The sequence below is a fragment of the Meriones unguiculatus genome, chromosome 18 (assembly GCF_030254825.1).
Source record: "Meriones unguiculatus strain TT.TT164.6M chromosome 18, Bangor_MerUng_6.1, whole genome shotgun sequence".
NCBI classification, from domain to species: domain Eukaryota; kingdom Metazoa; phylum Chordata; class Mammalia; order Rodentia; family Muridae; genus Meriones; species Meriones unguiculatus.
Window position 1 is genome coordinate 31,944,538 of NC_083365.1, and position 144,179 is coordinate 32,088,716.

At 41.1% G+C, this 144,179-nt stretch overlaps 1 protein-coding gene across 1 annotated transcript; it reads right to left on the minus strand.

The window, feature by feature from the left end:
• Window positions 1-52,988: 52,988 nt before the first annotated feature.
• Window positions 52,989-86,860, minus strand: Bdnf (brain derived neurotrophic factor). Its single transcript, XM_021661625.2, is given in 2 exon segments — window positions 52,989-56,851; window positions 86,494-86,860. Coding segments are annotated over 2 exon segments (1,080 nt in total). The 5' UTR covers window positions 86,806-86,860; the 3' UTR covers window positions 52,989-56,083.
• Between the last annotated feature and the right edge of the window lie 57,319 nt (window positions 86,861-144,179).

Here is a 144,179-nt window from a genome sequence, read left to right on the forward strand (position 1 = left end):
TTTTAGAGGGAAACATTCTCCACTCGCCCTTTCCCTAGACTCATCCACAGTCAGACTGAGAGAGACGTAAGTTTTGCTTTTGATTGTAAATTCATTGCTTAATGGGGATACCAACAATAGGTGTACCTTTCTTATTTAGTCTGTCATTTTACTTTCTTCTTTTCCCTTACTGGATTCTTCAAGATTATGTCACCAACAATAAGAAATTTTTACTATTGATTTTTACCTCAAGAACTTGAAATTTTTCTCTACTAAAGGAACTGAAGTTTAAAATTCATGGCGTTCCTCTGTGTATTAAAACACATCTACAAATTTTAGGGCTGGTAATATAGCTTAGCAGGTAAAAACACTTGCTATCAGATTACATGGTGGAAGCTGAAAACTGACTATCATTGTCCTGACTTCTAGAAACACGTCGTGGTCTCTCTCTCTCTCTCTCTCTCTCTCTCTCTCTCTCTCTCTCTTTCACACACACACACACACACACACACACACACACCTCAGGTTGGTAAGTTTAGCAAAGATATCTTTAAAATTGTTGGAGAAATAAAACATTTCGAGGCAGCCACAAATTAAGACAGTTCATAAACACCAAACCAACAGTGCAAACAATCTTAAAAGAATACCATACGCAAAGAGGGAAGAAAATCTCATCAAAACAGTACAGGAAAAATAAATGTAATGAGAGGAATAGATGAACAAAAGACAACAAGAAAGGAACTGATCTTGTCCAACACAGTTATGAAAGAATTTAGAATTTAGAGTTCAGAATCATTTGGGAGATACGCCTCCAGGCAGAGTTGTGAGTGATTATCTTGGTTAGGTTAATTGGGATGAGGAGGCATACCCTAACTGTGGCCTAAACTCCTCCCTGTGCTTGGATCCCAACTGAAAATAAAAGAAAAAACCGAGCTGACCACGAATGTTCCTCGCTTTCTTCTTCCTCACTGCTAGTTTAATGTGATCAGCAGCAACCTTGAGTCCTCACCATGACAACCACATTCTGTAACTGTGAAACAAAGTAACCCTCTTTCCCCCTTAAGTTGTTTTTGTCAGTGTATTTTATCACAGCAGAGAAAATATACTAAAGCCAAGAGTAAACAAACAACAGCAAACACACTTAAAAAAAAAAAAAACAACATAGACTAATCCAACCCACCAGAATAAAATACCAAAAATCACATGAGTTATCTAACCTCTTTTACACATGGTAGGTGTAAATGGCTTCAACTAACCAGTGAAAGATGCAGACTAGTTTTTTGGACTAAAGAATGAGATATAACCATTTTCTCCAAGAAATATACCTCATTGGTAAAGGTACCCAAAGATTGAGAATTGGGGATGAAAGTCAAACTACGAATTGAACGGCACAGCAATTCTAACGTTTGATAAAATAGTCTTCCAACAAAAAAATATAAATATTTCTGTGCTCAATGCTTGTGTTCCCAACTGCATAAAACAACCTTTGATAATATAGAATCTGACAGGCCTCAATACAGGAACTGTGGATGACTTCAGTACTCCACTTTTGTCTTCTAAGAAGACTCTCAAACAAAAAAACTATACAAATCAATTAAGGCAAACTACAGCACAGATCAAATGGATTTAACAGATAACTAAAGATAATATGTCCAGTAGTTGTAGTAAGAATTCTTCTTAGCAGTCCATGGAATGTCTTCTTAAACAGAACACAGCGTAAGTAAAGACAGTCTCAACAGATATAAAGGAGCTCAACACTTTCTTGTATAAGTATATGGGAATAATGTTAAAAAAAATTCAGTGGCAAGATCTGTCACTGAAACTATACAAATACTCGAAATCTCTTAAATGGAGAAGTTGAGGAAATAAAAAAAGGAAGTAAAAGCTTCTGCAATGAAATAAAAATGAGAATACAACTTACAAGAATATCTGAAGTTTAACTTGAGGCATTTCTAAGAAGAAAGCTTAGAGATATGGAGGCTTACAATAAGAGGCTTATTAAAGGAGAAATAAGCAGATATCAAATAAATTATATAATCATGTACCTCAGGGTCTAAAGAAACAGCCAAATCCAAAAGCTGTAGGCAACATGGATGTAGAGCAGGATAGAAACTAAGGAAATGGAGACTAAAGGAATCATATGTAAATCAAGGGGGTTCTATGAAAAGATACAGCAGATTAAGAAACACCTGGATAATAGGAAAAAGAGAAGAGAGAGGACCCAAATTAATAAAATTAGAGGTGAGAAAGGAATTAGGGAATACTTTGAAAACTTACATTTCAATAAAACTTGGAAAAATCTAAAATAAATGGGTACATTCCTGAACACACATGATCTATCAAAATAAAACCAAAAAGATAGACACAGTTGAAACAGAAGCATAAACACGCAGGAAGATTAAAGTGGCAATAGCAAACCTCTCAGGTATCTGATCTTCTGTGTTAGTCATTGGTCCTGTTGCTGTGGCAACATCCCAGACAATAACAACTTCAGGAATGGCAGGTTTATTTTGGCTCAGTTCTAGGGTTTATCCATCACTGCAGGGATGTCATGGCAACTGGTCTTATTGCACTCACCCTTGCTGCTTAGCTAACTTTCCTCTTTTTACTTAGTCAAAGACTCCAGTCCACAGACTGTGCCGCCCATGTTGAGGGTGGGTATTCCTACCTCAATTAATCGAGAACTCTTTTACATACATGTCTAGAGCTTTGTTTCCATGGTGATTCTAATGTGTGTCAAGTTGACAATCAAGATTAACCATTCCAGTGTGAAAAACACACATTGCAAAAAGAACATCTCCCATAACAAATCATTTAGAGAAAACTGATTATCATCATAAAATGAAGTAGATCCATGTCTCCCACTCTGCATGAAAATCAATTCAAATTCCATCAAAGGCTAAAAACACCAAACTGCTAGATTAAAACATAGCCCAAAGTCCTCCCTCTTGATTAGTTTCTTTAGATGTACAGATTTTAGTAGGTTTATCCTATCTTATATGTCTATATGAGTGAGTATATACTGTGTGTGTCTTTCTGCTTCTGGGATAAGTCACTCAGGATGATCCTTTCCAGATCCCACCATTTACCTGCAAATTTCATGATTTCCTTGTTTTTCATTGCTGAGTAATATTCCATTGTGTAGATGTACCACAATTTCTGTATCCATTCTTCAGTTGAGGGGCATCTGGGTTGTTTCCAACTTCTGGCTATTACAAATAAGGCTGCTACAAACATGGTTGAGCAAATGTCCTTATTGTGTACTTGAGCCTCTTTTGGATATATGCCTAGGAGTGGTATAGCTGGATCTTGAGGAAGTGCTATTCCTTGTTGTCTGAGAAAGTGCCAGATTGATTTCCAGAGTGGTTGTACCAGTTTACATTCCCACCAGCAGTGGAGGAGGGTTCTCCTTTCTCCACAACCTCTCCAGCATGTGTTGTCACTTGAGGTTTTGATCTTGGCCATTCTGTTGGGTGTAAGGTGAAATCTCAGGGTCATTTTGATTTGCATTTCCCTGATAGCTAATGACGTTGAACATTTCTTTTTTTTTTTTCAATGCAGTTTATTCAGGAACCTTGAACAATCATTGGACCCTGGGGAAAGCCAGCTCACAGCTTAAATAGCCTCTGGGTAGCCAACCCCAGTGTGCCACGTGGGCAATGCAGATAGGTCCACATACATGGAAGCAAGCCAGATCCTCAGCCTTAGCCAAATGTGGAGTTGTTTGTGACAGAGAGCACTCACCATCGGGAAGGTGGAAGGCGGAAACCAGCTCCATCTTTAAAGCACGGCATTACGCAGCTCTCTACAGTTCCCCCTTTTTGTTTTAGACGCATCAGGCAAGAGTAGAGGTCTCATCTCTGAACATTTCTTTAAGTGTTTCTCTGCCATGATTGGCCTGCTCTTTGATCACTGGGGGGAGCAGCCTTACCAGGCCACAGAGGAAGAAAATGCATCCACTCTTGATGAGACCTGATAGACTAGGATCAGAAGGAAGAAAAAGAAACCATCCCCTACCAGTGGACTTGGGGAGGGGAGTGTGTGGAGAAGGGGGAGGAATGGGATTGGGAGGGGAGGAGGGAGGGTATCAGAGGGAGGATACAAAGTAAATAAAGTATAATTAAAAAAAAACATAGCCCAAATATTTTTAAGATATAGGCATAGGCAAGATCATTCTCTAAAGACCCTAATAGCATATTATATATTATTCCAAGATTAAAAAATGGGGTTACATGAAAATAAATGGCTTCTTCCGAAGAAAGGAAATAATCAGCAAAACAGAGACAGAATTTAGAATGGGAAAAATTCTGTGTCAGCTATACATCTGGATTAATATATAAAGAATCTATAAAGATCTCCATAAGAAGAAGTACAAGAAAACGAAATCATCCAGTCAATGCATGGAAAAAAATTAGCAAGAAAATCTGTGCACCTAAAGAAGCTAAACAAGAAGGAGGACCCAGGGTAAGATGTTCAATCCTCACTTAGGAAGACAAATGGGATGGACGTTGGAAGTAGGAGAAAACAAGTAACAGGACAGGAGCCTACTATAGACTCTACCTCTGAAAGACTCTACCTAGCAGTGTATCAAAGCAGATGCTGAGACTAATAACCAAACCTTGGGCAGAGTGCAGGGAATCATATGAAAGAAGGGGGAGTTAGTAAGACCTGGAGAGGACGGGAGCTCCACAAGGATCAGATACATCTGGGCACAGGGGTCTTTTCTGAGACTAATTCTCCAATCAAGGACCATGCATGGATATAACCTAGAACCCCTGCTCAGATGTAGCCCATGGCAGCTCAATATCTAAGTGGGTTCCCTAGTAAAGGGAACAGGGACTGTCTCTGACATGAACTTAGTGGCTGGCTCTTTGGGCTCCCCTACCAAGGGAGAGGCAGCCTTGCTAGGCCACAGAGGAGGACATTGTAGCCCAGTCCTAAAGAGTCCTGATAAGCTAGGTTCAGATGGAAGGGGTGGAGGACCGCCACTATCAGTGGACTTAGAGAGGGGCAGGGAGGAGATGAGGGAGGGAGGGAATGAGGGAGGAGGCTACAGCTGGGATACAAAGTAAAAAAACAAACAAACTGTACTTAATCCAAAAACAATCAGCCAGAATGGTAAGACAAAAGCAAAAAACAGCACCCCCAAAACCACACCAAATCAAATTAAACTAAACCAAACCAAAAAAACCCAAACAATCAAACAAAATACAAATTTGATGAGGATGTGAAGGAAGATGAAATTTTAGGCTCTTAGGTGGGAATATAAACTGGTCCCATCCACTATGGAAATTATATGGAGATTCCTCAGTAATACAAAAATAGAATTTCTATACAATTCATTCATATTAATCTTGAGGTTATAACTAAAAGATTCTGTCAGCCTCTCATGCACCCTTGCATATCTGTGCTTATTGCTGCACTATTTATAATAGCCAAGATATGGAACCAGCTTCAATGTTCATCAACAGCTCCATGGATTAAAGTGATACATATAAACAGTAAAATTTTATGCAGCGCTAAGGAAAATGAATGGAACTGAAATTCATTATGTTAGATGAAATAAATCAGATTTAGAAAAAATATTTTGTGATTTTTGGATATGCCAAATGCAGATGTGTGTGTGTGTGTGTGTGTGTGTGTGTGTTTGTGTTTTATGACATGGAACTTTGTAAGCAAAAAGGCTACCATGAGAAAGGAAAAAGAGGCTTAAAGAGAGAGGGAGGTGTGGAGCAAGGAGGAGTAATGGAATGTATGTCATGAAAGCAGAATGAAGTGTTTGAGAGGGAGGAAGGGAAGAGGGTTAGATGGGAAGTAGGCATTTTATATATATCCCATATATATATATATATATATATATATATATATATTCACATCCCATATATATATATGTGAAGGACACTATTGGTGTGCTGATACATGTGGGTGAAAATGTCACACTGAATCCTATTTCTTTGTATGCTAACCAAATTTAAAAAGATAACCAAGGGAGGAAAACACTCATACACAAAAAGGGCTTTAGAAATGAAAAACAAATGGGAAGAATTAATAATGACTCTCCAGTCATCCCTTTCTGCACACAGAAGCTCGCATTTACTAGGCATCTTAGCGCAGGAAGCACTTGCACCATTCAGATTCTTTTCCAATAGTGGATAAAAATATAACAAGACTGGAATTTTAAAAGAGAATCAATGTGTATTTTTATAAATGCAATTGTTGGCATACAGACATAAAGACATTTCTTAAGGATAGTTTACATGAATCAAATTTTCTACACAAGAAGCAACATTTTGGGTGAATTTTTTTTCCCCAAAAGCTAATTTTTAAGCTTCGTAGAGTAGGTGCCAAGTGGTATTTTAAAAACACACATTTAAAAAAAGAATGTGCATCTTTGCTTGGAATACAGATGGAGCCTTTGTCAATTGAAGGCATTTTGCCTAAGGACACAGAGAAAATCACTTCTTCATAAACATACAAACTCCACTTTGCTGCTTCTGTTCCTCTTAATTTCTAGACGATAAGGAGAAACAAAATAAGGGGCTCAAAATTGCAGTGATTTAGCAATGTCACCACTCTGATTTCGTATCAATCATTCCATAAAATTTATCATACCTTCAGATTAACATTATAACTTTTCTGTGAAGGAATGTGATAAATTTTGAAGAGTTTTTATTTGTGTGTGTGTGTGTGTGTGTGTGTACAGAAAGTGATATTGTATTCTACCTCAAACTCTAATAAGTGTTTTCCATATCTCTTCATTGTGGCCTCCTAAATCATATAATATATTAGGAATGGGGAGCACAGGATAATAATCAGCCTTTCATTGTGTTGTGTTAACACACAGCACTTGAAGTGTAAAGTAGCATCTGGAGACACAGACAGCAGCTAAGAGAATATTTTGCTCTTAAAGAATCCCTGTGTTCAGTTCTTGGCACCCACATGGTGGTTCATAACCATCTGTAACTCCAGTTCCAGGAGACCTGAGAATCTGGCCCTCTCTGTTCTTTTTGAACCCTGAATAACTGTGGTGCAATAAACATATGCAGGCAAATATCCAAACATACAATAAAAACAGATAAATCCTTGAAAACAAAGAAATGGAAAAATAGAAACATGAAAACAATTTGCCTGAATAGTAAATATCAGAGCTAAAATTTGAGCATGCCTTGTGGCTTTAAACCGCTTACCACCTACGAATATTCTTAAAACAAAACAAAACCAACTAACCAAGCAAACAAACAAACACCATGAAACCTTTAATTCTTGTTTATTGACAAGGAAATGTGTCTATTACATATTGTGATGTGTAAAACTCAAGATGCAATACATTCTTTGTTTTTTATTTTATTTTTTACATTTACTCATAAGTGAGTGTGCATATGTGTGTGCAAAAGTATGCCACACATGTAGGGATCAGAGAACAACTTATGCTAGTTGATTTTTTTCTTTCTACCATGTGTGAGTCAACTTAGGTCATTGGGCTTGATAGCAAGAACTCTTATCTGATAGACAATCTTACCATACCAGCAGCCCATTCTTGAGAGAATACAGTTGTATACAAGCAAAAATGATGGAAAGAATAAATCCCTAATGGCTTTTCAGCCTTTTGGCTAAAATCAGGTGTGGAATCGCCTGTAGATATTAACAGCAGGAAAGGATATCTCTGGTTACATGGCTGTGGGGCAGCCATTGAATCAGAAGGCCTTGTAGTCATGGGAAGACCAAATATGCTTTCCTGTGGGCCTCTTGCCTCTGCTCTGTCCTTTGAGATAGGCTTATGACATTTAGGATCCTTGTCCCTGTATAGTAAGGTTGCAGCTATTTGGGTCCTCATACTTACCATTGTCATCAAAGGGAGGAAGGCTGTCTACTTGGCTAGCTCCCTGGAATCTACACAAAAGCTTCTTTCCCAGAGAGGTCTCAGCAAGTGACTTCTTGCTTCTCAGTGGCCCAAATAGGAAAAAAACATCTGCATACGCTTGAATCTGCCACCAGTGTACCTACTGCCCAGCAAGCGTATTTGTTTTTCATCAAAATCCCAAATGTTCGGTTTTACCAGCAAAGACTCAGGAGCTAGATGTGGAGGTGAAAGCCTACTAGCTTAGAGAGTCAGCTGACCTTCCTATTACCTGAAGTCCCAGGGAAAAAAAAAGCCCCTTCTCCTTGTCCATGCTGTCTTAAAAAAATTATATATATATATATATATATATATATATATATATATATATCCTCAAACTGAATGTCCCTCCTTTCTATTTCCTGTGCATCTCTCTATCTGTCCTCTGGACTTCCTCTCACTTTTTATGTTTTTTTTCTTATGTTCAGTCCCTGTCAAAGGATTGCTTGCTCTGAATCTTCATGTATGGTTAACTTTATTTACTCCTGTTTACAGAAGTTCTTGGAATAAAGGGCTAGGACTGAGTCACACCACAATTAAACAGAAAGTTCTTGGATTAAAGGTGTGTGATAGGACGGAGCCACACTACAATTAGAAACAGGTTTTCCCAGTATACAATCTCAGGGCTCATACTGTGATCAAATATCCTGCAACATACCCACTTGCATTATCCTGTCACTTCAAAGTTCAACAATCTGGCCACATGTACAGTTTAACTTTTCCTTTGCCTTTCCCTTCACTTTTTCTAGAAAACTCCATTTTTTTCTTACCCCCACAACTTTGAAAGTGCTCCCTCCATTTCAGTTGGAGAACTTTTTTTTCCAAAGTCCTGGATAAGTAAAATTTTATGTTATGTATTTCTGCATGCTTATGCCTTTTTATGGGAGTTATAACTGTTCATTAAAACACTGACTAGGTCCACATGGAGAGTAACAGAACCAAAATATCTGGGCCCAGGGGTCTTTTCTGAGTCGGATACTCCAACCAAGGTCTATTCATGGAGATAACCCAGAACTCCTGCTCAGATTTAGCCCATGGCAGCTCAGTATCCAAGTTGGTACCTTAGTGAGGGGAACAGGGACTGTCTCTGACATGAACTGATTGGCCTGCTCTTTGATCACCTCCCCGCCTCGAGGGGGAACAGCCTTACCAAGCCACAGAGGAAGACAATGAAGCCAGTCCTGATGAGACCTGATAGGCTAGGGTCAGATGGGAGGGAAGGAGGACCTCCCCTATCAGTGGACTGGGGGAGGGGCACTGGAGGAGAAGAAGGAGGGAGGGTGGGATTGGGAAGGAATGAGGGAGGGGAGTACAGCTGGGATACAAAGTAACTAAAATGTGATTAATGTAAAAAATAAAAATTTAATTAAAAAACACTGACTAGGAATATTTACAGAAATGTATATTGCATTCATTAATTTATTCATTCATCATAGGGTCCTGATCAGCAGGGACTTGCCAACCTCTCCAGTCTCAGACCACACTTTCTTCTTCTCATATGCCATGCTTTGCCACACAACAAATACCCCATGTTGCTTCCTCTTTTAGGAGTGCTATATTCAGATCCTCCACCCAAAAGCCCATTCCCCATCTCGTCACTGGGATACACAATATTTGTCTTTACGTGTCCCCGTGAAAGTCACTTTTTAACGGAAAATTTCTCTCATTACCCCCAAAATATACTGTTTTCTACTTTTACAAGACCCTGTAACCTACCTCCTCTGTAATACTTACTTCAGTTATAACTATCTGCCTTTTTTATTAATTTTTATTTTTTATATTAGTCACAGGTTATTTCCTTTGTATCCCAGTCGTAGCCCCTTCCCCATTCCCTCCCAATCCCACCCTCCTTCCCTCATCTCCTCCTTGCCCCTTTCCAAGTCCACTGATAGGGGAGGTCCTCCCTCCCTTCCATATGACCCTACTTATCAGGTATCTTCAGGACTGGCTGCCATGTTCTTCTCTGTGCCTTAGCAAAGCTGTTTCTCCCTTGGTGGGGTGTGTGTGGGGGTGGAGATAATGGAGCCAGTCATTGAGTTCATAACTACCTGCCTTTATAATGACTATTTCTTCCAATAAATTCTAAGCGCCTAATATAGTTATAAGCGCTCATGGATTCTCCACTCTGCTTTGAATAAGTAATTGTGGATATTTCCTTCCACAGTGGTGCTTTTCTTGTCAATAATCTTTGCTTTTTTTTTTTTTTTTAAATCAGCACTAATTAATGATGAGCTCACGTTTGGAGGAAGGAGTGATATGATTATATCATTTCATTAGATTTAGAATTATTTCTTAAAAGTAACTTTGTCTTCTGTATTTCTGCCATCTTCTTCTCCAATCCTTGATCATTTTATCTGCCTACCAAGTTCCTGCCAATTTATGATTAAGGAAAAACTTCAGTTGCTAGCTTATGTCTTGTCCCATGGTTCTCTGTCTGGTTTTCCTCATGGACAAAGTGAGACAGAAAATAACATTGCAAACTATGTCTTCATCATTCTTAGGCCTTTTTAATCAGTAGTACAAATACACACATTTGTGCCATGTGACAACACTCTGATCTCTGGTGAATTACACATATCGCAGTGGTCCTGATGACGGTATTGTCTAGTGGCTCCAGACATGTATTAGGAAGTTTTTATTGCTATGTTAGTCAGCTTTTATTGTTTCAGCATACATGGAAAAAGAACTTTAAGGTTAATTCTGCAGTTGTCTCACTATTGCTGTGGACCTGAGGTGAGGCTGAACTCTTAGTGAGAAGTGTGTTGTGGAGTATATTAGCTCAACTTATAGAGACAAGGAATCAGAAAAGAGGCTTGGGGAGTCTGGAGAGAAGATACGCAAGATACATCATTTCTTTTTCTTCTTTTTAATTGATTTTAAGTTAGCATACAAAATAGTGGGTTTTATCATGATAAAAAGCATGATAAGCCTTTTAAAGGAACACTTAGCCACTTCCTTTCTATGACTATGTCCTACCTCCTAATAACCCATGAGTTTATTAATGGATTAAACTATTGGTGACTTCTCACTATCATGAACCAATAGTCAATAGTGCAACCAGCTGGGGAAGGTTAGTACTTCCTATCCAACTCATAACATGAGCTATTTTAACTTATTAAAATACACTAAAGCAGTTTACCAAATAGAGAAACTACCAAAGCATATCTCGGAATACATCTCCATTGTTAAGCTACTTACTGTAAGTATTTGAATTGGGCTGTAATTTCAAATAATAGTTAATAAATTGCCATGCTGAACTTACTATTTTGCTGCACCAAAAAATCCAATTACCTATTTAAGTAGACTCCAAAATTCATTTTGAGAATGACTTTTATTTGACAAGTTTATAAATGTCTATAAATTATTTTGATACTTTTCATCCAGCCTCCTACTTCTCCCCTCTTTCCCTCTGCTACATCTTCTGGAGTCCTTCCTCTCAACATCCTTCCCTCTTTAGACTCCAAGATTCTTGGTAATATTTTCTAAACATTTAAGACCTTTTTATTCAAACTCTTACACCGTTTAGATTGAGGCTACAGGATTTCAGAATAGCTGTTTTCAAAAACTAATTTTGAGTATATGCTGAAGGTTGCTATGATTTCTTTTTAGCAGAGACATAGTAAAAACAATGTTAAGTTGAAAAAAAAAAACATGGACAATGGGACTTTACTGACCCTCTTCTCCTTGAACAATGAAAGTGTCCAAACTCTAAGCTGTTCCATGTGGTAGCAAACTAATCCAATGGGGTTACACTGCACCAGGAATTCACTGATGCCACTGGGAAACCCCGTTGTTAATTTTGTCACACGTGGCTAGTACCTTTTGTATTTCACAGCACAAATGTGTAAATGCTCAAAGTGGTGGAAAGTAGAACGTATAAAAGAAGAGTCCAAAGGCTGGAGAGATGGCTCATGAATTGCTCTTGCAGAAGACCTTGAACCTCTGTTGATTGACTCACGGGTTCCTGTACCTCCTTTAACAGGGGGATATGAGAGTTCTGGCCTCTATGATCACCTGAACTTACATGCGCACACTCAGACATAGACCCTCTCATGCACATATACATAAGTAAAAACAAAATAAGTGTAAAATAAAAAGAAGAATAAGAAAATGACTTGATTTTGGTTCTCTTTCTTCTCATTTAGGCGACAGAACTATTCAAAGGCAGACACTGTTTCTAACATGATACCCTAACTATATGGGACATTTCACGTCCTAGAAGCCTCATCTACAATACTGAATGACAGACTTCCACAAAAACAATTCATTAAGCATGTTTAAACAGATATGTCAGGTTCCTTCTCTCTCCCAAGATGCAGGGATGTTTAAAGGCTCTGAATCATACAAATAATATGAGAATGTATCATAGCTGAGTGTTTATGGAAATACTGCATATCCATCTAACTCATCACCTGTTAAATCACAGCTTTGTTTAATTTTCAAGAATGAAGTGATTCATAGTCATTTCATTCATGGAAGCTGATGCCAGTTCATTTCTTGGAGTTTAATCACAAGCTTCTAGAATTGAGATGCAAATATTTTATGCAGAAACTTTCCATTTGGTTCTCTGTTGAAAGGTGTCAGTGACTTTGTATTTGGACTAATAAATCAATTCCTGGAGGAATATTTATTGATACTGATTTTAGATTCACTACAATTTTGATATGAAGAAGTGGTGAGATCATGTCCAAAGACATTAGCATTGGCAGTATCCCTTTGCCTGCTGGGGACCTTACTCTACCTTTTCTGTCCTAGCATAAATATGCCCCTGTGGAGGGCATGTTTAGAAGGTAGGGGTTAGCTAAGGAGTTAGAAGCAGCTCTCTTTAAAAGCCTGTAGTCCATCATGTCCATGCTAAGCTGTGGTCACTCAAGGCCAGTACTCAGCTCCCATTCAAAGCTACCCATAATCAAGAAAGTCAAATTTATAAACTATTCATAATCAAGAATAAACTGAAACTCAGTGCAAAGTTCCCTTCTCTCTTACATTTAAACTTTTTTGTAGAGGTGAATTTTAGTCACAACTGATGTGAAAGATAACCTTCAAGGCCAATGGAGAAAGAAAATATGTAGCATAGACTCTTGACAAAGAAAAGCTTCTTGTTTGCAGCCTCCTCTAATTGTGTGTTTAGGAGCTCAAAAGCATTTTCCACTCAGGCTCTAGCCATTTTCCATGCTCCAGCTTTGGACCTTAGCACATGCTTACTATGCACAAATACCTGGCCTCGTGGTACAGGAAGATCTATTTTCAGCACCGTTTGTTTCTCTAAAGCAATTTAAAATGAATCTCTCCTTTAAAAATACTCTGATCATTCACCCACTTTCTCAGGGAAGCTAAATCTATGATATTTGGTCCAACCAGAAAAGCTCACTGCATAGAGGGCTTACCCAGGTCCTTTATAACCACCAGGCCTAAAACAAGAACAGATTTGGGCTTGAGTTCTAGATAATTTCAGGGCGTGGAATCACCACTCCTGCCATTGTCCTGAGAGCCATGGTGATACGGACTTTGGTACCATGGAACTGCTGCATGGGGCTTATGTGGAGAGAGCCACAGTGGAGGCTGAGATGCAAGAGAAAGGATGAAATGTCAATGAGACCCATATGTTGACAATGACAGGAACCTTAAAGAGACTTCTGTCACATCAACTGTCACCAAGAAGCAGTCGGAACGGCCATCGCGCCAGCCCTACGGGACAACCCTAAGATAGTCAGGCGATAGCAGTACTCACAGAGGTAGACCTATATATACCCAGGGAATCCATAGACTAGGATGGACTGCAGAAAAATAAAACTCACATCAGCAAGGAGTCCTGAAAATGGTCCCAGCCCAGGCATGGTGCACAGCAAAAGCCCTCCAGAACAGAGGGCTGTCCCTCTAGAACAGAGCAAGAGTACCTCGCTTGGAGTTCCTCATACTGCACTGGGGCTGTGCCCTGTAGCAGGAAGAGCTCTGAAGTCTCTGCTCTGGAGATCATCGTTTCTTTTGTTTACCCTCTGCTGAAGGGCTTACAGTTTTAGAAAAACCTCTTTTCATATTTAACGATATGACCATAAAGTTGTTTTTTTCTTATGTCTTGGTAGAATCATCATGGTTTTAATTGAAGGTATACATGATGGTTAAAGACTTTTATTTAAAAAAAAAAAAAAGTCCGGCATACAGGAAAATGCTCCCAGTAAGATAAAGAAAGCAAATCTTTATATATCCATCATACAGATTCAAAAATTAACAAGAACTTGCCATCCTTTATCATTTAGTATTGTGGTTATTGGTGAAGATGTCTTTAAGTAAATGCTACACTTGGCTGTTATACGATATGTTAATGCCTAGCTTCAAAAATACCAATATTTTGAAAATATCACCAATTGTTGTACCATAATAATACACAAGGAAATTTAGAATATTTTCTTGACATCCTTCAATAACTAAAAAATTAAAAATTTCTCACCATTTAGGAATAGGAAATGGAAGACAGGATTAAAAGGGTTTTGAAATAGAATTGGTGGTGGGAATAGAATCAAAGCATGTTATATGCATCTGTAAAAACTTCGCAACAGATTAGTTTATACAATTAGTATACACTGATAAAAGTAATTTTATCATACTTTCTAATTTTTCTATTAATTAAAATCATTTAAATAAGTAATCAAACAGAGCTTAAACATTAAAATAAACAACTCAAACCTATATTCTATACAACTTACATATTTAACATGTTGAAAAAAGTCAAGAAGCTTGTCCCAAATTCTAAGTTTTGATTTACTTCTTTGTAGAATCACTCATTTTGACCTTTTATTCCATTCTTTTCATAAAGTTCACGCAAAAGATTTGAGTAGTTTCTTTTGTACTATTTGTTTATTTGTAGTTTCTAGAAGAGACAAAAACTTTGATTCTATTTTGTCTTTTCATCATAGCAATCTTTCAAAAAACTTGTTCATCATGAGGGAAACAGAATAAGTTTGATGTGGTCATACCAACGTCCAGGGTCTACTGCCTTCTTTGCAGTAAGCACACTTCCTAAATGGTGCCGTGTGCTACACATAATGCTCATGATGCCATCTTCCAAACCTCTCCACAGACTTAAGGGAGAGCTTGGGGAGTGCCCTGAAGAGCCTTGGTTTTCAGGTAGAGATGATGGAGATGGTAGTAACAGATGCTTCAAATGCCTTCTGTGAACATTGTACTGTATAATCCTTGTAAATAACACAAATAGGGCCTGGTGTATTCAAACACTAAATGCTAACTGTGATCACGAATAAGGTTTGCAACGTGCTTAGTATAGCTTACTGGTGGAAGGCACTCATATTAACTACTGTTGATACCTTTAGTAGTTGTTTTGGCTGATTAAAGACTGTGCATATCATTAGTAGACAGTACTGAGGGATGAGCACAAATGAAGTACAGGCCTTGACGCATTGATACTAACAGAATTCTCTGTGAAAAGTTTGAACTCAGGAATAAATTACAAGCTTCAAGGTGGGTGGGTGTCCATGTTATTTCTGCTGTGGTAAAATACCCCGACCAAAATCAACATGGGTGGGGGAGGGATATTTCAGGCCACAGTTAATTGTCCATCATAAAAGGAATTCAGGGTAGGAAGTCAAGGTGGGAACCTAGAGACAGGAATAGTAGCAAGGCTATGAAGGAATGCTGCTTACTAGGCTATTTACCTTGGATTGCACAATTCACTTTCTTTTTTAATTAATTAATTAATTAAATTTACAACTTGGTCATAGGCCCCTCTCTCTTCTCCTCCCACCTCCACCCTGCCTCTTACACTCCCTCTTCTCTATTCCTGAGAATAGGGGAGCCCCACAGGGGTATCAGATACCCCAGCTCATCTATTCACATGAGGACTAGGTTCATCTTCCTCTCCTGTGGCCTCGTAGGGAAGTGTCATCAGGAACTCAGGTTCTAAGATTTACAACTAATAAATGGGACCTCTTGAAACTGAAAAGCTTCTGTAAAAGCTAAGGACATGGTCAACAGAACAAAACAACAGCCTACACACTGGAAAAGGATCTTCACCAACCCTATATCTGACAGAGGGCTAATATCCAGAATATATAAAGAACTCAAGAAATTAAACACCAACAAACCAAATAATCCAATTAAAAATGGGACACAGAGCTAAACAGAGAATTCTCGAGAGAGGAATCTCAAATATTTTATAGTTTCCTATAAAAAGGCTTACTCACCTTTTTTTACGAACCATTTTGTAAAATGGTTTGAACCATGCACACAGATTTTCTCGAAATAAAACACTCTTGCCGGTTGCATATGTGAGTGGTGGTCTCCGTGTGGTGATTTCTGACTTAACAGCCAGAAACTGAAAACAACCTAGATGTCCCTCAACTGAAGAATGAATAAAGGAAACTTGTACATTTACACGGAAATTGTGAAATTTGCATGCAAATGGATAGACCTAGAAAATATCATCCTGAGTGAGGTAACACAAAGTCACACATGGTATATGCTTACTTATAAGTGGATTTTAGTAATATTGTACAAGATAGACATACTTCAATGCATAGACCCCAAGAAGATAAGTCCAATAGGCATCTTAGGCTTCAGGTAACCCAACTAGTTAGGGGAGTGCGGGATATCTCTGACATGAACTATGTTGCCTGCTTTTTGATCACTTCCCCCTATCAGTTTACTTTCTTATATAGCCTAAGACCAACTGCCAAAGCACGGCATGGCTCACAGTGGGGAGGGCCCCTCCATGTTAACTATAAATCAAGAAAATGCTCCCACAGACTTGTCTATTCCTCTCCTCAATAATAGTAGCTCATGTCAAATTGACAGAATCTAACCAGGACAGTAGGACTTTATTAATTCCTATGTTCAAAGTATGTAGATCAGTGCACAGCTCTCGATAAACAGTGAATAGAAGGCTTCGCACAAAATACATCTTTAAAATGGCTGCTCTCCTGATGCCGCTCTCCTGATCTTGTGTTACCACATAGCAAGCCGCTATTACCATGTCTAGACAACCATGTCATCTCCGCTCTTTCACGGACGTATGTCTTTCGCTTTTACCAATAAAAGTCAGACCAGCCCTTCTGGGTATTTTATCTTCCTGACCCCTAAGGGAGGACCTTTCAGCGTGTTTCAGTTTATGTCAGTCTTTTGCTCTTCCTAAGACTGACTTCAGTAAGCCACACCGTTCAATGCTTATACCTTCAACATTTGTAGGTTGTCTTCATCTCTGATGCTTTCATCTATTTTTTCCCATGTAAACTCTGATGACTGGGATGTGTCTTTTGTTTTGCTATTTTTAGTCCTCTTTCTCAAAAGTCATCCCCCAACTCAAGCACTTGGCACAAATGTTGACTAATATTAGAACCTAAGAGAAAAACCTTCCTGTAATCTAACATTTCTTTACTACATCTTTGAAGAACATATACTCACACTGCCAGGAAAGCTTGGTTGTGGCTTTGCATACAGTGACTGCCTGCCAGCCTGTATTGTGATTATCTGGGAAGATGCCTATGACCCCATTAAATGAAGAAAATGTTGGACTTTTGGCTCTTTCATCTCTGTCAACTAGTGTAAGGCTTGGCACATGACCAATGTTCAACCAATGATCCATGCTAAAATATAAAATAGAATGAAGAAATACTTACAATTTTTTATTACTATTTTGGACTGACTTAGTCAGCAAATTAATATAGTCATACGATTTGCATATGCAGGACCAATCTTCTATGAAACATATTTTGAGAAAGCAGAAAAAAACAAAGAGTCAAAGGAGTCACTGTCGATGGAAGATCTAATTATTTTATGTAGAAATGATATAGCGACTTCTAAGTTGTAAAGAAAAATCCTTCAGGTAGGTTTTCATCCAGAAGAGAGCTGTTTTGAGGTCAGGAGGCAGCTCTTTCTTGCTTCTGGAAATTACATTATGACTTCTACTTCCCCGCCCAGCAATCAAAACAGGGCAACTTCAAACATGTGGGACATAGGACAGAAATCCTCTCTGCTTATGATGCAGACATTTGTTTCTTGAAGTCGTTGGAGTGGCGCTCATTAAGACCAGGTTGAGGCTTGTCCGAGCTGTGTCCCACACACCTTTCCTATAATCCTGAGCCCAGACACCTCCATGTTGGCATTCAAAAAACCTGACAGTTTAGTATTTTAAACATTGACATCTTGTTCTTTGATGCCCAGTCGTATAAAGGTAACCATTCGACTATCTTCAACAAAACAAAGCAAAACTAAACAAACTCAGCATGTTTCTTAAAAATTAATTGACCATGGGCCAGCTTGTAAGAGAAAAATAAAAGTCTCTCTTAAGGGTTGGGAAAAATTGACACCAATGAATTAACATTGTTTTGTTAAACATTAACTACCATGAGGCATAGCTAATTAATTTAGAGACCCATTATTATCCATTGTTCATTGAGTTTTATCTTTCTGAATTTTCACTGGTGTAGCATGATGTGTTACTAGGAACAATATTATGATTTTAATTACATTTTGGCATCCCAAAAAGAAAATCTCACACTGCTTAACATCTGTAGTCAACAGATGTTCAAGCTACTCTCTCAATGACTAGAATTTGGCAAAATGTGTGATTGTTGGAACAGCTTAAAATTATAAATATACTTCTAGGAACATGATACAGGCATATGGATTACTGGTTGTTTGTGTTTTATATTAAATATTCAAGTATTGTATATAGTGTCCTTCTTTGAGATGACAAGTTTCAGGAAAAGAACAGGAACAGCCAAGAGGCATTTAAATTACCCCAGCCACCAGATAGACTCCGTAAGTGTCACAGTGCGCTGCAGAAGAGACCAGTGTCATTATCTGGGGTGATTAACCACAGAGGTTAGCAGAAGTGAAGCAGTGAGGAAATAAGTTTCTGATTTGGGTTCCTCTTCTCATATCCTTTCTTGAACTCAGATCCTCAGCATCTGGATGAAGGGAGGTTTCTAATGTGAATAGATTAATTCTGACTTCAAAATAATGAATCATAGACTTCTGTTAACTCAGGCAAAGATCAACTTACCTCTCTGTTGTGTGTGCTGGGGGAGGTGTGCACACATGTGTCTATGCCTGTCTGCCTATTTATGAGGCAATGGTCAGAGAGTGAAGATGGATGACTAATGGATTTTTGATTATTTATAATGGTTCAAATGACTTTAAATCTATAGCAACAAGAATTAACTTCAGTCAGAACAATTTATCCTCACCGATACTTTGTGACAGTTGATATGATCATTAGCAAAGAGTCGTTCTCAAGTTACTTTCCTAGTAAGAACTCTTATGTATTTTCTCATCATAAAAAGCAAAAGTAAATTTTGTTTTTCACAGTTTCATATACATTCATTATGTGCTCTGCTCACTCCCCAAACCACTGCCATCTCCGATTTTCTCCCCACTCCTGCCATCTTGTCTTAGTTAGGTTGAACTTGGAAAGGCTTGTTTGGCTTATAGTCACAGTCCACCATTGAAGAAAACTAAGGCAGAAACCCAAGGCATGAATCTGGAGACAGGAACTGAAACAGAGGCCATGAAGGAAAGCTGCTTATTGGCTTCCTTCTCATGGTTTGCTCAGCCTTCTTTTCTATATAACAACCAAGGACCACCTTGCCAGGAACACCAGCACTCACAGCAAGCTTGGCCCTTTCACATCTATTATTAATCAAGAAACCATACCCCAGGCATGCCTACAGGTCAGCTCAATTTTCTCAATTAAGCTTCTTTTATCCCAGATGACCCAACTTGTGTCAGTTGAAAAAAAAGATATCTGGAACACCGTGCTTGTAAGAATTCAATCCCTGCTGTCCTCGTGTCCTACCAATTTTAGACTCAACAATGACCGCAATGATCAACTGTTGTACAAATTTCCAGCCCACCAGTTTACCCTGCAGATTTGGACTTACTAGCTCTTATAAATGCATGAGCTAATTCATTAACACCTCATATTTGCTTTCTCCCTCCCTCTCTTACTTTCTATTCCATACACCCACTCACACAGAAATATATACATAAGCTTCACCTCTCCTGAGAACCCCCAAAACATACAAGTGTATATTATTTGGTTTCAGAGCAGTTAACTAGTTAGATGGTGCAAGGCTATACATCATGGAGGGATAAGTAGGGTAAGGCTTGGAAAAGGACAATGGTGTGGTTCATGAAGAAGGAGCAGAAGCTTGTCCAAGGACCAAGACGTGTGCTTATGCTGTGGAGCAGACTATTGGCCATATGCTAATATCTGTGATGGAGAGAAATAGGTACAAGATTGGATGGATATATGGGACATCAGGACCAATGTAAGAAGTCATTCTTTTTCTCCTTTATGTGGGATGCATGTGTGTATCTATGTGTACACAGTGGAGACCTCTTTTTTTGTATCACTCTGAGAACAGAAGCACTTCATATTATCGGTACTTATCTCTGGGAATGACCATATCCTTGGCTATTCCTTTTAATCTCTAGGGACTTATTCTCTCTTGTTAGCTAAGTTCAATATCTACTGAAGAAACCTAATAAAATTTCATAAAGGGCTGGAGAGATAGCTCAGTTGTCAAAAATATGTACTGCTCTTTCAGAGGTACTGAGTTCAATTCCCAGCACCCACATCAGAAGGTTCACAGCCACCTGTATATTCCACTTTCAATGCTCCTCTTGTCCTCTGGACTCTGAGGGCACATGCATGTGTGTGGTACACAGAAACTGATGCAGGAACACACTCTCTTCAGACAGAAAAGGGATCTTGGAACTACAGCCACCATTGTTACTGCCATCTCATTGGCGGCTGTTGGAGCTACCACCGGGGCATTAGCCATGAGTCATACTGGGCAGACTGCTCAGACCCTGAATAATCATTTAGCCAATGTAGCTCATGCCGTAGATGTACAAAAAGGAATTAATGCTCAACTAAAAGGAAGCTTGATGGTGTTCAATCAGAGGATTGACCTCGTGCAGGAGCAAATTGATACCCTTTGGCAAATCCCTCAACTTGGCTGTCAATGGAAGTATGCAGGACTTTGTTTTTTTTTTATTTTTTATTTTTTATTTTTTTTATCAGTTACATTTTATTAACTCTGTATCCCAGCCATGTCCCGCTCCCTCATTCCCTCCCATTCCCTCCCTCATCTCCACCATGCCCCTTTCCAAGTCCACTGATAGGGGAGGACCTCCTCCCCATTCATCTGATCCTGTTTTATCAGGTATCTTCAGGACTGGCTTTTTTTTTTTTTTTCCAAGTTAGAACCTTAGTTTACTAAACATTTTCTTTTTTTTAATTTTTTTTATTTTTATTTATTTATTTTTTTTATCAGTTACATTTTATTAACTCTGTATCCCAGCCGTGTCCGGATCCCTCATTCCCTCCCAGTCCCTCCCTCCCTCCCTCATCTCCACCGTGCCCCTTTCCAAGTCCACTGATAGGGGGGACCTCCTCCCCATTCATCTGATCCTGTTTTATCAGGTATCTTCAGGACTGGCTGCAAAGCCCTCCTCTGTGGCCTAACAGGACTGCTCCTCCCTTCAGGGGTGGGGAGACCAAAGAGCCAGTCATTGAGTTCCTGTTAGAAATAGTCCCTGTTCCCCTCACTTTGGGAAACCAATTGGTTACTGAGCTACCACAGGCTACATCTGAGTGGAGGTTCTAGGTTATATCCATACATGGTCCTTGGTTGAATGTCAGTCTCAGAAAAGACCCTGTGCCCAGATATATTTGGTCCTTGTGGAGCTCCTATCCTTTCCCCATCAGACTAACTCCCCTTCTTTCTTATGATTCCCTGCACTCTGCCAAAGGTTTGGTCATGAGTCTTTGCTTTGAAAACACTGCTAGTTAGAGTCTTTCAGATGCGCTCAGTAGACTTTGAGTCACTAGCATATAACATGGTAATTTTTCCTGTGTTGCAAATCTGTCTAAACAATTGTCGAGCTATATTTTAGGTAATTGGACTGGAGAATTCGATACTACGATGGAGCAGCTGAGAGTGGCCATTGTCACAGTAAATTCTACCAGAGTGGACGCAGGACTAGCCACAGGATTATCATCATGGATTGCTGCAGCCATGAATCATCTGAAGGAATGGGCAGGCATGGGAGCGTTAGCAGGCCTTCTGGCGTTGGTGTCCTTGGTTTGCCTGTGGTATATATGCAAGATTAGAGTCTCACAACAGCGTAATGCAGCCATGACCATTCAGGCCTTTACAGCCATTGAAGCAGGACAGTCTCCTCAAGCATGGTTGGCTACCATAAAAAGCTAAAATGTTATGCTCAGGATGCGAGGCTAAGCACTGCACTCAGGGTCAGCCGCTTTGGACCCAGAGAAGAGCATGTCTGATTGCATGCGGGTTGATGCCCCAGGTCCCGCCTCTGAGAAAAAGGTATCAGACGGGTCTGATGCTCTTTGGGTGGATGACACCTAAATGAACATCAGTACAAAGTCCCAATTTATTTCTAATATCAGAGATCAGACCTCTACTCTTGCCTGATGCGTCTAAAACAAAAAGGGGGAACTGTAGAGAGCTGCGGAATGCCGGGCCTGAAAGATGGAGCTGGTTTCCGCCTTCCACCTTCCCGATGGTGAGTGCTCTCTGTCACGAACAACTCTACATTTGGCTAAGGCTGAGGATCTGGCTTGCTTCCATGTATGTGGACCTATCTGCATTGCCCACGTGGCACGCCGGGGTTGGCTACCCAGAGGCTATTTAAGCTGTGGGCTGGCTTTCCCCAGGGTCAGATGATTGTTCAAGGTTCCTGAATAAACTGCATTGAAAAAAAAAAAGTGTTCATAAAAAAAAAAGAAAAGTCACCTTGGTGCATAATACCACTTCCCAGTGTTGCTGTTGAGTCATCTGAGTTAAAAATAAATAAATAAATAAAAATATTGAAATAAATATTTTTAAAAAATCTTATCAAAGGGGGCTGGAAGGATGGCTCAGAGGTTAAGAGCACTACTGGCTGTTCTTCCAAAGATCCTGAGTTCAATTCCCAGCAACCACATGGTGGCTCATAACTATCTATAATGAGATCTGGTGCCTTCTTCTGGTGTGCAGGCGTGCATGCAGGCAGGGCACTACATACATAAATAAATTAAAGACATTAATTAATTAATTAATCAATTGAAATCTCATCAAAGAGACCTTGAAGAATGAGTGAGTGTGACAGTAAAGAAACAATATAGAGGGGAATGAGAAGGGTTCTTTTCTGAAAGAGCACATAGGTGACCATTCCTGTCATGCAAGCCACTAATCACTGGGCTCTTTCTAGGAATGTTTAAAAGCACAAGCCAAATCCATGTCTCAAGGTTAGAAATGGCTTGTTTGTTTACAGAAGATCCTGTCCTTCTGGAGAGGTAACCATTAGGCTGAGAGGGTGGGATAAAAAAAAAATGGATGCTAACACTGGTACAATCTGATAAACACTAGCAAGGGTAGCAAAATCCAGCAAAACAATCACCAAAAGAATGCATCATTTTACCCTACACTATGTAGGTTTTCTTCTCTCAGCCTCCTTTCTCATTACTTGTAGCAAATCTGAATCCTTGGTTTTTCTTCTCAAATGCTTTTAATGTGTGTTTGATGGTGAGAGTTGCTGCATGATGGTGCCATGCTGTATTGTAGGCCAAGAACGCTGCAAGATTGAACCTTCCCTTTCTTTGGGACTTACTTATAAAATACTATGCCCCTTGAAATGTCATCTTATGAGGTCAAGTGTCATCTCCAGTGTGGCTCTGCCTCTTTCTCTCTGCAAAATCTTCTTTAAGCCCAGAGGGAAGAATCTTTGGTGTCATGAGGAGCTGACGGTTTACTAAGAGACCATCTGATTTTTACACAAAATCATGTTTTTTACAGTATTTTTTACATAATTTTTACATGATTTTTACATAAAATTATGTTTATCCATGATCCTGTAGCTAGCTGCTTTCTTCATTCTGTAAGGTGATTAGGAATTGAGTGTCAAATCATCATATCATCACCCCCAGAGCCTGAGGCTTTTTGTAGCATGTTGCTCAAGTCACATTTCCTCAGCCATTGGACTTGTCTGTAGTCTTTACTGCTTAGATCTCCATGTCCTCGGATGACATGACATGGCTTCTTCCATTTCTGACTTTCTGTCAGGAACGTCACTGACAAGGCTCTTGAGGCCAGCCTACCCGAAGTCCTCCCCTGGTGAAGAGTGCTTCAGAACTCTAGCTTCATTGCACACCCTGCCTTCTCTTGCCAGCATCTCCAGGATGCTGAGTACCTCCCCCTCAATTGGGTTAGGTTTTATGGAACTCAGGACTGCAGTCAGAAATGTTTTATAGACAACTTTGGCTTCTGGACCATGACAAGCATTTGCATTGAGGCGAGGAGCCACACAAAAGCCTAACCATCTGCTTACAATAGAAAGGAGGAAAGACTACGGAGTACAAACACAAGTTACTTCCCAAAATTATACCAGCACATACTGTTGACAGGTTCACAAGTATCTTTCTAGAATTTTCTTGTGCTTACAATGCAACATATCTATCTATACATAAGCTACCTTTTTAGGCAAAAGAGGATCATACTATGCAACCGTATTTGCAATTTATTTTTGTTCTTCCACTTAGTTTAGCATGGATGGCTTTCTAGATTATTGTTATTTTATTCAGTGACATTGCATATTGATCCCTTAATGAATACCCTGTTTGTTTCTGTTGTTTTGTCCTCACAAACAATGCCATATTGTGTACATATAAACATATGCTTATCCATATCATTGTATATTTTCTATTATTGCTTCTTAGTAGAACAGGTTGATGATATGGATAATATTTTTGTGTTGATCACTGTTGGGTCTCAAACAGGGCTTTGTGCATTTAAAAGAAGTGTCCTACTGCTAAACTGCATTCTCACGCCATTGCTATTTTGTCTTTGTTGTTTTTACTGTTTTGTTTGCGATAGAGTCTCATTTTGTAACTCAGCCTGGCCTCGAACTTCTGGTCCTTTTTTCTATGCCTCCACAGAGAGAGGATTACAAGTATGTGCCACCATACCTCCCACTAATAGATGATGAATTACAAACACTCAGTACTAGTAGCTGAGAAACAATGAAAATAGTTGTTTTAGGAAGCTGAATCTATACTATAACACTAGGTAGCTAGAGGAGCATGTAATTAAAGCAGACAAAAAAGACAATATTTTTAATATTTCACACATGGGAGAATAAAGAAAATAACCAAAAGATGAAAAAGATAATTTCAAGGAATTGGCTATTAAAAAATAATTGATAAGATTTTTGAGAACAGGAGCCAAACTGATAATTCTGAAGTATTTACTATAACAATTGAATCTGGTGGAGATAAGGAACCGTAAAGTATGAAATCACAGAGACTCCGGTAATTCCCTTTACCCAATGCCTGGTTAGAAAAGATGTGGGTATTGGAAAACAGGCCATACTTTTAAATCACTTCTCACGTATCCTGAACTTTCTGCCTCCCTTCACTCTCCACTCTGAGAGTAAAATTTAAACAACAAAAATTTTAAGCATTCGGAAGAATTCTCAACATTAAACTGCAAAAGGGTTCCCCATTTCTTAACCTTGGTGGCCTTGGGTTGGTTAACACATGCTTGTTTTCAGGAGAGATGGAGTCCAGAGATGAGTTTCTCAAGGTCCTAAGTTTCACACATTTAATAAATATCATGGAGCTGATGCAGAGATTTCCCAATCCTCTCTGCAGTATGCCTCAGTGAGTAGGACTGTCAGTGTTGAGGCATCAAGAGCCTGAGCTACCCAACCATCACCTAAGGGACCACAGTCATTTTCCATGCTAGGTCTCAAATCGTTCATTACAACACAATGGAGATGGAAAGACAAATGCTCTCCCAGGAACTTCCTGCAGTGATGTAAGGGTGGTTGGCCAAGGGAGTCAGATCCCTTTCTGTTCAGGTTCTTAGATTCCTCGACAGATACAGCAGCCCAATACGCAAATGTGTTTTGGTCAGGAAAGAACAGACCTCAACTAGCATCTCAACCTAGCAGTGAGGACCCTGCTGGAGAAGGTTTGAGTAGTGTTTTGTGGTGAAGCATCATTCACTGAGGGTGGACCTAAACAGCTATTATTTTACTGTAAGCTAGGTCTAGAGATTGCGTCAAGTCTGTGTCAGGCAAAATCACATGCAGCTGGTGGTTGAATTCAATTGTCATACTCAGTGGAATAATATTTCTTTTAAACTGATCCTGACTGCTCAAGCACCATCGGTAGAAGCTGATAGAGGAGTCATGTGGGGAAGGTTTGAAGGGATGAATATGTTTAGGGGTTTTGAACTTGTAGAAACTTGAAGATCCAGGGAAGTATCATGAAAAAAAAAATACTTTCCCTTTTTATCAAACAACTAGAACTTGCAATTAATTGAGAATCAATGAGAATCAAACAAGGAGGGAGAGTTTTGCTAAAGGTAATGTCTAGTGGCCCCACATTCTGTTTGCCTATTGAGTGGCTTTTACATAACCAGGTTTAAAGTTATATACTTTCTCTGAGCCTATAAATAGGCCATGCGCCAGGCTGGTAAATCGCATCTGTCTGTGGGCACATGACAAACGTAGGGATACATTGACCCTGTTAGGTATTTTTAGCCTCCTACTTTTCATTTTACTAGGACCGGACCTTGGGACAAACATTCAAATTTAAGAGGCTTCACTATAGAGAGCGCAGGAGCAGTACAGAACAAGGAAGTGGCACAGTACAAAGTGGTGGCCTATATAAGACGTATCACCCAGCCAGCTGTCAGTGAGCTTAATCCCCAAGGGCAATGCTAGGAAACACATGCCCCAACCTGAAGAGCAAGGGAGATGAGGTGTTTATGCTCCAACTCCCATCAACACACCCAAGTGCTCTAATGTGCTAATTGCCAGCATATCTAGGCTACCATGAAAAAGCAAAGTTATCCCTACTGGCTTAGAGAGAAGCTTCAGGTCAACTGCATGAGAAGAGGTCTCCAGACATGACACAGCACCAATAGTGACTGTTGTGACCAGATGTGACTGTTCACATCTGTCTTGGTTTACTCTTCAGTATCTTCGCTCCCCCTGCCCTTTTACCTTAAGCCATGGCTTCATAGATATGTGTTCTGCCTCTGTTGCTTGCTAGCTAATTGCCTTTGGGCTAATGAACATTATTTAAGCTTTCTGTGCCCCAGTTTCCTCATTTTAAAAGACACACACATGATGTATCTAACAGAATGGCTTTTCTATTACCATTCTCATTCAGACCACTGCACATGCTGATCACTGTCTTGCGAAACAGTTTTCAGGATTGTAACAGTGCCCCACACTTAGTGAGGCTTCAGTCGAAGTCTTCAATACCATGACCCAGGTGACTCATAAAAGAAAATACAGCATTGGGCTTGTGAGTCCTGAATCTATGATGGCAGAGAGAAGACATCGTAGAGACAGCAGGGAGCTCATGTTTCAAAGGAGGTAGAGAGCATGACAGAGTCTTTTGAAACCTTAAAACATGTGGCCAGCACAGAGGAAAACAATGCAGCTAGTCCTGATGAGACCTGATAGGCTGGGGTCAGAGGGAAGAGGAGGGGGATCTCCCCTATCAGTGGACTTGGGAAGGGGGATGGGAGGAGGAGACGGAAGGAAGGTGAGATTAGGAAGGATTAAGGCGGGGGCTACAGTGGGGATATAAAGTGAATAAATTGTAATTATATATATATATATAAAGACAACCTGTGCTCAGTGACATACAAGCTCCATCAATGCCATACTTCCTATACCTTCCAAACAGTTCCACCAACTCAGACCCAAAATAAAAAAATGAAAAAGTTATGAGCTTATGGGGTATTATTATTCAAACCATCACCATAATAATAATGATGATGATTGTCTCACGAAACAGTTGTCAGGATTATAGCACTTAGTAAGACTTCAATATCTGTTATAACAGTTATTATGTTACTATGCTTCAGTTGCCATTGAGTGACAACTCTTTGATGAGTTCATCCCCAAGACTTCAATCTTGGTAAAGGGCTCAGGCCTTTAAAAAAATATTTACAGTAGAGTCTTTCAGAGGTCATCTGTGGTAGGCTCTTGTCCTGTTCCCTGTATTCTCCTGTTTCTGATATCTATTGCGTTTGCCTTTCTGAATGAGGATTGAGCATCTTTCCTAGGGTCTTCCTTAGGAGTATAGATTTTGGTATGTTTATCCTATATTATATGGCTAATATCCAGTTATGAGTGAGCATATATCATGTGTATCTTTTTGCTTCTGGGATACCTCACTCAAGATGATCTTTTCTAGTTCCCACCATTTGCCCGCAAATTTCATGATTTCCTTGTTTTTAATAGCTGAGTAGTATTCCATTGTGTAAATGTACCACAATTTGTGTATCCATTCCTCCGTTGATGGACATCTGGGTTGTTTCCAGCTTCTGGTTATTATGAATAGAGATCAAGATATCAAAGCAGAGGCTGAGACTCATAAGCCAAACTTTGGGCAGAGTGCAGGGAATCTTATGAAATCAGGGAGCGATAGAAAGACCTGGAGGGGACAGGAACTTCAAAAGGAGACCAACAGAGCCAAAATAAAAACAACTGAGCCCTAGGGTCCCTGAAGAGAATGATACCCCAACCAAGAACAATGCATGGAGAGGACCTAAAACCCCTGCTCAAATGTAGGCCATAGAATCAGTCTCCAAATGGGGTCCCTATTAAGGGGAGCAGGGGCTTTCTCTGGCATGAACTCAGCGGCTGGCTCTCTGATCACCTCCCCCTGGGAGGGGGCAGCCATGTCAGGCCACAGAGGAAGGCAATGAAGCCAGTCCTGATGAGACCTGATAGGTTACGGTCAGATAGAAGGGGAGGAGGACCTCCCCTATCAGAGGACTAGGGGAGGGACATAGGGGGAGAAAAGGGAGGGAATGTGGGATTGGGAAGGGACGAGGGAGGGGCCCACATCTGGGATACAAACTGAATAAATTGTAACAAATGGTAACAAAAAAGAAAAAATATATATGGTAAGTTTCCATATGCAGGTTTGTTTTCCATGGAGGGTGAGATCTCCAGGGTCATTGTGGCTCACCCAGGCCAAGAGTCCCTGGGTTAATACTTGGCCTGTCATTCTGTGGTCCGCTGACAAACCATCACCCTGATATTACTCATTCTCAGATGAATTCTTTTGTTTTAAAACTTATCCTGAGTAAGATGTAAGTGCTGCCAACTAAAGTGTTAACACACCTGTATGTGCATGGGTGTATGCAGCTACTCATGTGTGTGGGCTACACATACATGTAGAAGACAGAGGACAGCTCCAAGTGTTCCTACCATACCATTCTGATTTTGGTTTGTTTGTTTGTTTGTTTGTTTGTTTGTTTTTTGAGACGAGGTTTCTTTGTGTAAGTGTGGTTGTTCCGGTACTCTGTAGACCTGGCTGGCCCTCGACTCACAGAGATGCACTTGCCTCTGCCTCTTGAGTGCTGAGAATAAAGGCCACCACTGCCTGGCTCCATTCTGTTTTTTCAGATAGTGTGTCTCGTTGGCTTGTAACACGCCAAGTGGCTAGGATGACTGGCCAGTGTTGCACACCGGGCTGGCCTAGAAGAGGCAAAGTTTGGCTGGGGCAGATTAGTCCAAGCGGTATCTTGGTCAGTGTGGTGAGTGGGAGGACACACGACTGAGAACAACTTCGGAGAACTGGTTGGTTTACTAGGGGCAGAAAATGGGTATTTATGTCCCTGAGAAAGTGGGCAGGGTCTCTGGGCCAAGGTTTGTGTGAGTGTGCATAATTGGCCAGCACTGGGGTGTTTGTTAGAAGATACTTCATCTGCAAACTGAGGGTTACAGAGGCCTTATAAGTCAAACAAGGATTGAAGTCTGACAACCCTCAGAATAATAAATTCTCACTAGGGTTAATGGTGGGGCAGCCGACTTCATGGAGTCAGGTCTGGAAGCAGAGGAAGCCAACTCTTGTCATCTGGAGTTGAAGCTCTTCTTTTCCCTTCCTGCATAACCTTGAACCATTACAATTGCACAGCAACCAGGGAGCCAATTGCCGCCACATCTCCAGCCCTTGTACTATATCTGACTTCTTTGTACACCGTGTCTATTGATCAAACTTAGGTCCTCATGCTTGCAAATAAAGCCTTTCACCGACTGAGCCACCTCCTTACATCCCTAAGTATCCTTTATTTGGCTAATCACTCTGTCCTTTTTGAAGTCTGTACACATACCGCTCTGTGATGTTTTTGAAATCAGTTTGAAGCTGCCATGACACCATTTATGTTTCATCTTCTCTACTTGCATTTTTAAAAGGGAGCTACTAATAAGTAGTGAACTCTACTATTAAAATTGACAACGTGCGGTTTAGATCTCAGAGTATAGGGGAACTGGAAAATATTTCTCAGTTCCTCTTCAAGGAGAAAGCATTCTTGAGATGCTTTGACCATGCTTCTGATCTCATTTCCCTTCTGTCATAGTCCCATAGTGAGCTCTGCTCACTCTACAGAAGATCTGTGTCCCCCCCCATCCATCTATAACAGTACCAGGAACAGATGCTTCTCTGTTTTGCTGAGACCAGTTTCATTGGAATAAGATCAAACAAATGCTGGCAGACTGGTGGGGTCCCAAATGCACAGGGGAAAAAAGAATACTGTTGAACATAAGTGGAACAGCATTCACAGGTGCAAGGCAAAGTAGTCAAATCAGATGTTAGAAGACGCAATGTCAAACAACAAAAAGAAAACAATGGGCAAAGTTCAAGAATGGAGTAAGAAGGAAGTGGAGTGTAAGAATCTAGGGCAGAGGTGTAATCACATTCAGGATTTTGTCTTTTTCTAGATGACAGCTCTGTGATGTGAAATGGCCAGGGATGGACATCTACAAATCAACATACAGGACAAGAGGATACTGAGAGAAACAAGCCCAGACCTGGATGTCACAATTGGCTGCTGTGATGGTAAAGGTAAAGGCATTGACCACAAATCAAGGCCTGAAGAAGGGTTTAGCCAGGTATAAACATTGCCTTTTTAAATTTTAATTAAAGATAGTTGGAAATTTTTATATTAGCTTGTTAATATCATTAATCCAGAGAAAACATTAAAGATTGTCCTTTAAAAATATTTAAAAAAGTGAATCTCAGGTTCCTTGACTTTGCTAATTGGAAGCATTGGGACAATTTACACAGGCAACCTGCTGTGGAACTCCCCTGTGAGGATGGCATGACAGTTGCCACCTTGAGATCCAAACAGCTGTAATCACCCACATTGGACCCTCACAAGACTGGACCCATCAACATTCTTTCATGGAAGCTTGGAGAACTTAGGAGACCTTTCTCTCTCTGAGGATATGTAAGTGATGGAGTGAAAGGTATAGCATTGGTGGCATAGCTGCCTGTAAATTGCCTATGCTCTTGTATGTAACCACAAGCAGACTTCGGTGAAATAATTTCCTTTGGGTTTGTCATTGGTCCTTTACTTGGGAGTGAATAGACATTTGTTCATGTCTTTCCGGGAAAAGTCATGCGGTACAACTTTCCTCCATGGAAGTTTTCATTGTGCAATATAAATTACATGCCAGAGCTATTGTGAGAATTGTTCCATCGATAGGGTGTCAGGCATAACACTAGGTACTTTCATATGTTCTGTCTTATTTTGTATAGTCACAGTACAGAGTAAGTATGGTTCTCATTTTACAGAGATACATTGAATAACTTATCCATGCCCCCACAATTTGAGAACGTATATAAGGAATCACCCATGGGCTACAGTGGGTGTTTAATATATATGGGCTTTGTCCTTCTCTATGTGCAAAGCTGACCATAGATGACTTTTTTTCAATTGTCTGATTATTGAAGATAAAATTCTTAGAAGAGTGATTCCTCTCTACTGAGCTGGGATTCATTTAACTCTCATAATGATCCTTGTGAATTTGATAGCCTCCTACTCCATCGAGGCTATTACCTTACCGTAATGTTCTGACTTCCTCTGCTACCAGTGATTCCCAGGGGACTTCCTTCTGCATTTGTTTGCAGCTGCTTCTGGTGACATTTCCTCTTTACCTGATTCTCAAGATAATTTGTTTCTCTTTTGAACTTGAGCAGGCCGAGAGATAATGTCAAAAAATGAATCAATACCTTGACAAGCACCACAAATAAAACCCCTCGGCTTTTGCAGGAGAGATATTTCTATTATCCAGTTGTCATGGAAGTAGAGGGGCCTTGAAGAAAAGAACCAGGAGGTTACGGTGAACACCTTCTGGTATGTAAGATCCTGTGCATAGGTGAGGTGGGAGGAGCTTCGGCCTTGTAAGGTCCAGTATGGGAATAATACAGGTAGAGGGATGTCATCCTGTGGCACCACTGGGAACTCCAGGTGGAACATGGGAGCTTTTGATTCAATGTACAGTGGAGCCCCTTCAGAGAGCAGCTGCAGAAACCCATCCCTCCATCATTACAGCCTTCCGTGTAAAGGGAGTCAATGATGCCTTACAGTTAGGAAGGTTCTCAACCTTGCTAACACGGCGACGCTTTATTGTAGTTTCTTGTGTTGTGATAAGCCCCAAACACAAAATCATTTTCATTGCTACTTCATAACTGTTTTTGCTACTGTTATAAGTTGATATGCAGGGTATCTGATATGTGACCCTGTGAAAAGGTCTTTTGACCCCCAAAGGAGTCTTGACCTATAGGTTGAGAGCCGCTGAATCTCAGACGACTTGAGCTGGGTTTTTTTTTTTTTTTTTTTTTTTTTTTTGAGGAGATGTTAAAGCTGGAATCATGTTATTTCCTCTTCCCTCAAAATACATCCAGCATCTATGGACTGAATACAGCTTGTTTGAGATTTGCCTTAAATGTGTTTGTAGTGGTTTGAATGACAAATACTTCATATAGTTGCACGTGTATGAATACTTGGTTTCCTGTCTCCTGCTTCTCGGAGAGGTTTCTAAACCTTCAGGTAGTACAGCCCTGGGGAGAAAGAACAGCACTATGGACTTAAAAGTTTGCAATTTTTCCCCCGTTCCAGTTCACTCTCTTGGCTTCCTATATACAACCGAGATGCGATCTTTCAGTTTCCTGCTCTGGCCACCTGCAGTCATGCTGCCCTCTCCAGTATGGACTCTCCCTCTGGAAATCTAAACCCTTCATAGAGTTTTATCTGAGTCACAGAATGTAACTATTACAGTATTTATAAAATAATAATAATAATAATAAATGTTTGAATTATTCGTAACATTTTAGATGAGACTTGCCAGAAATTCCAGATTTCTGTCTCCTCTTAAAATTAATATTTGATAAGCCAGGGCCAGTATTTCCATAGGCTAAAAGAGACTGAATTTAAAGATCATCTTCTGACGGGACAGGTGGTATCCTGTGTGCCGAGGTCTGCCATGTGATACCGTGCTCACTTAAGCTTCTGTCCAGTCTCCTGGGAAAAGAACAATAGGACAAAGGCTTATAAGCTAGCATGGTTTATAACAGAAAAAGTAAATCACATCTTTAAAAAAGCTATTGTGTTTTTACATTATTATTCCAGTTTCATAGTAAGAAAAACTGGAAGTCGGAGAGGTTAATTTATAATAGACACATGGTTGGTAGGGGGTAGCACCACACTTTGAAACTGAGTCTCTCTGGTCCCAAGTTGTATAGGACCATGGAGTCCAAATCTATTTTTCTACACTCTGGCCTCACCTGGCTTCTCCATCTGCTGGTGGCCGACACCCACATATTTCTGTATCCTTAGGGAACTTGATAACCTGTCAGCTATCTCAAACTTAATATCATATCAGACACCATTGTGACACCAGGAAAATCCAAGCAGAGTCTTATTCTTAGCCTTATTTGTTGGCAGCCCTTCTGATCTCCGAATCTCTAATCAGAATGTAGGCAGTGATATTCAAGCAGAATAGGAGAAACTTCTTTGTATATCACCAAGGTTACCATTTGCATGAAGGGAAGAGAGGTTGGATGACTTTCAGTCCGGCAATTCAGCAGCCATCTGCACTTCACATCACTGGCCTGAATTTTCAGCTTCATTAAATTCTTTCAGGTCATCTGGTCCCAATCTTCGTGGTTGCCTGAGTGCATATTTATGTCCCATGAGTTATTGCCATTTCTAACCTGTGCTTTACTGCTCCTACTTCCTCCTCACCTTTAATTGCTCTTGCAGCACTTTTTGTTATTATTTTAAAAGTTTTCCCTTTCCCAATTATTTCTGAGAGCCCACAGCGGTTGCTCCATGGATCCCAGATATTTTGCCCTCTGGGTTTTTATATGGCACCCGCCTCATTCTGCCAAGACTCCTTGGCAACTTTTGCTAGGACTACAGTGCTCTACATGAAACCGCTGCCAAGTGGTATTAAGGTCATATGGGTTCCACATAGTAGAGGTTTGGTGCTTATCACAGCACCTCTTTGCCAGTGAGTATCCTTTTCTCTTCCCCTGTGGGATCCAGAGGCAATGCCGTGGGGAACATGGCTGAAAGGTAAAATGCTGAGTTAGGGGTTCCTTCCCTCCTTTGATGATTAAGGCTATGTTGCCACATGCAGACTGAATGAAGTGGCCCTGCTTTGTAGAAAGCTTTCTCCCAGATGGCTCCTTACTCCCCTGTCCACATCCCTTCCTATCATACCTGCACTGAATGTGAGTGAGCTCAGTGCCAGATCTCAGGGATTAACACTGTTAGAGTTAAGTTAGAAGCCCTGGAATCTGAGGATGCAGCACTTTGTGTGGCCTTAAAGCCCAGATCATCTGACATAGGTTGACCACACAGGTGTGTACCCTAGATACAGAACGGCTTCAGTGTGCCTTCGGGCGCTTGCTATGCAGCTTCTGTAAAGAAGCAAGAACTCCAGTGTAACACAGGTACACAACCTCATAGGCACAGCTCCAGGAAGTCCGTGGGCCAGCCTCAGCAACCATCGGGAAAGAGAAGTAAAATCCGAAAACAGGGATATAGATACATGTAGAAAAAAGACCAAGATGGTAAGCTTTGTCTTGTTTCTGCTTTCCTCTGCAGACTGCCTCTACCACCTTATTTAAAGTGACATGCACCTATCCCATTGTTCTTTGGTTTAAATGCAATAGTTTCAAAAATATGCAAGACTTGTCATATTTGTTCCCATCTCAAGTTCAAGTTCCCAGCAGGGAGAACCTTATAAGTGTTGCTTGTGTTTAAGTGTTCCAGAGCTCACCCCTCATCTAGTCAACTCTGTCCTTCCACCAAATCTGAAGTAATGGATTAGAAACAGTCTACAGAGAAGACTAATGTGTTCTCACATCCATTCTATCACATCATTGGTTCTCTTCAACTATACCTTTTGGGGAGCAAAGGAACAAAACTCGGGATGGTCATTGAAGTGAAGCAAAGAGTAGCTGATTCTTTTTTTTTTTTTTTTCTTTTTTTTTTCTTATTTTTTTTTTTTTCAATGCAGTTTATTCAGGAACATTGAACAATCCTCGGACCCCGGGGAAAGCCAGCCCATAGCTTAAATAGCCTCTGGGTAGCCAACCCAGGCGTGCCACGGGGGCAATGCAGATAGGTCCACATACATGGAAGCAAGCCAGATCCTCAGCCTTAGCCAAATGTGGAATTGTTCATGACAGAGAGCACTCACCATCGGGAAGGTGGAAGGCGGAAACCAGCTCCATCTTTAAGGCATAGCATTCCGCAGCTCTCTACAGTTCCCCCTTTTTGTTTTAGACGCATCAGGCAAGAGTAGAGGTCTGATCTCTGATATTAGAAATAAATTGGGACTTTGTACAGATGTTCATTTAGGTGTCATCCACCCAAAGAGCATCAGACCGTCCGATACCTTTTTCTCAGAGGCGGGACCTGGGGCATCAACCCGCATGCAATCAGACATGCTCTTCTCTGGGTCCAAAGCGGCTGACCCTGAGTGCAGTGCTTAGCCTCGCATCCTGAGCGTATCATTTTAGCTTTTTATGGTATCCAACCATGCTTGGGGAGAATGTCCTGTTTCAATGGCTGTAAAGGCCTGAATGATCATGGCTGCATCACACTGTTGTGAGACTCTAATCTTGCATATATACCACAGGCAAACCAAGGAGACCAACACCAGAAGGCCTGCTAACACTCCCATGCCCGCCCATTCCTTCAGACGATTCATGGCTGCAGCAATCCATGTTGATAATCCTGTGGCTAGTCCTGCGTCCACTCCGGTAGAATTTACTGTGACAATGGCCACTCTCAGCTGCTCCATCGTAGTATCGAATTCTCCAGTCCAATTACCTAAAATATAGCTCGACAATTGTTTAGACAGATTTTCAGCACAGGAAAAATTCTCATGTTGTATGCTAGTGACACAAAGTCCAGCATACTTTCATTGACAGCCAGGTTGGAGTAGCTGATTCTTTATGGTGCATGATCTTTGCTCCAAATACTGTGATAAACATCAAGGAATGAATTCACCTATTATACACAGCAAGATCATACCAGTGTGTACTGTTATTATTAGTCTCATATCACAGTGAATACTGATATCAGTCTTGAGCAGCTGGCTGGACCATCCTTAATGTAGAGATGAGTTCTAATCAAAATGAATGCTTTTAATCACTAGAGCCAGGCACACCTGACTTTAGATTTGAAGTTTCCACTGGCTATATGCTTTTAAACTAATCATGTTTCCTCATCTATGACTGGAAATGAAAGTCTCTATCCTATTTAAAATGTTTAAGCTTAGAACATGTACCTGAACCTCCCTACATTAGCCAAGCACTTTTGCTCTTCTTACTCCTCCAATCTTTAACAAAAACCTTCAGAGATCCTCTGATTTCCTCTGAGCTTAGGTCAACAGTTTTGAAAAAGCTAGAGGAAGCAGGGTTTGACGTCACCAAACCTGGATTTGAATATTGCTTCTGTATTAAGCCAATTCCTTGAAATAAGAACAACTATCTTTATAATTCTGAATCAGTTTCCCCATCTATACTGATGGTGATGCAAGCATGTTCTGAAGATTAAAATTAATGCATGTTAAATGTTCTGGAAACACCAAGGCACCAGAAACTTGGAAGAGATTAATACTACGGCAGAAAGTCCCGGGATGAACTCTTGGCCTGTGCCTGGCTCTCTGGGTTGTTTTAGAAAGTTTGTTGTTTGCTCAGTGTTTTCAAGCTCTTAGTTTGTAGCAGCAAGTGTTTACCTTTCTTACCTTCTAGGTGGAAGGAGTTCTGAGCTTAAGGTGTGTTTTTTTTAAGCTTCTTTACAGAGCTAAAAGATAATGGATGTCTACTAAATGCCAGATATACAGATAGAGTCAGCTTGTCTATGGATCTGTTTTTCAAGTGTTTTTGTTAAAGCTTTTATTTCAGTGTTCTAGAGACTTCCCAACAATGGTGCTAAAGCCTTTGAAAAACCTTGAAAACTCCTCTGTAGGTGCTCCTACTACTAATGCCATGCAAATTCATGAGTACTAATGTAAATAAGAATGGGTTAAACAAATATTCTTTTATTTCTGTTTTGTTCTTTACATTTGGTAACTATATCCTCTATAGATCATGTTACTACATTTCTGTATTCTGCAGAGCCTCAAGGCATGTCTTGAGATATCAAAGAGGAAGAAAAAAAAACCATAACAACATGGAATCACGAACTGTTAGAGCTTAAAGATCATTATGTTCAGCCCTGTCATGTTACGGATGAGGAGATGTCTAAGGGACATGAGGTGGCTTGCCTAAGGTCACACAGCAAAACAGTAATCTTTTCCTAATGAGAACTTTCCCTCTGAAATATTTTGATGTCTTCAGTGTTGTTGACATTTCCTTGGAAAGAAAACAAGCTTTGAAATGAAATATTTTCTTCCAAGAGCCAAAGGGCTTGAGGATGGATGGGGCTTGTAGAAATAAACCAGCAGAAAGGCACTAACCAAAGCCTTCCTACCTGGTGGTGGCTTCATAGTTCTGAACAAGTACACCCTCTGGAAAGCAGCAAAGATATGCTAAGGCAGGAGGATTCCTTCAAATGAAATTATCAGATCAGTGTGTTCAATAATTATTTCTCAAGGATCTGCTTCATGACAAAAGTGTGCCCAATTCTATGAGAATTTAATGTGCAGATAAAAATAATTAACATTTATACAATGGAGGCAGCAAAGCACAGTGGTCAAGAACTGTGACTGCAGAGTCAGCATAAGCAACTTCTAGCTGTAAGGTTTTGAGCAAATGTTGTTTATTATTTTTTTAATGTATTAGTTTATGTGTCTGTGTGTGTCTGAGCACATGTATTTGCATCTTGTGCATGCAGGTGCCTGAAGAGTCCAGAGGAGAGCATCAAATTCCCTGCAACAAGAGTCACAGGAGATTGTGAGCTGGCTGGGGTGGGTGCTCTTTACTGCTTATCTTCCTTTCCAGGTTCTTGAGTAAAGCTCTTTTGCAGTTCAGCTTCCTTAAGGATCAAGTGGGAGCTTACTAATAGTTGGGAAGGTCAGGAGTTTAATAAATATCAGGGTCTGATACACATAATCTTACAGGGTACATAATGCTACCTAATCTTCTGCTACGTAAGATTATGTGTACACAATCTTAGAGGGTCTGTCAGAACCTAGTCCTGTGATATAGGTACCATTGTCATCTGAAGGTCAGAAATGAAAGATTGCTTCTAGATTAGGACATCAGAGAGGCTCCTAAGGGAAGACAGCAAGGGGTCTGAGTCTTGAACATTTTATTTATGTAGGACTGTGAAAGGCAGTGTGTTGATGAGAAGCAGTCAGGGGTTGGTTCAGTAACTGGGGCCCCTAGTGCATGTGCAGGACTGCAGTGGCTGGTGATGTCCGAAGACCTACGTGAACACATCAGATTGGGCCTGACATACAAGACAGAGTGTGCAAATCAAAGATCAGTTGCCCGGAATGGCTCATAAGACAATCAAATGGCAAAAGAAATAGAGTAAAAATTAAGGTCTAAGACTTTGAGACTATTTTTCAGTAAGAATTAGTAAAATAATCCTTTTATTTACCTGCTTGGTTTTCTTTCAACAAAAGTCACATCAATATGCAGAAGGAAAAAAGTATCCTTTTGTTTAAATTCACATTGGAGGAGGGTTGTTTTGCAAGTATTGTGATTATGTGAAGAGTGCAAGCATTCTTTAAGAAATGTGATGCACTTTACATATTTAAACTAAAATCTAATTGTATAGATTTTTCTTTGATTGAATATGTTCAGAATTTGAACTGTGAATTTTTTCCACTGGTTTCTCCTCTCCTTCATTGGTTCATTCTTCCTTCCTAGGCAAATGATGTTTGCTGTGCTTTAATTCTGACTTCTTTATGTTTTAAAGTTTGGTTTGTGTTTAAAGGTCACATTTAGCTACTCATGCTCCTAATATCCCTTTGTCAGGGTTAAAAGAGGTAGTAGAGTTGACTTAATACAACATTCACATCATGGTTGAGAATGGTGAAGTTCAGAGGGAATGTGACTGCTTTCAAGAATGTAGCACCAGTTAAAGATAGAACATATGATTTGGGTTTTTAAGGCATTATCTGAATGCACAAATAGTCCATTGCTTTGGAGAAGAGCTTAGCTTCTAAGAAATGGCGCCTACATCTTCAACCTAACTCTCATGTACTGTTTCAAATCCGTGAGGCGTTTAGATGCCGAAGGGAACCTGAAGATGTTGAAATCTAGCAACTTTCTTGCTGTGGCATGAATGAGTCTCCCTGAAATATAAGCTCTAAGACAGCAGTCTTAAGAGGTATGACTTTGGTGAGAGTTTGGGTTCCTGGGGGCTCTGAATTAATGAATGCATTAATGCTGTCATACAGGGGTTTGGCTGGGGAAGTTTGGTCCCTTTTTTTACCTTCTGTCTTTGACACGTGAAGCTGCAATGCTCCTTCCTTCTGGGAGATGCAGCATTAATGCACTGTCTTAGATCTGCAGAACAGCCCTCAGCAGAGAGTGGAACCTACTGGTGCCTTGATCTTATATCTCTCTGTCTCCAGAACTGTTCGAAATACATTTCTGTAGCTTATCAATTTTCATCTTGGTCCTTCTGTTATGGCAGCAAAAATGTACCACAATATTCCTTGTGCAGAGGCCAAGGTTGAAAGAATTGAAGGGACTTGCCCAGTTTAGATGATTGGAGAGGGTCAGAGCAAGGTCAAGGATTCCAGTGGACTGACTCCTAGGACCATGTTCTCCCCCTGCACATGTTTATCCTTATTTCCCAGAGTCTTCATTTCAAGAAGCCATCTCTTTACAGTCACATATACGGAAAGGAATTCTACTTCACAATGCCTGGAAGAACATCAAGTGGAGTGTATCCAAGCCAAGAAGAAACCAACTGCTTCATTTTCTTATGTTCAGGTCGGTGTGTAGTAGGGGTGTGGATGGGCAAGATAGAGCAATTCAGCAAGTTCTTCATTGCTTTATTCCCACAAAGTACTCTCATTATTCTGGTGAAACCAGAGCCCCAAATAGTGAACGTAGAGTTGAAATCCTGGTGAAGCAAACCCAATCCCACTAAATCCCAGGTCACCTATTTGCACAGCACTTTAGAACTATTGTGTTCTTCCTAGTTATAAAGAGTAAATACATCTGAAACCTCAATGGCAAGATTGTGTGATGGTTATGTGTAAGTGTATACATTTGTGTGAAAGCATGGTTCAAACTATTAAAAAATACCAAAAGACATCTACAGGGCTTTTCCCTGTTGCCTCATTCTTTCTCATCTGTCACGGACTGGACTCAGAGAATAATATTAATCCAAATCTCCATAACATTTCTGTATTTTTCAATCTTAGTTGCCTGGTAAAATCACTTGGGAGCTTTCAAAATAATATTAAGCTTCACTCTAAGAGGCTCTTCTTCATTTGATTTAGGTAGGGTCTAGACATCATGTTTTTGTGTTCTTTTAAATACTCAGATGCCCAAAATACAACCAGAGTAGAGAATTACTTGCTTAGACTTCTAAGTAGATATTTTTTTCTTTTTGCATTTATTATTATTTATTTATTACAATTTTTTCACTTTGTATCCCTACTGTGGCACCCTCCCTGGTCTCCTCCCAATTCAACCCTCCCTCCCTCTTCTCCCCCTAGTCCACTAATAGGGGAGGACCTCCTCCCTTTCTGTCTGACCCTAGCCTATGAGGTCTCATCAGAACTGGCTGCATTGTCTTCCTCTGTGCCGTGGCAAGGCTGATCAGAGAGTCTGCCACTGAGTTCATGCCAGAGAAAGTTCCTGCTCCTCTTACTAGGGAATCCACTTGGAGACTGAACCTATAAGCTACATCTGAGCAGGGGTTTTAGGTCCTCTCCATGTGCTGTCCTTGGTTGGGTATCAATCTCTGCAGGGCCCCCAGGGCCGAGTTTTTTGGCTGTGTTGGTCTCCTTTTGGAGCTCCTGATCCCTCCAGTCTTTCTATCTCCATCTTTTTTTATAAAATTCCCTGCACTCTGACCAAAGTTTGGCTATGAGTCTCAGTCTCTGCTTCGACACCTCAATCAGTAGAGTCTTTTAGAGGCCATCTTTGGTAGGCTCCTGTCCTGTTCCCTGTCTTCTCCTGCTTCCAATATCTATCGCATTTGCCCCTCTGAATGAGGATTGAACATCTTTCCTAGGGTCTTCCTTGTTGTTTAGCTACTTTAGGGGTATAGATTTTAGGATGTTTATCCTATATTATATGGCTAATATCCACTTATGAGTGAATATACACCATGTGTGTCTTTCTGCTTCTAGGATCCCTCACTCAGGATGATCTTTTCTAGTTCCCACCATTTACCTGCAAATTTAATGATTTCCTTGTTTTTAATAGCTGAGTAGTATTCCATTGTGCAGATGTACCACAATTTCTGTATCCATTCTTCGGTTGAGGGGCATCTGGGTTGTTTCCTGCTTCTGTATAATATAAATAAACATGGTTAAGGCAAATGTCCTTGTTGTATAGTTGAGCATACTTTGGATATATGCTTACCAGTGGTATAGCTGGATCTTGAGGTAGCACTACTAATTTTCTGAGAAAATGCCAGATTGATTTTCAAGTGGTTATACAAGTTTACATTCCCACTAGCAATGGAGGAGGGTTCCCGTTTCTCCACATCTTCTCCAGCATATGTTGTCACTTGAGGTTTTAAACTTAGCCATAGGTGTAAGGTGAAATCTCAGGGTTGTTTTGATTTGCATCTCCCTGATGACTAAGGATGTTGAACATTTCTTTAAGTGTTTCTCTACCATTTGCTATTCCTCTATTGAGAATTCTGTTTAGCTCTGTACTCTATTTTTTAATTAGATTACTTGGTTTGTTGCTTTTTAACTTCTCTATGTATTCTGGATATCAGCCGTCTGTCAGATAAAGGGTTAGTGAAGATCCTTTCCCAATCTTTAGGCTGTCATTTTGTTCTAACAACAGTGTCTTTTGCTTTACAGAAGCTTTCCAGTTTCATGAGGTCCCATTTATTGATTGTTTATCTTAGAGCCTATGCTGTTGGTGTTCTGTTCAGGAAGTTGTCTCCTGTGCCAATTGGGTTCCAAGCTCTTTCCCTCTTTTTCTTCTAACAAGTTTTGTGTGTCTGGTTTTATGTTGAAGTAAGTAGATTTTTCTTATTGCTGAGATCTACTGTTATTTTATAGCTGTTTGGGAGTAGATAGACTTGAAATGTGGTGTCCATTCAATTATCCATTGACCACTTAATTTAAAACACTCATATTGATAGCTTTCTGACAGGTGCATGGATGGATTGTGGTAGGCAAAAAGATAAACTGAAATGTTTAGTACACAAGAAAGGCATATGGTAAAACAGTGAAACTGACCAGAAGTAGAAATAATTACTGCCTAGTAAGTTACTGTTTCAGAGGAGAAATCCTAAAGGTTTTGTGGAGTCTTCGAAGATTGTGTAGCATGTAGTAACATTTAAAAAAATGAGGGTAGGGGAGGTGATCCCTTTGCAAGAGATACATAATTAATTGAAAATTTGCTTTTGATAAGTTCACAATGGTGCATCATGTTCCTGGGTTTGGAACCCAGGAGCCCTATGTCTGGGTTTGGAAGATGGAATCATCTTCTAGTGTAAAGTAGAGGCAGAAAGCAAAGCTGAGAGCTAAAGCTTAAAAGAGTCAAAAGAACACTTTTTTTTTTCCTGATCAAGAACAATGGCTTATCCGGCTATTCTAAAACTTCTGAAAATGAAATGCTGGGCATTCTGAAAAATAATCCCATTATTTCAGATACCTAAGATGTGTTGTGCATTGCTCATGAATGATTTGGTGAGACTGAAATATAAATAAGCACCAAGCCTCACTTTGAGAAGATGCTCAAAAAGTTCAGCACATCTAATCTACTGGAATTTAAATTTAAATGAACACAAACGATAAATGTCCATATTAGTGTCTCATCATTATGCCATATACCTAGAATATTAGGTACTGTTCTCATTGCTGTCGTCAAACACCTGACAAAAGTAACTTAAAGGTACATAGGAGAGCATGGGCAGGCAGAAGCATCATGTCTTGAGGGAAGAAGTAAGGACTTCCAGGTAGAGCTAGTCTCTGGCTTTTGTAACAATTTTCTTTGTAGAACTAATGAAAGTCTCATGAAAAACAACCTTTTTCAAGGGCACGACCTCAGTTTCTTTTAGGATGTTGGAATCAGCTCCATTTTCTAAAGGCTGCAGGACCTGGGGACCACTCTTCCCAACACATGAAGCTTTGTATAAAAACTTTGTAAGCAATGTTGAGGTAAGCCTATTGGAGGCCCATGGGGAATGCTGAGTGAAGCGTCAGAGGCTTCTGCGACTCAAGAGATCCTGATCCTCTGTCCACAGTGTTGATTCACTAGAGCATCCCAGAACACTAGTGAAGTCTCAAAATGGATTTGAAGCCAGGGCAGTGACTGCTTCCCCCTTCTTTATGGAAGTCTCCTAAGGTGACCTTGCCCCCTCCCTCACCCCATCTCCCACATTTCCTCATATTTGCACCAACCTGGTTGATGGTTACTAGTGTTTGAGGCTAGCATGGTTTTGTCTGATTCTACTTGGGCTCCGTCGCCACTCATCCCCTTTCTCTCACTTCCTGATCCCCACAAAACTTACTCACAGCATTTCATAGTCAGTGATTAGATCTACTTATATGAAAAAAAAATATTCACCTGGAACTCCGACTTTATTGAGCATTGTGCATTTTACCTGGCATTCCTGCTGTGGGTTATGGCTGGCTAGGGTTTTTTTGGTGAAGGAAGGAAGGGCGTAGATTAAATAGAGATCCCACATAGGGAAAAGGGAGCCGTAGAGGCCGGAGGGCAGTATAAGGTGTGCTGCAAGTTGTCCGAATAACCTGAAGCCCCATCACAAAAGTCTTGAATGTCGCTATGACTGGTGTGTGCTCTGTCAGGAATTATAAGCCATTCTGTGTGTTATATGGGAAAGTGTACATAATCCTTCCATCCATCAGCAAGATGTATTAGTGAGCATGTGTCCTCTGAATTTATCTCTTGGTTTTACCAGTAATTGCCTCCAACTCACAGCCTCTCTCAGCCTTAGTTCCATGATAAATGATCATAATTAGAGCTATGTTCTACATTTCATACAACCAGAAAGCAGACTAGGGCACCATGAATGCTTGTGAGGTACTCTTTTGAAGCTACACACACACACACACACACACACACACACACACACAGCCTTAAAAGATCGTTGCCTTAAAACATTCATCTCGCTCTATTTCACCCCTTGCAAAGGCACTGGACTTTACTCCTGTGTAGGCACCCTCAAGCAAGGATGCACCCATGTCTCTAAATGAGTACATTAGTGTATAAGCGGGTGCTGTGTCTTGCATGATGTGACTGATACAAAGTATTTTCACATTCCATCGAACCCTCATGCCATAAAAGGCCAGCAGGAAGCCGTCGACAGCAGGTGGCGGGTAAGGGGACCACAGGAAGGCTGCTATATTCCAGGTGAGGTGTAATGAACACCTTAGCTGAAGTAATGGAAAGGAGAGCTGAAAATGGAAGGAAGAGATAAAAAAGAACCCAGAAATACAAACAAAGGGAAATTCTGACACCTGCATTTTGATCTCCTTGACATTGCTCCCATTTCCTCTGGGGACATGTCCTGGATAAGGGTGAAATCAGATGCTCCTTGGCAGTTTCAAATGACACCGCCCCTAACTTTCCATTGGATAATAGATGGCCCAAAATAGCCTCTGGTCCCACAGTTGGGTGATTACTGAGACTCAGATTCCTATTCTGAAAACACGGGGAAGAAGCTAGGCATTTGCCCACTTACCCCCTCAAGCAGCTGACCCGGGGCATTAGCACCCTGGTGCCTGCTGACGCAGTGCCTCTGCCAAATTCGATTAGTCCTGTGGCCTGGCTAAGCCAGGCATGTCCTGCATTGCTGCTAAAAGAAGCCCTCCAGGAAGGGGTTATAAGATTCATAGATTTTTTTTCTTTTAAGTGTCAATCACTACTGCCTGTGGAAGTTTATGTTAGGGGTGGGGGACAGACAAAAATATCCGAAGGAGCAGAAGACAAAGACAAATAGTATTTTAATGGTCTAAACAGTCATGATAGATTGTTTTTGTCCTTCCAGTTGAACTTTTTAAAGCCTTTCATAGTTCAACAGAGTAAGCCAGGCATTAGTGAAATGACACTGGGGTGTGTTGCTCGGTGAGAGCAGCTGATGAGAGCCTGTGTGAGAAACCATGCAGCTGCATTCTCTATACCCCTAGGCCAGAGAACCTCATCTGCAGACTCATCTGTAGGCTTCCTGCAGCTTTTGTGCCTGCATTGTTCGTGTTCAAGGCACCTGCAGGAGCTGATATACCTTGGCCCCAAAATACCATGTTAGAGTGAACTTCCAGTGCCCCATTATGACTGCAAAGGTTGATTTTAGATTCTAGAATGGCTGTTTCTTGTTATGGCTGTGCATCTGCTTGCATTTTAGTTTACTCTAGGGCTGGGGCCCTTCTTAGCTAATTCTCAGTCATTAGAATCTCTTGATTAGAATTTATTAATTCCCTGAGGCAAAGGAATCCTGGGTAACACTTCTTCCCCTGGGTGGCCAAGCACAGGGAAGGATTTGGGAAAACACAGTTGCCTGGGTTCCACTGTCAGGGTTCTAATTTAACTTACCTGTGTTTGAGGTTAGCCTAAGAACTTTTAAAGCATCTCTGTGTGATTTGTATGTATAGGTCAAAATTGAGAACTGTAGGTCCAGTTAAGATTGAAGCCTTGGGAAAATAGAGATGCAAGCCGAAACCTGACTATATTACATATTAACCGTGATACCTCAGACACCTTATCTAGGTTCTTGTTTTGTCAGGTTCCGTGTTTATAAAATTACACTGCCATGTGGTTGGCATAGCATGGTTACCCAGCATGTGGCTACATAGCATGGTGTCTTGTGCAAATTAAGAATGTGCTATGAGAGTGTGTTGTCAATTTCTTCTCCTTGTAGCTGGTCCCCCAGCATAACACTCAGGATGTCCATCCTTTACTGGCTTCTCACTGGATTGTCTATCTGAAGTGCACAATGTCACTCTTAGCTGGGTGTCTTCTAGAACATGCATGACCCTTTATGCTTGACATCTGCTCAATCCCTGAGAAGTATACAGACCTCCCCACCTTGACTTTGGTGTCAGAACGACTCTACCACCTGGAGGACCTGTTCTCAAAACACTGGGAAGCTACAAGAGCAAACCTTTTGGGTCATTTCTAGTCGATTGGCAGCGATTACACAGGACATAATCAGGTGAAACATCCTGAGGCTAAATCTGAGCTCAGGTAGAACGTTCCAGTGATGGTATGACATGTATGGAAGAGTGAGGAGAGACATGGTAGGTCATGATGTCCAAGCCTGTTGCAGACCTATCAGGGCTTGCACCACTGTCCCTTTTCTTCTCCACCAACCATAAATACAAAATAACTTTGTCAAGTATTGCCCTGGGAGGACTGGAGTTGTAGCTAGGTGGTAGAGTACTTGCCTATCATATAGGATGCCAATACTTAGTACCACTCAAAGAACACTGACCTAGGGGGGACTGAACATTCCTGAGTTTAGCAAGTGTTTCTGAAACACTCATCTAGCCAATCCCAGAAACCCACAGGAAGGGTTCAGATCTGTTACAAAGCTGAAGGGATGACAGCTGTCCCATTTCTAGGTATTGAAAACAGCTGGTGCAAAGTACACAGAACCCTGCCCTAGAGTTGCTCAGCACAGAGCCAGATGAATCACATGCACTTTGGGAGGGGCCTTCATGCAACATGAACCTATTTGCATGTTAACCCTTAAAAGAGCCAGCCAGTGCTCTCTTGAAAGGTAAAAAGAACAAGCATTGCTGATGTTCTTTCTTTCTAATGGAAGCTCAAAACCCTCTGTGTCCCTCTCTCCCTCTCTCCTTCTGTTGCTCCTCTTCCCTTCTCCCCACCTATTTTCTCTCTTCCTCCCTCTTCTCTCTCTTTCCCCTCTCTCCCTCTCCCTTGCATTTTCCCAGTTTCTTTTCATTTTGACGGTGGTTAGCATGGTGACTGCAGGCAGGCTACATGAAGTCCAAGGCCTGCTGCACTACTCCCAAGCACTGAGAATTTTGGCAGAAATTAGCCTTATGTCTTGGTTTCTATGTCCCTAAAGCAGAAATACTGCTACCAGCGACTCTTCACGGACTTTTGTAAAGTGAGTTACTCTGCACAGGTGCCCAGGGATGCTGCCCACACATGGTGTTTATGAGTTCCTGCCATCATGGCATGGGATGGATGCTTAAGATGAGGCAGGAGACTGCGGCAGGCCCTTCTCATAGTCTATGGCCACTTTCAAGGATGTGACTGTGATTTTGTTTCTCTTTCATGAGTAGATAAACAGGAGTTTATTTTCTAGAAGACAAAGTACCCTTGAACACTACCTAGCCAACATGAGATCATTCTCAGGAACCAGAGAACACCAGAAAAGGATCTCTGAAGTCTATGCTAAGTAAGCCCTGCTTTCCAAAATGTCCCCCTACGAGTCTGTGGTGCTTTTCCAGGTTTTCTGTGGGCTCATTTTCTTTTCTAAGTTTTATGTGTATTGCCTCATTTGATATGCACAAAATCCTAAGGCGTGCAAACATCTTTTTTACCTGTTTTATTTATAGGCAGAGAAACAGTCACAGAGAAAGTGAGTGACTTTCCGTTAGTCACAGAGCTGTAGCAGCAGGGCTAAAAGTCAGACACATGAGCCAGACTCCAAAATCTGTAACCTTAATGGCCATAGTATGTGCCTTCTGACAGGTGAGAAGATGGGACCCAGAGGAAGCAGATGGGCATCAAGAGGGAAGCCAGATATAAAATAGCATCAGGAAAAGGTAGACCCAGAAAGGAAACAAATTCCTGACATATTCAGGCTTGAAGGACTCTGGGCCAAGAAGAAGCCAAAGCTTGGAGGCTGTAATGAAGATTCCAGGCTGTGGCATGCCAATGAGCTTGCTTCCCTATGCTGACCAAAGCTTTATTCAGAACAGTATCCCCACAACTAGTTATGAGAAGACACCTTGCTCTCAGTAGACAGGAGAGAATCTACTTAGTGCTCAGAAGTGGCAGTGAGGCAAGCTGAGACATGCACATCCTTGGCAAAGGTGGGATGCTCACCAGAAACAAAATGAAAGCCCATTTTGTTAGAAAGACTTCCAGAAACGGTGACAATGGGGGTTTAACTTGGCATCTCCTCACCACAATTTAGTCACATGCTGGATCTTTCTTTGCCAGGCACCACATAATAGGGCATGTGAGAAAGAAAGAAATAAAACACAGGTAAACAGCATTACCTAGCTTCAAAAGCAAGTTTAGAACCCGCCAGAAAAAGTTGACGCCTTGTAGTTGGTCAGCTTTGCCAATGCATTTTTTTTACCTTGTTACATATTTGGTAAAAAAAAAAATTATAAGCTGCATTTAAAGTGAAAAGTCTCCTGGGGGGCCTACCCACTTCATTCTGACTTGAGGTACCACAGTTTTGTGGCATCTGCCAAGTAAGAAGAGCATCAAGAATGGAGTGAGGCAGGAGTTAGAACATCTCAAGATGTACTCCATCCTGGAAGGCCTTCAGAAATCTCTTTGGTAATCTGTTGTTACTGCAAATAATGGAGTAGGCAGAATGCCTTTGAGCTAAAATCTTACTCCAACACAGTTCAGCTTGGCCTTCTTTTATGAGTGACAAGGGCTTAATAAAGTCTCAAAGAACCAAAATGGCTTGGCCAGCCTAGTTGTGGCTGAATTAAGCAGACTCCTTGGCTTTGAAGCCAAGTTTGCCATAGTTCAGTCCTCCATATTGCCAAAAGGGAAATAGTTCTGGACGGCCTCCCCTCCATTCAATGAACAGAAAAGTCTTCAAATGCAGCTTGAAATCTGGAATATGCAAAAATATGCGCACACACACACACAGACACCCATACGTGCGCGTGCACACACACACAGTGATGACATGGGCAAGGGCCCTCATTTCCAAAAGCCAATCCCCACAAGGAAAATGTAAGCTACCAACACTGGGGAAGTCGGTTGCTCATTCTGGAGTGTCAGCCTAGGACTCCTCAATATTGTTGATGACTAATTAAGCCAAGGTGCATATTTACCTTACGAACAGTATTTCATAGAGTCAGGACTGTTGGCATGTGCACAGACCACCACCTCAGCATAAAGGTGCCGAGTGCTGCCTCTTACTTCTCACTCATTCCAAATGTGTTACAAATGATTGCAGGCTCTGGGTCCTGACCCCCACTACTCCCATGGCTTCGAAAAAGAAAGAAGACAAAATGTCAACTGTAAACTGAGTGAGCTTTTCTTTGCATACCTTTCCATGCTGGCTTTTAAAGCATTATCCCACTTTTAAGAACCCTCTGCTCTTGAACTTCGGAATTGAAGGTGGAGGAGCCTGGAGTCTTGGAAAGAGAGAGTGTCCTGGAAAGAGCAGAGGCCACAGTTCAAAACCCCTGGGCTGTGATAACACCCTGTTACCCAGACAAAGACACAGGAGACTGGATGCTGGCATCCTTTTCTCGTGATACTCAACGACTCACTCCATCTGAGTGCTTGTTAACTAGATTGGGATGTAGCCTCAAAGCCTCCCCAGTCTGCCAGTCTAGAGTGGGGCCAGAGAGGGTACATTTCTAAAGAGTCTACAAATGCTGCTGCAGCTGCTGGTGGAGACTGGAGATCAGTCTGGGACTCACTGTCCTAGTGCAATAGGAAAGAATATGGACACTGGCCACCAACTGAACACCGTTTAATAGGTTTTAGAGAAGGGCTCTGCTGTTTAAGTTTGCCTATTTTTAGACCTTTGCCATTTTCCCCTTCTGACTTGCACCGGATTCCAATTCAGAAACCATTTTTTTAAATATTGGGGTGTGGTTGAATAGATACAACTTTACCAAATAGATTGAATGTATACTATGGTGCTTGATAAGGAATTTTACAAATTGTGAGCATATAAGCTAAACAAAATTATCTCCTCTTACTTCATATATTATATGCAAAGCAGCTCCTGGTTTCTAAGGAATGCTTTGAAAGGATACAAAGCAGCAGAGTGCAGGGCTGCAGAAGGATCCCTATGTCCTTCTGAAACGTAGACACCTCAAGCTGTTTCAACTCATTCTTTGGTTATTTACATGCTGCAGACACATCCTGTCATTAACTACAACAGTTGGTGTGAAATTGTTCTTAGGATAAAGGAAACATTTTTTTCTTTCTGAAGGAAACTGCTTTCTTTATATTTTATGATTAAAAACAAATAGCAGCTCACACTTACGTATAGAAAAAAATGTAAAGGCTGCTTTTAGTGTGTGTGTGTGTGTGTGTGTGTGTGTTGACATATTAATTGAAAAACTAGATTTTACAGTGTTTAGTAGCTTTAAGTGGTTTGATGCTACCGCCATTCCCAGGCATGCAGAATTGTTTTTCAAAGGCAAATGCCAGATTAGGAGCTTTTGACGTGGTGGCTTACCAAGTTATAAAAAGAACTGATGTAAAGGCTTATGGAAATTCTATGTCATGCCACATAAATAAGTTTTTGTTAACGAGTGACAGAATGTGTAAGATGCCACAGTATTTGCACCATTGATGTGTAAACATATTCTTCAAATAATTTACTGTATTTAATCATTTGTTTAGAAGGAACTTGCATTTTCCCTAGAAAGAATACTTGCCAAAATTAAAAAAAAAAAGAAAAAGAAAAGAAAAGATGATGCTCAAAAGACTGGTGATAGAGATGCCATTGGGGTGTCACTAGCTGGACTGTCTAAGCATTGTGGGTGCTTTACAGTAACCATGACCAATTCAAGAGACTATCCTTTTCTCTCGGGTAGAATTCCTCAGCTATAGGAAGGTCAAAGTAACTAAAAGGAGCCAGAAGCTCAGCTACTCCCCTTCTGCCTCCCAAACCACACAGCTCCAAGGATGGTCCAGATCCCATTAGCTACTAATCTTTCTGATCAGCATGTTAGTTAACCATGTGCATGATAGTTCTTTCCAGGCTAAATACTCCATCTGCTTACCTATGTATGTATGTATATGTACGCATGTATGCATGCATGAATGCATGTGTGTATGTATGTGGTTTTCCTTTAAACTTCAGTTAGGTTTGTTGACAATAGCTTACTAAAATATGGCCATTTCATTCTGACGGACTTAACACTCTTGATATTAGAGCCGGAAAAACTAAAAGTAATGCTCGCAAGAGTGCCGAACTGAGGTGAGGCCTGAAGTCTGCTGTTGTGGTTCCAAGGTGTTCTGACCTGTTTTCTAGAGCCTGTTAGTCACTTCAAGGAACATGGGACAATTACAAGACCCACTTCCAATTTTCCCTAAGAGTTGCGGTATTGTTGATAAAATGGTATAGATGATAAAACAACTTCATAGACACGTTGAATGACCACAGAGGCTCACTAATGTGACGAAAGCATTAGATCAAATCATGCAACTTATTTCCAAGGTTCTTAATGATCAAACAGGTTTAATCTAGTGCTAATTGGTTACTCCTGTTAAACTCTAACTTGAGTAATTTAGCAATGTTCTTCTGACCACCTGTTTTCTCTCATTTTGTGGAGGAGGGGGAGGTCATAGCTACAGTCTCAACATAGGTGACGTTTTATGTTGGCTAAGTAAGCTATACATTTTGATCTGACCTTTGGTACTAATGAAAACTTCATCCTATTTGCCAAACCCCTTTAATGTCACAAATATGGATGTCCTATTTAATTTCCACCTCTTGTTACTCAGTCCTTTCAAAAACATTTTGGTCTTTGACAACTATGAAAATTGGGTAAACCTTAAGTATTGCAAAGTTCTAATTTCATGACTGGGCTGCCATGGCTGGCTGTGGTGGAGGGGCACGGGGTGGGGGCTGTTCTCAGAGTTTAGAGAGCTCTGCAAATGCACTGGGCAGATTAGAGTCATTTGTCTCATTTGATTTGCTCCTGCATATACACAACACAAGTCAGTGTTTGTTATGACTTTCCTGATCCTTATTTATAAGACAATACAGGGGGAAACCATGTGTGTATGTTTGAAATAGAAATGATACATTGTACAGATATAGTTCACCACTCTCTGGGATGGGCTGTCAGTGCTCGAACAGGGAGCCTTAGGAGTCAGAACAGATGCTTTCTTCCTTAATGGCTCTTTCTATAATTTAAAATCCTTCCATTTATTTCCCTAAGATTTAGTGATAACTTTAAACACTTTAACTAAATTACCCAGCGGCTTGGCAGCCATCACGGAGGCAAATCTTTTTAGAGATTGTAGCAATCTGTTAGATCATGGGTACTATGATATAAAATCTGCATGTTCCACATACAAAAATTAAATCAGTGCAATGGATACAAGCACATGCTGCAAATGGCATTGCTTCCAAACCGAGGGGACATGACCTGTCTCTAAATATTGAATTTCTACAGGTTTTTCAGTCATTGACTTTCTAAATTTGAGCCAATTTATTCTCATTATCCCTAAGTAAACCTACTTTGATTTAAAAAAAAAAAACGCACACACACAAAAAAAAACCCCAGTTATTTTATAATCAAATAGAGCCTGCCAGCCCTGGTTCATGGATCCTGATGTTGCTAGGATGCATGATTTGGTATCTGATGAAAGTATATCACTTCAAAGGGGAAAAGTTTCAAGTGTCCTAGAAAATGACACTCCTGTCTTCTACCACAGAAGACAGGCCCAATCCCAGGGCTTCTCTGAAGCTTACATACTGCAGGATTGGCCTCCCCATGCTTTGAAATCAGCTTCCTGTGTGGAGGACTGTTCAATTGCTACCACTAGTCAGGTTGGTCTTAAAGCAAGGAACACATATATTTATAGTAAAACACATTTTCATATTTTACAGTGAAGAGAAAAAACCCAGAACCCCCAGATTTTATGTACTTTGAAAATATATTTAAAAACATTAAAAATTCTATATTTAAAACATATATTATATGTTAATTGGTACACTTAAATAGAACCTGTATTTACAATAGGCTTCTGATGTGGTTAAATTTTAATGCCAATTTTTAATAACATAATTATATAAATATACTAAAATACAATAAATATTTTTCTTGTTTTACATGGTGAATAATATCTTTACCATAGAGAGAACAAGGCCACAGACATTTACTTACAGTTTCAATGAGAATCACTATAAAAAAGCAACAGGCCTGCTGCCATGCATGAAACATTTCTGCCAAAAAGAGACCACAGCAAGACTTTAAAAACAAAACAAAACAAAACACAACGGAACAGAACAGAACAAGAACCAGAACGAACAGAAATGAAGAAGAGATTTTAACAAATAAATTTCAGGTCAACATAAACCACCAACATGAAACTATGATGCGTCTTAGTGGGTAAGAGACAGAGCCACTGACCACACAATTGCTGAGTGTCTCCTAGGAAGCCAGTTAACAGGCCTGACCCTTGCAATACTGTAAGACTGTGATGGGGCTCCTTTTGTTTGTTTGACTAATGTCTTTCAGAAGGAAGCTGCAAAAAGTTAACGTACAGCAGATATTCCAAGCATTCCTTAATAGGATAAAAAAAAAAAGATGACAAAGATTAATGTTGTCAAACGGCACAAAACAATCTACACTACATAAAGTCTTTCTTTCAAAGACAGGGTATTTAGTGGTACTCCAAAAGACAGGCTAATCCTAAAGGAAAGATTGGACAAAAAGAAATTGTTTGCTGATGGTATCTTCACTCCCTGAGACACAGTGGGCATCCACTTTCGTTCATCCTTTCCCCTCCTCAGAAGAAGCAATTCTTAGCAATTCTTTACCTCTTTTTCAGGTGCTCAGGAATCCAGGTAGGTCACCACTAACGCATTCACACTCGGAAAAAACCTGAAGAGGGAAATGGGCTTAGCACTAATTCTCGTTGGGTCCATTTATTTTATGCTGCCAACCTGGCTTCTCCTAACCCCAAAGGGTGGAGTACAGAAAGGACCCTTGCTATGAATAGGCAGAATTGGCAGGAAGTTTCTGTGCTCTTCCCTGAAGCAAAATTTCCTCCTGTGCTGTTGCCTCTGGCAGAGCGAAAGCACCTTCCTACGTATTGTCTCTGCACAGGATGTCTAGCCTTTACGGACACTGGTTATTCAGCTTTTTCCTGATTTTTCTTTTCCTTTTTTTTTTTTCTTTCTACCAAAAAAGTCTCGAAAAATAAAACCTAGGCTTCCTCAAGTCTAGGTTCAAAGCAAATTAAGAGTCTTCATAGCAAACATTTTCTATGCATTGCATTAATTTCCTTATCACCAATGCCACATTTGGATCCAAAACCAGCTCCAGGTCAATCCAACTTTATACACAATTATTTAGGAATGGGATGGAGGCTATAAACGGACTTGAGTGTGGTTCTCCAATTGAGAACCTCTTGAGCATTGTTAGGTAATATAGGCACTTAAAGTAGGAGGTCTAAGCAACTTGACACATCATTCCGGAGCCTGCTCTGAAGAGTGCTTCTGAGCCATCCTTTAGGAATGTCTCAAGTACCGTTCTCCACCTCTACCTGGACCTCAGATGTCCACTCAGAAATTCCTCCTGTACTGCCAGGAAATGGTACGTCAGCTCTGCTTAGCCTCCACAGGGCCATTCAGTCGCATTTCAGTGGCAGTGTCCACTCCTGCTCTAGCCTAAGTGTCTGACTGTATACAGCAAATTTTATCTGCGAAACATTGTTAGGCCTTATGATTTACCCAGTGTTTATGCATTATTTTAAAATAGAATTATTTCTTCTTATTTGTTTTCTCTTTAGGGGGGAAAGAAACCCAAAACATAACAAAATCACTCTTTTTGTTTTCCGTGAGTGCCATGAAATGACACACTTTGTTCATCTGTTGATAGCAGTGATAAAATACTTCAGAGCGCGCAACTTAATTTTCTCTCTTAAGATAAGACAAAACAAAAAGAGGGGAGTAAGGGGGGGGAGAAGGGAGGGAAAGAATGTGCTTTGAACAAATGTGGGTCTTTCCCATAAAAGCGGGTTTCCCTGACCCCTGCTGAACGGGTGAGCTAGGGGACCAGGGAGGTAGCATCATGTGCAGTGGAGTATGAACATTTTGTTCAGTTGCCGTAAGTTTTATTCATCTTTTTTTCCAGTCATCTGATTGGATTTTGCAAACATCTTTACAACATACAAATGTAACGTTTTATCAACCAGAATGGATACTGAAGAAATTTTCTCCATTCCTACTCCTGGCGAAACTAAAACAAAACAAAACAAAACAAAAAACAAAAAACAAAACAAACAAACAAAACGAAATAAAACACAAAACAAACAGAAATAGACCCCTCCCATCCCCCATCCCCTAAGCCAGTAAAGCGAAGAGAACAGCACCTTGACATGGTTTTAATTCCAACGCTATCAGAAGTGTAAAGCGGTAAAACTAACAAGGGCGAAGGTACTTAGTGTCTAAAATGTAAACGGAATATTTTGGTTCAAATTTTTTGTTTTTGTTGTTTTTTTGTTTTTTTGTCTGTTTTCTGAAAGAGGGACAGTTTGTTATCAATTCACAATTAAAGCAGCATGCAATTTATTATTATTATTTTTTTTAACTTTTTGTTTTCAATTCTTGGCAACAAACCACAACATTATCGAGGAATGGAATGCAGACTTTTAAAGTTGTGCGCAAATGACTGTTTCCTTTCTGGTCATGGATATGTCCAATAAATAGATTGTAGAACCACTGTACTGTATAAACTTCATTTATACATGCAGTTCATAAAATTATTTTTTTCTTAACTGAATAATTTACCCTGTTATGTATATATACAAATAGATAATTTTTGTCTCCATATAATCTATACAACACAAATCCACTATCTTCCCCTTTTAATGGTCAGTGTACATACACAGGAAGTGTCTATCCTTATGAATCGCCAGCCAATTCTCTTTTTGCTATCCATAGTGAGGGCCCGAACATACGACTGCGTAGTTCGGCATTGCGAGTTCCAGTGCCTTTTGTCTATGCCCCTGCAGCCTTCCTTCGTGTAACCCATGGGATTACACTTGGTCTCGTAGAAATATTGCTTCAGTTGGCCTTTTGATACGGGGACTTTCTCCAGGACCGTGACTGTCCCGCCCGACATGTCCACTGCAGTCTTTTTATCTGCTGCCGTGACCCACTCGCTAATACTGTCACACACGCTCAGCTCCCCGCGGCGGGCAGGGTCGGAGTGGCGCCGAACCCTCATCGACATGTTTGCGGCATCCAGGTAATTTTTGTATTCCTCCAGCAGAAAGAGCAGAGGAGGCTCCAAAGGCACTTGACTGCTGAGCATCACCCGGGAAGTGTACAAGTCCGCATCCTTAGGGTTTTCTTCGTTGGGCCGAACCTTCTGGTCCTCATCCAGCAGCTCTTCAATCACTTGTTCGAAAGTGTCAGCTAGAGACGTCGTCATACCTCTCGAACCTGCCCTGGGCCCATTCACGCTCTCCAGAGTCCCATGGGTCCGCACACCTGGGTAGGCCAAGTTTCCTTGTCCGTGGACGTTTGCTTCTTTCATGGGCGCAGCCTTCATGCAACCGAAGTATGAAATAACCATAGTAAGGAAAAGGATGGTCATCACTCTTCTCACCTGGTGGAACTGTGGGAAGGAAGCAGAGACAGACACAGGACAGGTTAGAGCTTGTTTTCTCGGGGACGCCGTGTGGCCCATCTGATTGTAATTCCAGCCCCTTCTGCAGGGTCGCTTTCTTTCTTTTTTTTTTTTTTTTCTTTTAAATAAATGTCTTAGTGATCCACTCCAGCTGCACCGGACACAAATCAATGTCAGTCAGTTTGCTATATGTGCCTTAATATAAACCAGAGATGTGCAATGTTTTCCCCAAGATTTACATGTAAGCCTGAGAGTAAACGGTTCCTAAGCAAGTGAACACAACGGTGGCCTCACGGCTCCCACTTCCTCCCGCTTTAGCGGCTTCGGGAGTTTAATTTTTAATGATCTCTGCTCCCGCTGTCACCAGAAACACAATCACAAATGTTACTAAGCAACAACTGCAAGCGGAATAGTAATCTTCCTTTCAAGTCAGCGATCCAGTCCTTGGTAGGAATGTGGGGTGGGAGCCGTGGTGGCTTGAGGGCGGGATGGGTCTCCGTAGCTCTGAGGAGTCTGAGCAGGAACAGTACAGTAAAAGAGCAGTCAGAGAGCTGGCAGGGGCCTTTTCCTCCTTGAGGCAATGTTATGGCACGGTTGGACCACCTTGTTTTGCAGATAATGGAGCTAAAGGCCACACAGGACTTGCCTGGTGTCCTGAAGAAACTTTAGGTTAGGGACTGCAGATTCCCATCTCTAAGGTTCCACTACATCTGAAAAGGTTTTGCTTGTTTCCAAACAATTCATTTTCAATAGGCTCTTTCTAATGGTGTGCCTGAGGCAGGTATGAAAACAATGTGTCTCTTAAGAGAAAGCTGGAAGCCTGTGCTGAAAGGCATTCAAGCCAGCACCAATGTGTCTCACATACAGACTGCACTCATGCCTCCCAACTCTCTGAAGGCACTTAATCTGATGGCTTGTTTTGGCTAACCAAAGAAAACTCAGATTCTCTTAATCAGAATTCCACCCCCTTGTCATGCACGTGTGTGCATGTATGTGTGTGTGTGTGTGTGTGTGTGTGTGTGTGTGCGTGTATGTAATGCTGAGTTGTCATGCCTTTGCCTTTACAGGCCGAATAGTACTTTACACACTTTAGCATTGGCAGCTAGAGCTTTTCTGTGCATTTGAAGTTTCCTATGAAGTCTCTTAACAGCATACCATACAGTTAAATAACTTCCTGTTTGCCAGCAATTTGGCTTTGCGTCTATAAGCATGTTTTGCAAACCCGATTAAAATGGAATAACAAGCAAAATTAAAACATACCTACGGACCAAACCAAGGTTACGTCAGGTGGTGGAAGACTTCAGAATTACTTACCGGAAGCATTGTGTCCCTTAGTAGTAACGAGGAGTGCCCCCTAACTCTAACATTCTAACCTTACTTCTACTTATCAGCCATGGAACATGGACTTGTAAAGACGTACACATACACCAATCAGTGTGCTGGGCGAATCCACAGGCAAGGAACTGAGCTTCTGCCCATGATGTGTTGCTGAACACAGAAACAACATACCTCCAGTGAACAGAGCACAGTGGAGAAACGGCCCCAAACTCTAGTCCTGAAAAATCAAAGTTTCTATCGTCCACTTTTGAAAGAGATAGCGTACTCTACTGCCAAGGGGCTTTTTATCATCCCCTGATGCAAATTTCCTCATATATTCACCTTTGGTTTGCATAAACGGTAAACATACTCAGAACTGCTTGGATGGCAGGGGCTGCCGAGCGATGAGAAGAGGGCAGCAATCCTATGTCAGACCCTGAACAGGGAGCAGAGAGCGCCTAAGCAGCACAGGCTGTGGGGATTCTTACCAAAGTGGGACATAAAGGCTCTCCCCAAATCTACTGTAGTATGAATGTTATCTTGAGGCTCTTTTTCTCCAGAGAAATGCACACAACCGTTGCAGATTTCATATATGTACACAACCTCCACACCAAGAGAAAATTGTCCACGGAGCCAGTTACCAAAGCACAGTCAGATACGAAGGCAAGTCGGGAGACAGCACTTCATGCTCACAGTCCAGGCAATGCTTTGAAACTAGTGGAGCATCCCTCTTAGGGAAGCTCGCATTTTCCTTCCAAGGAGATTGGACACTTGGCCTGAAGCCTTTTCCCCCTGTTCTGCACAGCATCTCTGCTACTGGTAGCCACCACACTCTCAGCCAAGGGTCTTGAGCCATTTGCCCCTCTGTGTCCTGGGTGTTTGTGTTGTTGCTGTTTTCTAGACTATCATTGCAGCCTTTAGCCTAGACACGATAGGCCAGTGCCTGTTTTTAAATTACTCAGAGGAGAGGAAGAACTATTTGTTTGCTTGCTTGTTTGCTTTGTGCAACTGACCTAGCAGAAGTTCAATATGAATAATTAGGTTGTCATTATTAAGAAGATCTACAAATTCTCAGAGAGAGAGAGAGAGAGAGAGAGGGAGGGATGGAGGGAGGGAGGGAGAGAGAGGGAGAGAGGGAGGGAGGGAGGGAGGGAGGGAGGGAGAGAGAGAGAGAGAGAGAGAGAGAGAGAGAGAGAGAGTTTGTGCTTGGACCACATAGTGATTTAAAGTTAGAAAGGCAAATTGGTTTGAGAAAAAAAACAACTGTTAACCCTGCTAGTATCTAAATTTTTGAAGTATTTTATATCCAGCACCATTACAGAAATGGATCCTGCATGGAGGTTTCTGATCTTGGCAGGTGGTACTTATATCACTGAGGGAACCCTTTCTCCTAATATCCCAAGTCCTCATTTAAAGAACTCAAGGGGCTTTTCAAATTTAGGCCAATGAAATAATACACACTTAAACTAACTTATATTAGTGCATGCTTTTAATCCCAGAACTCTGAAGACAAAAACAAGTGGATCTTTGTGAGCCTGAGGTGGGTTCTAGGCCAACCAGAAATACGCAGTGACTCTATTTCATAAATAAATAAAACAAAAATTTTAATTATCTATGTCACATTGATGAATATTTACATTACCACATATTTTTATGCCACATTTCATCAAATCTAATTTACTTTCATTTAAAAACACACAAGTTTGAGAGTGCAGAGATAGTTCAGCAGTGAAAACCACTTGCTAATTCTCACAGGAGAGAGCAGCTCATTTCCTAGAACCCACATGACAACTCATAACTGTAACTCCAGTTCCAGCAGATCCAATGCCCTCTTCTGGCCTCTATGGGCACTGCACACATACGGTGCACAAACGCATAGACACACATAATGTCCACATATACAAAAAAAAAAAAAAAATTTATGTCCCACTGAGAAAGAAACTATGCCTCTCAAACTTGGCTTTTTCGCTCACTTCTGACATTGAATTTTTTGAACTAACAGAGTTATTTGGGTATAATCTATCTTATATAATTTGGTGCATATACAAAATAGAAAAACCAAAGGAAATGGATGAAGGCAATGGTAGGTATGCAATGGCTGGCTAGCCAGAACAACAAGATGATATCTACAGGAGGATACAATCCGATTTGAAATGTTAAAATACAAACAAAACAACAACAACAAAAAAACAACTACACAACAAAACAGTGAATTTTAGAAGTAATGAGATGCAGATTTAGGCAGCATTTACTAAATGACAGTATGATTTTAAATGGCTGAAAGTACTGAGGCATCTTAGCTACGTAGTTAGAAATGTGTTTTATTACTAATCACTGACGAGTCTTTGAATGATACCTTTTTCTATACTTGGAGAAGTTTCCTCAGCCTTTCATGTGTCTCATTTATCATTTTTATTTTGAACATTTTTTGATAAGTAATTAATGCCTTGTGTGTCATCCTCTCATCAATTCCATAGGCAAATTCCAAGCCAACTGTCTTCTGAGTGAATATGACTTGGCTCTCACTCTGAGTCTACACATAGGCACTGCTCCACACTGAGCATCTAATTGACTAGGTGTCTATTAGCTAGGTGGTAATGCCTCCAGCCCCGCTTCTCTGACACCCTCTGAGTGGTACTTCAGCAACACTTTTGGCCTATTTGCTACAAGGCTTTAGAAAATGTCTTGAAGAGTAACTCAATGCTTCTTGTGAGCACAATGGCATGACCTACTTGGCATGTTTAGTGTATGTTTCCTGCTATGTATCCTAGGATGGCCTTGGCTCCCATCTCAATCCTTCTGCCCCAGCTTCCGAAGTGTTGGGAATATCAACATGTACCATTGTGCCAAGCTCTACTTTGTTTTTTATCCATGACTTCCTGTATTATGGGTAGTCCTGGAGTTGACTAAAACATTAAGAACAAAGTTTCATATAAAGTTTGACGACACATTTCCTGTATAGCCTCCAAATTAAACTTACCCTACTGATACTTCTCTCTTCTCCACACTGCCATCATACTGGCTCAGCCTTTATTATCTCATTTTTTTTTTTACCATTATATCATCTTGCTGTGTGGGACACCCTTTCTGTCCTATTAAACTCCTGGCAAAACACTCTCCTATTTTCTCTTACACAAAAACTTACAATAGCTTCACTTCTGTTCTGATCGGGCCAGGGACTCTGGGGTCCTTTGTCATCACTGTTAATTATTTGGTTTTCCCTGCAAACAGAGCGCTCTCCTCTTTATCTCTAGGAAACTAAGTATTGGTCATCTTTCACGACTATGTTTGGGCAATAAAATTTATCATACCTGCCACCTTCTCTAATTACTCCAGCACACATTGTTTTCTTTTTTCTCTTTGATTCTACATTATTATCACATTTGCTACTTCATGCCCTCATGTGTCATCAACAGAATTTACTAGTTATGGCCAGTATATATAGAAAAATTGTTCTCTGAGGAAAAGGTTCATGTCATATTTTTCATAATGTTCACACAGAAAAATTAACAGTAATAATCTATAAACACTCATGTATTAAGCCATGAGAGAGAAGGGTTCTGATGTCATTTTTCATAAGAAGACATCTGAATGCACTAAAATTTTTAGGTAAATTATTAGTAAATTTAATATATATTATATGTGTATATATATTAGGCAAGTTACAAACACAAGTTACATAATCTAAGGAATTTAACAGTTGATGTTTATCAGCAGCTAAAAAGTTCTTGTGTTTTAATGGAGTCAAACTCTGGGTGACTAAAAAGCAAACAACACTAAAACACACTACACAGAGCTGTTTCCGGTGGACCAGTGACTGTGCAATTTGGGTAGTAGTCAGAGATAACAGTAATAATAATGAGAGCAAAATTTGGAATCTCTATCATCTAGCTTCCCTTTTTGCATTCTAAGTTCTTCACTGTGTGATTTTATACACTATATCATAAGACTAATAAGGATTCCTATTGTACTTTGAATATGAAATGTTCCCCACAGACTCTTATGTTTAGTGTGTCATCCTTGGCTGGTGTTGTTATTTTGGGAAGTGGTGAGAACTTTAGGATGTCGGGTCTTGTTACAGAAAGCAGTCAGCGGGGAACACCTGAGGAAGGTATTTTGGCCTTGGTCTCTTTCTCTTTGCTCTCTGGTTGCCACGAGGTAAGATGGATCCTTCCACCATGCTGAGGACCTCCATGGCAGCCACTGGTTAGAACCTCCAGTAAATCTTTCTTCCTTTCAACTTTTACCCTTTGATACCACTGATGTCAACAAAAGCCAATACAGCTCAAGGTAAATCACATCATCCAAAGATGCAGGGATGATGTGCTGCTTAAGTAGATTTACTTCACTGATACTAGCTTTTCGCCAAGGCTTAAAGCAATCAGCTCTACCATACATATACTAGGAAGACATTCTTAGCCTCGTCTCAGTAAAGTCAATGTATTATTGTATGCTACATTTAAAAAATAATCAGCAAGGTTAAAAGAAAGCTGAGCTAGAAGCATGACTTGGAAGACCTAAATATCTGACCAGAAAAATATGCATAATAGCTTACTCCTCTAATGCAGTACCACAGTAACTTGCGTTGTGTAAAAGATTACAGCACATTTGTAATGTTCATCAAATTGTACTGTCACAAAGAGAGGACAGTTAATATCATCATGATCACACAACATGGATACAGCAATTATGCTTCTGGGAAGCACTCTGTCAAATGTCACAAAACTAATAGATCATTGTCTCCTCACACAAGCATTTACCACCAGAACATAATGCCAGTTTTTACCACTGGAACATAATGCCAGCTTTACATCATCAATCAAAGGGAAAAGAAAGGCTACAACAAAGAGGGAGCTTATAAAACTTGGGCACCTTTTTCAAACTTATACATATAACAGAGGCCAACTTTCTAAAGCCAGCACAATAAAGATATTTACCACTAGAACTGTTTTTAATCTGTGTCATGATTTAGATCTTCCCCTTGTGGGTTGAAGATTTGGTCCTCACTGCAGCTGTGTGTAGAGGTGGGGCTTTTAGATAGAGAATATATCATGAGGGCTCTGATCTCATCAATGGTATATCCATTAATAGATTAATTAATTGTCAATGGGGCAAGGTAGAAGCCATAGGAGGTAGGGACTCTATGTGATGTTCTGCCTTATAAAGGCCTAGAAGCAGTGGGGCCAGCTGAGCATAGAGTGAAACTTAAGTGTGAGCCAAAACATTTTTTTTTCTTTAAGTTAGTCATGTTAGAATGAAATTTCCATGGTCAAAATTGAGAAGAACTATATAGACAAATCATGAAAATGGGGCCATAACAGCTTTGTCTACTCTTAATCCTTTTGGCTTTTGTATGTAAGTGTGTAGCTACACACTTACAAAGTAAACACAGCTAAGATTGGGTGACTCATTTTAGATAGTCCTATATCTAGCAAGGATGACAATAATGGTAAAGAAAGATCAGTTAATGTTTAATTCTGTTACACAGGGTACAAACCTATTAAAACCACGTTAATGAAAATCTACAAAATAACGTTTAAAATGTATAACTTGTATCTGATTTCACCACATCCGTATATCAACCTTTATTCTCTTTGTTCAATTAGAAGACTAGGGATATATTTTCTACTTCCATAGTCTAAGAAGGAGGTAAGACCAATGTGTAACTTGAAAAAAAAAAAAAGACAAATGATCCAGTGAAAGAGCAAATGAGATTTTAGAAGAAGAAAAATGCTATTTCCAGATAAGAAATGAAGAAATGCTTTGTAGAGATTTCATAGGATCCACAGATCTCATAATAAGACAGTAGTCGATGATGACTGAAGGATTAATGGGTGAGAGGTGAGAGAAGGATTGGAGTGAGTATATGAAGAGAAGAGCTCTGGACTAGAAATCATATCAAACAAGACCAAATAGTTGCCCAACTTCATAAGGTTCTAGGGATGATGACAACCAGATTAGATTCTGCATTATGAGCACTGAAGAGCCAGTATGGAACTTCTGGGCAGAGGGGCTGTTTAACACTGCATACAGAAGATGGCAAGGAGCAGTAGACTAGAAGAAATTAGTCCAACGATTGTATTCTTACTGAATAGTGAGCTCTGAAAATAAATATTAAGTGGTGGCTTACACATAGAATTATGGTTTGAATCAATCTATGTACTGAAACATGTTTCAAAAGGGAAGGTGGTTAGAGCAGTAGGCAGAGTGAAATAGCAACCATCAGTAATGTCTTCATTGGAAAAAAAAAAAAAAACAGGACATGGAAAGATGGAGATGAGAAGAAACTATAAACTTTCATTCCAATTATAATTGTACTGAACTTTGGTTCTCTGGCTCAGCACTTTTAATTCAAAGATCTTGAAGTGCTTTGCAAATATTAAGTAATTAAGACTCATAGGACCCAAGAGGTGCAGGTAACTATAATTATCCCCATTTTTGTGCTGAAGAAAAGAGGATCAGAGTTTTTAATCAACTCATCCACTCGGTGTGGTTCCCTTGATAGAACAAGGTCAGAACCTAGATTCAGAACCTAGATTCTAGAAGAAGTTTAAGGTTTCCGCTAAAGGTACTAGCTTGTTTCATGCATCTACATTATTCCCATGTTATTCTCTCTTGTACTGCTAAACCAATAATAACCAAACAAAATGAGACAACACTAAACACACTCATACATTCCTCAGGAAAAAAAAATGAAAGTTGAAATTCATAATTCAAATGAAAAAAATAGTGATCATTACATCATAACCCCTACTTAGCTGGTTGGCCACTTTATTGAAGCTAATAAATGTTTTTGAAAATAATATCAGATAAAGCAAATGTTTCAAAACTTTTAGAAATACCTTTAAGATGTAATGTTTAAACCATATGTGTCTCACGATATTCAAATACATTTGAGCGAAGATTAAATTTAGGTCTTAATTTGATTAAAGAATGTTGTTTTGAGGCGTGATTGTGTTTCCAGAGGATATTGTCAGATATTTTTGTGGACTGAGTGGAAAAATCTGTCCTTAATTGTAGGTGGACACGATCCATATCACTAGTAGGTTCACAGACAGAACAATAAGGGAGGAAGAGCAATTGAATCACTTTTTCCCCTGTAACTGTTTTATACTCTTCTTTTCCAAGGTTCATTGTCACATAGACACAAACTCTAATGTTAGACAAGCTCTTTGAACTTACATGAGAGGAACCTCAGGTTCTCAGGCCTTCAGACATAGACCAAGTCATGCTACAGCACAAGTCTACAGCTTTCAGACAACCTCTCATGGTACCTCTTACCCTTCATAATCATAAGTGCCAACTCCGTAAAATGCCTGTATTCAAACATCTATATCTACATTGGTTCTGACTCTCTGAAAACCCTAATACAACTTTCTATAAAACATAGTCTTTTATATCAGAGTATTATAACTCATGGGCTTTGCATGGCAACATTTGGCACAAATTGTATATAATGATACCAAAATAACTGAAGAATTTGATGAGTCTATAGTAAGAAGTACAGGTTATTACCGAGGAAAATCTATATTTTCCTGAATCATTAATTTGACAGACAAATTTACAAGTATCTTTGATAGAATACCAGTCTTCTGTTACCTCCTTTTACTTCCTTCCCCTGAAGTAAGCAAACAAATAAATAAACAAATAAAGAAACCATGCTTTTTTTTTCTATTGGCAGAAGACTTACCTTCTTTGTGAAGCAAAGAACACCTGTTTCATAAGGACAGTCACAGACCATTCTCCCTGGAATCCTTACCCAGAGTAAGTTGTACGGTATCTTACTAGCTACTGAGTGGATCCAATAATTTTTATGTTGGCACTATTGGCACATTATTTGGGGGAAGGTTTGGTTAAAGTATGAGCCATAAGTCTTAGTACCAGCTGAAATGATGCATTGGATTTGGGAGGAAGGAATAAAAACTGATCTTATACAGAGACCTGATCTGGGCAGGGAAGTCTCTACTCTGACACCTTAACCTTAGGCACAGATGCCACCCTTCTAGAGTGTGGCCATTAACGCTGCCTCAGACAACCTCATGTTTCTCAGGACCAGTGGAGGCTCCTGAATGCCAGAGTCCCCTAGAGAGACCTGTTTCTACCTGCCCTTCTCCTTTGCCTAGGCAGCACATGACTCTAACAAGCCTCAGCACCAAGCACCCCTAACTCACTTGCATATCAAATATGCATTTCTAGATATCCTGCAGAACAGCTATTTTTAATTATAAGACCCAACTGGCAGCTGACAGTCGAGAAGTAAAATCTTTTAAAATGAGTGCTTTATTATTTTTTTCAGAAGTCTATGAAAATGTTACCATTCACCAAAGTCATATTTAACAATGAATTATTTACCACATCTTCCTACATGGTAGACAAATATTATTAATTTCAATTAGAATCGTTAAGCTTTACCAACTCACTCTGTAATGCACTACCTATAATCTTATCGCTTGAATACCATATTTAGAGACAGATGTTCATCAATTACTATGTAATTATGGGTGGTTTTTTCAAATTAATGAATTCATTTATTCACTGTATATCCCAATTGTAGCTGTGCCTTCCTCTCCTCCTAGTCTCATCTCTCTCCCCCTTCCCTACCCTGAAGAAAAGGGGAGTTCCACCCCCCAATCTACCCCAGCACATCAACTCACGTGAGTACTGAGTACATCCTCTGCCTCAGTGGTCTGGCAAAGCATCCCTGTTAGAGGGAAGCGACTAAAAAACATGCCCTTGTGAGACACAGCCCCTGCTTTTCTTACTAAGGAACCCACATGAAGACCAAGCTTCCCATTGGGTACATATGTGTAGGGGGCCCAGGTTCAGTCAATGCATGGTCCTTAGTTGGTGCTTCAGTTTCTACAAGCCCCCCTGGGCCCAGGTTAGTTGGCATTGTTGGTCTTCTTGTGGAGCTCCTGTCCCCTCCAGGTCCTTCTATACACACATCACACACACACACACACACACACACACACACACACACACACACACACACACTTTCACAAGGCTCCTTGCGAGTCTCAGCATTTGTTTCAATCCATTGCTGGGTGAAGCCTCTCAGAGAAGAGCTATGCTAGGCTCCATTCTGCAAACACAGCAGAGTGTTGTTAATAGCTGGCTCTCAGGGGTTGGCTGTCTCTCCCTTGGTGTGAGTCTCAGGTTGGGCCAGGCATTGGTTGGATACTCCCTCAGTCTCTGCACTATCTTTACCCCTGCACATTTTGTAGGCAGGGTAAATTTTGGGTTGAAGTTTTTGTGTGTGGGTTGGTGTTCCCCTCCCCTCCACTAGGAATCCTATCTGGTTAGAGGGTGGCCTGTTCAGCATCCAAGACCCTGGCTACTTGGGGTCTCAGCTAAAAGTCACCCCCATATCCTCCCAGGATCCTACCCTGTTGCGGATCTCTAGATTGTCTCAGAGATGACCTCACCTGTGGCTTCTCTTCTCTCTGCAAGCCCTCAGTCCTCATGCCCTTGCTATCCCCACATCTGATGTATAGGTGGGATATTTTTAAATTATTTTATCTTATATGAGTGGGTGTTTGCTTGCATGTACCTCTCTGCACCAGTGCATGCCTGGTACTTACGAAGTTCAGAACAGGGCCTCTGATTCTCTTAGAATTGGGAAGTTCGAGGTTGTGAGTGACCATGTGGGTGCTGGGAATTGAACCCTGTTTCTCCAGAAAAGTATCTAGTGCTCTTAACTTCTGAGCCACATGTATAGCCCTTCATGTGGGACTTTCATGGAAGAAAAATGATGGCTATGGAAGTGATGAGCACAAACATGAAAACATCTTCAGCATCACATAGGTGGAAGAGAATTACAAACTGTACTTAAATATACACCTTTGTTGTTCCAATTAATTTTATGCAGCCTAAAGACTCAGCTATCAAGTAATGTTTTCAAGGAACATTTATAAATTGCTCCTTGGTGCAATTTATAAATGACAGTAAAGGGCTGAGGAGACGGCTTAGTGAATAAAACAATTGTTGCACAAACTGGAGGAATTGAGTCCGAATATTCCAAGACCCATGTAAAAGCCATATGCTTTGTGTGAGCATTGGCAAATTCAGCACTTTCTATGGGGAGATGCTAGACATAGACAAGAAACCCTCAGAAGCTTTTGAACCAGCTAGCCTGGCATATGCCGCGGTTATGAGATCTCAGCTCAAACAAGGGAGAATCAGCCCTCGGGGCTGTCCTATGAACTCCACATGCACACAGTGACGCCCATGTACTCACACTCACATACTTGGATGTGAAGGCATGCACACACATTGTGCATTCGAACAATGATGCAGTCATAATAAAAACTTGCTAAGAAAAATCTTTCAACAAAGTGAGTGATTTGAAGGACCGGAAATTAGGGTTTTAGGACATGCAGGTATAGGGCAAGAGTCAATGTACTCCAACTAAATGCGCCCTTACTTCTTTCTCAAAGCGCGGTCAGTGACCAAGCTACGTAGGCACCGTCAAGAGCTCGTAAGAAACGCAGCATCGCAACGTTCCCTCTCATCCTCTTTATCTTGCTCGCTGTCAGAACTTGCCTTTCAACTAGCTTCACATACTTCAAGTAGATCCATAAGCTCATCAAAGCTGAGGTGTATAAGACCGAATAACAAGGAGAAAAGCAGCCAAGGAAGATAAGGAAGAAGTGGACAACTTCCAACAGAACACGAGGAGACTTTCTCCGTATGCCGTGAGGTTACGTATCATCTCTCCTCACCGACTCCACACTCGGCAAAATATAGCTGCTTTGGTAATGGTGTTCATGAAAACCTTGCCTCTCTTTTTGCCAACTGGCTTTTCTACTCTGTCTGTACCATAAGGTATAGGATACCTATAAATGAGAATTGTTAAGTGAGCATTTGTAGAATACCACTGATATAAATCTGTACTGCTGTTCAATTACTAATTTTTCCCAAGTGCTATGAGGCAAATGCAAACACATTTAGCTCTCCTAATCAGTTCACACAGCCTGATATCACCCACTCAATGAGAACCGTACTGGAGATGACATGACTAACTAGATCTGAGAGTAGATTTCCAAACACTCAGCCAGATGTCAAATTGCTTTCAGCCAGATGTCTCTGGTCCTTTGTGTTCTGAAGTGGTAAAGGAGAATCAGAGGCAGAGAGAACTCACCCACTTAGGCAGAGTTCTTATTTTTAGAGTTGGTCCTGATGCCAACAGATCTCCAGCTTTTTCCTACCCTGTGTACATTTCATGTACCATGAAATTCAAAATATGATTAAGGTCTCACTATACAGTGCTGGCAACAAAATCAGAATATACATAGTACATAATACACACACATATGTATCAAGGATCAGAATCCTTCCAACCTAAGCTAGACACCAAATGTCCAGTAGGTAGCACAGTTTCTCAGTAAGTACCTAATATTTGAAATTGGTTGCTTCAAGACAAGTAAATTAAATGGCTTTTTAAAAGTTAAAAATGAAAGAAATGCTTACAATTTTTGGAATTGAACAGAAATATGAGGGAGTTGTCGGAAACAATTTTGTTAAGCAGACTGGAGACTGGTCCACTGTTGAACTCTTGACAAAAGATTGTGAGAATTGCTAGATTCCAACACCAAGAACTCATCAGGTTCACCAGTCCACATGTAAATGCTCTGCCCTGGGAATCCCACCAGTGCAGCAAACCGTGTGCAAATGTATGGGGCTGGCGTGACAGGGCCTCACTTTCTCACGTGGGATCTCAGATGCTGAGGAGTTCTACCTTGCACAGCAGGTTAAAAGGCACGGGTGCCAACACGCTAAAGGACTGCCTTCTCCAGATTATGGGCGAGCGTACAAGCAGAGGGCCGCGTGAAAGAAAAGCGCCGTGTTCCTGCCTCCCAAAAGTCAGTGATGCTGTGCACCGAAAGCAGAATGCAAGATGGATGCAGTCACATTCTCTGTCCCTAAGGGGAGAATTTGATGTGGTAACTCTCAGATCTGAGGGTGAAGGGAATCCCCTTTAAGCAGCGTTGTTTACTGTTATGTGTCGATTGGAAACATTCCCAGGACCAGCGAGATTCAAAACAAGAGAGACAGAAAAAGGAGGTGAAGGCAGTCTGTCTTATTTAATTTTTTTTATAATTAGCTAGTTTAATCAAATTCTGTTTATAGAGTGATGTTTGACACCAGTCTTCCTGCCATTATATGTTATCAGGATTCTTACTGCTGAGAGCCAGCACCTCACTAGAGACCACTCCTATATAACCACACACCTAGTGGAACCTGGAGCTGTGGAAAAGACATATCCTTTCCGGCTTTTTACAGATGATGCTTCTGAAATTTTCCACGGCCCAATAGATTCCTGTGGCCACCAGCACAATTTCCAATATAGAAAGAATATTTGTATACCATTAAACCCATCTTAGGACCAAACATGTAGGCTTGAACATCATCATTTCAAAAGGATGGCTACGTTTTATCTAAACAGGGGACCACTTACGGTTAGACCTATCTCCTGAAGACATAGAATGCCAAACTTTCAAATGTGAGATTTAAAAAAAAAAGTATGTGGAGGAAGAAACTGGGAAGATATGCGGGCCCTGGCAAGAGAAGAACAACATTCCTTTTCAAATTACCATCACTATATCCTGGGGAAAAGATGAAATTAGCAAGAGAAGGTTACTAGCTCTCTGTTGCTCACCTTTACGACATTTTCAGCAGTCAGTTTGTTCTACTCCACTGAGGCGCAGAGGCACACACCACAGCCTTTCTCCTGGGATGCACAGTCATACCACACAGAAAATGTGTGGGTAGATGCCGGAACATGTATGGACATGCAACCCATTCTGTAGAACCTCAACGCTCTGAGTATTAAGGAGGATTAGCGTGTGCACGTGGAGAAAACTGGTGGTTCCACACATCCAGTTGTCCTTCGGGTTATGCTTGTATCCAACTCTATAATTTCTTTTAATTGCCTACTGCATTGCACAGGAAAGCGCTCATTACTTGAAGCTTAATGTGGGAGGAAAAATAAAATATGTTTCCCTGCCCACTGCCTTACTCCAGCTCTTAACTCTTCTAAGTGTTACTGTAAGGAAGTTTCTGTGCGTAACAAGCCATGTGGACATATTTAAGACACTGACTGTGTCTTGAACTGCTGAAAAATATAAGGAAAACAGTAACGTCTCAGATAACAAATGAAATATATGTCTGGTCAGGAAATGCCACCACCATTTAAGCACTGGTGTGGAGATATTAAAACCTGTAGTGCCATGAGTAGCAAGGCAGTGAGAGCTCGATCCTTCCCTCTCTTCACCAAACGCAAGTTTGTAGAGGTGATGTGAAAACTCACATCAATATATTTCATCTAAGCAGTGGGAAAGAGACTCTATTTCTACCTACTGCCTATTAAAAAAACATTGTTGGTAGCAGTCATGTGGGTAGAAGATGGACTTTAGAAGATGCTCTGGGAAGCCGTAGACCTACTAAGGATTACTAAGCTGCTTTTTGTATTAAAAATGACCACTAGACAGTTAACTCTCATTAACTGTAAGGAGCCATATAGTAAAATCAACCACAGTTTACTACTGTGGTATCTAAGACACAGGAAGAGCCATCCAATTTCCCTATGCCCAACATAATGGAGATGGAGTTTGTCTCTTCTGTGTAGATTCAGATGTGAATATGGTGTCTTTGATTTTGAAAGTCTGCATAGGGAAGACATTCTGTAGTCTCTGCATTCCACATTTGTAATTTACTTCAGCAGTTAATCCCATATGAGAGTTTTTGATACATGGTATGCTTAAAGTCTAATTCCGTGGAGTCTGAATATAACCCTGAAGTTTCTTTGTTACTACCCTGTCCCTAACATGGGTTGTTCCCTTGAGTTACCAATCATACGTAGATATGTGACAGGCCAGAGTTGTCTTGAAGGTATTTCATTAGAGGTGTCAGACATTTTTCCCCTGGGAACTCTGTGGACATTGGAACAGAACCTTGTATGTTACAGACCACCATTGCTCTTACCACATGCTAACTCTGCTGGAGCATGACTGATTTCAGTCAAGACCCAAGTGTGAAGTGCCTGTTAAAAACACACCTGTAACATAACATGTTTGTAACACCCTAACTTAATACTTCCCCTATCTGGATGTCTAATACTACACACCACCTTATTTGTGACCTTTGCCTTACTTTTTGAGATTGTAGCTCGGGGAATCAGATGTGCACAAAGAGAAAATTACGCTAAGACCATCTCAAATGTGTTCTCAAGAAGTCGTGAAAACTACCCAGGTGGCAGGAGAGATGGTCTAGCCTAGAACAAGCAGCCCTCTCGGGGCTCAGGGTTGGGGATGGGGGCGCGGGCTGACATCCTAAATGTGTTTGTTGAGTTACGTCACAAATAGAACATCTTGCTTCCAACCATTATCAGCCCTTGAGAGAGAGGAGACTTTGAGAGAAGAAGCTTCAAGGAGCCTGAGAAGAAAACTGGAAATGCCTGTTGAGAAAGCCTTCGCAAGCGTCATGCAACAATATCAAGTGTGTCACTGTCACTGTGCATCAGGCACCATTTGGAAGTTCACTGACACCTCCAGGGATGGTCTCTTGCGCAGACCATCATGAGCGCAACTCTCCAAGTTCAACTGTTCAGTGGAGGGGAACAGAGTTATTTTCTCCTTTGCCGTAGCCCTATTTTAGAAAATCTTGTTTGGCCCGGCATGCTGGCTCACCTGCAATCCAAGCAGCGAGGAGGCAGAAGCAGAAAGACTGCCACAAGTTCAGAGCTAGTCTGGGTTACATAGTGAGTCCAGGCCAGTCAGGGCTCCAGTGAGGCCCTGTCTCGTACGCATACAAACAAGTAAGCAGATAAATACGCGAGCGCATATTTGGACTGGATAACCACGCTCCATTTGCCACATTCTCCTAAGGCAGTGGGACTGACAGAGCGTGTTTTGCTAAATAAGGCACACCATCCTTAAAGGAAAATGAGACCAAGGATCGATCCAACGAGGACTGTAAGAGCTATGGGAGGATGACCTAGAATACATGTCATTCACAGTGTGGAGATGTTATCTAGGTCATAAATCATGCTGCTTTCATATGATTCCCTATTTGCATAATGCAGGCTGCCTGGCAACACTGAGGACTGAGTGTTCTGACAGGGCACCATGGCTCAGTGTTTATATTGTGCTCTGGAATTTTAATGTATCATATAAGATACTAATTATTTAATTATGAACCTTGGGGGAAGCATAGAATCATTCCTCAAAAGACCATCCCTTGGGTATGAATGCTCTAAGCAAGACTTGCCTGTGCCTTGAGGTGTGTATCTTGAAGTCAGTCCTGGAAATGAGGTTGGTAACAGAAAAGGGAGCATTGAAATTCTGGCATACAGAGCATTCATGGTGGAAAATTTTTTCTTTTCTGTTCCAATAAACACTTGAGCTGTTCAGAACTACCTTGCTAGTTAGGTAAATGATGAATGTATGCCTAAATTTCCATTACTGGGAATTCTGCAAGTGGTAACATGGGCCCATTCCATGTGTGTCACTCGAGTTGGCAAAGGCCCATGCCCACAGTGAGATATTATCTCCACCGTGTCATAGTCCCACCAAAAATCAAGGACAAGACAACAGACTGAGCGCTCTCGTGCAAGTGTCTCTCTATTTCTCATCTCACCACAGCATACAGGAGGAGAGATGAGTGTTCTCCACACTCTCTGCAGAGATGGGTGTTCTCACACACCGTTAGTGGGAGAAGAAGTTCTAGCTGCCTGAGTTAGGACGTCATAAGGAGTAACTATCAAAACTGTAGCAGCTCCACTGCTAGGAACAAACGCGCAGACAAATGAGCTGGTACAAGTACGCATACACACACATGCATGTGTGCTCATCTATGTTACATATGTGGTCACTAATTACAACAAGGTGTATAATGGAACAAGCCCAGTTTTCCACTATGGGAAAATAGGACCACAGAAACTCCTCAAAGTCGAATTCAGACAGCCAGGAAGAACACGCTCTGTTCCCTGTAAGCTGGATAGAAAGGTCTCTGAAATATAGCTCTAAGTGACTAAAATCAAAGGCACAACAGTGTGCCCCTCTTCCTTTAGAAAAATGGGGGGGGGAATAATCACAGTCACATTTGCCTATATTTCGAAAAAGCAGACAATAATGGTTTTAAAAGAAATAATTGTACAATAATATCATTTACAGGTGTTGTGTACTGGGTAGGTAGATGCAAGGGGAGGCAGACTTCTCGGAATGGACTGCTTTTTAACATTGTAAACTATTTTGATATTTGAATTATGTAAATAAATTAAGCATACATTTTAAAATTAACCCCAGGCCAAGATGGTACACGATGGTAATTTTTGTTCTTGGGAGGTAGAGGCAGGAACAAGAATTCAAGGCCACTCTGAGTACAAAGTGAGTTCAAGTCCAGCCTAAGCTACACAGAACATTAATTAAGTAACTAATTAACTCGCCAAATAAAAAGTTTTTTTTAAAGAAAACATTTAATCTGGGGGTTTCATTTTTTTAGACCAATATCCCCACTGCTATGGTCTGAGTTTTTTATTTCATCTTTTGGTACATTTCCCTGGAAGAAATTAGTAGAAGGTCAGGGCTGAAACGAAACTGAAGACATTAAGTCTGATCTTTCTTCTTGCATTTCATATAAAATTAACCCTATTAAATAGCTATTTGACTATTTTTTTTAACCAGCAAATTGAACAAACTATAGGTAGATGAATTTAAGGTCCCGTGTCTCAACTCTGCTTTATACTGAGATTAAGAGTATTAACCCTTCTGAATTCTGTATACCTTTGAAAAATAACTGGTATATGGGCAAGGGATTCGTGACCTATGAAAGGCAACTCTAGAAACAACTGTATGACATGCAGCAGAAGACTGAGAGGTCACAATGAGCAAACAGAGGAGGGGATTACAACCTGTTTCTCAAAGTATCTAAGGCAATGAAATAGTGAATAAGAAAGTAAGCTTCCTGAAAAAAGAATATAAACACAAACAGAAAACAAGAACAAGCTGACATAGAGATACTTCAAGAGGAAGACTTGTGCTTAAGAGAGTCCATATGTGGTTATCTTCAGGGTTTTGAATTCTGTAAAGTCTAGAAGGGGAACTGGGGAGGCAGCTAAAAAAGGAACTCTAAGGACAGGCTTGAATATAAACATAAGATACACCCAGTAGGATGGCCCTTACTCTGTGAACAGTATAGTTGTTGAACTAAGTGCCTGCTACACACAGGTGGCTTCTGACTTACTTCCAAAATCAGATGGAAACTTCAAACATTTCTGAAAATGTTCCCCAGAGGACCATTTACCCCAAATTAGAGACTGAATGAAAAACCATCCTTTTAAAAAAGCACCTCTCTTCCAAAAAAAAAAAAAAAAAAACCCTTCTCATCTCCATATGCGCAGTCATCTGGAAAGCAGATTTACCATTAAACCGACGGTCAAAGCTGTCCCACAATGTTAAACTAATCACGGAAATCTAAGCATTGTTTTCTTCACCTTCCGGGAGTGAAACATTCCAAGAGGCTGGAAATAACCACATGTTGGTGCTGTAACCCGGGGTTCACTGGCAGTGCTCTAACTTCAGACCAACATCCAGATGCTGGGACGGGAAAGCAGCTACTTGGAACCCAGTAAAAGGGGGTAGAGCCCTCCATTCTACTTTGATTAGTGAGGGCCCCTGTGTTCCAGCAGGGTCTAATTCTGCTTCCAGCTACGTCTAAAGTGACTAACTCATACAATGTACTTGTGGACCTCCCATTAGTGAAATGAAGGACCTGCACACGTGACCCAACTTAGAAGGTAGATTTTAGTGTGGCCCACCAGTCATATTAAAGTGATGCGGACGATGGTATGTCAGGATGGTATGGTAGGCAGCGCTTGCTTAGAGAGAGCCCTCTTGAGCAACCTAGGATGGGGAAATTATTTTCCTAAACATACTTGTAGACCTCAGAACTTACACAACCTTCTCAAGATCAACGAGCAAGTAAGAGGCAAGTTGGAACCAAATTTAATCACTACATCCAGGAAAGGTACTAGTATTGGGCTACCTCATGCAAGTTCTATTTCAGAAATATTTTTGTGATATGAAGAAAATGGGCTGCCCTAAGATGCTCTAAATCATGTTTTCAGACTAGGCACCGCCTCCAAAGCGCCTAACATCTAATCTGAAACAGACACGATACACAATGATTTAATAGTTATACCATTAATCACTGCTCTGAGATGCAGAAAACAACTCAGACAGGGCAAGTTTATCATAGACAGGAGTCTTTTTAGTGGAAACAGAATGCCTGCTGCGCCTTGAAGAAGTGGTATAATTGTATGCTGAGGAAGTAATAAATACACAAATTAGACTCAGAGAATTGTAGCAGAACACATTTCTGATCTTGTCACTTTTGCCATAAAATAAAGCTCATTCAGGCGTGAACTGTGCCAGTGAGGCATTTTGCTGTTTTGATGATAATGTATTAAAATGTCTTCTTTTGGAATTGGGAAGTGGTAAGAATAGAGCACAGTGATAACGAAAAGTGCTGGTCTAAACTTTACACATATTAACACATCTAACCCCCATTTCTATGTCATGAGGTTGAGGCACAGCTTCAGTAGATGCTGGACCAATTCCACTATTGGGGTCAGGAATATAGACTTTGGTTTTTGTTTTGTTTTGTTTTTGTTTGTCTTCTTTGGACGTTTCTGATAGAAAAGTCCTTCCAAGTCAGAACAATATTTATATCTGATTATTCGGAAAGTTGCAAATCTCTTGTAGCCGTGTTCTAATCTTGGTGTTTGGGCAGTGAAGGAAATGATAAGTCCCTGGAAATCACAGACTATTCTGTTTATGTGGCTTCTATTCAGGAGATTGCAAATGTTTCTCTATGGTTGAGACAATCATGTAAACTGCTAAGTTACAGCACATTTCTGGGCTTGGGCTTGGATTCTAGGACCTCGCATTATATTCTTAAAAGTTTGAACAGCATTTCTGATGGCTACCAGGTTTGGGAATCAGTGCTCCTTATGTTTCATTTTACATGGAAGTTCAATAGTTTGCTTATCCTGACCCCCAGCTTCATGAAATATATGCTGCAAATTCTATATCCATTTTCCTTTTTCTTCTTTTGTTTACCCAAAGCTAAGGTAAAATGCAACCAAATCTCCCTTAGAATACCTGTTCCTTCCTAGATTTATGGTTTTTGGTTTGCTTTGTGACCCACTGAGTTTAACCAGGGCCATCTGTGTGACCACTGGAGTAACAGTGAGGAGGTGTGGGAGGGGCAGAGAGGGAGAATAGGGATGGGGAAAACAGTAGAAAAAAAAGAAAGCATGTGGGAAAGAAAGTAGTCAAAATACATAGATAAATATATCAGTATATATGATTGTCACATAACAAAGTTAATCAATAAAAATCCCTTGGAATAAAAAAGTCCTTAAAATAAATCTTTTCCCTCCCCATCACTACTTTCTTCCCTAAATGAGAAGGGTGCTGGTCTGAATATAATAGGGGAACATGACAGATACTAGACCAGGATGATAATGATTAGCAGGCACTGGCTCCAGAGCCTCATATTAATGCAATGTATGGTTTCTTACTTGAATGTCATGGGCCAGAGTTTGAAGAAATCACTGCATCATAGCCAATATTCTTGTGAGCTAAGGTACGTAAACCATGTTAGAATTGTGTTGACAATAAACCAGTCAAGACCAGCTGAACTTTGGTCCTGATGCCAATACCTGCCCGGAGCACTGAACTAAGGCAAGTCTTCTTACTGCTTGGCCAGAGACAAGGAGGTTCTTCTCCTGGGTTTTCTAAGATAGTGACTGTGAAGAAAAACCAGAGGGTCTTGAATAATCAGTACCACTGTACTATAAGGAAATCATAGGCTGTATGTGAGACCCTGTGGAAACATTTACTTAGCAAGCAAAGCACAAGACAAGACTTTAATCTTTAGGAAGGACAAAAAAAAAATCGGTAAATGCAAGGAGAACATTTTGAAATAAATATTAATGCTAATTATGGTGCATTTTAATGATGAATAAATGTCTTCTTGGTGCTTCTCTTCCATTATAAACAGTTTCCAGAGTTCTCCAGTTGGGAAGCTTTCCATGTTTTTAAAGGAAATCTACCTTTCAGGCTACTGTTTTCTGCAAAGTCTGAACGGAGAGGCAGACACAACTGTCAACACAAGAAACTGACCCAGAAACATGCTGGGGAAATGACACGACAGAGAGGAGAGGCAAGCAGGGCCCCATGAATACCCTGCTATGGACCTCTCTGTATACTGACTTCTGACGGAGACCAATTTGCTTTCCAAGGAGGTTTTATGGAGCAGAAGGTCAATCTCTAGAAGTTGAGATTGAGGGCCAGAGACAGCGTGCTGCTTGCCTGTTCTCCATCTAGACCGGAGCTGCTTGGAGTTATTAGGTCTCTATGTATGATTTTATTAGGGAAAATTTTCTGTATGGTACAGTATAGTGCTTTCTAGGTTTTACAGTATGAACTTAAAAGACTAATAGACACGTTTGTCTTTCGGATTTTGTTTCAAAGAGCAGGTTAAGAAGTAACCAACAGAAACTAGACAATAGGTCTGATATCACATGGAAGGCCAGGCCATTTTCCATTTATTAACTATATGGGTGCCTCCCTGTTTCTTCCTTCTTTCTTTTACTTTTGGAAATTCTTGTGAAAGTTTGCCTACGTGCATGATGGGAAATGAAATATTTCTGAGTCGGTGCTGCCAATTATGCTTTACTTATATGATTACAAAGGCAAGGCCCAGGAGCACAACATACATATTAATATCACAGATATTTGAGCAAAATCACCTCCTGAGTTCAAAATTAGGCAAACAAATTATTGGTCTCTTTATTTGTGCCTTATGCATCTAAATAGCTTGGCCCAAAATTGCAGTAGCTCTATAAACAGCTCCTGGTTATACCCCAAGCTTATACTGAATTATGCAATTATTCAAAACACCCTAGTCTCCCCTTCCTGAGATCTGTTGATAAGTCATTCTCCAAGTTCATACCCCTATCTCCTTATTCTGTCCTGTTGAGTTAAAAAAAAAAAAAAAACAATCAATCAGGGCTGGAGTGATAGCTCAGTTGTAAAGCCCTTGTCTCAAAATCACAAGGGTCAAAATTCTGTCTTCAGGTCCCACACGAAAAGTAAACTGGTATCTATCTATGTTTAATCCCAGCACTGGGGCAGTTAGGTTGGAGGGAGAACTGGAGTTCACTGGCCAGCAAGGGTAGTGTGCTCTATGTCCTCAGATCAAGGTGACACCTATCTCGGATAACAAGGCAGACGACATCCCTAAGGAATAACACCCAAAGTTTTCCTCTGGTCTCTATATACAAACATGTGCACATGCATCCATGCACATAAACATATATTTCACATGAACATACAACACGCAAGTTAGCCAGAGTATTTTACATTAAATAAATATATATAATCCAACTTCTCTCTAGCAGCAGAATGTCTGCAGTGCCTGTTGGCTTTATGTTTTGATGTGATAAGCACATCGTCTGTGCCTTCAGACAGATCATCAGCCAACACTTCGTGCTGGGTGTACTTTCCCAACGTTGCATAAGAGAGAACACCTTGGAGCCTTTGGTCTAGGAATGTGGCCTGGGACTCTGCCAAGCATCTCTTTCCAGCATCGTAACCGTAGATTTCTCGACCTTTAGATTCTACGTAATGTAAGAGAAAGTAGCGTGTGTTTAAAAATGCATCCAAGAAATAAGTGCACATGTGAAAACATAGAGAAACTTGTTTCAATTTGGGCCTAGTTTCAGGTTTCAAAGGCAGAGGAGTCCACAGAAAATGTAATTGCTGAGACAGAAGCTCCAAATCCAAGACTGATTAGACTCAATGCCAAGTGGCAGAAACTACTGAATGAGATTCCCTTTTACTTTTCATACATCCTTCTCTCTCTCTGGAAGAGTGGGTGAGGGTCAGAATTGAGGCATGTGCAAGTGTCCTTTCTTTTTTCTTTTTCCCAAATAAAAATGACTGTTTGGGAAAACGTGGAAACGTATTCAGTACTTGTCATTATGCTAAAATGCTACTGCTTGTAAAACAAATATAGAGATTAAAAAAAAAAAAAGAATGTTTTCTGATTGCTCCTATGGATGACACCAAGCACTTAAGAGTAGAGTTACTTTCGGTGCTTGTAATGCTGTTTGTTCTTTCTTACCAGACACTGGCACACATTTCTACATACTATATTTGGTCCCTGAAACACACAGGGACAGCACCTCTGCTGTCACCCTAAAACTTGAAGGCATTAAAAAATTCCACCAGTAAGTTTGCAGCTCCCATCTCAATCAACTTTAAAGTGTCAATGTTACTGAACATAATTTCATGAGTGAATGTCTTAGAACTAAGTTAACTAAACGACTTTTATAATAGGTGCCGGGAAAAAGAAATATTATTAAACATTTCCTCCAGTTTCTAACTTTTTGCCAGCAAAACAAACATTTTTTTTTTCTAAAACCATTAAATTCGTTCATCGACTTCTGTATTAACAATACAGAATCTCAGACAGCTAAATCTGTTCCTTTAATAGCTCTATCCAATGTGCCTCTAACTAGGACTAACTAGTTAACCAACTAACTAATTAACTACCTAACACCGTTCTGGGTGCTGATGTGGGATGATGAGAGGTACACTAACTAAACATCAAGTTTTGTCACTGGGGAGAAGTTTAAGTCGACACTGGTTCCTGTTCTCATCACTTTTTGGCGCTATTTATTCCTAGGTTGAGATCATCTTTATCATTTCTTTCTACTTTTTATATTTTCCTCTTTTGTAGGGGAGGGGTGTGCAATGGGTGAAGTGGTGTTTAAAAATCCCACCCTACTTGTTACTGTTTATTTTATTCTTAAATCTTCTCAAATCATTAGAGTTAAAGTTAGACCAGAGATGAAAGACATTCCTTAAGACCTTTCTACTTCATTTATTTAATGTTATTATATCCCAGAAAGTGGAATGAAGTGCCTGTGGCTGCAGAGTGAAATCAAAACCTTTGTATTTTTGAAAACAATAAATAACTTAGGTACACACACACACACACACATACACACACACACACACACACAGAGCAGACATTGATTCCTGGTACCCAATTTTACATTGACTAGCATGTTAAAATTCTTAAAGGACTTGGTATGTAAGTTGAGTTGTGGAGCTGCTTACTTTAAAATCCACCTGCAGTGATAAATGCTCCCCCTTCCTCCCTGATGCCTCACCCCTTCACACACACTCCCCAAGCCTGCAGAGGGTGACGTGGAAAGTTATTCAGGAAAGTGGTTTGTGTGGCAATAAGCTGACTTACTGGTAAGGCTGGGGAAATTCTTTAGTAGGATTCAGTGTTTGATGGATTGCTTAAATTAATTTGAAACTTTTTTCTGATGTTCTATCACATACTTATTAAATTTCATATAGACTAGTTGAAATTAGAAAACAGACTGCTGTTTTGGGCTTAAAAATCAATCTGAAGTACAGAGATTTAAAAAAAAGCATGTATTTTTTTATTTCCTGGTTATATTGAAATTAAGATAACCTCCTTTGTCTGCTCTCCTCCTTCCAAAAATGCAGAGGCATATCAAAAAACACAGAAGGGTCATCATAAAATCCCAGTCAGACCAAAGCAACCAAGATGAAAGCATATTTAAAAGCTCCAAGGTTCTGTAAGCTTTCAAAATCAGGACATTACGATCATGACAACCAATGAAAAGTTCTTTCAAGTGAACCTTTGGGGAAAACTATATAACATTCGTTACTCTCTGGGAACTTTGGAAATAAACTTTTACTTTATTATGCCTGCCACTGAAGCTTGTAAATTTATGTTACCTCCCTTAGCCACTCTCCCATTCTGTCCCCTGACCCCTCACTCACCTAATGCAACCATCCTTAGACTTCAGGCCATCTATAAATGAAACCTCAGGGCAATGAGCAACTTCACAGCCATCCACTGTATTTGGTCAGCTTCGCCTCACCAAGAGTGTGCCTCAAAGTTTGTATTTGCACTTGACTACTTACATAAATGAAAGTTGTCATACTGCTTGTAATTCTCTCTCTCTCTCTCTCTCTCTCTCTCTCTCTCTCTCTCTCTCTCTGTGTGTGTGTATGTACGTATATATGATAACATTCCCTTCCCTCAATTTTCAAATGCTAATGCAACTACTGAGTTTCATTATTTTTCATCTGTCAACAATGACTCCATACATTCAATAATTGGGTCCACAACTTTCTGAAGCTCTCAGTATCCTTGTGATGGAGTGATGGAAGCCCAGTGATTCTATGAATGTATAAAATCATTTAGGATTCAATAATCTCACGTCCTAAGAGGAAGTTGGAGGAACTTTAACGGCATACATCCCTAAGTTTAAAAGTGCTAAAGCCTTACTAATATTTTCAAGGGTTAATCCCCCAATGCTAGTGACAGATGGATTTCATTTGTCAACATCATTTATTGCTTAGCGTTACTCCATACTAGACAGAATAAATGGAGGCAGAGTGTAAGCAGTATGTCTTCTCCTTCACTTCTAATGCCCATCTGTGCATGTTATCCACCCTAATAAAGAAAATTTATCATAATGCAACTTAATGTGATTATCCTTCAAATGGCTTCTGCCTCCATTGAACAACAGCCAGCATTTTCAACTTGGAATTCTGCAAAACTCTCTTCTGATTCCTCTTTAAAATGCAATTCACAGCTTGATATCACAGAGCCTGCCAGTGGCTGAAAGGCTGCACTAGGCAGCTGAGAGTCCTTCAATTAAGCAGCAATTTTGCAATTAGTGGAAACGGAGTGCTCCATAACAATTGTTTGAAAACAAGTTGAGACAAGTGAGCAATTACCTTATTAAAGAGATATATTCACTTTCATGGGACTAAAAGAGCCCCTGCACACAAACTGAAACCATCCCCACAAGGAGGCAAACAAAGGCTGGAAATTATGTTTTGGCCATTAGAATGAAATCAGTAGATTATAACTGCTACAGCAGGAGTGCCTTTCATACAAGACAGTCAGAGGGCCAGCTGTCCTTCCACCTCTGTGTTCTGTTTTCATTCAGGAAATCCACAACTGCTCTTCGCTCTACTCTAGGACTAAATTCCTACGTCTTATGTTCTTAATGAACTTCTTGTGTGTGAACTTTCTGTCCATGAATACGTCTTATTCTCTTGATGATTAGAAGGTAATGTCAGTGGGACCCAAATATGCCGGCCGTGCTACATTTTACAGAGTATAGGAATGTAGAGTTCTGTGGGGGAGGGGTGGAGGATGGATTTTACTAAAGGCTTCAAAGATGAATGTAGAAAATAAAAATAAAAACAAAAACAAGCTTGATGCTATACTATCAGGTGGGTGAGCTCAATCTGCTTGGAGTGCCATACTACAATCCAGAGCTATTTATATTTGGAAGAAATGATATTACCAATCATTTGCATTTTGACTATTAAAAAATTGGACTCTTAAAACATTACAGGAAGCAGGGAACAGCTTACATTTTAATGGTGCACCTTAAAAAAAATATCCAAGGCTTTGTGCTAGGATATTAGAAATTTGCATTTACATTTAATATGATTTGTCCTTTCCTGCAAGTCAAAATGAGCTAGAAATAGCTCAGCTCCTTTTCTCTCTTGGGACCTTCAGGAGACTCAGGCAACCAATTTACATAGCATGAAAGTATTCTGAAGTGGGGATGGCAGCACTCTAGGCAAAGGGTCACTTTCTAGGTTTCTCTTATTTGCAATTAAAAGTTGCATACTTTCAGGACGTCCTAAAACAGATTTCCTAAATGCTTTAATTTCTAGATACATAAAGGCTTCCAATCCTTTTGAATGACCTTAAATAGCACCATAAAATAAACATGCTTTCTAATTACCAATTTAGCTCTGAACCGGCTGTGAGAGACTCTAAAAGTATGTGAAAAATTACTGTTACTCTGTTTTGAAAAATGTTATGTCTAAGTGTGTCTGCAATGGTCTAATGCTTCAAGATGTGTACGTCATGTTCAACAGTCTTGTTTATCTAGAAATTATTTCTTTCTTCCTAAATCATTCATAAACAGGAAAATGTTAATGACTTAAAATAGTTCTTTACACAGCACACTTTCTGTGTCATAGAATTTACTATTAATATTTCCCAGTATGCATCCCACTTTACAAAATAACATAGAAGAAAAACAGAAAACAACTTTATTATTCTGGAATTCGAATAATGGTAACTACCATATTTCAAATTCCAGTAAAGATTACATTTCAACAAGTGTCTCTTTCCCTTTTCTTACCTCCAGAAGGAAATTTGAAAAATACAAAACAAAAACTCCAGACCTTAAGCAAAATCAGGGAACTGCAGTAATTATGTTTAAAGTTCCTTAGTGTTATTTCAGCCCCCTGTTCACCGGATTAAGTCTGTTACAGCTTGAGGCGCTCTTGTTCTAACCTCAGACACCTCCGACCTGAAAAGAGTGTCGCCTGTCGCAAATTTAGAGGGGCTGGGATGCTTAGCGGAATCAAACCCGTAAATAAATAATAAATAGATAGATAGATAGATAAGTAAAGCAAAAAGAAAACAAAAACAAAAATCAATCATAGGATCAAGATGGCTTTTGACCTTATAACTAATGTATTTGAGAAATCGATTTTGGAGAAGAATTAAAAGAGGGGTATATTTTCAGTAAGTTGATCCAATTGTTGGGAAAGGGGACTCATTTAACCTTTCGTATGCAATTAGATAACAATGATCATTCCACGTCGCTTTCTCTAGAAAGGTAACTTTTAAAAGCCGTAATAAACTGGCAGAAACGTGGCTCTAGCCAAGAACATCCTCCATTCTTGTGTGAGAGAGAGTGAGAGTGAGAGAAAAAAAATGTTGATTGGTTGCTGCTGACATCGAGGAGACTAGTGTTGCTGGACACCGGGAGGACCCTGAAGATATTGACCTAAGATCCATCACATCGTCCAAGGTGGCTCATCAAAGCATCCCGGTAACTCGACGAAAGAAGCGTACCAAGTCAAAATTCCCACCCCGAGCAACACATCTCAGACAGCTGATCGGAAAGACCGTTCAACAAGTTTTCCCTCACACCCCACTGACCATCAGCCCAACGGCCCCTAAGCCCTTCCCCACCCCCATTCGACCGCCCCCAGGAGCTGCTTTTGGCAGTGTGGCCGGCAGAGGGCACCCTCTACCTTCCTAGCTCAGCTCTCCTGCCCCTCCTCTCCCTCCTCTGAATCCTCCCTCTCCACCTCCTGTGCCCCTCCCCCCACCTCCACCCCCAGTCCCTATACCCGGTTTCCTAGCCCAGGCTCCACCCCCAACCCACGAACTGTTTTCAGTAAAACACCAGTTTACCCCCGCAGCCTGTGGCTCACCTCCCTCCAAGCAGCTCCCGGGGAGACCCCCGGGCAGCAATTTTCCCTTCTCCCTTGTCATCAAACACAAAATCCCCATCCTCAGCTATTTTTTTTTTTTCCAGGCTTAGATCTCTCATCCATTCCTCTTCCTGTTTCAGCATCCCCCCACCTCCACCCCCCAAAAAAAGCCAAAACCGTCCTCATTACTCTCCACAGACACCCAACCTACTCCCCGATGAAAATTAAAACTTTTACTTCCGCGGGAGGATGCCCAAAGGGAGGTAGGCGTGCAGAATGGGCAGAGGGTCGGATGCAGGCTGTCCCGGAGTTCCGCACACCCTTTCAGGCTCCCGCGGCAAGAATGGTCCCAAGTTTTCCCAGTTCCACTGGCCTTGGACCCGTAAGTAAGCTTTAGTATAACTCCCTAGAGAGCAGGTGACAGTGTACAGCCTGTTGTGATACCCACGGAAGGAGATGAGGGCAGAGGACGCACAGACCCACACTCCCTGACCGCACACCACCCAGGTCCAAACCCGCGTGGCCAGAGATCCCATCCCAACCCTGACTCGGCTGCCCTCCTTCCCGAGCCCCCGACAGCTGTCGCCCTGTCTCTCTCACCACCCTTCCTCGTCTGCGGGAGGACTTCGGGGATCCCCAGGACGCAGGCTTAGCTCCCATGGCGCAAGTCGTCCTCTCCCCTTGGCCTTTTCTTTCGCACTGAAGGGATTCCCGGGGTCCCTCTCTCTCCTTTCTCTCTCTCTCTCTCCGGATGTCCCGGGCTCCTAGGAGAACGCTCCTCGGGAGCAACCCCGCCCCTCCGCTGTCCCGGGACCAAGGTGAAGCCGGAGTTCTGCGGTCCTACAACTTCTCGGTCCCCTTAGCCAACTTTCCCGGGCGCACGCGCCTCCGGCTCCCGCGCAGAGCCCCACACGCCCCGCAGTCGCCTACCTCGGGGTCCACACAAAGCTCTCGGATCCCCGGCAGCGGAGTCACATCGTTGTCACGCTCCTGTCCCCTGCGCCCTGCTCCCGGCCCCGTGCGCTTTCCGGTCCTCCCCGCAGCAGCGGTGACTCCGGGAGTGACCCAGTCTCACCAAAGCCTCTCCAGGAGGAGGTGGCGCGTCGCCCCGGGCGGCCTCTTTCTCCGGGCCCGGGAGTCCCGGGAGCGGTGGGGACCGTGCGACAGCCAGCTAGCGGGTGCGCCCCGGCGCAGCAGCGGGCACCCTGAGCTCAGCCAGCGCCAGGAGCTGGGGTCAGACATTATTTAGCTCTTCGGTTGAGCTTCGATTGGTCAGACAGCGCCGCCCCTATCCCCTCCCTGCTCCGCCGCGCCACCGACACCCAGTCGGGGCGGCTGCTTAAAGGGGACGCCGCGCCTTTTCCTCGGGGGGGGCTCAACCCTCGGGAGCCCTCCGGGAGCCTCTGATCGCCCTGCGCCGGCCTCTTTCCATTTCCCCGGAGCTCGTCGCTTAACCCCAAAGCCCCGAGCCTGCCCTCCGCGGCCTCCGCAGGGTGCCCCCTGGGCTAGGAGGGGTGGTCGAATCCCAGTTCCCAGGAACCCTGCTCCCCGCAATGTGCCCTAGAGCAGGAGGAAGCGCCTGTGAAACCCACGCTCCCAAACCTTTCTCCCCTGCTTTGCAAACTCTCCCCATCTTTCCCATCCCAGCACCCAAGTTCTGTGGGAGAAGGCGTGCATTTCCCCCACCCCAGACACACCTTCCCGCACCTCCCCGCACCAGAGCTAGGCAAAATGAGTACACAATGAAACTGCACAGAGTGTACGTGTGAGTGTGTGGGGTTAAGATTTACTCTGCTACCTTAAACACACCGGCTTTAACCAGAGTTCGCGCCCTGACCTCTCCGGAGTTTGCCTAATAGAATTCAATCAAGATAATAACATTATTTTTTATTAATGAATAACCCCGGATAGCATTACACCAAGTTACTGTTTCTAGCCGGGAAGCCTAGGCAATAACAGACCTCACTGAAGCCATATGCTTCCCAGCAGACCAAACAGAAAAAAAAATAAATAATAAATCAAAAAAGGAAAGAGAAAGAAAAGAAACCCACCTTTTTCAGTCACTACTTGTCAAAGTAAACATCAAGGCAGCTGCTCTGGGGAAGACCGGTCCCCAAGGTCCTAGACTCTTACTATATATTTCCCCTTCTCTTCGGTTAAAAGGGGGGAGGGGGACGAGTCTTTGGTGGCCGGTATGTACTCCTGTTCTGCAGCAAAGAAGTTAAATTATTGATAGTGGAAATTGCATGGCGGAGGTAATACTCGCACGCCTTCAGCGAGAAGCTCCATTTGATCTAGGCAGAGGCTGGGAGATTTCATGCTAGCTCGCTGGGGGGGTGGGGGGAGCGGTGGCGCGAGCAGTCCTCTGCTCGGTGAATGGGAAAGTGGGTGGGAGTCCACGAGAGGGCTCCACGCTGCCTTGACGTGAGCTGTCATATGATACCTCCTCTGCCTCGAAATAGACACTCTAGTGCACGAATTACCAGAATCAGAATTCCGCGCATTTAAAATGATACATCTTTTATTAGAAGAATTCCGTTCCAGAGCATTGCATGCCTTGTAGACGTTTTCACTTCCAGTCCTAGCGAATTCACACACACACAAGCCAAACCTTTCATTATCTGGGCAGCAACAACACATTAAAAAAAACTAAAACAAAAAAATCTTTAACCAGAGTTTAGGGCGAGGTGGTGGGATGAGGTGAGTACCTCACTAAACCCTCTCCCTCTGGAGTAGTGGTCTCTGGACTTCCGTTCTTGCCTGTAGTGGGGAGAACAATTACATGGCTAGGGACTGGAGGGCTGTCTTCCTTTAGCTATATGACAAACTGCCAAGCATCTACCTAGATGCCTGCTTTGTTAAACGTTGCCCCTCTTTAATACAGCCAATAAGTAAATGCTAGGGCAGACCTTAATTTGTGTGTGTGTGTGGGGTGGGGGAGATCACCTGCCTGAGCATTAGAAGGGAAAAGGGAGGTTCCTTCTTCTGAAGCTGGCCTTTTAGTATGGCTGAGGCAGGGCCAGGGATTAGGGTTTTAATAAGCAATTCCTTTACAGACGGTATCAACTGATATCACAAAAATCTGTCATATGTGACTCAAAGGGGAGGCAAAAAAATGTGTATCAGAGACTCACACACCAAGTTCTGTGGGTCCTTTTATGTGAATGTGCATGTTTGTGGAATCTAAATGACTTCATCATTGTTAAGGCATTGCTGTATGTCTCTAAATGCTTAAACATTAAATTTGCCAGAGGAAAACGACGTATGAACAGCCCCCAATCCCAGATGTCTTGTGGTTATAATGTATACTGAGATTCATTTACCTCAGGCTGGTGTTTAACAAAGTGAACTTACTAATATTTGCTATTTGAGAGCTTCCAGAAGCTGCTGACAGAAAGTATTGTTTCTGTTTTATAAGTGAAGAACCAGAGGTTTAAAACCTCATAGTAATTTACCCACGTGCACAGAGATACACTTTCAAAGACCTCTAGAGCTCCAGCTAGAATCGCCCCCTGCTTCTACTCTCTGCCTTTCAGAAAAAGGAAGTCATCAGAATTCAAGATCCTCTAGAGTCTGTTTGCAAACTGTTGGTCTGAATAGTCAAGCTATTCAAATACATGCACATTCTTAGAGTGTCACTTACAGTTAGCTTTGCAACTCTGTCAATTTGACGGACCACTTGATCAATACAAAGGATCCTACAACACAGATGGTGTGGTTTATTGTGAAATACCTAATGTATATGAAATGTTCAGGGGAAACAGAAAGTAGAGGACATGAAGCTGGGCATGGGCCACCTTAAAGACCCTCCATTTCTTCCTAAGGTATAGGCTGAATGCAACTATGATTTTTTTTCTATTGCTATGACTTAAGTGGCCATATTATAATCTTTAAAGCTACCTGTGTATCTTTAAAAAGGACTAGAGGAATCCTACTCTCAATTTTAAAAAGAAAATAACTTTAAGTCAGCTTCAAACTGATGCCTACTTTCCAACCCTTACATTAATTAGGAATGAGTTCTGACCCTAGGTTCTGAAACCTGCTATAATTTACTTCTTTTCTGAAAACTACCTTGCAAGCAAAGCATTGCCATTGCTGCTCAGATAGATATTATGTCAAACCTTTTTTTTTCAGCCACACTCACATTTTCATGCTTACATTTCTACTGAAGGAAACCATGCTCTCATTCTGAGGCTCTGATTATATGGCTGATCTTGTTATTCTCACTCTCCCTTGAACATATAGAAATAAATGTTTGTGGCTTCCTTTTCCAGTGGGTGGTGCATTTTTACTGAGAAAAAGGCAAAGGAGTCAGAAAGGCAGAAGTATTTGGGGAGAGAAGATCAAAAGCCAGTTTAGTAAAGCTGAAAAAGTAGACTTTTCCCCACTTCTGAGTATTGTTCAATGTCCCGATCTGTGATTATGGCAATACCTGAACAGTGAGAGACCAGACATCTGACACTTATCTATTATCCAACACTGAATAACAACAAAGCCAAGATGGACCAAGTGCCATCATTTTGCAGAAAGTTATAATTTCTTTAAAAAAATTATTCTGGCAGCATATTCAATTAGCTTTAGGGGCTTATGATCAAACTTTTTACAGAAATATTTTTCTTTTCCTTATTTTTGGACAGGTCTCACCATTTAACTTAAGCTCCCTTAGGAGCTGGATTCCTGAGTATCCTGTGCTACAGGTGCATGCTAAAGCACTAACATCATTTTCATTTTATGCTCAAAGGCAACAATAAAGAAATATTAATTAGTAAAATGAACCATGTACTTTTTTATTTTTCTTAAAGATTAGTTTCTGACATAAAGGATTGTTATAGGGAGCAAAAAATTCTTCTTTTTGGTGCCAACGTTTCCTGTACTACTAAAAGGAAAAAAAAAAAAACTATGAGGAAAAGAAATTTCATTATGGTGCAGCTTAAAAGTTAATTTTGAGTGAGTCTGCATATTAATTCCTCTGATTTATTGCCTAATACTGTCCTAACTCAATGTTTCAAGAGGACAAAAGTGAGGCAGAAATGAGACTTCCCATCTATTCTTGTCAGGAAATACAAACTAATCCTCATTACCCAAGTGGGAACAGAGGCAGTAGGATCAGATTTGATACTGACATGTTTTTCTATTAATAATTTTAATTGGATGAGGTCAATTCTACTATCTCTATAAGCATTTCATGCTTAATTGTATTTATTGAAGTTTCTTGGTTACTCTTGCCTTCACTCTTCTTTGGGGAAAAAAAAAGGTCTAGTATGAAATGAATTGACCCCAAACACTGCTGAAAAATTAGAGAAAATAATTAACATAGAGAAAATATTAAGTAAACAGAAACCTTCCCTGAAGATCAGAGAGTCACAAAGATGTTTTCAAAACCATGCTGCATGGCTTCCAAGGTCTAGTTTGGCCTTGAACTGTGTCATTCACAGTCTCTGAAATTACTGAATAAGGCCTGTTCTGAGAAAACCACCTTAAGGAAAAAATTGTTTCCTTATTCATTGGGTAATACTTCTCTGTAAGATTCTTATAAAGCATAAAAATAACTCTATGCCATACTTAGATGTGGCCAAATTGGCCAACACCTGTTATAGGAATTACGTGTCTTGGCAGGCACAGTATTGACAGATAAAAACAAGGGAACACAGTAGAAAAAATTACAAAGGCCTAGGAATTGAGTGTTGAAAAGGAGGGTACAAAAAAAAAAAGATTCCATCTGGAAATACTTGTGTAGTTCAAGGAAAACACTATGAAAACCATTATGAAATTGCTGAAACTAACCCCCCAGACATTCAAGAATCATCTACTTGTAAACCCTCCTCTAAGGTACCGGATCTTCCTTGAGAACATAGGAAGATTAACAGTGAAAGGGACATTGATTTACTCAGTATAACATAGTTATGAACAAAGTCACCAAGGACACAGAACTGTGGATTTGGAGAATAAGAGCTGAAGTTACTAGCCATGGTGCATGTTGGTTGTGCTGGGAAGGAGAGCCATGGAAAGCATGAACAAACTTAAATTACTGGGTTTCAGGACTTTGAGTCACATATCCAGAAGAGGTCGCCTTAATTTTGAGATACAACTAATTTTTTTTTTTTTTAATGTGTAATGGTTGGAGTGAGATTTTTCTGCTGTTAAACTTCATGTTATTCATGGACAAATGAAGAAAGACAAGTCATAAAACACAGGTCATAATTGTAATGATTCCCAAAGTCATATTGAGAAGGTACACAAGGCTGTATTTTTTTTTCCTGTGAATTTGATACGTGTGCCTTTGTTAAGTGAACTTTGTGTTGAAAGATCTGAGCAGGTTGTGCAACTTTCTTGACCTGGTCCTGCATAGGCACATGGAGGAGGCGAGAGGGGGGAGGCCTCCACAGCACATGCATGCAACAGGGTTAAGCTTTGGCTCTGTCTATCACATAGAGTTATCTGGAAGCAACCAAAAGCCACCACCGCATGAGTTTCGGGTTCCCTTCACTTCACAATTAAATTCGCTCAACTGGTTATAACTTGTTGAGCACCAAGATGTGCGAGCCACTATTCTTAGACACAAACAGGTAAATAAAACACATCTCCGTGCTTTAGGAGTTTATGGTCTTGGCTATGAGTTACAGTGGAGGTCAAGGGCCATTTGGTATTTGCCGAAAGTGAGAACTTAAGTTGTTTTGTCTTGCCGTAGGTTTGTTTTACCGTATAGACTGATGACCATCTGCTTGCCCCATGTAGCAGTGATGAGCAGAAACCTCCCTAAGAAACCTCCTTTTGAGGCCTCGGAGGTACGTGAGAGTTAGCGAGGGCACACCATAGTTAACTTTAACTATTGCTCCAGTTACTGTTATTCATGGTTCGCTGTGTTTTCATAAGGCAGGCAAATAGGAGTGAAGAAAAGTGGCTGAGAAGGAATGGGGCAAGTGATAATTTATTGGAGGTAAATAATTTTTCAACATATGATTAGGCAAACTCTTTTCTAAGACGATTCCTTGTTCTTTTTCATGTGTATGTTTGCGTACCATCATGAGCTGATGAGCACCCCATGTGTGCAGGTGCCTGAAACTGGGCTTTTCGGTAGCTGTGAACTACCTGACGCAGGTTCTAAAAAAACCAAACATGGGTCCTCTGCGAGAGAAGTATGTGTTCTTAACTACAGAAACATCAGTCCATTCCCTAGGTAGATTTTTCTAAAAAGATAAGTTGGAAATGGTGTGTGCACATGCGTGTGTGTGTGCGTGTGTCTATGTGTGTATGTGTACATGAGCACACATTTGTCTGTGTGTTCATGTGGGTTTAAAGACATATGTATATGCATGTTGAGGTCAGATGTCAACTGTGGGCACTGTTCCTTGAAACCTTGCCTTCCTGAAGTGCCAAATACCTTGGTTTGCTTGTTTGTTTTTTGAGAAAGGGTCTCTCACTGGCCTGGAGGTCACTGGTAGGTTAGGTTGCCTGGCCAGCAAACCCCAGGGGATCTGCCTGTCTGAACCTCTTTCAGGCCACCACACTTGGCATTTCAAGTGAGCCACAGAGGTCAAAGACAGGCCTTCCTACATTACAGACTGAACTATCTCCTAGTGCCTGCAAGGGCTGTTATAGGGCGATCCTGTCTTCTTCCCTACTCACAGGCCTATCGCTGTAGACCAGGGAAGTAAATTAAGCCTCCTTCTCAGAACTTCCAGAATCTAGCATTGCTAGCTCTTGGAATCTCCTCCTTGGAGCATATTTTCATTGTTGTCACAATCAGTATCTTCTACCATTTCATCCAGCCTTCCTGAAGATGAAGGACAGCTGCTTATTAACTTTCTGGTGCTGCTAAATCGCCACTCAGACTGTTCTTGCCACATGTCAAAGCTCACAACCTTCTTCATAAACTCCAACTTCCAGTGCATTCATCACTTGCCTTGCTCTACCTTGGACATCCTCCAAGGCCTCCATATTCTTCGGAAAGTGTGGAGCCCTGTACTCAACATGTGTATGAAATTATCCAGGACTCGGGAACCACGGGAATCATGAGTTATCTGAATACAGCTGTTGGGATAAACTAAGGGAGAAGATTCAATCAGACAGACAAATCATCCCTTACAGGTTGGAGACAGGCTTGGTTGTTTTTATAAAAGAGCAAGTCTTTGCAGCAAAGCTGAATCTTTATCCTTAGCATAAACGTGCTGCACTTTTTTTTTTTTTTTTCAAAAGAAACAGATCCTGAACAGGATATTCAGTCGCTTACCCTCAACAGGGCCGCAAACAATATTGTCTAAGATTAAATGTTCGGTACCCTACTTAATATCTCAAGTCGTGGACTTTTGACTGTGGAGGGTTACAACTTTTGTACAATCTCTTAAAAGAATAAGATTTATGAAACACTACACTACCTCTGAAGCTTTTACTTCCTGAAAAAAAACATTATTCTTTTTCTTCCATTTTGTTAACACATAAAACCTAATTAGAACAAAGGTAACAAAATAAGCCCAGTCACATAAGAATCACACTAAACAGCCTGATCCTAGAATTAAACTTTCCTGGATGTTTCATCCATCAGGTATATGTCTATCATGATTTTACAGTCCTTCTCAAATGTATGATGGATTCAGTGTCCTTTCTTGCCCAAAGTGGAATAGGGTGTTTTCATAGACATCAGCAGCTTTAATGCCTCATGTGACTTCAGCATTTCTGAAAACACCACTGACTTGTGCTAAGATTTATCAACATGTCCTCGATCAATCATTTAAAACGACTTTGTTTTTGTAAGTTGCCTTTTAGGAGAAGGATGTATGAAATTTATCAAGAAGATGTCCAAAGAGATGTTTGACTCCCTTTCCTATGCTGTCTTTCTATGCAGTTTTTGTAGAGCTGCTGTTTTCACATCTGAGGTGGTGCAAAAACACAAAGGACCCAGATACCATTCCTGGCGTTCTCCCAAATGAGATGTATTTCCAGGGAGGTTTCAAGTTTGGAGTGGAGCCCTTAGAGGAAGAACACTGAATTGCACAAGGAAAGCCAATAAACATCTTAGTCCCCAGCAGGAACTATAAGCCTGCAATTACGTTCCAGGCTCTGCTTGTCCATTTTCTTCTTCTCCATATCTGTAAACAACATGTTAGCTTTGGAGGTTTGTCATCGGCTGTGTATCTGCGGAGAGGGTGTTCCTCCTCAGAGCATCTGCAGCACCACAGCCAGTAACAGTCAGAAAAGGCAAACTTATGAAATGGCTTTTAAACACACTAAATCCCAACCTAAACAATTTATAACGTTTCTTACTCAATAACTCTTAGAAGTCAACTCACTTGGAACTGTTCTAAACAAGTTAAGAAAAGAGTGAGACATCCTCCATGGGGTAATAAACCAAAGTGAGTGCAAGAGTGTGCAGGTAAAGAGCTTCAGACTTCTCCCGGGGCTAGATACTTATTTCTGGAAAATTCTGTATTGTCATATCTGAGACATGACAAAGAACCATAACAGCTAAAATCATATGAAGATTTGTGGTTTAGGGTAATAATTAAAAGAAAGCTTTGGCGTTAGAAAGACACAGGGCAGGGCCCAGCTTCCACACATTGGCTGAGCCAATTTAGCGTAATTACCCAGCTAAAGGATTAATCAGTTTCTTTACATTAAGCTGCAAATATTGATAACTCTTGCACAGAGAGGCAGTTGTGAAAGGAACTCATTGAGATGCGGAAATAAGGAATGTTCACTGTACTAAATGAGACAAAATCAGGTTTGACTATTCTTTCATTTGACCCTAACAAGCCGTTTAAGTACTGTTGTGCTCCGTTTTTATGACTGTGAAAACGGGGCTCCAAAATGAAAAGTAACAATAAGTCACTTGAAGTCTTCCATCAGTCAGAAAATAGTAAAAGTCATCCTAAAACAGTGTTTGTGGTCACTAATTTTGAAGCTATCAACTATATATGTAAAGAGGTGTGTTTGAGGGCTGCTTAAGAAAATACATGTGCAAACCACCTGCAATCCCTGTGTCACTGATTACACAGGAAATCCGGACTTCCCTCCCTCCACCTCCTTTGTTTCCTCTTTCCTTCCTCTGTGCCGGGAATTGAACCCAGGGCCTCACACAAACTAGGCAAGTATTTCAGCACTGAGTCATGTACTCAGCTTTATGTTTGTGTGTGTTTATTTATGTATTTACTTATTTAGTATTTTAAGATAGACTCTCCCCAAGTTACCTTAGCTGGCCTTGAACTTGTGTCTTCCCACCACAAACACCAGAAAAAGTGGGATTGTAGCCTGTACTAAACAGGTCAGGTTTAGAAAGTAGGATTTTAAAATGAACTTGTAAGTCAGAAAACTTTAGGTCTGAAGTTCAAGTTCTCCACTTAAGATTTACTGTGTTTGTTTGGGCAAATTACTTAAACTCCCTGAGCTCTAGTTTCCTTGTTTATATAATTGGAAGATAATCTGTCTCCAAGAGTTCCTTTGAGGGTTAAATAATATATGTCAAATACAAAGCAAAGAGCTTCATTCAGGGTAAATGCAAAACAGATGTTCCCTCACCTCACAATTTTTATAAATGTTCCTACAGTGTAACAATGACAAAAGAGAGAGAAGAGTTTCAGATTATTGAGTTGATGGAGGTTGAGCTAGTTTTCTGGGGGGGGGGCAGTATCCCCCTAATTTAATAACCAAAGCTTAAACTTTCAAGAGCTGTTTCAAAGGAGTGGCCACCTTGGCGGTTAAACCCTGGACTTCATTCATACCAAGTGAGTCCTCTACCGCTGACCTGTCTAACTTCCTATCTTTTAGTTGGAGGGATAGGTCTCTGGAGCTGTGGAGTCGTGCTGCTGCTGACTAACACTATGCATTAGGGTAACAGAGAGCTCAGAGGACGCCCACCTGCCACACAATGGCCATCTTATCGCTTGGTCACTTACACAATGTGTAGCTTGTCAAATGGCAAGAGTGAATTTAATTTTTTTTTCTTCTAATGCCATTTCCTTTGCCAGAAAGGAAACCCAAATGGTTAATGTTGACACTGGCTGAATTCACATTTCTGAATCAATGCTATGTTAATAAGTGTCTCCACATGTCCTGTTGTCAAATGTGTAGGGGCTCTTCCAGTTAGGCACTTAGAAGTTAGGCATTTTTGTATTGCATGCCAGTTGTAGGTTATTTCAAAACACGTCAATGACTAAGTACAAAATTATAATAATCATTTTGCTGCTAGATCTTATTCAATGTATAAAATTATATTTACATATCACATAATATATTGCTTTATGTTATTATAGCTATATATAAAATAATTGTCTTCCCTTGTAACCATGAACATTTTATTATATTCATTGAGGAGTAGTATTCTTAGGTGAGACTACAAAGGGTTTATCAGAAAGCCAGGAGCCTATGCCACAAAAATGGCTACAAATCCCATGTTAGTCCAACATGCCATAAAGAATAAGAGCTTAATTCTTAAATATTGATATGAAAGTTGTCGGAGAGGAAGAAGTTCTCAGAAGAGGATGAAGTTGTGAAAGTCAAGGAAATCATTGTTTCCTCCTAAAGTAATTAGAACAATAATGAGCATGGAAGGTAGAGAACAGTCCCTGAGGAGAAACGGCCTGGAGGAATACCCACAGAGAACTTCTGAATAATCCCAACTCGTCTTGGCTTCCCTGATTATTTCTCTACTCAGTTAGCTATACATTTCCTCTCTCTTCTCCATTTATCCATCCAGACATGTTACACGATATTGGCTTCATACTTGGGCAAATATTCATGCACAAACTTCATCTGGATTTCATCTTACAAAGGTCTTAAAACGTAAAGATTGTACATGTGATATGTTTCCTTGAACCTGAAGAGGTCTGAACTTTAACTCCTCCTGGCACTGATACAGACTCTGAAGGGATTTCTAGGTATTCCAACACTTAACACACGGTCTGGCACTAAGATCCCAGCACTTTCTTCTGCTCTTGGGCCTACTTTTTGTTTGCAAAGGGTATGCATTCACTTAAGAGTTAAAAATGTTGGAAAAGTCATTCCTATTTCCCATAGTAACCATAGTAATCCAGAGAAATGACCTTATCTGTTTAAAATAACTCATACAAGCTCCTTTTTTTCTACCAGCTTCAGGTTGAATTGTTAACTTTGGGATTCAAAATTGTCCAGTGGTTAGTTTGTACAAAGTTTCCTTGGGGCTTTTTTTTTTTAAAGTTAATACTTTGAAGAGTATTTTGCCATTTGTCTAAAATAGAATTCAAGAGTGATGTCTGTCATCCCTAGTGCATCAGAAGTTATTTTAAATACAGCATCTTTATAAAAGTCAATAGCTGTCTCATCAAAGGGCAATCATGTCCAGTGTGGGTGGCTGTGCCAATTGTTTTTGAACTACTGCAGCAATCTAGCCAATCCCAGGGAATGGCTTGCAGTCTCTCTACACCCACATTTTTTTTTAATTATCTCCACCAGGCTGAGTTAGCTAAGGACAGATCTATAGCATTTCTTGGATGTCCAAATGCCCACACGCCTTCTGCAGGCCTCGAGTTACTAGTTCTCTTTCATGTTTCTCCTGGCTGGTCCATCTAATTATCTATTATCATGTACATATAATGCATTATTTATAAGAACAAGACACTTCTGGCATGCAATATTTTTAATTTTAAAAAGAAATGACATTAAAAAATAGAACATTGATGTCATGGAGAAAATGCCATCAGATTTGATAGTGGGAATTCTGCCACATCACTCCTTTAAAAATAAATCTGATGAAATTTAAGGTCATTTTTTAATTTAAACTATCATAGTGGTCATTTTTGAGAAAACTGGTAAATACCCAGATTTCCCCTAATGTCAGTCTCAAATATGTTGCATTTAAGTTTTTATAGTCTTGTCATTATACCCACTCTAAAGTCAGAGGGGGAGAGAACATTTTATTGTTTAAAAAGAAAAAGAAAATTAATAGTATCTAAAATGAAAAACCATCGAAGGTTAAGATAACTTAAACTCTACTTCTTGTAAAGAAATGGGAAATAGTTATAGCGCATATAATTCTCCAATAATGCATACCAGGCAAATGTTCTACCTTTCAACTATCCCTGCTGTCTGTTCTACATGATTCTTCTAAGTTGCATGAACTGACTTTGAATTCACTCTGCAGACTAGGAAGGCCTTGAACTGTGTTCCTTCTACCTCACCCTCCTGAGTGTCCATTTACCCAGTATATGTTGTATCTTGTACACTGAAAAGGGACTTTAGAATTTATCCTGAGAATATCCTTTCTGTTCTATGTGTATGGAAACAGAAACCAAGTTGATTGACCTTTTGGCTATTGATAATGAGTTGAGGATAAAGCTTGAACTCTGGCTTTGAAGCTGAGTCACTACATTTTATTGAAGAAAAGTACAAATCTGTACTCTTTAAGGGAGCAGACTTTGTTACCAGGCTACAAGTTCCAAAAAGATAGAGATCATTCAGCCTTGCTCATGAATGAATCTTCAAATTCTGACACAGTTTGGGAATCATAATTGATTGATATTTAATACATATGGAGTAAAATTATGATTGTTCATTTTCTGCAGAAGGTATTCGGGAGCAGATGTCATCATGACCCACTTAAGATATGCAAACACTATCTACCAAGGTAAACAATTATCCAGGAATCCAAGACTGGGATGAAATTCCAGAGGGTTGAAAGAGAGCAAGGCAGCATGAACTCATGCATCGGATATGGGCTGGGCTAAGTGACCTCTAACAAATGTCTGGCCGTTAGATTCTATGACTCATGAGTAAAAGTAATGTACTTCTTGGCTTTGGCCTATCTTCTGTGTTTGTTTTTCAGGAGAATTAGTGACTGTGACTTAGCTAATGTGTCAGCCCCAGGAAGATTCCTGCTTCCTTTGAGCCTCCAACTTTGAGAAAGGGAAAGAAGAATTTAGGAAGGTCGTGTGCTGGTTAAAACTTTCCACTTAGCTTGGCCAAAATTTGGAAATATCTGTAGGGCCTTTGAAAAAAAAAAACATTAAATAAATCAAAAAAGGAGGAAATGATTCCTCAAATCCCCTCAGAGGACTCAGTTAGGTCTGAGGGGGCATGATGGGCACTAAGCAAGTACCATCCTTGAGATTTGAAGGGACAGATTCCAAGTCACCGGACTGCCCACGGTAGAATTTCTCTGCAGCTTAGTACCGAAATTTCCTCTGTAAGAGGCCATGGTGGTCCCCACCAACATAGCCCATCTGAAAGTTAAATGAAGAAGCCTGTAATGAGTTGTCAACATACTTTGTGAAATGTTCTTACTAGGAAATACAAATAAACTGTGCACTTTAGGAAAAAAAAAAAACTCCTTACAGGATTCTTTTACAGTGTTTGAATGACGGAGAAAAGGAAGGGAGGAAAAAAGAGAGAAAAGAGAGATCAAGATCTGGCAAACAACAACAAAACAAAAAAACAACCTCTCCCCCCCCAAGAAAACTCCCAAGTGAGAATGGAGGCAGATAATAATTCAATATTTTGGTCCACTGTGTCAAATTGGGGTGGGGGTGGGGTGCGTGGAGCATTACTATTTATAGAACTTGTGTTTTTTTTTTTCTCAAGAGACACTTGTGAAAGTAACAGCTCTACATTCACAAATAAAAGAGGAAAGACTTTATAGTCTTGACATTATACTCACTCTGAAGTCAGAAGGGGAGAGATCATTTTATTGTTTAAAAATTTAATCTTCTCCACTTAGGGCAACCCCCTCCACTTCCAACAGCACTCAGCAGTGGTAAGCATTCACTGAATGCTAATGTTTATTTTATTATTAACTACTACACAGTGTTCTTTATGGGGATTACAGTATGTAATTTTAAGAGATTCGCTGCTTGTTAAACTCCCACTAGAAACACAAACACACACACACACACACACACACACACACACTGCACTGACAGATCAACAGAGAAAGACACCAGCAAAAGAAAGATAATTTGAGATACTTCTGAGGTAGCAGTTGTAAAATTAAAATAGGCAACTCATTAAATTATCCATAGAGTGAAAAGAAAGCTATAAAAATAGATATTTTTCTGGCAAGTCAGTGCTGTTCAGAACAAATATAGTTTTCCTCAGAGTTTTTATATCAGATGATAGCAGTTCATATTTGCTAGAATCATTTGTATGGTTGGACTAGTTTGCTCTAATTAAAAGCAAAAAATTACGTAGAAGAATGTATTTAGTGAGAAAAACCAATTCTGCAATAAGACATCATTTTAACTGACAGACTGTAAGCAATATGACCAAATGAATGCTGTCTGAGCAGTTTGGAGCATGGTCCACAAGATGAGAGAAATTAAAAAAACAAAACAAAACCCCTTTTGTAAGTCACGTTTTAGTTTGAACTGCCTCAGTTCAACTTGCTGACTTTTGTGGTTGCTTATCTCTTTTGTGGTCACCCGGGCTCTTTTCTTCTTTTTCCCCATTGCTGGTGTTGATACATTGTTTCTTATTAAAGTTTTCCCCTAGAGGACAGGCCAGGAAAAGGAAAGACCTAAATTCACCAGCTTTTCTTATTAAGAATTGAAAGAGTTGGAAAGTGCAAATGAAAGCAGCAGCTTACACAGGGTGATCCAATGTCCTTTCAAAGCTTCTTTCCAATTTACACTGATAGATAACTGACAGTCTTTAGCAAGCCAATTAATCGCTTGCTTTTAAAAAAAGCTTCGTTTGCTGCCTTAGCCATACAGACAAGATGATCTCTTCAATTAGTGAGGACTCTGGTTCAATCAAGTACAAATGCTACATGCAAAGGGGATGGTAGAGAGATGTAGCCCATTTCTGGAGTGGCAGTTTGCAAAGCCTATTCAGACATTCTTCTCTGTCCTCCAAAATTTGCTGTGTCGTGGGTCCTAATGTCAAGGATACTGGAAAAGGTAATGGCAAGGTGCATATATTTTCATCTGAATCAGTACTTATATATTCCACTGAGGGAGCTCGACCAGGTAAAAATCTCACCTACAGAAACGTTAATGTGCAAGAACAGGGGCTACAAAAGTACGCTAGATTTCTCTTAAAATTATAAGGTTAAAAATTTCTCTCTGCTCCCTTTGCCCCTCCCTCCCTCTCCTATCATTTTTAATCTTCTGACTCCAAAATGGGCAATTGAAATTGCTTTGCTTTTATGTTAAAGAGATCTATGCTAATACATAAAAATAGTGACTAGCAGGGGCACCAGCATTCTTAAAGTGACAGTCGAAACCTTCTCTTACGAGTCAAGGATGTTTGGGTGTAAGAGGATGACGTGACACTTTTGAGGCTTATTTAAGTTGTTTTAAAAAAAAGAGAGAGAAAGAGAGAGGTTAAAATAATTAGACTTGTAAGTATTTTCCCTCCTTGTCGCCCACGGACATGATACCTACAATTTCCTCCAACTACTGTAGGACAAATTGGCAAGTGAACTAAAAACATAATATTCCCTTAACGAAGCGTTCGTCTAAAGCCCTAGCAACTGTATTAGGCGGCCCCAAGTATTCACAAGCAAGGCATGGCGAAGAAGGGAAACTCTGCAATTTAGAAGGACAGATGATTTTTTTTTCCCTATCCATTAAGCCTTCTCAAAATGTCACAATATTTACACCTCTTCCTCGGTGAATTAGTTCCAGAGACAGGCAGACAGACAGACAGAAAGAAAGAAAGAAGGATAAAACAAAACAAAACAAAACAAAACTCCAACCGGTTGCCGCTGGTTGGGGAAAAGCAGGCGTTGCACCTTTAAATTCTGTCCCTTGTTTCCCGGTCCCCGGCCCCCCTTCTCAGGATTTTGCAATAAATCTCCCAGTTCTGCGTTCAGCCCTGCAGATCCGTATTTAAAACAGCACCATCTGGGAAGGGTGGGTGGGGACCGTGATGCGGGCGCCTTGGAGTTCCTTTGCAGCACGCTTGGAATTGCATCAGACTGATCCCGAAATCCCCCCGCCCCCAAGCCAGGCCCCTCCCGCCACGCTTCCCTCCGGGCCCCTCCCCTCCGCTCCCTTCACGTAGATCTGACTGAGAAAACGCCTGGATCCCGGAACTGTCTGTGCCCCATTCGCTGCAGGCTTGATCCGTAAACCCTGCCCTACGCTCCCTTTGTGTGGCGAACAGCCTATGGGCGGTCATCTGATCCAACTGCCTGTTTTTCTTTCCTCCTCCCCCCCCCCCCCAAATTTCCACAATATCCTCGCATCGCCTATGAATCCATCATTTCCACCTGCGCAGAGTTGGGGGACTCTTTCGTTCATTAAAATGATCTGGAGTCTTGAGTTTCGGGAAATGTTTTTTCTCTCTCCCTGTCTCCCTAGAACGCCCCTCACCCGCATCCCAAACCTTATCCGGGGAGGGGTCTGGGGACACCAAGCCTTACGGGGAGAGCCGCGGCAGGGCAAAGCTCCTTGGCCTGAACAAAGGGCTTTGGAAGCGGTGGGGAAGAGGGTTGTGGGAGTATGGAGAGGTGTCCCCCGCCCCCCGCCCAGGGGAGCGCAAGTCCCTGAACTCCCGGAAGAGAGGCTGGAGGACAGCGCAGCGGCACGCTCCGGGCGCTCCGGGTCCCCGGGGGCGCGGGCGGGGGCAGGGGAGTTGGTGGAGAAGGCTGGGCGGCTCCCAGCCCGCGCCTAGCTTACCCCCAATCCCTCCATCTCCACTCCCTGCTTAGGCTACCAGCCCACCCAGGTGGTGGCGGCAGCTCGGCGGGGAGCCGGGGGGCCCTCCACCCGCGCCAGCGGACGCAACCTCGCCCGGCTGGGCGGGCTGCGCGCCCAGCTGATTGGTGGCTCTGTCCAGCCGCCTCACGGAGCTACGAGTGTTCTTCTCCACCTCCATCAGCCAGCCAGGCCCCCTCCCCGGGCCGCTCCCGGGCTCTTCGATCCAGAAAAGACCTTCCACTCCCGAACGGAGCAATTTCCTCCCCCCTCCCCCTTTTCCTGAGTTACCCTAACTGACTCGGACCTGGGCTCAGTGAGGCATCCGGTCCGGCAGGGAGTGGAGCGCAGTCTCAGCGGCTCCCCTTCCCTTGAGAAAGCGGGAGCCTTCCAAGCCAGCGCCCGAAACTCTCGGGGAGGGAAGATAGAAAGGGGTAAAAAATTAAAAAAAGAAAATAAAAATTAAAAAATTCACCCAAAACATAAAGAACTATCCAGCGAGGAATGCGAGGGCGATGGAGAGGTAGAGAGAAAATGAGGGAGGGATGGAGGCAGGAGGAGGGGGCGGGGTGGAAGAAGGGGGGCGGGAAGGAGGGAGGGAGGGAGGGAGGGGGAAAGGGAGGGAGGTAGGGATACTGAGAGAATGAATCCTCACTAGAGGAGCTGAAATTACCTTGATTCATTTTGTGGGTATTTAGCTAACCTCCTTCCCTCCTCTCAGTTTCCACCTCCTCTTTCCCCACTGCACACTCCCTCCATCGTCTGATTCTAAATGGTACAAAGTCAAATTTTAGGAAATCGAATGCTATGTAAATCTTCACAATTAGTAATGAATCTACTGTACGCGCACACCACACACACACACACACCACACACAAGCAAAAAGAACGGAAAAGAGGGAGGGAAAGGGGGGATGAGAGAAATCATACATTTGAATCAGATATTTGCAACCCCAAGTTAACTAAACTCATTATATCCGCAGGAAGGTTGAGCTTCCCCCACCACCTCGATTTGCCCCAGGTTCTCACCTAGGGCAATTTAAACTGGGCAAATACCAAGAAACAACCCTTTCTCGTGCTCTCCCTCCACTTCCTCGGCTCCACTACGCATCCTTTCCGGAAGATCGAGTATCAAAATAGCTCAAGAATTGGGGATGCAGGGTCCCCGCCCCAGAGCTTACCTTCTTTGCCGCTTACACCACCCCGGTGGCTAGATCCTGGAGATAAACACTTGCATTTCCCAAAGTTAACCCAGTATACCAACCCGGAGCTTGCCAAGAGTCTATTCCAGCCTACACCGCTAGGAAGCCAACTTCAGCGAGCTCAATGAGGGGACCAAACTGGGGCTCGCTCTCCAAATGCTCCGCTCCAAAATATGACTCTCTCTCCAGCCCCGATCTCAGTGTGAGCCAAACCTCGCAAAAGACGCTTTTTAAGGGCGACACGGGGTTGGCTTGACAGCGAGGAAAATACCTGGATGAAGGGCTACCACCTCGGACAAATCCGCTGGCTCTGTCCAAGGTGCTGAATGGACTCTGCTCGCCCGGATCACACACCCGGCGCAGCAGGAGGAAAAGGCTTTAAAAAAATCTCTAATTAAGTGGTACTTGATATTGCTCTAGACGGTTTCTTCCACTTCCTTACGTTTTGTCACGTGCGGATGGCTTTGCCAGAGCCATCCTGTTAATAGTTGATCACATGTTGATGAGACCCTTTTCATGTGTAAGAACATTACCCATTTCATTACCGATGACAGGCACTCCTGACTTATCCCTCTCTCCCCCCAACTCCACCCCTATCCTCACCTAAACTCTTAGTTTCTGCCCCACTCTTACCCTCTCCACCCCCTAGCCCCAACCTCCAACAACATTATTGTTTTTAAAGATGGAAATTAAACCCCTTGCGGATGTCAATTATATATGCCCACATACAAATCATACGATATGCTCCCACACCGTACAGTAAAGCAAAGAATGGAACAGAAGACCGCTGGCAGACAAGCATCAGCTTTGAAAAGACAGGATAACAACCCCCCCCCCCCGGGCTCCAAGTTTCTTCCACGCAGTTAGTTCCACAATGCTGTGTTAAATCTCAAATGATTCCAATTAAAGTTGCAGTGGGTAAACCCGATTCCCCTGGCCTGAATAGCTGCTGTTCTTTGGCGTGTGAAGTGCTAAGAAGAGCCCTGATATGCCTGTTGTTAGGCAACACGTCAAGATTTTTTTTTCAATTATAATGCAGGGTTTATTGCTACTCACCATTGTGGCTTTGCTGTCCTGGATACTCAGTGTCTTAAAATCTCGTCTCCCCAACAGATGCTGGAAGGTAATGTGTCTTGTTTGAAGTCATCATGTGAGAAGTTCGGCTTTGCTCAGTGGATCGCCCACCACTTGGTGTGACTTATGAATCTAATAACCCTTTGCAATATCCGCAGGCTTCAACTCTCATCCACCTTGGCGACTACAGAAGACAAAGCAACTGGCATCGATGTTGGAAAACCTATAGATTTACGCAAACGCCCTCATTCTGAGAGACACGTTTCCCTCTGAGTTCTTACGTGATCCTAATGAATGAGCGAGGTTACCAATGACTGTCCAACTGCCCCTGCCATATAGCCGGTGTTTCCTGAAGCAGCCTTCTCAACGCCTGTCACTGTGTCCTGGCACAAAAAAAAAAGTTCCCAGAAAAAGTGAGGGAGTTTTAGAGTACCCCCCCCCCCAAATAATCCAGTCCGCACAGCGCTTCTTTGTCCACTGCTCAGGTCACACCTGGGGCTCTGGCAAAGATGAGCTCGGCTCAAGAGATTTCCCTGTCGCCAGGTAAGAAAACCTTCGCCTTGTCAGGCTAGGGCGGGAAGGCCGCTGGGAACTTGTTGCTTTTCTGCACCAGCCGGCTACCGCTTTAATAAGAATACCAGAAAAGCGCAGCGGGGAGGGGGCCCGGGGGAGGGGGCAAGGGCAAGGGCAGCCAGTTACGTGACCGACTCGCTGTGACTCCCTCGGTAGAAAGGAAAACTTCTTAGAAAAGTTCGCGCCCCTCCCCCTCCCCCACCATGACTAAGGGTCTCCAGCGGACGTGGTCGTGAGTGATGATCAGATGGGGGGGGGGGCGAGGGGGAGGGTGGGTGATGGAGCAGGAGTGACTTGTCCTAGAGAACAACTGCGTGAATCGGAGAGCGCATCAGCCCCGCAACTTTCCCTTTTTCTCTTAGGGACTGATGACTAGGCGAGAGGCACCCGGGCGAGCCACTAGTTGCCCACAGGAACCTGTGTAAGCCGAGCTCTCAAGCGGCTTGAGTTGAATGAAGTTATGACTGCGATTGCTCTAATGGCTTATGGCTTCTCCGATGCGAGTTAACAGCCTCTGTGCGCAGCTAGGTCCGCCCTGCGAGCCCTGGAGCTCAGAGCCGAGGGGTGTAGGCTAGTGGGAGAGGATCCGCGCCAGCCTCCCGGCTCCGCGTCGGCTCCGAGCTTCCTCCCCGGAGTCGCTGCCCTATCACGGGTGCTTCCCGGTGACCGAGGCGGAGAACCCGTGCCGCGCGTTCCAAGAGGTGGGCTTTGGACGCGAGGACCGGGAGGGGGGGCGGGGGCTCTCCCAGGAAGCCTCGCGCTGGCCACCACACTTCCCACCAGTGACTGCGCAGGCTGGGAAGTGGAGAGGTCACGTGTCGGCGGAAAGTAAGTTGGAGGGAGAGAGATGAACTTCAAGAAGAAGGGGTCACAATAAAACAGTCTCCCCCCCACACACCCCACCCCCGTATGTGTGCCTGCGTGTGTGCGTGTATAAAATAAAGCGAAAGGCGGATGCAGTGGGGGAAGGGCCGGGAACTAGGCTGAGGTCCTGGGCAGAACTCCGGAAATCTCTAGAAATGAGCTGTAGGTCCAGAGTTAACCACATCCCCCAACGTAGGGAGGCGCTAGCTCCAGGTATCTCTCACTAGAGCCTTCCTTTGCCTACCCTTGGCTTAGCCTGCGCAGCGGAGCAGAGAATCCGGGGATGGATGTAAACCAGTTGTTATGGAGATGCCCATAGCTCCGAGGAGCGCAAGTGCCCTGGGAAGTCCCCAGACGCTTTTCAGGTTTCGCCGCTTTGGCACCGACACCATGATTTTACTCTTCCTCCGGAGTTGCTACCAATGGAACCCACCAGCGGCGTCACTGGCCCTGGCTGTGGCGCTATTGACTGCAGGGATGAGGCCGGGAGATGCTGCAGAAGGTGGAGAACAGCTAGGAAGTTTAGACTACCCAGTCCATCTCAGTCTCCAGTTTCTTTATTCCGATCAGATGTGCTGTGTTCGAAGGGAATTCAGACTTCCTGGTGTGTAAAATCAGAGTTAGGTATAGGATGAGTTTGAAGGACATTAGCATGCAGTGGCTGCTCTGAGGTTCGGGTCTCCTCCCTCTAAGAATGCTTCCTTTAAGGAAACGAAGCTTCACTTCCTAATTCCTACTCTGAGTTTGTGTTATTGGAACCTCCATTGGTACTGGATTGTTAGCATTAGCAGTAAGTCCAGTGTTGCGTATTCATATGCGCCCCTAGAGAGATGTTTCAGAAGTCAACCCAACTCATTCTAGGCTCCAGCCAACATATATTTATCTATACAAAGGCTTTCTTGACCTCATAGAGTTGTCAGGCTCCTGGAGACTTGGGGTGCGTCATCCTTAAGAGAATACCTTTCACCCATTACAGTCGCCAAGGCAACAGTTACCTCCAACTAAAAGAACTGTTCACCAATTGTCACTTTTTGTCCATCCATGAATTAGCCAGCAGATGCTGCCCTAAGACTAGGACAGCTGTCGTAAACCATCCTCGGAGGTCTTGGGGTACAGGTTATGTGCAAAGCCAATTCACTGAGAATGCAATTCATAAACCTGTTAGCAAGTCCTCTTGCCTGTTGGTGAATTCAGACTGGTCTGAAATCCTAAAATGACGTGGGAGGATGATCTGTATGTGAACACATTTATTTCTTATTGTCATCTGTCTGACTTTGTCAACTGTTTCTAGCCTCTGTGGGGAATAGCCTTCTCTAACAGATAGATATTTATTCTGAAAATCAATGAAATGTTTTAGGGGTACTCTAGATTGATGGCTTAGATATTTCTAGATTCAAAATATGAAGGAAAGATTAGATTTGAATTATTTTAGACAGCACAGGATTTTACTGAAAATATTCCAAAAGAATATTTTTCTACCTTCTTTGCTTGGAGCTATTATTAAAAAACAATACATCTTATGGACCAAGATGAGTGATGAGAATTGCTATACAATGAGATTTACTGTAGTGGGTTGTGGGAACAAGTAAAGAGATGGTATTTGAAACCTGTACATAAAGCTGTGATATATATGTGTGCAATGATTATACGTGTGTATTTCTCTTGCTTGATTTCTCCTTGAACTGAAGGAGAATTTTCTTATTTTGGTTCATTATAAGCTCTCTAGCTTTCATCCACTCAAATGCACTTATATACTTCCATTTTATTTTCCATTTGTAGAAGTCCAGTTCCTGATACAAGCAAAGATCACAGTCATTTTACTTGTTAAAATAGATACTAAAGTGTACCTGCTACAATTTGAATCTTGGGAGCACTTGTTTCCACGGTCATGCCATTTTTCTCCCACGCAACTCTAGTCAGCTGTGATATGAATATCACACTTCTCCAAGTTCACCTGACCCCGTTCATTTTTAGCAGTGATAGGACCATTTCAGAGTGAATGCTAAACAAACATGCCTAACTCTCACAATCCAAAAAAGCAGCCAAACTTAAGGCAATGTATAGACACATGACCTAGCAGGAAGGGATTTTGCTTTGTTTGTGTTCACATGTTCTTTCATCAGTGCCACAGTTAAAAAAAAAAAAATGTCTCCTGTCTTTCGTATCGTAAAGATAGGTACAAAAATGAATAAGCGCTCATCAAACATAGACGATACAAGAGCACAATTGAATACATGCTGGAAACATTATAGAAGTAGTGGGAAAGAATAACATAAATCGGAATGAGAAAGAAATATTTTTCTTAACAAATTAAGACATGCTGGGATACCTTTTGCAATAATAGCATGCTCTTGGTTTTAAGTGGAAATTTATAGCATCACATTCAAAGCGATAGGCTAGGAACTCCTTTGGTGCGTCAAGGTGGACCAGATAGCACTCGTGTTCCTTCCTCCCAAATATTTTCACCAAAATCAATCTGTTTTTGTTATTAATGAGTTCTCCACCTCATCCTGTGTTTTCTGTCTTATTTTCATCTTCCTCGCTTTCCACTACCTTTACTCTTTCCCCTTGTACTTATTCTGTGCCAGGCACAGTGATAAGGGCTAATGAACCATATATTAATAATTCCTTAAAGCATCCTTGAATCTCAGAGTTGAGTCCTTGGTTAATTATCCTAAGGTGTTAATAATGCCCCTTTTCCTTCTTGAAGGGTTCCCTTGTCTTATTTATTGCTGCAAGATTGCTAGTTATAATCAGTGCAGGACAGTAACCATGAGAGTCTTCAGATAGTAGCAGAGTTGCTGACTTGGAGCCTAAGAAAGCAGGTAACAAAAATTTTCTGTTTATGACATAAGAAGTCATTCTGTCCAGGTAGGAAGAAAGATTGGCTCTCTTAGTCACTTCCTGATCCCTAATGGTTCTCCACAGGCAATAGAAGGAGAGGCAGAGAATCACGATGTACAATTTGGAAAGCTTTCCGAAAACAAGAACGGGTAACGAGTGCCAAGAACCTGGTGTTGAGCTCATATTTAAAAAGAACTCACGAAATCTTCCATCTACCAAACCTAGTTTAGCTGGAAAGAAAACAATCAGAGCATCAAAGAGAGGGAAGAGACAGAAAGCTCTTGGAAACTCATGATTTAGTTTATAATAGCTTTGGTGCATTCCTCAGTGTGACAGCTAAGCCTGAGGTAGAAGATTTGAATAGGACTTAACTCAGTTTCAGAAAACCCAACAACCTCACAATGAGTGTGATACAAGACCACATGGAATAGGGAGCTAGAGCTGAGTGGCTCCTTCTAAACCAACCATCATACAGGCTAAGATGAATAAAGGGAAATATAAAGTGGCGGGTCACCAGAGTTAGGATCATGGAAAAGCAAGTGAAAGTCAGTGAGGAAAATAGAGTGAGGGTGATGTGGTGGGCCTAGCAAGAGAGACACTTGAGCTCCTCTCTGCCTGCAGTATCTGGAGGAAAGATTTCACAGCTGCTGAACTGTGTTTCTCAGAATTTAATATACACACACGAGAATCTCCTTGGTGGCTTGTTAGAAAGCAGATTCTGAATCTGGGATAGGAACCAAGATTTGGCATTTTCTACAAATTTCCAGGTGACAGGGTTGCATTGTTCTGTGCAGCTGAGTGCTAAAGCATGTTCTTCCAGGCAATGTTTTCACTCACATTGTGGTGTGATTGACAGCTAGGAAATCTCTTGAGTAACTGGAATGTCCTACAGTTTTTAAAAAATAAAGGAAAAAAAACCCACAATATTTAAACCTTGTTCCTATATAAACCACAAGCTCTAACCCCTTCCTGGATTTATTAATTCTATAATTGTCTTGGCTGTAGTGAACATCAGTGTCTTATAACAAATAGCACTAAGTTAGAGTCTGAATATTTGTCATTTAACATGGACAGAAATTAAAGAAGAATGATATGCTTCATTTGAGACACACTGAGTAAATTGCAGAATGGAAGAGAAGTCAGAGAAAACTATTCTAGTCATGGAAAGAGAATTGGTTAGGTCATATGATGAGTCCTGAGCTCATTCTGGGTTTCTTTCTATAAATAGGATATTTTGGAACTAGAGAAGGCATAGCAGAAGGCAACTAGAATGACAGAGGGATTTGGGGAATTTGCTGAAAGGTTAAAGAAACTAGGTCTGTTTTCCTTTGAAAGGAGAAGAGACATGGTGCCGCACTGAGGTACCACCATCCTGAAAACAGTGGAAGGAATAGGATGAGACAAGGGAACCTTTATTTAAGCAAGGGTGAAAGAATTCTGGCAAGGAATGAAGACCAGAGAGGGGCCGTTGCATTTCTAAAAGGCCTCAGCAAGTAGTGCTCCTGTTGGCAAAACTCCTCTGCTCACGGATAGAGAAAGAGGGGAAAGACAGAGGAGGAGGAAGTATCTCCTGTTCACTGAGGAGATTTTCAAATGGCCATTTATTAATTCGATGGAATCCCTACCTCGAGCATATGGTACTCCATTTGCCAGTGTTCCCCAGGCTCAAGGGCTCTGTTTCTGAAACACGTCACATGTCTGCCTCATCCCAAAATGACGTGTATTTCTCTTTAGTTCAGCAAAGAAATGTGAATAGCTTCAGTGTGAGGTGTGTGTCCTTTAAGTGACTTTTTTTCCCCCACCGCATGAATCCTGAAAAACAGCCTCCTTTTCACTTGATAAAAAAGTTCCATGACTTTACATATGCAGCCCCAGCACTGTCAACCATCCTCTCCGTGAAGTACAAACACTGTAGGACTTGCAGGTCATTCTGGCTGACCCCATCATCTTATACCGGGAAACACCGTTTACGGAACTGACCACCACTCGGTGCTTTTCCTGTATGATACTGGATATGTATGCATGATAGAAACTGAACATTTCAGAGTGAGCTCTCTGGAAAATGTCAGCCATGCCAGAAGTTATCAAATGACTCCAGCTGCCTGTCAAAATTATTTCAACTTTATATATTTGAATAGGATAATCCCCATAAAGAACTTTCGTAAATCCACTGCTTTGGATGGTCTTAGGTTGCTGTGGGTAAGCAGCAACTTGCTGTGGGGAAACAGGTGGGAGAAAGAGGCGACTTCCTCAGGTGTTTCCCCAGGAATAAATAACTGATGGTCATGTACATTCTATTGTTTGTAACTGCCCCCCCCCACACCAGATAACCCAAGACCATGCATACTTACTCTCATGCAACCTGTTTTTCTGTAAGGATCAGCCTGACCAAAGAAAGTGGAAAAGAATATTCCAGGAGAAAAAAACTACATAGTTTGAAATTCTGAGGATGCTATGTTCATTTACTTATCCAAAACTAGAAGCTTAAAGAAAACATCCACTTGTTACTTAGGTTTTTTTTTTTTTATGAGTTGTGGGTTCTAAATCAGCTTTATCTCAGCAGTCCTATATGTCAGAGAAGAATGGTGCCCTCTGCAGATGCTGAAATCAAAGGTAGATATGACTGGCCACCTTGTGAAGACTGGCTTAGCAGATTGTAGGTTTAGAATCTAGGTTGGAGTCCCCTATAGTTTCCAGGTGGAAAATGACAGACACTTAGATTGAGAGAAAAGAAATTTGTCTTGAATGTAAATCAAAAGGAGGCAGATGAGGGCCGGACTGTGAAAAGATGGCTCAGCCTGTAAGAGCACTTACTATTTTTCCAAAGCACCTGGGTTGGATTCCCAGCACCCATGGCTCATACCATCTGTAACTTCAGTTCCAGAAGAGTTCATGCCTTCCCCTGGCTTCTCCTGCCACTAAGATGTAGACACTGCACAGTCATACATGCAAGCAAAACACCCATATGAGAGGAAGACAGGCAAACACACACACACACACACACACACACACACACACACACGAGAGAGAGAGAGAGAGAGATTAAGAATGAATCATGGAGAGCCTCAAATGAAGATTGTCTACATCAGTATGGTTGATGGGCACAAGAATGTCTTAAATTAGTTTCTTTGTGAAGACCCAGCTCACAGCGGGTGTCACCATTCCCAAAAAGGAGACCCTAAACGGTATGAATGGAAAAACTGAATTAAGCAAAAACAAGTAAAGACACATGCATTTCTATTTCTCTGCTCTTGGCTTTGGGTGTGAATGGGACTAGCTGTTAGAAATTCCTGTTTTGACAGGACAAGACCTACCACAGACGGCCTCTGAAAGACTCTACCTAGCAGTGTATCAAAGCAGATATTAAGACTCATAACCAAAGCATCGGCAGAGTGCAGGGACTCATGAAAGAAGGGAGTGTTAGTAAGACCTGGAGAGTACAGGAGAGCCACAAGGACCAAATATATCAGGGCACAAAGGTCTTTCATGAGACTGTTTCTCCAAGCAAGGACCATGTATGGATATAACCTAGAACCCCTGCTCAGATATAGCCCATGGTAGCTCAGTGAATGAATGAGTTCTCTAATAATTGGAACAGGGACTATTTCTGACATGAACTCAACGGCAAGCTCTTCCACTCCCCTCCTACGAGGGAGGAGCAACCTTGCTAGGCCACAGAAGAGGACATTGCAGCCAGTCCTGAAGAGACTTGATAAGTTAGGGTCACATGGAGGGGGAGGAGGTCCTCCCCTGTTAGTGGACTTGGAAAGGGGCAGGGAGAAGATGAGGAAGGGAGGGTGGGATTGGGAGGGAATGAGGGAATACGGCTGGGATACAAAGTAAATAACCTGTGATTAATATAATAAATAAATTTAAAAAAAAGAAAAAAAAAAGAAATTCCTGTTTTGAGTTTCCAAACCCAACAATGGACTGTATCCTGCAGTTATAAGCCAAATAAATAACAGTCCCACAAAGGAAGCAAGTGGGAGAAAGAGACAGTTCTCCCCTTAGTGTCTGTTAGAGACACCTGACATACATGTACCTTTATTGTCCTAACTACGTCTCTTGCCCCTGGCAACATGTGGCTACAAATCCCCTCTTCAACATCCTGCCTTTCTCTGCTTCTGAGTGGCAGGTGAGGAGGTGGGAAAAGTTCTGACATGATCAACTAGATGTTTGAAGAAATCGTTTATGAAGTGAAGAAGACTGGGGAAAAATCATATTTGTAGGGTTGGTGGGAGATAGGAGAGATCAAAAGCCTCAGTCATTTGCTTTTAGAGTCATGTTTGGAAGCAGGAAAATGGGAGCAACCATGTTTTGGGCCTTGATTTGTGCCTGTTTTTTTTTTTTGTTTGTTTGTTTGTTTGGTTTTGTTTGTTTGTTTGTTTGTTTGTTTGTTTTTTGCCTGGTACTCTAGCTATGTGCTTTTGCTTAAACCTCTTAATAACAAACTGCAAATCACATGGTTTACATCTGACAGAATAAGAATTAAAATTTTAGATTTTCAACTTCCATAATTTAGAAAAGTTTGCCACGTAAACCTTCTTTGTCACATCTTTCTCTTAATGCATACTTCAAATCATTTGCTGAAATTCTTTTTATGTTGCAACAAGCCAGGCTCATGTCACTGTACTGAGTCTTCCTCTCCTCCCAATACCATAATGATATATAATAGAAGCTCAGCATAATTTCATTACATGCTTTGAATTAAGTCGCTCCTTTTAACTCCGGGAAGACATCTTCTCATCTCGTACAGCATAGAAACATGGGTTAGAAAACAAGGAGAGACTGGAAAAAGAGCACCGATTGCCAATTGTCCTACATTTCCCTAGAGGCTTGGACAGCTTTTTCAGCTCTCTTCATCCTAGAAGGCAGCAGATGCATCCTAGAAGAAGCCTAGAGCGAATACAAGCCAGTTCCTTTCCAAGATGCAGGTTATTCTTGAAATCCAAGAGCTGCAAATCAAAGATGGGGTATACACTGCAAATTAGGGGGCACTAATGCGATGACTCAGAGTCCCAGAATGGGTCTACGTTTGCAAATTACTGTGGAGATGTTCCCAAAGTCTTGACAGATCTATGTTAAGGCATAAACAAGGACATCATATTCTCCAATATTACTGTGATTCAGAATCTAAATAGTGACCCGTACTTTAGAAATGTCAGCCAAAAAAAATGGGAGAATGAATAGCTCAGTGAGCCGGGTGTGCTGAAAAGCCCATGACCTCAGTGTCCTGTGATAAAGGTGGTTACAAAGAGCCTGAAACTTCTGAAGAAAAGGGAGAATCTCTGGACCCTACACTGAGTCTGACTCTGTTTTTTTGTTTTTGTTTTTGTTTTGTTCTCATAAGACAAGACATAAATTGGGGGAAGATTTTTGTAGTGTTTTCTTAGTGCCCTTCTGAATGTGAAAGAGTTCTTATTCTAATTGCCAAAAGTTGGGTTGTCTAACCTTGGTGAACTAATTTGTTTTTGTCTTTGGGCCTGTTTTTCCCACTAATAGCACTAAATCTGCAACTTATTGTGGGCTAAATTGTTCATCTTCCTCCTTCCCACCAATTTCATATACTAATGTCCTAATCTGTAGTTTCTCAGAATGTAACCATGTTGAGACCTGAGTTGTAAAAGAGCTTTTTAAGATGAGGATAGAGTGTGGTGCCGTAGTCCAGTATGGCTGCCTTCTCAAAGAAAGGACTTCCTGTTTTTGAAACCACCCTGAGAATGGTCTTTATTTTGGCAAATCAGCAGACTTACTCAAATTTCAAATGGTCAAATTACCTGTTTTTCTATTCCTGTAAAAGTTCATTCTGTAGCTTTAGTATTTGGATGGATACGTTGATAGCAACTAGCTCCTTGGAGCTACCACATGGGGAAGTTGTGAGACTTCACTGAAACACAGAGGGGCTGGCTACCTAGGCCCCATCTTCAGTTTGCCCTGAGGTCCTAGGCTTCTGAGTAAAGTTGTTCTGAATCCTCCAGACCAGCGCAACCATAAGTTCGCTAAGTGACCCCTGTCAATGCCACTTTAAGAGACCAATGGATGTTTCAGATATAAGATGGCTGTTGATGTCAACCATTAACCTTTGTAGTCTGTTTAAATGACAACACAATAAATATCTTTAAACTGATTTACTGGGTGCTTATAGTTCTGTTAGTCCTTCATAGGTTCATTTTCACTTCCTCACTTTGCTCCAAGTAGGGAAGCAAGCTGCTGAAATTAAGGGACTGTGCATAGCACTGAGACTGATTTCAGGTAAGCTATAGACAGGCTGCTGGTTGTGTTTAAGACAAGTCACTTGATATCTCTGAGTCTCCATTTCTTTATTAGAAAAGTAGGGGTAACCATAACTACTAGATGGAGTTTTGTGAGGATTTAATGTGTTAATTAGATGCCATTTTACAAGGCAGATAGTGAGCGTTCAGTAAATGGTAGTCATTATTCCTGTGCTTGTAATGTAACTGTGGCTGATTGCGGTGATGAAATCAGGTCAAGCTGTCTGTGGCTGGCAGCAATGCTGCGTGAGGTGCCCTACCAAATAAGTACCTCTTGATAGACTTCAAAAAGCCAAGATCTCACAGTGGGTCCTTCTGAGTTGTTGCATTTCGGTTTACTGATTCAATATCTTTTCAATTTACAGTTACATTTGGCAAAATAAATGCATCCAAACCCATTACAAATGGGAAGCAACATAACAAAGAGGAAAAGCATACAATTTAATAAATTTTAGAATTAATTTTGGCTGCAAATATCTCCAGACCCAAAAAAATCCCAGTGTGGGCTGAAGATGTAGCTTTGTGATTGAACATGGATGATCAGTCCTTGTTCTCAATGCCATCATTTAATGAAACAAAATCTGAGAGGACAGGTGGGAAAAAGTCATCTTTATGATTGTTCTTTTCTTGAGCACTTTGTCATGTCAGAAGTTAGGGTATTTGTCATTCCTAAGGCTTAGTAGTATTACTAAGAAGGATAGGAGAGGAAAACAGAAGATATTTGTCTGAAGTCACCTAGCTAGTTAGTGCTGGGGCCAGCGCCGGCACACTGTCTGCCCGCATGTCCCTGGTTCTTGTTCTGGTTTGGCTGGTCTATGTACTGTGTGCGTTTTATACAGGTTTCTCCCAAAGAAAAGGCAGATGTACAGGGAAGTCAGTGGTCCATGACACTTGCACAGACCCTTATAGAAAGGTGTTTCCAGGCACTTCAGAATGTTAGTGAGGAACGAAATGAAAACCAAACTGAAATCAGAAAGAATTCTCAGGTAAATATTTCTGGCAAATTGACAACTGTCTGGAAAAGAAAAAGCTCTTCCTTTTAAGAGTGTAACAGTTTGTTGAGATCTCTTCCCCTAAATAAATGTTTCTGTCGGATCTAAGGTTTTATTTGTAACTTTATTTCCTTGTAGCAAGTGTTCCCTAGATCATACATACTTCAGACTTCACAAAACATGCCTCCATTCCTCTTTTCAAGCCAATATTTGGCAAGGCTGGAAGGAACAATTTGAGAAATTTAATTTTAAGTATGAAAAAAAAACCAAAATAAATAAATAAACAAATAAACAGAGCAGGAACCCAGACCAAGAGGGTCCCGCTAGAGAGCCATGGGAAGGCTTTGGAAGCCCCTAGGAATTAAATACCTAATTTTTTATTACCAAATCTAGTGGACACACAGGCTGGGAAACATGGATGAGATGCAGGACACCTATGTGCCTAGCTAAGTGTTAGAAATTCTACTGCCAACAAAGTAAATTATGAAGGCGGTGGGGGTGGGGGAGCGGGGAAGAACTGACAGATTGGTAGGCTTCACCTGGGATTTCTGGCAGGTTCTTCCAGAGAAGGGCAGCCTTCCTGATGGCAAATTTTTGTGGCCTGTATCTAAATGTTCACTATCAAACTGCGCACTGTGTGGTTTGGATCTAGCAGCTCCCCAAAGCCTGTGTGTTAAAGTCTTGACCCTCAATTTAGAACTATTAAGATGCAGTAGGAACATAGGAGGGATCACCCCGTAGGAGGCCATCACATTGATGGAGTGAGACTCTTGGTCTCCTCCTCTGTCACTTCTCCCCTGCAAGGGATAAGGCCAACCTGTTATAGGCTGAGATCTCTAAACTGAGTGCCAAACTGAGGCCTTCTTTTATACTACTATTCTCTTAGGTGTTTGCTATTGTAACAGAAATATGACTCAGCCTTCTTATAGACTCACAGGGATTCATATTAGTTTTCCAGACAGAGTAACAGCTTTTAGACTGCAAAAACCAGGGGTCGGGGATTGAGCCCAGTGCTAGAGTATTTGCCTAGTAAGTATGAGGCCCTAGGTTTGAGCCGCAGCCCTGGAGAGAGAGCTAGAGAACCAAGTATCATTCATCTTTGTAAATTTCCAGAATTTGAGCAAAGGGTTGAGTATAGAAAAGACAGTAATAATAGTTAGCTAATAAAGTAAAATTGAGCAATGTGTGGACGTAGGAATACAAAAAGAAACAGCAGTTCTACTCAGTTTTTTGTTTACTTGTTTTGTTTTGGTTTTATTTGTTTCTTTTTACTGTGTGATGTTTTCCAGGCCTCAGTTTCCTTCTATGAAACAGAAGTTAGAACTACTGATCTCTAGGCTTACACTTCTGAACTTGACAGCTGTGAACTAATCAATGTCTTGCACTTTGTATTCTCAGAGTGCAGGTTTTATACCTTGAACTGAGGTGAAATCCAATCCCAAGATCCTGTGTTCATTAAAAAGGCCCACAGCGTTGCTTAGAAGTGTCAGAAGTTGGATTGACCAAATTCCAGCAGGGATAATTGCATTTCAACTGCCTCAGGTTCCCTAGTATTCGTCGATTTGATAAGGTAAGCTTTGCTCCCTCTCCCAAATCATTTTCAAACACTGTCCTTGGCTCTTGAACAGGGATGTCACTTCATGCGTAAGCCATTTTGTTCCTTGTTTGGTAGGGCTATGTTGCTGTGGTTTAATGATAATTTTGACTAATTAAGACACTGTTAGATGTCAGGTAATTCCCATGGAAGGAAGATTGGCCCTTCATGTTTTACTGAAAGTCTTTTAGGACATTATTTGGTCTTCAATGCCGAAGGCATTCACTTTGAATAGCATGAAGATTTCATTATAATCATCCGTTCCTGTCTTCATGGAGGAGAGTGAAATGAGATGAAAATTCAAATTCTCCTTTGAGTAGGCACACAGTCTTGGTTCCAGAAATTTTCAGGGTCATGCATATTGTCTAGTCAATCATATAAATACAGGCTCCAGTGTGCTGGGTGCTGACTCTGACATCTCAAACCTGACATCATAACTCCTGGAATCCAATAAAGGAATGAAAGCATGTGGGAAAGGATCCTGGAAACTGATGTGGTTCCAGAACTTTGGTGGGATTATGATGACATTTATTTGTTTCTTTTCTGTCTTTGTTGTGGAATGCAGTAACCATGCCCTTATAGTCAGCTCCTGCAAGATATCTTCATCCTGTGCAAGCATTTGTTTAATATTAAGAAGGTAATTTAACAGGTGTTTTTTTAAAGCCTGTTTTTTTTTATCAGACTTCATTTTATTGTAAGCTGCTTACAGTAAAAGGCTTGCATCTTTATTATCTTTATTTTCTTTAGTATCTTTATTGGTTATAATAACATTCTTAGCTTTACAGTGATAACTTTTTCTCCACTTCTTTGATACCTGTGCTGATTGCTCTCTACTGTCATACTTAAGCATGGAATTGGAATGAGCTCTTCTGGCAGCTCTTACTAAGGCGATGTTGTGAACACAGTGACACCAAATCAAAGCCAAACTTGAAGCCTAAGATAACCCTGCTAAAAGCACAGTGACACTTCTGTTACTCACTTGGTTCTCTCATTCCTTCCACCACCAATGTCTCCTGAGCACTTTCTCTGATTAAGGATGGGCGAAGAGCAGACCATTCTGTTGGACATGACCCTTTCTCCTTGATCCTCAGAAGTACGTATCTTGGGGAAAATCTGGCCATTTCATAATTTATATCTAAAGTTAAGATGAATGAGGATGGAACACCGAAGAAAGAATAATGGTTTAAGAAATACAAAGTAAAGGTCTGTAGGAGGATTTCTACATTGTTGAATTAATCTGAAAGCTCTCTGAAAAAGATACCCACTTTTCTAAGTTTAGAGGATTCCTAGATTCCCTAGAGTCCTGTATGACACCTAGAACCACAGCGGGATATTTAGATACAGCAGATGTAGTATTGAAGTTGTAACACAAAGCATACAATGAGCTATTGGTAAGATTGCTCATGTAACAACTGACCTAGCTACAGGGTTTTACACATCCCTCACCATGACACCCAAAATAGGAGCTTATCTTAAAATGGCCAGAGCTTCTGTCTGACTTCAGGCTTGCCATCGTTGTCATAGTCAGATTTTGTCTTGTGGCTGCTTTATTGATGGTTAGGCAGTCTTTGGGTTGTACGCCTTTTCAGTCGTTTTGATCTGCTCTCAAGAATTGTCAATACCCTTTAATAAGAGACTAAAGACAGAGCGATCATGTGGTATTTATACAACCTCCAAGCTAACTCTGTTCACTAATGTTGTATTTGTATACTGCTCTGATAGGCCTAACAAAGTGATAGCAAAATAAATAGCCATGGGAATAATGAATGTAGGTAAAAAGCAACGTAGATTTGTCAAACTAAGGCAAACTAAAAATCTCTGCTGTCACAGGTTATCAGAGGGAAGAAACTGTGTGTGTGTGTGTGTATGTGTGTGTGGTGTGCACGCACGTGCGCATGAGTGTAGAATAGAATATTGTATTCTCTTCCAAGTGGAGAGGAAAGGATTTGACAGTTCATTTATGGTAGGACTTCTTTCACCTAGTAAATGCTCAATAATTGTGTTAGTTGAAAAAAAACAAAAAACAAAAAACAACAAAAAAAAAAAAAACCATCGCAAAGAAGCCAGCAGAAGTATTGAAAATATCCATAAAATCCAACATCCTTCTCTTTAACTGGATTCATGAATATACACTCTTTATGCTTGCCATAAACTGTGTGTCCAAGACGCATGTTCTCTTTCCTTGAAGATGTTTTCTCCTCCTGCATTTTGAGAGCACCTGTGCACGTACTCCCCCTTCTTGCTCCCATACCAGTTGTTTCTCCATGTCAACCATGCACCGTCAATATAAGCTTGTGTTTAGTCTCAACCATTAAAGCTCTGGAAAATTCTTGCTAATCAGAGTTGTCCTGATGAATAAAATTCGTTTACCATCCTAACTGTAGGAGGCAGAGAGGGATCTTTGGCATCAGGAAGATCACAATCATCCATATTTACTATATGCTAAAACAGAATTCTCACTAATGTATTATCATAGTAGCATCCTGCAAACAAAAACCTACCCTATTTAGGTCTCCCTTTGAAAAGCAAAAAATTAGTTTGGAAGCACGTCACTATTTTCCGATTGATCTGTTTGATGAGATCGACTGCTTGTTGAATTTTATTCTTGTACCATACCCCTAAGAAGCAAAATGAGGTTCAATGGCAACTGCTTCCCTGGGGTATGGGGTGAAGGACAATAAGTAGGAAGGAGTGCTTTTTCAAAGAAAACTAGTGCACAGTAAAAAACAAAGTTAAGGACCCCCAAAGTTGAGAAAAGAATATGGAAACTAAAGTTCTGTGTAAATCTTTTCTCCCCTCTATTGAACACACAAAATTTTTTTCAGTTCTCTTGACTTCCCTAATGAAATCAGACACCTGATCCCTGTTAGATTAGTTTTCTTAAGAATATCTATCTAATCCTTAATATGGTAACAAAGCATAGAATAATATTTTTTTAAAAGTGAGGCATATCAATTTAACAGGGACTTTCCTAAGAACCCAGGAAAGATTTAAAAAGGTGATGTATATTTACACACACAATGCAAAGAGAAATACTGCAGCTGCGAAGAGGCTTCATGTATGACATTTGTTAAAGGGTAAAATAAACATGCATACCACTGAGACAACTTTGAGCCCCATTGAAAGGTTTCAAATAACCTTATTTTCTAGCTCATTCTTTCTTCTTAGGGGTTTCAGGGCTTAAAACATGTTGGGGGTAAATTGGTGATGCCATTGTGTAAATAATAGTAATAATAATAGCTATTAGGATATTTCCAGAGTGCCAGAAACTGTCCAGGGAACTTGGTTTATGTGTCCTGACATTTAATTTTATTGAGAGTCCTCAGAAGTAGGTACTGTTGTTATCCCAACAACAATTAATTGGCATTTAATTTAGCCAAAGTTGTACCGCTAAGATTACAGCTAATGAGAAGTCTCATAATCTGGCCCCTCATACTAGCTTTTTCTCAGTGGTTTAATATAGCCCCAGTGGAAACTGACACCCAGCATAGGTATGGGCCTGAGATGTAAATATTAGAACTATTTGTATTCATATTTATATGTATACATTTTAGACTGTATGTTAGTAAGATCACAAAGATGGCCAAGATTTTTTTCTCTAGAACCCACAGTCCCATTCATTTAACTATTCACTTGTTTGTTTTTTTTAAATAAGAATCAATTATTGGATTAATTCAATTAAGTAAAATAATTCGATAAAAATTAATTGTATTATTTGTTCCTTTTCTGAGCAGTTACTCGTTTTCAATTTCAGTTTGCTGACTGTTTTCCATGTGTGAAATCTTAAATTATGGTGTTCACCTCTCAGATTCAGTCTTTTGTGTTTTCCTGTACTTACATTCATTTTCGAACTGATTAACGTGAGTTTAAATGTAATTCATGCTGACATGAGTATGTACTTCTATCTCAGGCTTCTCTCCTCAATGCTGTTTACTGTCTAGTTGACAGATTTGGATGTGTATGAAACAACTCAAACCTATCATGACTCAAACCAAGCTAGAAATTCTCATTCCTGTTTCCAAAGCCTGGCTCTTCTCTGGTCTTCCCACATCAGTAAATGGCAATTCTATTTTTCTGTTCAAGATGGTATTTCATGTATCTTTGATGCCTCTGTTTCTCTTATATATATTTTAAGATAAATCCACAGATTCCATCATTTGTCTGTGAACTAAGAACGACCCAGGCAACTTCCTGCCACTCTCATACTCTTGTTTATCCAGGCTGTCAACCAAACATGCTGTACCTGTGTTATTTTTTATCAGACTCTTAATTTGTACACTAACTTATTTTGTTAACTATCTTAATCTGTTTCTACTAGTGGGTTTACGGTATCCCCAAAATCAGAACTTGAAGCGATTATTCTAGAATAAAAGTCAGGTTCAAATTATTTTTCTACTCAAATATTTCAACAAAATATTGCATCTATATAGGGCTCATTAAAAAGTCTTTATGGAATTTACAGGACTCTGTATTGTTTTCCTGAAGGCTGCTCTTACTTTTCTTATATTTCTTGTATTCTATATTTCATATATTTTGCTCCAATGATGGTGGATTTGTTACTATTCTTTTCTTTTCTTTTTCTTTTTCTTTGCTGTCTTTTTATTTTTCAAGGAAGGGTTTCTCTGTGTAGCCCTGGCTGTCCTGTAATTCACTCTGTAGACTAGGCTGGCCTCAGACTTAGAGATCTGCTTGCCTCTGCCTCCTGAATGCTGGGATTAAAGGTTGTTGCTATTCTTAGTAGATGCAATCATAGTCGTCTTCCACACTGCTGTCTTTCCTGGTGCTTGAATTCCAGACAACTTCACGTCTCATTCGCTCACTCTGTCAGGTCTTTGCTTAAATGTCACCTTGACAGCTTCAAACCGTGTGCCTCATCGTTACGGCTTAGAGCCCTTTCTCCCTGGAATTTCCTGTAATGGTCCTTGTTTTCATTTTCTTCCAGTGCAGTTATCAGCAACTAACATTGTGTACTCCAGTTTTCCATGCTTTGCAGCAAGTCCTTTTCCCACTGAGTCACCTCCTCCTCCCACTTGTGTGTGATCACATCCAGGTATGGATATGCTTGCCCCCCATTTGGGCACATGAGAAGGCCTGAGTCGACATCAGGGTGTCCATCCTTCCCTCATTGCCTTTTCTCCTTAATTTTTGAGGTTCCTATTGAACGCGCAGAACATCATTTTGTCTAGACTGGCAGCCAATGAGCTCCTGGGGTCCACTTGTCTCTGCCATCAAGTGCTGATTTTTACATGGGTTCTAGAGATCTTCAGATCTGTGTGTGTGGACAGTAGGCAATTTACCCTCATTATTTCTTTGCTGTTTGAGTCATTCTTTCAGATTATGAGTTCGATGAGGATGGAGATATCATTTAGTTTGTCTCTAAAACATAACACAACTTGCATAGAGCTGGCAGTTAATAAAAAAATTTGTGGAGCGATGAAATGAATGAAAAGAGGTCATCCACAATACTTGTTTTGGCTCTACAGATTTAGCAGTGAACAAGGCAGGTCTGGTTACTGCTATGAGATGATCATGTTCTCTTGGTAATTACTCTAAGTTATAACTCAAATTTCTTGTGTGATCCCTGAAAATAAAGTATAATGGGAAAGATGGGAAATATATGGAATGCTACATGTATGCCACCATGTTTGTCTTTTTACGTAAGCGCTGGGGATTAAATTCAGATTCCCTCAAGCTTGTTTAACAAATACTTTATTTTTTACTGACAGAGCTGTCTCTCCGGCTGTCCCAAACAATAAGTTCTTTAACCAGTGTTGTTCGAGTAGCATCCCTGTGCACAGAAGCTTTGCATCTTTTTTTTTTTATTTACCTATTTATTTATTTATTTATTTTTTCAATGCAGTTTATTCAGGAACATTGAACAATCCTCAGACCCCGGGGAAAGCCAGCCCACAGCTTAAATAGCCTCTGGGTAGCCAACCCAGGCGTGCCACGGGGGCAATGCAGATAGGTCCACATACATGGAAGCAAGCCAGATCCTCAGCCTTAGCCAAATGTGGAATTGTTCATGACAGAGAGCACTCACCATCGGGAAGGTGGAAGGCGGAAACCAGCTCCATCTTTAAGGCATAGCATTCCGCAGCTCTCTACAGTTCCCCCTTTTTGTTTTAGACGCATCAGGCAAGAGTAGAGGTCTGATCTCTGATATTAGAAATAAATTGGGACTTTGTACAGATGTTCATTTAGGTGTCATCCACCCAAAGAGCATCAGACCCGTCTGATACCTTTTTCTCAGAGGCGGGACCTGGGGCATCAACCCGCATGCAATCAGACATGCTCTTCTCTGGGTCCAAAGCGGCTGACCCTGAGTGCAGTGCTTAGCCTCGCATCCTGAGCGTATCATTTTAGCTTTTTATGGTATCCAACCATGCTTGGGGAGAATGTCCTGCTTCAATGGCTGTAAAGGCCTGAATGATCATGGCTGCATCACACTGTTGTGAGACTCTAATCTTGCATATATACCACAGGCAAACCAAGGAGACCAACACCAGAAGGCCTGCTAACACTCCCATGCCCGCCCATTCCTTCAGATGATTCATGGCTGCAGCAATCCATGTTGATAATCCTGTGGCTAGTCCTGCGTCCACTCTGGTAGAATTTACTGTGACAATGGCCACTCTCAGCTGCTCCATCGTAGTATCAAATTCTCCAGTCCAATTACCTAAAATATAGCTCGACAATTGTTTAGACAGATTGAAGCTTTGCATCTTACCGCCGGCTTTCTTCCATTGACTATCGACCTACTCTTTCTGGCTTGTAAACATATCCAAAGCTTCATGTGTTGCAAATCCAGGGTCAAGTTTGAAATTATTTTCTATGTCTCTACAGAAAATTATTGGGTTGTTCTTCACACACCTCTTTGTTGTCCAGTTTTAAAAGTTGGCTTATGCCAGACAATGTACACAGGGTGAGAAACCTTGGAACACTCAGTACTGAATGGAGACTCTTCATCAAATGCCTCCCCTCAGGACTCAGGGAAACCTGTAGAAGAGGGGGTAGGAAAAGCGTAAGTGCCAGTGAGGATGGACAACACCAAGAAAACAAGGCCTCCTCAACACAGAAGAACTGGCACACTCGTGAACTCACACAGGGACTGTGGCACTGTGCACAGAGCCCGTACAGGTGTAAGCCAGATGGGTTTCCAGTTCTAAGAACAGAAGTAGACACAACTTTCCACCCTAACTCAAAAGCTGTCTCCAGTTGATGATCATTCACAAATGAAAACTTAGTTATGTTCAGTGGAGTCTCACTGGGGATGCAAACCCTGTTATGGGCAGGCTCTATGTTCAGCAGTCGATGGCCAACACAAATGATTTTCTCAGGGATTTGTTTTTTAACCCTTCAAGCCTATTGTGTATATTTTATGGATTCCAGTTCAGTTTGTGTGTCATGGGATTCCTGCATGTACAAATGTATGCATCTCTGTGTTTATATGTTTCCTGTGCTTTTTCTTTGTCTTCTGTTTGTTATTTGTTTGTTTTCTATTCCACTTTGTTTTTGTCTTATTTTATTTTTCTTTAAATTTTTGTGCTTTTTCTAATGAGAGACATAAAAAGTGTGGGTTTGGCTAGGAGGGGATGATCTCAGAGGAGTTGTGGGAGAGGAAACTAATCAGAATATATTGTATGGAAAAATCAATTTTCAATAAAAAGAAAAACAAAACAAAAATAAATAAAAGCTGGCTTATGTAGAAATAGTAGCTTCTTTGTCTTACTCTACAGGTAATTCTCCAGCTATTTTGAGCTATAAAGATCCATTGGTAGGAGCCTTGCCAAGTCGAGGAGCATCGGCAAACTTTAGGATTCCTCGAAGACTTGCTGACATTCCAGGATTGGCCTAGGGCCGTTACTGCTTACTTGCTGCTCTGGAAGTAGATTTTTTTTTTTTTCATTTTCTGCTGTGTGGTTCCAGGATTCAGGAGGAATAAGAATGCTTTTTAAGCTACTCCAAGTGCCCTGCAGTAAGAGAGTACTGAACACATATTTTACTACTTTTTCTGTGTGTACATGTCTATACACATGCCTGTGTATGTTCGTGTGTAGGAAAGGGATTAATGCTGAGTGTCTTTCTTTGGCTGGCTCCATTTTAATTTTTGTGATATGCTCTCTTTGTAAATTTGGACCTCAGCAATTTGGCTAGTCTGGCTTACCAGCCAGTTCCAGAGGATTACTGTGTATCTTTATCCCCAGTGATAGGATTCTGCCACACCTACCTTTTATATGGTTACTGGGGATTCCAACCCAGATCCTCACGCTAGTTTGGCAAACACTCCATTGATCTATCACCCCAGCCTTTGTCTTGCTTAAGATTAAATTAGGGATAAGGGATGGTTATAATTTGCCTTGGTCGTTCAAGGCACACAAATTGCAATAACCATAAGCATTGTAACATAAAAGATGTAGGTATGTAGCTCATTGGAAGTTTCTATCTGACTTTATCAAGGAGCAACTTTGATAAAGGTGGACAGGCTCTTTTTGAACTGCCATGGCCTATCCAAGTTGCCTGAGCCAATGAGTGTTTTCTGGTCACTAAAAGTAAACTGCACTAATGTGTCTAGCCAAAGTGTTAACCAATAGTGATCACTTTAAGATGGTCATTGGGTAATCACTGGGTAACCTAATGGCTGCTGTAACTGGAAAATCCTTGCAAGATAATACAAAGAAGTATATACAGCCGCAGAAGTCAGGTGGTACACAAGTATCAAAGGAATGGACCAAGACATACATATAGACATCAGGACTTCCCTATTGGTAGATGCTTTGAGCTGATGCTGATAATATGTTAGTTAACTCCAGCAATCTCCCTTTGTTTTTCATCTAAGACCATCTCTGCCAACATTTACTTTTCAGCCTTGGAACCTTAACTTAGGATATGGAAAAAAATAATAAAACTTTTTACTCTTATAAATCTTTTCTGAATTAACTAAGGTCACAGTTCTTGAAATATAAGAGCCTAACACCTGCTGCCTTATTTCACATCAACACTGTTCCTTAAGGCATAGGGTGACTCTTTCGCAGCTCCCTGGGACAAGGAAAGGGTCGCAGAGTTCCTGAGAGATAGAAGTAGAGAGAGGAAGACAGTGGATCAGAGCTGAGAATATCCTCTCCCTGCTACATTTGCTACATTCTTGTTATCATTACACCAAACCTACTGCTGGGCATTCTCTCACAACCCCACAGAAAAGGTGTTGCCTTATGATTTAGAAGATGAGCAAAGGAAGTCCCCAGAAGTAAGGAAATGTGCACAACACTGATTTAAAGAATGGGTATTCAAACCCTAAGCTTCCTAACTTTTAAATCAGTTTGCTTAACCTTCAGTTGACTACTGCTCCTCTCAGTAAGATGCATTTTGAGGAAATAATGCTGAGCTCTCTCAACTCCCTTTGTCTGATTCTAACACCAGGTGAAGAGCAGAGATGCCAACTGGTTCTGTGAGGTGAGCATTTCCTCTGGTTTGGACCTGGGCTATGTTTGAACAGTGTACAAATTACTGGAATAGTAAGAGGCTGAGCCTCCTTTTGTTGTCTGAGTCAGCCCATAGGCGTCAGCCTTTCTTTTATGTACTGGGGGGGTGTCTCCTGCGGAATCCTCAGGGACCTTCAGGCGCCCAGCCTGCCTCCAGCACTGTCCTGCCTTAGGAGGCTATTGCATAACAGCAAGCAATTGTTTCCCTTCATTTCACTCATAACTGTCTCTGCTTTCACCTGGGCCTCCTTCTAGTAAACTCTATTCTTCACGTTTCTCTGGATGGCCACTCTGGCTCAGTGCCATCTCTGCAGGAAAACAAGAAGCATTCCTTTCTGAGATAAGAGATTTCACATTCCCTTCTGTCGCTCCCTTAGTAGATAAAGATTTTTGGCATGTCTTCAAGGATGTTGTAGCTGAATTATCCATCTCTGTGCTTTCTTCCATTTGCTTTTGACACTTCTCCCACTCTTCATTATTCCTTGCAACTTTTGTTGATGACAAAAAGATACCCTCCATTTACATTTGAAAAAGGGTAGTGGGTGCTCTTACAAAGCCAGAACAATACCCACCTAAGCTCAGCTTCAGTCCCACTTACTCAGCTGAATCCTCGTTTAATATTTTAATAAGGACTTCTTTTAGTACCTTATGCTGTATCTGTGAAGTTTATGAAGCATTTTTTTTTTCACATTCATTTCCACGTTTAAGTTCTAATATCTTCCTTCTCACCCCAGAGCAGCTTCATACACTGCAGGGAACACTTTCCCTTGATGATGAAAACAGTATTTGTAAGGTAAGTAAATGGGGCTTTCAATTCAAGAATAACCAGGGGAATCATCATGGAGTGGGTACAGTGTCCCGTACCGGCTTCTCGCTTCTAAGCCGTTGCTATGTGTGCCTGAATTTACAATACGGTTCTTTGCTAATTTCAGGGGATCAGGGGAGACTCGACAATTTGTACTAGATGAATAAAGAAAAAGTCAACTAGGAACACCTGCTGCAGCCTCAGTGGTGACAGTATCACAAGAAGCCAGATGGCCTCGGACCGGGCTGGCTCTACAACCCAGAGAGAAGAGTGTTTGTTTGTTTTTGTTTGTTTGTTTGTCAAAGAAAGAATAATACTAAGAAAGCATGTTGGGCTCTTTATATTAATGGCCACCATAAACTTACCACTCCATAATTAGGAATGCAATCATTATCTGCCCCTTCCGTTCCAACCTGTTCTGTTCTGTGAACTTCCCCTGCTCTTCCCACTGGGTTCCTTTCGCCATAAACTTTTATAGAGACCTCCATTCCTGTGACCACAACTCAAATCCTGCACTAAAAACTGCTTTTTGGTGTTGTTGCTGTTAGGATAAAGCTCCAGTTGAGTTCAGTGCTTAGCCAACCAGCCGTGTTAGAGTTCTCTTGGGCCACTCGTTTCACAGCGGTCATTTATTTCAGCCATTCTTTTCTCTCTCTCTCTCTCTCTCTCTCTCTCTCTCTCTCTCTCTTAGTTATGCACACCTTTTTAATCAAGCCCATACAACAGAAACATATCTCAGTCTTTCCTTTCTTTCATTTAAATGTACATGGTGATTAGAATTAAGCATGATTTTTCACTGATCACTATAGATGGCAATAGAGAGGTGTGCTATTTAAAAGGTAAATTTAATTAAGAATTTGTGGCTGCTTTTAAACATTACTTGTGAGTTTAATTACTATGGAGCTGTTACTTATTGTTTCTCAGCGTGCTGTTCACACCAGCATCTTTATTAAGTTGAATGAGGTGGGGGGAGAGAGAGAGAGAGACCCCTTTCAGGAGTATATGGTCTTAGTTAATGCCGTTCCTCAAGGCAATTAAAGGAAAGTTTGTGAATCCGCATGTTCACCCTAAAGAGATACAGCATTTTCAGTGGAATTAACATATAATGTAATTTTATTTTCTACATTGACTTTTTTTTTTTTTAAAAAAAAAAAAAATGTTTTCCTGAAGGAGAATTTATTTTCAGGAGTTTAAAAGCATAGATTCTCTCTTTGCATACACCACACTTCTCAGAAAACACCCGCTTCACCTTCCTCCCTAGCTCTGTTATTTAGCACGTATTTTCTCCTCTAAGGGCTAATAATATACCACAAGGAAAAATTGACTGAGATGGTATTTGTAAAATATATAACATGGTTCGCAGTATAGATGAAAAAAAATGAGATGTCTCCACTTCCAGAATATTTTCTATTCTGTAGCATATAACCATGGAACTTCACCCAAGCTCTGCCTATGCCTACTCACAGCCTCTTTGTCTTGACATTTGTCCTCCTTGTGTTAAAAGTCATTGTCTGAGCTATCTCCTTCCTTCAATAGAGTCCTCGCCTAATTGTCACTGTCCCTTCTGTGACCATAGGATAAAAGTGGTGCTTCCCTCCAAGGCTGCTGTGAGGATGTGGTGACTTAGTATCTGCAGATGTTTTTAGAGAACACATACCCCACAGCAAGAACTCCACCAGCACTAGTGGTCTCATCAATTCCAATTGTTATTGTTAATACCCAGCACTGAGCCTTGCAGAGAGCTGGAGCTCAGTACAGACTAAAAGAGCAGGAGCAAAAAAGAGGGACACCTACATTCCTACTCATTACAGCTGCAGATCACCAATGAGATGAATACCAGAGCAATTAACATCTGCTATCTCCATGTTTCTTTTGTGGTGACATTTCTATTTCCTTATTGGAAGCCATCACTGTGCATGACATTCTGAAGTAAGCTATCAATATATAGCCACTCAATATTTCCTATTCCCTAGTCATTGTGACATTGCGATAACAGGCTGGGCAATGATCAAAGTTCCATCAATACCAGCCAGACATGGGGTTTTTGTTAGCACTCTGAAAAAAAAAAAGATCATTTCTGTTTGATTTATACAGCTATAAACCTGTAGCTGCTAGTGGTCGTTCTTGGTCTCACCAAGGAGAACCCACCTGAGAGCAAAGCAAGGGAAGAATTAGATGCTAAGAACCTCCTGAGCCCCAACATAGTTAGCCCTGAATCCAGATCTACTCCTGAACCTTTCTCATCTGTGTAAATGTGGTCCAAACCACCCTCGGGATCCTGGTACCCTCTTAGATACCTCCATGGCTAAAATTAAACTTTTTACAATAGTTAGATTTTATTTATATATTTTTAGTGTCATTTTCTTAGGAGGATAAAGTGGAGTTTGAAGCAATAAAGTATGAGCGTCAGTTTAGTGAACTGAATTTAGGTGCAGTTCTGAGAATGCAACTATTTTCTATTAAGACAGATGTTGAAAAGATAAAGATATTTATAAAAATATGAAACAGTAGCTATCTTCTGCTTTTTTGCTTAAAGTATATAGTTAACTTTTATATTAAAGTTTACAGTAATCCTTTGAATTAATTTCTAACATGGTAATTATAATCTACATCTAGAAATAGTCTTTGGAATAAGTTCTTCAGGATGTAAAGGGATTCTACAGTCAAAATATTTATTAAGCTTTGAATTATTCAAACCAATAAATCTTTACATATATACACATAGAGGTCATATTTAATTGAGTTTTCTCACTGACAAATAAGTTGTTTTTTTGTTCTTTCTTTTCTTTTTTTGTTGTTTTTTTATTGTTTATTTTTCAACACAGGGTTTCTCTGTGTAACCTTGGCTGTCCTAGACTTGATTTGTAGCCCAGCCTGAACTTAAACTCACATAGCTCCACTTGCCTCTGCTTTCCTGAGTTCTAGATTACAGGCATGTGCCATTATGCCCAACAAATGAAGGAGTCATGGTGTTTAATGCCCTAAGAAACAAATTATACGATTAAGAAGTTAAGGTATTTATTTACTCAATAATCCATTTTTTATGGGAAATATCTTTTCCTTCGCTAGAATTTGGGTGTTGAATGTACCTCAAAGACCCATGAGTTACAGACTGGGTTGATAATTTTAGTTGATGGAACCTTTAGAAACTGAGGCCTCACAGGTCCTTAGGTTATTGAGGATACTCCTTAAATAAAATTATAGGTTCCTACTTCTAGTTTTGTTGTTGTTGTTCTTTTGCCTCATGGTTCAATATGTGCCCACTTATTCCAACATAGATTCCCACCCATTAGTAGCTGTCACTTTCATTAGAGGCCACGCAGATACCTATCTTGAACTTCAAACATTACGAACCGTTTGAAAAACAAGCCTTGGGTCTTTATAAACAGCCAGTGTGAGCTATCTCACTGTGACAGCGTGGATGTGAATAAGCCTTCCTCTCGTAATCCAAAGTGAGAAGGATAGTATCAAGTGGAAAAAGAAAAAATCAGGAGATGTTAGAGTGTGCTCAAGTATGGCCTAGAAACTCTCTTACTCCGTGCAAATGAGTGTATAAAATTTGTCCCTAGGATGGGGTGGGTGCTGGGGTCTATGTCTATACCTTGGCTATCATTGGCTAATAGTTTTGGGTTGGCAAGAAAAAGTAAGTTTCAGATTAAAGGCATACAGTTCTTTCGGTTTCCTAATCAGTTAAAAGTGGCATGTGTCCACTTCTTTCAGATCTTGGACCCCATCTGGATTAGACCCCTGCAATCCCTGGGCAAGCTGCCTCAGTCTCTGTGATTTTCTGTGTGTTGTTTTTGCTGTGTTTAGGCGGCCTTATTTCCTTGGTCCTCCATTCCCTCTGGCTCTTAAACTCTTTCTGTCTCCTTCTCCGCAGAGTTCCCTGATGGGGGAATTTGAAAGAGACCTTCTATAAAAGGCAGAGTGTTTAATGTCTCAAGACGCAGCACGTTGTCTGTCTTTGGGTCTCTGTATTTGTTTCCATCTGCTCCAGAAGAAAGTGTCTGTAATGATAACTGAGCGAGTCTCGATCTATAGCAGATCTATATCCTTAGGGGTTTGTTTCTGTAGTAGAACAGTAGTATTTGGTTTTATCCTAGGTCTCTGGGCTATCTAGTCTCAAGTTCTTAGTTACCCAAGCATTGGGTATGGGTACCATCTTATGGAGTGGGTCTTAAGTCAAAGCATATATTCTGATTGGTTACTTCCACAAGATTTGGGCCGCCATGGCATTATCATATCTTGCATGCAGGACACATTCGTAGGTAGGAGAGTTGGTCACTGGGCTGATGCTTATGTTTCTCCTTTGTTAGCGTGCAGAGTACCTTCTGGTACCAAGAACACTTAGCCCTTAGGAGTTGTCCAGATGAGGCTGTGTCTTCCCTGTTAATTTGGCGATTTTATTTAGTTTGCCTTAATATAGTTATATATTTTAAGAAGCCTCCACTGTATTCAGCATTCATACTACTTCTCAAAGGGCTTTTAATAGTAGCTGTCTCTCCTTCTATTCCCTCCCCTTATAATTTGTTTTTTAAAACACTATTTTCAGTTTTACACTTTAAGAAGGTTCTGTGAAGATATTTGAGGATTAAGTAAAATATTAATCTTGATATTTGGGCAGGACCAATCTATTTCTATGTAAGCCAATTTGAGGAAAATACTTTTTAAGAGTAAAAGCAACTTTTTTTCTCTCAAATTACAAACAAAGGTAAGAGGATGCATGGATGTGTTCACCCCAGAAACATTTTAGCAGAATGTCATAATGACATGTCATGGTGGCAGGTAGAGAAAGAGTCTCTCTGATGAGGTGACATTTTTAGCTGAGCCCTGTCATGGGAAAATGAAGCAAAGAAATTTACTGGCAAAACAAAGAGCAAAAGTAAGAGATTGTAAACTGTCAAAGAGTTGATAGATTTGGAAACTGTGGGGCAAGGAGCTAAGCATAAAGGTAGAGAAAGAGGCAGCAGATGGATCAGTAAGGGTCTTAGTTAGGGTTTCTATTGCTGTGATGAAACGCCATGACCAATAAGCAAATTGTGGAGAAAAGTTTTTATTTGCCTACTCTTCCATGCTGCTGTTCATTATTGAAGGAAGTCAGAATAGGAACTCAAACAGGGCAGGAACCCGGAGGCAGAAGCTGATGCAGAAGCCACGGAGTGGTGTTGCTTGCTGGCTTGCTTCCCAACTGCTTGCTTAGCCTGTTCTCTCATAAAACCCAAGACCATTAGCCCAGGATGGCACCATCCACCATAGGCTGAGGTCTCCCCCATTTTCCCCACAATCACCAACTGAGAAAATGCCTTCCAGCTGGATCTCACGGAGGCATTTCCTCAACTGAGGCTCCTTCCCCTGTGATGACTCTTGCTTGTGTCAAATTGACACACAAAACCAGCCAGTACAGTAAGCAGTTCTATTGTCACTGGAGGATTTTAGAAAAGTGTAATGAGGGAGACAGAGCAAAAGAGAGAGATGCAAGTAGAGAGTACAGATGTTATTACCTTGACTTAGCACGCTAGAGAAAATAGACCACTCGTGGCTTCAAAGCTAGCGTATTCTGTGTATGCCTCTTCATTGATAGTTCTTTTACCTCCAAGTATAAAATTTAACCTGAAGTGTAGAGAGCACCTCACATACCACAGAACCTTGCTGAGACCATAAGCTCTGTGGTAAAATATAGATTGGTACTAAATTCAGAAAGCCTGGTTTTATACCTCACCTATTCATCACTTGATTCTTGAGATCTTGCACAAAGTCTAACATCTCTGAGACTGTTGTTTCTTTACAGGTGGATAATGATATCTACCTCCAAGAACACCTATGAAAATCAGAGGAGATGATGTTTGTGAGGATGTTATGCATGAGAGATGCTCTATGAATATCAGTTCTACCCTGCATTGAAAAGTGATATGGCAGTGTTTGAGAGCACGGCTGTCAACTACGGGGGTTTAAACTGGTGTGCCACTGTTACATTCTTGCCAAGTTATTATGGGTCTTGGTTCACCTCTTTGTGGAACTGTCAGGGAGATTTAAGGAGAAAATTTACTGAAGGCACTTGGCACAGGGCTTGACAAATAATACACATTCGGTAAACCTAGAGCAGTCCCTAGAATGGTGCTTTGTGAAAGGTATAGCATACTGTTTGTCTAAAAGACTGTTAAGAGAGATGGGTAAATTCAGGTGTGGAGCACAGACAGCTGGGAAAGCTCAGGGATGAGAGGAACAGAGAGCTGGTGAGTATCTCCATGAAGATCTAAGGCATCAGAGAGTAGATACTGAAAGAACATATAGGAAGCAAACTGGGCTGAGGAGGTTGACAAGGACAAACATTGCCTTTTCTTTAATTTTGGTGTGCGAACACCACAAAATGAATAACCTAAGCTAGAAACAATGAAAGCAAACTTCTTAAAAGCACAACTGACTTACAGTGAGTCATATTTTCCTCATGATATTTGGAGAGACTTAAGGTCCAGACGTGATCGCTCCCACAGAATGATGCTGTGTCTCTATCTCTGCTGGTATAGCAGCAATCTTGCCAGCCCCACTCAAAGAGGGGGTGGGGGTCCAGGATGGTTGCCCTTGACTAGCCTATAAATCACAAGCCCTCTACTGCCACCCCCATAGCAAAGGATTGCAACTGGCCTGAAATCTTTGATTAAGAAATCAAAAAAAACGCCAAACAAGACGGCTCCACAGCAGTATTGATCACTGACAACATGATGACTCTCTTTCTTGGTATAAAAGCATACTCTAAATTAAACTCCTGAGTTATAGAATATATCCAAGTGGATTACCCACATCAGTCTCTACTCTGGAGATTTTCACCCTAGACAATTCAGTTTACTAGAGTCATGTTTGGTTGGAGGTAGGTGAGAAAAAAAAACAAAACCAAACTATTGTATTTACAGAAAGAAATGAGTCCTGAAAGTCAACACATTCTCAAAGAAATCTCTCTATATATAACTCTACTCTTATCACTGTTAATATTACAGTGCCTCCTGGAGTTGTGCAGAGCACAATCTATGTGGTGATTTGGGGCAGCATTAGAATTCACTATCTAAAAAAATAATCCCAATTCCAAAATACACAAATGAGTAATTGAACCTTTATTATGCAGTAAATAATTTATTACAGATGATATTAGTTTACTAAACCCCTGGACTTGTTTTGCCTCCCTCTTTTCCTATTCTTACCTCCAAGGACTGTCAGCTTGAATTCTCAAGTTAAGGTGAAGATCCCTAATGCAAAAATCCTGATTGGTCCAAAATCCAAAAGCTTTTTGGACATGGTAAATAAAGTGGAAAATTCTGCACCTGACCTCTTGTGAAGAGAAGCTTTCAAAGTGCATGCTAAAATTATTGCATACAATTACTTTTAGAATCTTCATAGAAGGGACATATTAAACATGAATGAGTTTCATGTTCAGAATTAGATACCATCCCCAAGATATCTTATCATATATATGTACATTGTCTAAAATCTTTTTTTAAAAAATTTAAATCTTAAGCACGTCTGGTGGTTTTAAACATTTAGCATAAGGGATTCTCAGCTGCTCTCGTGTGAGCCTGATCACTGTTTAGCTTCTGCTCTGCTTCTGCCTTAGGCCCCAACTTCATCATCTCAGACCTAGAGGGGCTCAGCTCTACTACCTGTTTCCGCTCCCTGCCAGAGGGCTTTGGGAAAATGAAAGTCAAATTATTCCACTTGCTTCCTGAGAATCCTGCAGGAGCTTTCTAGCATCCTTGTTTGGGGGCTCCTGATTGGTCTACCTGTCTGGTGCCTGTTTTTTCTCCTCCCACTTAGCCACATTGGGTGTTTGGCTGTACCTGGGAATCTTCAGATGGGTTTTCTCCGTAGAGGTCTTTGCCTTCTTCTTTCTTTCTGGAATGCCTTTCCCTTAAAGAAAATGATCTCTTCTCTCTCTCTTTTTAAAATATATATAAAATACTTCTACCTCGCCGATGCTTTTCCTCACTGGCACATCTGGAAGGTTTTCTCTATGAAACTCACCCCTTTAATGTATTCGGTTATACAAGATAATCTCAAATGTGACTTAGTCATAATTTACTTATTCTTTACTTTCCAATGATAATGCAAGTTTCATTAAGCCTGGGGATTTCTCTTATTAACTATTTTTTTTCCTTCCATAGAAAAGTTCTCGGTACACAGTAGGCCCTCAACAAATGTCTGTTAAGTAAATGCTATATATATTGAATCTTAAGAGCTTTCAAAGTGTTTTTCCAAATCAACTAGAAAGTCATCAGAAATAGGAAGTCTCAGTTTCTATCTCAGATCTACATGGAAAACAGGTTGCAGCAGTCACCGTTTTAGAAAGTTTTCTTGGGATTCTGAAACACATGCCAAGTGTGACATCCAGCGTATAAAGTGTATATGTTTATGGAAATGAGAAAGTCACAGTCTCGAGGCAGGTATCCCAGGTAGGCCTTGAACTTGCTATGTAGTCAAAGTTGTCCTGAAACTCCTGACCCACTTGCTTCCACCTTCCCAGTGCTGGGATTATGGGCTTGTGCCACCATGACTGGTTTATACAGTGCTAAAAATCAAACCCAGCACCTCCTGCATGTGTAAGCAAACACTTTATCAACTGAGTTGTATCCGCAGCCATAAAGCTATGCATTTGGAAGGTAATGAAGTTAAGCCAACCTAGGCAGAGGTAAAATTCCTTCCTTACTGTGTCACCAGGTAGGAAATCAGTTACTAAAATTAAGAATGGTATTCATGACCATATTGTTACCTATCCCTCACTAGGCACTATTGGGTATTGGCGATTATATTGCTTATGCCATCTTCTTTAGGCTCAGGAGGGCAAGTACTTTATCTAGGATCATGCAGGAAGCAAGACAGAGACAGATTTGCTTGCTTGCTTGCTTGCTTGTTTCTTCCTTTTTATGAGGAGAGCTAACTAAGGACAGATCATGGATGTGGCAGTGGATGCATAAGGAGAACACATTTGGCATTTTCGGAAACAAATGCCAAGTTTCTACACTTGGCAATGATGAATTGTGGGTCCTGACATCAAGAAAACCCTCAAAAAGGGAAGTAGATGCTTTTTCAGCTTAGTGGCTTCTGTCCAAACTGATCGTGATGAGTCCCATTTTCTTCTACCTGGGAAACCAAGGCTATTTGAACTCTGTTCCTGGACTGGCAAAATCCTGGCTTGTACACCAGGAAGTATGACTCCACAGATTGCACGGGCCTTATAGACTTCATGGAAGGAAACTGACACTTGATGGTTATAGAGAAGATCCTGATGGAAAAAGTATAAATACATACGCTTCTGAGGTCGAGTCACAGTTGTTCTTGGAACTGCAAACCCTGAACACATACAGGGAAAACCTCACACGGCATACTCCAAAATTATGCTATAACATTTTTTTTTTTGCTCAATTTAACCATATTGTTGATGGGAAATTGCATCATCTGGCCTTATGGTTCTTTCTTATTCTTATTTCTGCTTTGCAATTTATAACAGCAACCCATTCCCTACTGTTTAGTTATTCACACATACATATGTACATACATACATACGTATATACATACATAAGCACATACATATAATATAAAGGATTCATGTAACACATATGCTTGTTCTATTGTAGACGAAACCAGTCTTGAATTAGTTTCCACTCAAAGCAGATATGTTCACAGATGCCCACTTACATTCAGTGTTTCCCAGACACCCAAAGCATTGCTGTTGAGGTTTTGCTTTATGAAGTCATTTGGCTTAGACTTTACAAGCTAAATGCCACAGGCTAAGTAGATTTTTAGAAAGCAAAGTCAACCCGTGTTGGGTTACCTGAGAAAAGGGACAGTGTGTGAGTTGTGTGTTCCTAGTCCTAACTCGACAACTAGCACATAGTAAGCCTCTGGTACATCTATATGAAATGAGTGTGTAGAGGAAGGATGCATAATTGGAATCCAACAAATTTTTTAAATAAATGAAAGAAGAAAGAAAAGATGGATGTGGTGTGCATGTTTGCAACCCCTGCACCGGGAAGGTGTAAGCAGGAAGATCAGGAGTTCAAGGGGTAGCCTTGACTGTAGTGAGTTTGACATCAGCCTTAGCTACATGAGACATGTCTGTCTCAACACACACAGACACACACATGTTAGCACTTATGCACACATGCGCACATGCACACACACACACATGCATGTGCATACATGCACACACAAACACTCCAAAATAAAAACAATTAGAAAAGAAGCCTCACTGGATCTGTTGCCCTATGAATGTTTCTTGACTAAGAGAATGCTACCAAGAGGCTCAGTAAGTGTCTATGAAGATTCAGATTGATAATTGGCACATATTAGGCAGTTGAGAAATGACAAGAACAAATCAAGATCACATTTTATTTATATAAATGGCATCTACCAGGTTTAATGGAAGGATGTGGGGACACTCCCCTTAGTCTATCTGCTGGGCTTGTTTCCCTTTGAGCAGGTCTGTGTCTTCTGAAGCATCAACAGGGACTGTTTATAACATACTGTTTCGTCACTTCTCAGAGGCACAAAGACACTCATTTGTCTGAACTCATACATTAAGACAAGGGTCCAGTGCAGGCTTCTGACCTATCTACTCCTTAGAGCCATAGATGTCACATAACCTTCTCATGTGTGGTTTACACACAAGTTCTCTGGGGAAGCCCCTGCAAAGGAGTTCTCATGTATGTCGGTGTCATGAGCATGTGATGACATGGATTGTTCTAGGCATCTCACTCATTTCATAGCATGTAAGCAACTTTGTTTGGTACTTTCAAAGCACTTTTGTGACAAAGATTTTTCTGTACAGCAGGAGCATTGTACCTCTGGCAGACATCTCTCTGAAAGGCAAGGTTCTAGTTTCTGCTTACTTTCAGTTTCTTTAGAGACTAGTATCACATTTCCCATTCTTTTAATCTAATTTCCTGAGGAATCATAATCCTTTACATCTCTTAAGATCATTGCATGCCACTCTCTTCTCCTGTAAAAATTTTAGGAATAATACTTATTCCAGAGCCATTGTTGTGAAAGTTAAGAATTCTAAGAAAGATGTGGTTCAGATCACTGGAAACTCTTGGGGAACGTATTTCCTTAGCAGAGAATGGAAGCCCAGGAAACCTCTCCAGGGTGCTGGAGTCTTTAGAGCACGTGGGTCTGAGAGGAGAGAAAGAAAGACGATAAAGTTTTCTGCACTCTTGTGCTGTGTCAGTTCACGCAGCCTGCTTACCAGATAATTTAGGCTTCCACATCAGATGCCCAGTAGCATATTCTTTCAGCTACAATGAAGAACAAAAGAGACCCTTCCATGTTATAAGTGGGAAGGAAGACTGAGAACCCGGGGGCTCCTAATCCCTATGCCAGTGATGTCTGCAATGTCAGCTCTGCCCCTGATTTTCTTCTTGAAATTAATTATTCTCACCTTGTGTCTAGAGTCCCACAGGATAGACTCAAGGTTCAAACCAGTACTTATTTTTCAGTTGAAAATAAAGCCTACGTCTTTGACTAACTTGTCCAAGGCAATGCAGTTAAAAAATTGCTGTGGCTATAATGTGAATTTTTTTTTCCTTTTTTCTTCATTCAACACAGTTTCTAGAATATCTACTATACTCTAATCCCTTTCAGTACTATTTGTATGTACAATCTGGGACCCTTTGCTTGGGCTAAAGCTATAAGAAATGAAAAAAATGAATAGTCCCACATGTTTCAAGATCCATTTCCAAAGTTTTGTTTCTTTTTACTCTTAAGGAGCTAAAAATGATTTAGGAAACCATGTCTTTAATTGACTAACCAAAGCACCTACAGTGTGAGTCGTGAGGCTCAATTAATTATCTCTACTTGGTACATTTGATTTTTCGATGTGTTCTCCTCTTCCTCTTCCTCTGTTTTTCTTGTCTTTTTCTTCCTTGGATAAGACTGAAAATGTCCATCCCACAATGAAGGTGGGACTGTCTCATGAGGCAATATAGTCAAAGCTCAGGCTTATATGCGGACTTCATAGAAGAGGAAATTTAGTTCACTGAGTCTTTTCTGTCCCCCCCCCCGCCCCCGGTTTCTGAGAACAGCATTGTTCCTAGCTTTCCCTCTCCGGTCAAAGTGAAAACTTCTATTTGTGAACCAACTATCATACCTGCCAGTCAAGTCCTGTGGTTATCACAATGCCTGTGTTTAGATGTGATTTTTTTTTTTTTATTTTAATCTATGTCCTATGAATTAAGCAGGACAAGGGACAAGGGCAAGGGGCATTGTTTCTATTCTTTAAGCAAAACAAAACAAAAACAAAACTACTTGTGTTTCAGAGAAACTATGTGACTTGTCCAAGGTCATCTAGCATTCAGGGTCTGAGCTGGCATTCAAATCTAGGTTTATTTGCCCTTCGTGGCGCCTGGTGCTGAATCTTTTGTTTAACCTTTCCTCACATGGAGAATTGTATTTTTAACATACGACCATTTTAGTCACCAATCAATGGGTGGTAAAAGTACTAGTTAGGGAGGTCACTCTACCTTGGTGTCTGCTTCCAAGGCCTGGAAGCACGTGGGAGGCAGAGGGAGAAGCTTGGAATAACATTCGGCCTCCTCATGGTGAGAGTTGAGGAGGTGGGAGACATTGGGACAAGCGAAGCGTGAAAGAAGGATGAGAGTTTCCAAGCACAGCCCTGCGCAAACACAACCCTGATGGCGGGAAGGTCGGCTGCAAGGACACGCTTGAGGTTTCCTTGAGTCTTCAAGGGGAAGGGCTGAGTCACCGTGGAAACGCCATCACTTTTCCTCCCCCAGCATGCAGACAACAGAAGTGTGATTTTAAAACAACGTGACTGATGCTCTGGACTCCTGAGCTGCACACACAACTGCAGGAGGATGGTCCCTTTTGCTGACCATTTGCCCACACCCTCTTCAGTTTCACATTCAAGGCTCCAGATTATAGTGTTTTTTTCCAGTTGGGGATCAGAGACCCCACCCTTAACTTTTAGGCTACCTTTCTATTACCGAACTCTTACGTAAAAATCTCACCTTCAATTCACAGAAGGTACAGCATAAAAGTAGCTTGAAAGGTTTATTTTTTTTAATATCTTAAATTAAGAGAGATAAGGAAGGCAAGTTAACCTAGCGCCCCCTTTCACACTAGCAGCTGCCTCCATCTTTCCCTATTATTTTCTTTAGAGGGTTAATCTTTAGATCTATATGATTGCAGTTTTAACAAGCTGTTGTAGTCCCAGGGTTTATACTCTTCAATAGATGTTCCTAAATGTGTCTTTCTCCTTGGACTCTGACTGTCTGTCTGTCTGTCTCTTTCTTTTTCATTCCCTCTGTGTGTATGTATGTATGTATATATATTGTACATGTTCTTGTGAGTGGACATGCATGTCTGAATGTACACCTATGTATCAAGAGCCAGAAGTCAGTGGCAGTTGTCTTCCTCAATTGCTTTCTACCTTATTTTTGGAGACAGGCTCTTTCGCTGAACCCTGAGCTCATCAACTAGTCTAGGAAGGTTGGCCAGCAAGCTACAGGGATCTTCTTTTCTCTAGCTTTCCAGTACTAGGATTACAGGTGTGTGTTACCATGCTACCTCTTTATGTGGATGATCGGGATCTGAACTCAAGAAATTCATGCCTGTTTCTCTACTAATCAAGCCGTCTTCCTAGTCCTGGTTTGTTTTTGAACAGAAAATGAGAAGATCAGAAAATGAGGCCTTAGGATAGTTTGTGAGTGAGTATGTGTGTGTGTGAACTATTATCTTACCCTTAGCATAAACAATCTATACCAACAGGAATGGAATTACTGGCAATATTTTTGATTTTTTCAAAAGCTGCTGCCCCATTGGCACACCTTTTGCCTTGAAACAGTAGAAGCCCATTGTACACAACAGAGAACGAATGTGATTTTTATAACATTATCGGATTTCATGGTACTTCTTGTCTGTCATAACTATGTGAATGTATGAAGAGGAGGAGTTACAGTTAAAACACCAAAGTCTCTTTCCAATTTTGATTCAGAGGTCATGCTATAAGGAACATGGGCCTTACTTCTGAAGGTTGTCACCACTACTTAGTGTTCATCTATAGAATGGGTTTGTCAGATTTTATCTCTTTGTTGGTTGAGGAAATTAATACAATCGTACAAATAAGCCTCTCTCTGGGACCAGGTTGTGTTAGCATCCAGTCAATGTAGTGATTACATTAGGTGACAGGGAATGATATCTGCTTGAACACTTATTTTGAAAACTGCCTTCCAACTGGCTTGATACTGAAGAGTTTCCACTTCATGCGTAGTTTGGCTATAATACATGTTGCTGTAACTAAAGCTTTAATTTTTTCTACTCAGAAAAGTCCACCCACACTGTGGTAAGCAAAGTACATATTTTATTTCAGAGATACAGGAGGACTATACAGAACTCCAGAGCAAAGATAGCGCCAGGTAATATGTGTTTATTGTGTCTGGTACCCTGTCATGGCTCCCTGATGCTCCTCTCCCAACAATTGCTCCTCACTGTTTGAAGACTAGCCTCTTGCTAGCTGACATACATGATGTTTTCATAACAACAGGGCTTTGTGTTTCTTATCTCTGTCCTGAAATTTTGTATTACTAAATATGAATTCTAAGCACAAGTTCTCAGTAAAATCATAAGTTCTTCCCATAGGAAAAAGGGACAGAGAGTCTTCTTCAAATTCTATAGAACAGGTCTAGGATCTAGGAAGCAATATGGCGGCCCTGCTAGAAAAAGGTTCATGTGTTTTCTCTGTATCAGTTAACTAGATATTAGCACTTGGTGTTGCTTCCGTTTGTCCCATGATTGTTTATTTGTTATCTAACATGGTGAACTCCCATTTGTCAGTCAGAAATCCTGCCAAGAAATATGGCTGGGGATCCTCAGAGAAAATGTCTCCTCCATGTTCCTCCCAGGCAGAACTACTCCCTGCATCTGAGGTGTTACTCCTTCGTGAAGAGAACCTGGTGTCCACCGTGGGCAGGAGCGTTGGCCATTAGGAGTGCTGCTGACTGCTCACTGCTGACTGCTGACCCATTATTACAAGTCAGTAGAGGTATTTTGCCAAAGCAAAAGAAGAAAAAAAAACCCACAAAAGGAGGTGAAGCAGGTTCTTTAACATTTTGGCCACTGAAGTCTTGTTATCCACCAAGACCTGGAAATCTGCCATCTACCCACTTGGCTACCATTGGACCAGAAATGATGAACATAAGTCATTGTGGGTTTTTTGGGTTTTCAAAAATAGAAGAAAAAGAAATGTGGCTAGAATGTGGCCCGTCTGGGTTTCCAGATCCATCTATTTATATGAGAAGATAAAAGGTCCAG